This window comes from Melitaea cinxia, chromosome 15, assembly GCF_905220565.1.
Source record: "Melitaea cinxia chromosome 15, ilMelCinx1.1, whole genome shotgun sequence".
NCBI lineage: Eukaryota > Metazoa > Arthropoda > Insecta > Lepidoptera > Nymphalidae > Melitaea > Melitaea cinxia.
The window spans coordinates 5,856,219-6,000,397 of NC_059408.1; the positions used below are offsets into that span (position 1 = coordinate 5,856,219).

Below are 144,179 nucleotides of genomic sequence, written 5' to 3' on the forward strand. Positions count from 1 at the left end.
TTACGTATTCCGTTTTAGCGCCTCGTACGAGTTAACTATTTATGTGTATAATAAGGCGGTATACAACCCTCAGCTTATGTCGTGTTATGTTATGGTATGTATAAAGCGAGATAATTATTGCGAGTGAATTCAATCTAGTTGTTTATCGACGGTTTTGTGTCATCGCCTCATTCCATTAGCTCGTTCTCGCCTATTTATTGGACATGTTAACAATAATAAATTATGGTAACGAAGTTATGGTATATTTATCGGACCATTTATCTGCTAAGTTTGTTATCGAATTGTGAATAATTTTCTCAGTCTCATGTTTTATTTTTTTATAATATACTTGTAAACTTGTTAAAATAAAACAGAATTCAATTTTTATGTTTGATCGCGATAATATTAGGATTTAAGAACGGTTCCAAACAAATGATTTCCTTTGTTCTTCATTTTATTGAAAAATAATTACTAGGCTACAATTTTGTATGAAAATATATTATGATATAATGTATGCTGTTTATGGAGACATGACACTTATTGTTGGATGTTGTTTCAGCATCTGTGGAAATTGTACTCCTAATATGGAATGTGAAATATGGGTTAACAATTCACATAAATGTTTATATGAAGGTCTGTCATTTCTGGAGCTAAAAGAATGAACATTTACGAAACTAATTTAACAATAAATAATAAATAATTATTCTAGCCTTAATATAAATTCTACGCTTAAATACGTCACGAAAGTTAGTCTGTCACATTATTAATTTATATAGAAACATAAAAAGTTCTTTTTAGGCTTTTGATTGCATTTTAAATTATTAAGTGTTCAAGCCTTTGTAAGAATTTTTGATGATAAAATATAGGATTAGGATCAGGAAAGTTTTTTTTTTGAAATCTCCTAAAACGACAGGAGGAAGCCTAAGGGAACACTGTAAGACCGAGTTTTTCAATCTGTCTGGCAGTTCAAGCGCGCGATATTATAAAATAACGTAATATTTTAAATCGGTACTTTTCCAATTTATATGCGAGCGAAGCCGCGAGTAACACCTTGTCAAATTCAAACTTAGAATTAATATAAATTAACGGTTTCTTAGTATAACGTAAGTTAATACCCTTAACACGTATACTATCTTACCCCGTATAGAGTATTTCATTAAAATTATGTTTTAAAGCGCTATAATGTCGATGTAATACAGATTAATGTAATATGGTGACGGTTTAACCTTGACTTGTATCATTAAACTAATTGTTATTGAAGCGCTTAGTTATTTGTGTACCTTGTTTGATAATGTTTTTGTTTACTTATTACAGATATCTAAGCATTATATTTATAGTGGGTTACTCTATGGTATAATTATGTTTATTTTTTATACAATTATACATTTAAAAAGTGTTAACATCATCATATTTATTAATAGCGTTTTTTTAAAATGGGATTCAATTTAAATGGGACCAAATGACACGCACCAACTTTCGATTAAAAAAAAATCATCGAAATCGGTCCATTCTGTCAAAAAATCTGAGGTAATGTACAAAAGAATACACTTGAATTGAGAACCTCCTCTTTTTTGGAAGTCGGGTAACCGAAGTGTAAACCCAATTATGAAAAATTATTAAAAGCCAGCCCTGCGGTCACCAACCCACCTGCCCAGCGTGGTGACTATGGGCAACACATAAGTTCACGCCATTTTTGGCACAAACTTGTGGAGGCCTATGTCTAGCAGTGAACTGCGATAAGCTAAAGTGAATTATTCAAATAGTGTTCGATTCTTGATATTAATATTGATGATTCTCATCAAGATGATATATTAGGCGGTGGTGGTTACAGGTTATATAAGAAGAAACGTAGGAACTGTTTTCTTTTACTGATTTTACTTTTATTACGATGATTTAAAAATGTATGAAAAATTATAAAATTAAAATGTATGTATTAAAATGTATGAAAGATTATGATCAATTAGTAATTGTTTCATACTCTCACAATATTATTTATTAATACATAATGAACACTGTCCTTTTGCTCTCTTGGACTGTGAACTGTCTGAGATTTCTTTTCTCAAACTTCCTCAAGCACCATATAATTGATACAAATATGTAAAATTGGAGTGTCTGTTTGTAATATTAAAATAACCGCTTTTTGCTAAATGAATATGGCGGTATACATGGTACATATAATAAAATAACATTTTTTACAATTTTTGTCCGCCTTCCTGTCTGTCTATTTTTCTCTGAAACGACTGGACCGATTTTGATGAGACTTTCATTGGCAGATAGTTGATGTAATAAACTTAGGCTACTTCTATTTTAGAAATTTATTTATTTTATAACTCTGCGAACTGAACAATAACTTTTTTGTTAAATTACTCTTGTAACTATTTCAGTATACAAAAATTATTCGCTAGCTATACAGAGGTCTACAAAGAGTATCGATTATGTAACCAGTCAAGCAGCACATAGGTTATTATTGTTGGCGCCTCATACCATTAGAACTTTCGTTGGTCAATTTGCTAAGTGCTTGTGAACCCCACATAAACGTCACGCGTGGCTCTGTATGTATTTTTTGTGTAATGAAATGATGGTGTTATATATATGTGCATATGTCTTTTACTACAAATTTTGACATAATATATACTTGTGCATATTGACAGACAAAAATATATGTAGTACATTTATGTTTGTAATTGTATATTTTTATATGCAGTATCCAATTGTGTCACTGATTAGATAATTTTTGTAAAAGTTGTTACTTTTTTACAAATACACACAAACACACACACACACACACACACACACACACACATACATATATTATATAAGTATAATACCTAAATTTGGGATAGAAATCGAACTTTCAACCTTGGGATTGGAAGATATCGATCTTCTATTTATATCTTTACAATATTCTGCTGTGCTGTGTGGCTACGGCACTAAAGAATTTAGCTACCCCCTCTCTTCCCGTGGGTGTCGTAAGAGGCGACTAAGGGATAACAAGGTTCCACAACCACCTTGGAACTTAAGAAACCGACCGATGGCGGGATAACCATCCAACTGCTGGCTTTGAAATACACAGGCCGAAGACGGGCAGCAGCGTCTTCGGTGCGACAAAGCCAGTACTGCGGTCACCAACCCGCCTGCCCAGCGTGGTGACTATGGGCAAAACACATGAGTTTACGCCATTTTTGGCACGAACTTGTGGAGGCCTGTGTCCAGCAGTGGACTGTATAGGCTGTAATGATGAATATTCTGCTACATGTATATATATGCTTGGGGATTACTTTCAAATGTAAATTAATTTATGCTATCAATATTATAAAATACTGTTATTTTAAGAGCTGCGATAGCTTTTATTTAAAGCTATTTTTGGTTTAATTTCACAGTAATATCAAATATCGTGATTTTTTTTATACAACTACGTCGGCAAACAAGCGTACGGCTCACCCGATGGTAAGCGATTACCGTAGCTTATAGACACCTGCACCACTAGAAGCATTGCAAGCGCGTTGCCGACCCTACCCCCAATTCCCCCTAGGGTCTCTGGTCACCTTACTCACCACCAGGAACACAACACTGCTTGAAAACAGTATTATTTAGCTGTGATCTTCTGTGAGGTCGAGGTGCTGTCCCAGTCGGGCTGCTCCAAATTTGAGCAGGAAACTTCCTGCTGTGCCCTACCTCAGTCAATATATTTTTAATAATAAATTTTACTATAATTTGTAATTGAAATTTATATAGTCTAATATTGTTGTTATTATGTACCAACACTAGTAAGCTTAATAATTGTGTTTGCTGCACAACGAAAAAAACCGACTTCAATTACATCGACAATTAATATAACGTAGGTAGACGAAAAAATAGTCAAGTAAATACGCAATATTAAAAGATTACTTCAAAAGTTGTGATCAGATCTCGATGAAATTTAAATGTGACCACATGATAAACATCGGCTTTCGATTAAATTAAAAATCATCAAAATCGATACACTCAGTAAAAAGTAATGCGGATTTTCGAGGGCTCCCTCGATTAGAATTATCAAAATCGGTTCATATCTCCGAACATAGATTAAAATTTTTTTTTTGTGGTGGTGGTGAATGAAATGGTTTTCTTTAGTAAATAGAGTGATTCCAGAGGAAAGTTTATATGCATAATACATGCATAATATAGTAGAGGAACACAGATAGTTTTTGCGAACGTGTGAAGCCTGGGTGGTTCGCTAGTTCTAAAATATATCATTTATTCAAAAACGTTATAGTTATATGGTTGTTTGATCTCTCTCAACTTGTATGTTTTCCTCGTTTCGAAGTTACACTGTGGTAATAGTATCTATAATAAAAACTAAAGAAAACTTACTCTAAAACATAGTTAAAGGACTCTTTCTAGCAATTTTCTTGATTAAGTTTGTTTGAGATGTTTTTGTGCCTCGTTTCACATTTAGAGTTCTGTGGATCTAAATGTGTCAAATATTTGCTGTGATGGTTTTAAAGTTTTTTTTTTTTTTTTATTTTCAGAAGTATGTGCAACTTTGTTACTGTTAATGGTGTCAGCGATATTATATACATGTAATAAACTCGAAATATAGATACTGTTGGAGTGAAGAAATTTTACCATTGGTTAAAATCTTGATAAAATAGTGTAGTACAAGTTTTGAACTATCAAGTGCAAACTACTTTAAAACATAATTACTTTACCAAACCTGATACTAGATGTTATATGTTTTTTTTTTATCTAGGTGTTATATGTAAAAAACAAGGGTCATTATTTCTTTCAAAATTTAATATTTTATCTATTTCTTGTGAAGTTATTTTACTACAACTTAAGTAAGTTGCTGTTTTCATAAAAATATTTGTAAGAAAAATAGCTCGAAGCGGTAAACAGTGCGACAGGCTTGATTTAAGTTATAAGAAATAATAAAGTTACGCTACTAACATTAAAACATGCTATTTCTAACTTAAGTTTATATTTATTGATATTGATACAATGCTAGTAGCTTTACCCTAGAGTACTACACTATAAGACATTATGAAGTGGAAATAGTTACAATAAAGTACACGAGCTATATCAATGTCTGTTAATTGTCTTAGTTTTCTGATCGCATAAACTGTGGAGCTGAGTTTTCCCACAAGGAATTCTAAATGAGTTTTCCACTGAAGCTTACAATATAACTGTATTCTCGAGAAAATAATAGTATCACTGATATTAATAATTTTATTAAATAAATTAAATACACCTATATTTTTGCTGTTTGAAAAATTTGTTGTAATTTTACTAATGTACGAAATTTAATTAGACTTTGGACCTACATTATTAAGAAATAAAAATCAATAATTTTATCGTTGACAATAAAAGGAACGCAATCAAATAATGGTCGAGGAAATTTGATAAATAGAGAATACAAATTGCTTCGTTAAATCTAAAAGCGATCTTTTACCTTTTATTTTATATGCATCTCCAATTCGCGACATGCTAATAAAATTCTCAATATCCCTCAAGAATAGCTGTCTCGGAGTAACAAAGAGGTTTACGATACGACGCGTATATTTTCTGCGTGTATTTGAAAAAATAATTCGGAAGAATTGTATAAGGCCAAGGAATTATTTCGGTAGGAGTTCAAATTACAATCACAAGTAGGTATTATATTATTATTTACGTGTGCACCACAATATAAATCTGAAAGTACATGTTCTCAACATAATTTTATACACGAATACTAAACGTGAAAGCTGGTATTGTAATTGATCGTAACCATTGATTTATTTTTATTATAGATTTTTAACTACCTGTAAATATTTTAAAATTGAAAATGAAATAATATAGATTATTTTAGGAGTTAATTTTAAGACATTCTTATACAAAAAAAATGTGCTGGAAAGTTTGATTTGACTGAGCTAAGATTATAGGCAATTTAAATGGTATTGGAATCAAAGCCTTTTAGAAGAGGTTGCCAACAAAAATCTTACTGTACCTTTTAGAAACAAAACAAAATGTCCTAAAAAACCACGCATTTCGTCTAGCTTGAAAAATATTCTAATATAAACTAAATAAAGCCTAAAATACTTTGATAATATATGTTATGTATTTGTATATTGTCACGACTCCCTCTATCTAGCATAGATTGCACGAGTGTGTTTTGCCTCTTAAATAGTATAATGTTTATGATACATACGTCAAAATGCCAAATGTAACAACAAGTAACAAGGCTTTATTATATTGATTTAGATTTGTATTTTTCGCATATGATAATTTTTTCATAATCAATAAGTATGAAAATAAATACGCATCTTTCCTGTAAGTTTTTCACAGAGTAACAAAGTCACATTCTTATGTAATAGATCTTTTTTATTCATTTTATATAATTTAAATGACTTTAGTTAATATACCTAACATGCATATGTTATATAAATGGAGGGTTATTCTATATTATGTAAATATTTATATCGCTTACGTTTTGTCTGAAAACTAAGTGAATGTTATAATTACCTTCAAGTGACTTTATGTTATACAATAACAGAATTAGTATCATGAAGTATTTTTTTAAATTAGACTGGTCTTTATCACACATCACAGAACTGAAGACGAACCACTTTATGCTTACATTTAAAATATTATTAGTTATGACAAATATTCCATATTTTAGTAGGATTTTCGTATGAAACAAAACGCATTTCTTATTTTAACACCTTTTTAAGTACTTCATCCTATCTTGACTCTATGTAAAACTATTTTGGAAAATTTACAATTTCATAAAATTAGTTTTTAGTGATATGGGTGTATTTAGAATATAGTTCTATGTACGATAAATCATTTTACTGTATCGTTTGTTACATAGGTAACGTGCAGTTCTCACATTTAGTATGAATATGAAGGCTCATTTTACACACACTAAAGACCGCACTAGACTTACTTCGAACAACTCTACCACAATTTGAAAGATTTCACTTTAGAATTTCTATTTAACGCTTTGAAAGTTTGATCGTAATTACCTTCCGTTATAAGCGAAATTCTAAGCGATTAAAATTGTTAGAAGTTTTGTTCTTTTCTTCAAATCATCATCATCATCATCATCATCATTTCAGCCTATTGCACTCCACTGCTGGACATAGGCCTCCACAAATTCGTGCCAAAAATGGCGTAAACCCATGTGTGTTGCCTATAGTCACCACGTAGGGCAGGCGGGTTGATAACCGCAGGGCTGGCTTTGTCGCTCCGAAGACGCTGGTCCAAGGTAGTAGTGGAACTGTATTATCCCTTAGTCGCCTCTTACGACACCCACAGGAAGAGAAGGGGTGGTTATATTCTTTAATGCCGTAGCCACACAGCTCAATTTCTTTAAATATAGTAGAATAATTTTTGAAAAGGGTATTTCACATATTTGTAATATTCAATTTATCAATTCAATGAAATATTTTAACATTACCTACACTACGCTCAGATTTAAAAGTAAATAATTACATTTTCAGAAGTAAAGGCCAAATGCAGTAACTATGAGCTAATCAGTGCAACCATGATGTTATTATCTTTAGCCAGTTAATACTGACTTGTTGGCCTAACAAGAATAACTGTCAGATGACATGAACTCTACTTCAATCTACATAATTTAATAACAAATATAAATATAAAATTATACAATTTCAAAGATAATCTGTATAAAAATAATAACTATTTCTCTCAGTCACGCCATAACTCGAACTGGTTTACCGATTTGATTCATATATATTTTTTGGTTTTTTTACACCTTGTAAAAGATTTTCATGGAAGAAAAATGAAGAAAATTTCAGAAAACAAAGACTAATTAAAGTTATGCATTGACTGTTCGTAAGGCAGTATGTGTGTGTCGGCTCATCTAGTTATAATATAAAAGAAGAAGCTCCAAAAATATATTATAAACAAACGATACACAGTTTTTGTAATTAGTTAGTAAAATATAACGGGCAATGATATCTACCTATAAGGTATTAAGGGGATCTTTTCGGCCATGGCTTGGGAAGCGTGTAATTTTGTCAGATTAAAAATATTACGATGACCGCTTGTAAAAACCCTCGAAAGCCGTTTTTCATTAGTCCATTCAAAAATTTCCAAACGATGCGTCAACTGATTTGCATTTTTTTTTTGTTTTGTGCTTTAATTATGTTTTTCATAACTTCAAACTTTTTCACTTTATAGTCCTATGCGGGTCCTATTGTCATATTTAGTAGTCATAAAAACATTACGCTAATGCTGGGATATTTGTCACCCACGAATTATTAAAGATGTCAAATATCAATTTAAAATTTACACAAATATAAAAAAAAACTCAAATACCAGATTGTTTTGGAACAAATGAATTAATATTTCACACGTTAAATCTATACATCTAAATCAAATTGTAGTCTGTCTGTGATTTCGAAATAACTATGTTATTTCAAATGCATAATATGGTTATTTACATGATACTAAAACAAACAAATGATTTTAAAAATTTTGGCTGTGTTTGTCTTTCTGTTTTTTCGGGACAATCTTCAGAATGACTGGCCTGATTTTTATGGGACGTTAACTGGAAGATAGAGGAGGTTTTGAAACAACATAAAGGCTATTTTTTATCGCGGAATTCCCTTGAAATCAGAATTTACGCGGGAAAAATCGTTTTTACCGCGTCCGAGTATCTACTGCCAAGAGAGATGTGAAATAATCAAATGTTTTATACTAAATAGACTTTGTGTGAGTGAATATATACATATATTCTAGAAAGCTGAAAAGTTTATTTGTTTATTAACGCGCTAATCTCAATAACTACATATTGGAATTTAAATTTTTTTGTGAAAATGTATTTAATTTATCATTAGATAAATTTCGAAATACCGCACCGTATACGAGTAGAATTTAATAAATTTAATTACGTGCACTCAAATTAATGCAATTACCGATTTAAAAAAATCAGTAGTGGTTCGTTTTGATTACATAATATTGAATATAACTGTAGATATAGTATATACATCCTTAAACAATCAACAATTTAAAACAATTTACACAACATTTCTATATGGTAAATTAAGAAAAACTAACGTTTATATCCAATACTAATATTCTCCAAATAAATTGCTAAAAACAATAGAAGAAAAAAAAAAAATCCTTGTCTTTCTTATATTGGTGTCTCCGTCACAATATTATTTCAATGTCACGTGTGACGGAGATTGGAGCCATTATTATCAATCGATGTGCCAAACGGTACATAAATTTTATTGTTATTTTTTTATGTACGTATATATACAGTTACTTTTTAACCGACTTCAAAAAAGGAGGAGGTTACTCAATTCGACCATATATATCTACATCTATATACATATAAAAGCGAAAGGTCACTCACGAAATCTCCAAAACTATAACACCTACAAACTAGAAATTTGGCAGGTAGGCTACTTATACAAAGTAGACGTCCGTTAAGAACGGATTTTACGAAACTCGACGAACGGGGGTTGGAAGTTTGTATGAAAGTCCTATGTTTTGAAGTAAAAAACTTTAAATTTAAAATGTATGCTCTATAGATGATGAGAAGGTGTCTAAATAATGTATCTTTAGAAATCAACTCCCTTTTGGGGTTAAAACGGGGGATGGTAGGTCGACTTACTCATCACAAAATCTCCGAAACTATAAAAGCTACAAAAATGAAATTTGGCAGGTAGGTTCCTTATAGGGCGTAGACATCAGATAAGAACGAATTTTACGAGACTTGACCCCTAAGGGGATAAAAGGGGGGTTGGAAGTTTGTATGAAAGTCCAATGTTTTTGAAGTAAGAGACTTGAAATTTAAAATGTCTGCTCTATAGATGGTGAGGAGGTGTTCAAATAATGCATCGTAATCTATATAATCTATATATATACATATTGAGTAACCTCCTCCTTTTTTGAAGTTGGTTAAAATCGTACAAAAATATTCTCTCTTTTCTTCTGTCCTACTAATATAACGTACTCTTGTACAATTTATATATTTCATAGCTTACAAATAACTTCCTTTTGGACTTCGCAACAATAAAGAAAACGCGGTACAGAGAACACAAAGAATTGAATGGCATTAAGACATTTTTTATGGTTTTGTTTGAATAATTCATATTTATACAAATGTTACCGTCCGAAACGTAAATTGTTACAACAGATGATGACAGAGACGTTTTGAAGAGTTTTACTATCGCTTCTGAAGTATAATAAAAATAACAATCGAATTAAATCTCAGCGAAGAAACGAAATCGACGTGGCGGCGTTACGTCGACCAAAACAATTTTATGTGATTCATTAATACTTGGAGATGAGCCTTCGCCGCTGAAGTTTGAATTACTACAGATTATTCTTCTTTTTCGGGCATTTGTTGTTATCTTTGTGAGAGATCGTTTATTTGTAGGTAGCATAACATGTGGTAGAAGCCACACATATAATAAATAAAGATGCAACACAGCAGTGACAGCACTAGTTGTTGCGCTGGCGATCGCGGGTTCGACCCCCGCTCATTACAGACATTTGTATTGGTCATATAGATGTTTGTTGTGGTCTGGGCGATTGCGTTTGTGTATTATGTGTGTTTCCGGACCCCCGACACAAAATCCTACTGGGGGCTGTTGAGTGTGAAGCATATAAAAAAAGAAAAATGCATAAACTAAACTCGATTATAGATATGTGACTAGGCCGATCCACGGACAGACAGCGTAGATTTAGTGTAGTGTGCAAACAACGAGTTCTAAGACATTTCAAATTCTAAACTCTACCGAGTTTTTAATGCTTCGTACTTTGTATAAAATTGTGAGGACCACTGGCAGTAGGCAAAAAGGTCATTGGACGAAATTCTTCGTGCTCCGCGTCCGTGCTATAGTACTTGTTAAATTGGAAGAGATTGTTTAAATCAGTTAATTTCAGAATGAGTGCATAATATAAATTATAAATTTGTTTATGCAAGTAAGCTAATTAAGTTTTTATTTGCTCAGCTCTTAAAATTAATTAAAATAATATTCGCCAAAAAGTGTTCTAAGATATATTTGCGGAAATCTACATTTCATCTGAAACTTCCTCTCAGAAACGTATCCAGAAATTAATTAAGTAAGGATTAAAAAGAATCCTTATAACTTAAATAAATTATTTGTATGTATAAAATAACTTTATAAATATTGTCTGATAAGGTGATCTAGTTACTAATAGGGACACAATTAAACACTGTGATAAAATTTGAGTTTTGAATGTGGTTTTAAGCTACGACCTTCTATAAAACTCTTGTATGTTTTATTATATAAGCCTATCCTAACATTATAGGTACAATACCTGAATTTTTTTGCTAACATAGCGATTTTTTTAAGTTTTACTTTACAAAAAACTTATCCGCAAAATAAAAGGCAGGATTAGGCACTGAGATCAAATCGAAAAAAAAAAACGTATTACTCTGACAGTCAGTCAGCCAGTTCCGCTTATCACAGCAGTCCACTGCTGGACATAGGCCTCCCCAAGTTCGCGCCAGACATCCCGATTTTCCACAATCCTCATCTAGCCTAGACCGACAATTTTACGTAGACCGTCGGTCCAGCGGGCCGGAGAGCGTTCCACACTGCGTTTTACCAAGACGCGGTCTCCACTCCAGGACACGTCTGTTCCAGCGGTCATCGGTCCTATTATTATTCTGACAGTCTGCTCATAATAGTTATTATTATTATAGATTATTACTGTTAATTATTTCTAGCGCGTATAGATGTTTTATTCTCTAAGAAAGAATGAAGAATGCGAAAACACTTTTATTACTCTTACGACTGATACCTACATTGTTGCAGTCTAGACGCTAACGAGCGTACCTACAGGGATTGAGATAACGAGGTTGTCGACCTCTGAGGATTACATTTTACTCAATTCACTGATTCCCAGATGTATTTCTTAATTTTAATAGATTATTTCGGTTTGCATACTCAGTTAAACAGTTATATTTAAATTATAATTAATTATACAATTAACATGTGTCTAATTCTATAAAGTTCGTCGTATTCTGTACGTGCCATTTTTCTATCGAAACATGTAATTTAGTTCAAATGTACGTTGTGTGACTTCGTAATTCATCGTATCGTGCCGGTAAGATATAAGCAGTAAATCATATGCGAAGATGGGAATCAGTAAAATTTTACTATATTAGATGATAACCCTCATCATCAGCTCTATTTTTATTCTGTTCAGGTATAGAGTACTTCTGTCATCTCTCAGACCAAATTACTAAAAGCTAGTACGATGCACTTGACTCGGTTGGTCGCCGCAATCACAGAAATATATTTACAATTGTAACAAAGCTCAAAAAATTGATGCTATAACCTGCTTATGGTTTTTTTAGACTATGTAGGCACTTTAGAGAACCTGTTTATTTATTTATGTATATTTATACTTACAAAGATAAAAAAACTTTATTTGAAAATAGTAAAACACCGAACAAAAATATAAATAATAATTTTATAAAACAAAACATATTGCAGAAAACGACCAATTCGATAAATTTGCCACACAACCATTAATTAATATGCAAATTTTTTAAAATGGATTTGCATGAAAATATTTAGTATTCCTTCTAATTTCACGTAAAGCTCGGTCAGATGAAACAAAGCGAGCTTCACAATCAGAGCTCTATACAAGGGAATATATTCTCTTGTATACACAAGTAATATTAAAATTTTTCGCGGTGATTTCAACAGATATTTTGCATGTTAATTACAATGCGTGCGTAGAAACCTTTCTGAAAGCTAGATGATTAAAAGAAAGCAATGTAGATAATATTAAACTAAGTAAAGTGAAAATAATACAGGCTAGCTTTCTTTATCCTTGTTTGTAATACGCACGTAGTTAAGAAATAGCTAGGAAATTCATATTTTTATATAGCTGTACTAGATACTTCAAAGTAGCCTTCCCTAACCCCAATGGCGCTTAAAAGTCGAATACCAATCGATCGAAACTCATCCATTTTTAAATCCAGGCCGGAACCAATATATTTGTAAATGCTAATGCTAAATTTGATCTTGTTCTCGGTAGTGAACGCAAACATTTTGAGCAAAATTGAATGCCTTACGGTAAATTTTGAGACCTATATCCACATCAACTCGTCATCTTTGTAGAAAGTCTTCGCCCAGCCTATTAAAGCATATAGCCATAAGCTATAAACTGTGTGACAATACAATGTACTAACACTAAAGACATTAAGTCAGGTATACAAAAATTGTAATTGTAGGCATTTCCTTAAACTTTATTTAAATTATTTGAGTAAAATGAAAAACAACTACAGTAATCACTTAATATCGTTTATTAAAATTAAAAAACAACGAATTTTTAAAATAAAATTTTAAAATAAATAGTTTTATATTTAAACTAATTCTCGGAAAATCCATATATTCATAATACGAACGACGCCACATTGTAATAAGAAAATGTGTCAAATAATTTTAACGAGCCGGGCTTATCATCTATTAATATGCTAAGAATTTTCTAAAGCTAATAAAAGAATCCGTGACCTTTTCCTTTTATTCAAAGTAAAAAATAATATTAAATTTATTATTTAGTGTGGCAATAAGCATGATAAACAAACCATATATATGTATTGCAGAATTAAAACCCTATCTTTAACCTAAAAGTCCAGACTAGCCCGTCGGAGCAGTTAGTAGTGATCCTGCTTTCTGTTCCGAGGGTTGTGGGTTCGATTCCCACCCCGAGTCTGTATGTAATATAATTATTTATTTATATATTTATATATGTATTATTTATAAGTATATTTATCGAAAAAAATATGTAGCTAAATATCAGTCCGCTGTTGCCTTATGCCACAAGCATTAAGTTGCTTACTTTAGGAACAGACGACCGTGTGTCTATGTTGTAGATATTTATTTATTTATTTATAAAAACAAAACTACTGTTTCTGGATTATTTTTTATACATTTTTTACCAACGATATTATGTGTATTGTGTCAATTTCACGTCTCATACATCTCATAATTCTTATCTTATCTTATCTTATGTAGCACAAAATTACTTATTAAGAAGGTTATGAACTATGATATAAAACTTCGCTTCAGTTGCTTCGAACAGGAACGAATTAAAACCAATCCTACGATTTCTGAAATTTAATTTACAACCTGTGCCGTTTTTTTATTTTTTTTTTCTTTCAATTATAATACAATCCATGGTAATTTTTTGCCATTTAAATTTTTTGGTGTGATGTGTAAACATCGCGTCAAAAATACTATTCTTGCGACATTTATTTAATATGTTAAACTTCTCGCTTGTGAATGGGTAAAAAACAATTAAAGTAAACGCATGCCGAGAGCTACAATGTTAAAAGTATAAAAAAGGTCACCATTACTCATTCTAGTCAAGAAAATAAATCTGATAAAACCTTTTTTATGTTAAAATAGATCGTTAGAACTACGTAATCACATCATATAATATTTTAGAAATAATTATGCGGAAGGGGAAGAAAGGAAAAAAGGTTCGCTTATCGGCAGACGTCTGTTCATGTCTTGTCGGTTGCATTATTTTAAAGGCCCTTTTAACCACCTTAAAAAAAGGAGGAGATTCACAATTCGAATATATATTTTTTGTGTGATACCCCATAATTTTTTTATTATGCGTACCAATTTTGATGATTCTTTTTTTAATCGAAAGTTGATGCTTGCACTGTGGTCTCATTTAACACGAGATTTGATGAATACTTTTTGAGTTATCCCTAATAATGCGTTTTTTTGTTTGGTGGACCATTTGGCCCCCTTTTGTGAGTAGCGCCCGGGGCATGATGAACCCCTTGCCCCTCGCCCACCCCTTGCTACGCCACTGCGCGGGAATTGCCTCGCATCCATGGTATTATTAATATTTATTGCATTCCTCATTTACGTCATCAATTAGTATATTTTATAATAATAATATATTATATATAATTAATATATTTAAGTTATTAGCAGCTGACAGTTTTTCTAGTTTAGTATTCGATTCCCGCTCGGGACAGATATTCGTATATGTACAAATATTTGTTTCTGATGGCACACACTAAGTATGCCCTTGCTTCTTCTTACCGAGTCTCGAAGAGCATATAAAGCTATCGGTCTCAGTAGCTATCATAGAAACCAGATAACTGTTACTCTAGGAAGGGAAAAAACAGTGGGGCAGCGTGCTTTTTTACAGCTTTAGCTCAGCTAAGTTAAGCTAATGCAAAAAAGTCTTTAATTACCAGTAACATTTATAGATTCATGATGTTCCTGTGGGAAGTATGGTAAGTAGAGCTCCTGGGGGGAGTTTAGAATACAAAATAATATTATTTATGGTCTCATCCGTACAAATAAATAAAATTGGAGTGTCTGTTGGTAATATTAAAATAACTGCTTTTTACTAAATTCATATGTATACACAGTGAATATACGAAAATAATTTTTGTCTCTCGGTCTGTCTGTCTGTCTGTTTGTTTTAGCTAATCTCTGAAACGGCTGGACCGATTTTGACGGGACTTTAACTGGCAGATAGCTGATGTAGTATGGAGTAACTTAGGCTACTTTCAATTTAGACATTTTTTTATTTTATAACTCTGCGAACTAAACAATAACTATTTTCTTAAATTACATACTGACGAAGTCGCAGGCACAGTTAGTTATACATAGGTTTGCTCCGTCATGTCTAACCATGTGAATGTAGAATCAACAATAATATGAATATGATTTTAAAAAAATGTTTATTTAATAGCCTACCATGCCTTTTGTGGCCATATTATTTTTTGTAAACCATTAGCGGTAGTCGGTTGACCTACTTTACACAATGAACGTGCATTGAGGGTTTTATCGTCGATAATATAAACGGTATTGTTTGCGTGGTTTTTATTTCATGTTACTTACTCGTTTTATGTTATGTACGTGATATCTTCTTTTTAATTAAATTTATATTAGTATTAGAGTTATTACCTGTTGCTAATCTATATATATAAAAGCGAAAGGCTTGCAACCGAACGGGTACCTACTGAACGGGTTTTCATGCGGTTTCACCAATAGAGAGAGGGCTAAGCCGATTTTAATGAGAGTTTCATTTGAAGTTTGCTGGGAAAAACTTTGTGACACATTGATTTCAATGCGGGCGAAACCGCGGGCACAGCCAGTTTGTATATAAAACCTACAAGAATAGATTTGTTACACATTTCATTTTGTTTTTCGTTATATATATATTATATATACTTGTAATATATATATATATATATATATATATTACAAGTATATATACACATATATATATTCAAAAATGTCTTATTGAGTAAAGTAAATTGTCTTTAATTTCAGCAACTTTAATAATACACACATGAATAAGTTAGTTATGAGCTTTACATCAAACAATAAACAATAGTTCTAAGATATAAGTATTATAAAGTAGCACTCAAAGTTTTTCTTCCAATTTTTATATTTATCTTATGAGTAAAGAAAACATTTTTAATCATAAAAGACTATCTAAAGTTATAAACGCTTTTTCATTTAACAAGTGCTTAAATGAGTAATATGACAAGACTTAATGTAAGTAATATCGTAAAACAAATATTTTGTCTATCACAAAGAGATCGCAATTAATTTAATGCAAACAGCCCAGAACTGCTAATCTACATCACAAATATTGAATACGTTTCTCGATTGTAAAAGACGTGAACAAATTGAATCGTGTCAGTTTTAATACAATCTGTGTCTTGATTGTTATTACAAAGTTTGTAAACATTGCCGGCGACCAATTTGTCGATGTGATTATAATGACGTGAGGTTAGGGCTGCCACATTTTACGATGTCTTGGGAATATTTTTTGTGATAGTTTTTGTTGTAATATCATGTCATCATGATATGGTTATAGTAATAAAAACATGATGTTTGTAATATTTTTGATAGATTCGTTCTGCATGATACCCTTCGTGAGCACGTAAACACTCCTTTAAAAGAGTAATTATTACTAACTGACGAATATAACTAAAAACTGCGTATTTGAAAGAATTATTTTCCGTACAATGTTATTTATTGTAAATTATAGCCGTACTTACGCGCTCATTAGACGGTTATGCAGAAGTATGTTAGAGTGTCTCGTATATTAAGACAAAGTAAAATAAAAAAGACAATTTTTTTTTTCACGTTAAACATGATCTATAATCCCAACAGAACCCCCCATTTGAAGGAACGTAATTAGGAGTCGAACGCCCTTTATGAACGCCAATCAACCTTATACGAAACATTTTATATAATTTTTTAAGCGTAATAAAATATAACACAAGCATCAGAACTTTACATACAACACATAAAAGTATAAGATAAAAATAAATATAAACAAAAACGCTTCAAATTCAACGGACCCTGTGGTAGATTAGAAATCCTATGTCAGGCGTCCGGAAACGTACACAACACACAAGCACCAACTTCCAGAATACAACAAACAACTTTGTCGACTAAACACCACTAGAGCTTTAGTCAGTCGCTAAGACCACAGCGTCAAATCGTCGTGTTATATATCGTCATAGAGTATATACCTAACCTTCATATACTATGAACCCTCAGTCAGTCGCTTAGACCACAGCGTCAAATCGTCGTGTTATATATCGTCATAGAGTATATACCTAACCTTCATATACTATGAACCCTCAGTCAGTCGCTTAGACCACAGCGTCAAATCGTCGTGTTATATATCCTCATGGAGTATATACCTAACCGTCATATACTATGAACCTAATATAATACATTTATTTACATTTTTTGCACAACAATGCAAAAGGTTACAAAAAATAGCGATAAGGAAATTAAAATAATTAATTTAAACAAGTTGCAACAGGTGGCCTGATTATTAACTCAATGACATCTTCAAGGTGAACTTGTGGAAGAGAAGTGGCGTTAAAAAAGTGAGAATGGAAGCAAATTCTTAATAGTTAATTACAATAATGTATCAATCACTCTGAGAGGTATGAAAAGTGAAGACACATTGAGTTATGAGAGATGAGCTTTCAGTGCAGAATTGAGCGCTGGCATTCGAAAAGTCATACTTCAACAATTTAAGGATAGTAATATAGTAGTATAGTAGTAGATATGTAATGAGTAGTAAACTACTTAACAAAAACATTTTCTGTTTGCAAACCCTCTGTAGCTAAGCGCTCAACATCCGTGCCTATTTCTATACCAACAATAATAAATATTGATAAACATTTTTCTTGCTTATTTTATACATGTATTGTTCCTGGTTGTATAATAAAGTATAATTGTATTTGCATTTGATAAACATAACACAGATCGTATCTGGTGCATAAGCGTTAAACAAGAGTGGCGGTAATAGTGTTAATTTTAACGCAATCAGTTATGTAACTGATGCGACAAACTTTACATATATTACCGATGACTAATTTGTTGAAGCGACGACGTGAAGTAGGTTTGCCATGTGACATTTATAGTGTTATTGAATTATTTACTTTAATAATATACATCAGTTTTAGTTCGTATTTCAAATTGGTTAAACCAAGAAAGGATAAGACTTTCAATTCGAAGGTTTTTGTTTATGTGTTACGTCATATACTATTTTGATAATTCTTTTTATATTCAAAATCTGGTGTTTGTTACGGGGTACCACATATGGGGTATATATCCTCATTTTATTCTTTGTCAATGTAAATTATAATTTTTTTGTTGTAGTTCTTTTTTGTTGTAGTTCTTTTTTGTTGTGCAGCTTTCCTTAATAGTATTTTCAATAAAGATGTATTTATCTTTTACAAGCTGCTCTATATATTATTATTACTATATTTTATTTTCTATAATTTTTTACAACAACAAACTCAAAAAAAAAGAATTATTGAACATAGTGTAGTAATTTGGAAGTTATGCGTGTACATTCATAACGGTAATTTGTTTTTATTTGTATAGAAGATAAAACCTAAATTATTATTAAATATTTGAAGCTACTTGGCAATGAAAATATTGAAAAATATACTAATAAAACTCTATCAGTAAAATCCATCAAGTAAAATCTCAGAAAAAAAACTAAGTTAAAAAAATATACGAGACTGTCTCAAACTTTCCAAAAACATGGAACTACCTAGCCTTGATTAAATTTGATATTAACAAAGGCGTCGCTTAAAGGCCGCTTATTACACCGATGTGTAGTTGATTTGAATTGTTTTCGTCATGTTAACCAAACCTTTTTCTAATTGTAGTCACATTCCAGTCCGTCACTAAGTCCCGATGTATCATTTTGAATCATCTGACTACAAAAAATGTGACATTAATATAGAGTATATGGTCAAACATTTATTTTCTGTATGTGATGGGAGCTAAAGTTTATTTGGTTTAAAGTAGATGATTTAGTTTATATTTTAGATTTATTTAATACTTTCTAATACACTTAAACGCAACAGCTTTCCGATTCAGCTTGTAGCATCCCACTGCTGGGCATAGGCCTATTTCTCCACGTAGAAGAAGGATTAAAGCTTAATCCACCACGCTGCTCCCTGTGGTTGCCGGATTATTAGTTGGATGGACATTTAAACATTACATTGTATTAAACTTAGTAGTCCCAATCTTAGCTCTATTAAATCCACGTGAAGTTATTATGTGAACAAGGCTTTGATTTTAGTAAGCGCTCATATGATGGAGCGTTAGTACTTAGCAGTTCCGGTGAGAGTTTAATGTGGGAGGTATATTAACAATTGTATTTGAACAAGACTGTGCTAAATATTCATCGGTAATAAGTGTAAATATATACATAGATAAGAAAATAATAACGTTTAGAAATTAGAAAGGAATTATGTGTATACTTCTCCATAAACAGTAATTAGTAAAGAAAAAAAACCGTCAGCGTCGGACCACGTCCTTTTTTTTTTACTAGGCAGTCACAGGACTGTCGATCTGTAGTAATAAAGAAAATTCGCCTGTGGTATTATTATAATGCATGCATGATTAACAAAAGGCACGGGCATTTTGAGCCCGTGGATCAAAATTTTTAAATAAATAAAAAAAATATTCATCGGTACACACTACGTCGATACGATACGACGTTTTTTGGTGTTTTAAAAAAATTGTATACGTAAAGTTCTTTTTTATATTAATAGTAATGTAGTAGATGCTTTTCCTGTTTTATGTAATTTGTAGTACTTGTCAGGTTGTTAAATATTTACGGCAACCATCTCCAAAAATCTCATACATAAATGTACGTATCGTAAAACACAACAATTTAATTAGAAATACAAACAAATTGTGTACTTAGTGAAATATTCATGCTTCGCTTAGTCGAAAGCGTCGTTTGATGTATAGGGTCACTTTTAGGGATCCTTTCAAATCCTTTTTATCACGTTTTCTTATCCTTTCTGTAGTAAAACGTAGAGGTTGGTTTACTACAGTTAAAAGTGTAAACGATAAACAAGCGTGCGGCTCTCCTGATGGTTTGCGATTACCGTAGCTTATATTCGCCTTACCCCCCGATCCTCTCCAGGAGCACTGGTCACGTTACTTACCACAAGATCACAACACTGCTTGAAAGCAGTATTATTTAGCTGTGATCTTCTGTAACATTGGGGTACTTAAGTATCGTATTATTTGTATCGTATTATTAGTAAGTATCGTATTATTTGTATCTACGTGTGTATACATTATTATGTATGTGTGCATTTATATATTGTATAATTATGTATTTATATTATATTTTTATTATCTATATGTTTAGATTGTACACGCTAATTTTGCGACTGTTTTATAAGTTTCCTGTAGCAGGACTACTGGAAGAGATTCCAACATGGGATAAGTAGTGCCTTTGTACCAGCAGTGTTTATAAGAGCTATTTCCTTTTGCTATACTAGTGTACATAAATTGTTAAATAAATAAATAAATACTTTCCCAGTAGGGCTGCGCCAAACTTTGAGCAGAATATTTCCTGCTGTGCCCTAATACTTAATTAGCCTGTTATGTAAGTTTAACAGTAATGTGGAGTACAAAAGTATAAAACATATGTTTTTGAAACAACTTGAATCAAACAACAACAAGATAATTTATCCTTGAATACAGTTTCTAGCATTTAGAAATTTATTACAAAAGTCACATGAAATACAGCAAAATCATAAATATTTTGTAATATAACCAAGAAAGATTTTTTTTAAATACATTTTCTCTACGGAACCCTAGCCGCGCGTCTATCTAACGATTACCCGGTCTTATTAATGTGACGTCACACTGGTCGTTACTCACGGCCAGTCAGAGGGGTGACCGTTGACCCGGAAGCTATGACGTCATTAATTTTACACCTCCATGCACTTGTATTATTCTGTATATAAAAACAAAGAGTGAAAAAGTTTGTTGGAAACGTAAATTTATTACAATGCTATAAAATTCTTAACTTTTTGATTTTATATAAAAACTTTAAAACACCAGCTGAATGTTTCATGAATGAGATGAGTAATTTGAGACAAATATGTCATACTTGGATTTAAAAGAGAATCTTTGTGAACTAAGCTTATCCAGATTCACGTAGTTCTTGTCATTTAAATCAAAAGCGATCTATCAATTTAAACTTCTAAAATAAAAAAGTAAGACCAATACTTACTACTAGTTTTTTTTGTTGGGCTTTTTTGCGAAACTTTTTGCATGTGGAAGTTGGAGTTAGGTATAATATACCCAACAACGTGGAAGTAAAATTTAAAATTTAAAATAATAAACGCTTCACACTTAACGGATCCCCCAGTAGGATTTTCTCCTGTGTCGGGGGTCCGGAAACACACACAATACACAAACACAACGCCCAGACCACGACTAACATCTATATGGTCGAACCCGCAACCGCTAGCGTAACAGCCAGTGCTACGACCGCTTCACCAACGCGTCGTCAATACGGACTTATCTGTGATGCTTGGCCTGTTTCTGTGAAGTTTACCGCTATTTATCGTAATGACCATTGAACTTAAAAATATCCACCGAAGAACTTAGACCGCCTATTCAAATTTAAGTTTATGAAGTTTATAAACACTGTAGAATATAATTATAATGATTATTTCCAAGTTCATATCATTGATATCCACTACTTAGTTTTGGTTATCCACCAAAAATCTTGGTATAACCCAATAAACAATAATATGTTGAAATAATGGTTTTTACAGCATTTATTTCATATTAATAGACGAATGTTATTCAGTGCACTTGTATTATTAGGTTGGAACATTTATTATGTTTAACATCGTCTTTTGAATAAAAAGAATGCTACGACAAGCCGTAGCCGTAGAGCTTGTAGCGGAAACTTGTAGACACGTGCTACTATAGTTACGTATAGAACATCGGTTTTGAAAGGTAGTATATAAGTGTCAACAGTTTTAAGGTTTTAAATGTTAAATTAAGATTAGTTGAAAAAAATACATCTGTGAATAAAATTATATGAATCAACGAAATGTAAGAGAAAAAAAAGTTAAGGAAATTAATTTTGTTGAATGTCAAATTTTTCAAGAACACGTAAGAATATAAACAATTTTATCATCAAGGTGATTTTTAAAATATAAAAAAAGATTATAGAACAATAGTTCGAGTTGAAAAATGTTTTTAAATTCACTTGTAAAGATATGATAAAAATAACAGTTTATTAAAATCTGTTTTGAAAATTAAGTGCATCGTGATTAAATATTAATATAATCGATCACAAGCGGTTGGCGCTTGAGGCATTGAAATAGAATCGACCCAGTTATCGTACATGATAAATTTCCTAGTAATTTCATAAAATCACTCAAGAGTAACAAGCGTGGAAAATCTTCAAATGGACTGTAATGATCAACAGCGCCGAGTCTTTGAGTGAAGAGGAATCATTTAACGTCTGAAAAGTCAGTTGAAGTAATTGTGAAATATATTAAGTGAGATACATTTCAGGGTTCTGTACTATTTCTGATCCTTGTATTTTTTTTTACAATTGGACATTGTTTTTGAAAGTAAAGTTATTAAAGTATAATTGTCTTAATCTATATTGAAATAAAGTACTTACTTACATACAAATCAAAGGATATAGGAAGTTTTAATTCAACCGTTAGTTTCACAACCGTTGTACACATAACAGCCTCAGGGATAGCGTGGCGATGGTCCAGAAACAACATTTATACTTTTACGACGTGAAATACCCGATAAGTCCATTATATATAGAATATAAATGTGAAAACACTATTTTTAAAGAATGAATGGGGTAATTGAAAGCACTTCAAGCGTTAAGGTGAAAAATTTCGTTTTAAATTTTAAACTTCCGCTGTAAAACGGCAGAAACTGTAATTGGGTGGAAATTTATCTTTTTTTTGTATTAAAAGGGTTAATGTGTAGTTGTCTATGCTTCGCATGACTACGGAACCTTAGACTTCCAAATAAACTTATCTGAATTTGTCGGGACATATTTGCCTCTCTCCATTATTAATCTTTCTAACAAACAGACAAAAGTTTTTCCCTTTCTTTTCGAACACTGTAAACCCATATTTTATTCCGCTTTAAGACTTTATCTATATAATAATCTAATAATTTTGTTTGAACAATTGTCTTAAAACCTTGAAAAATTATATATTATTTTAAAATAACAACTTATATTTAATAATAATTAAACAAAAATGTAAAAAATGTGCCTAGTGGTATATCCACGTATTGTGTTTTTATTTGCAAAAACATTCACATTTATTCCCGACATGTTAGTTTCAGTCGAACAAACAACAATCCATACATAAAAGATCAGAGTTAAAATAAATTCAAAGCAAAGATTATTTTATATTTTTAAAAACATAAAATTAAATATTAATAACAGTTCTTGATTTCATTTAGAAGGGATAGGTCTTTTAATCTAATATTTTTTTATTATTTTAAAGGTTGATCTGTCGAATATTACATATATGTGTATTAATTTTTCGTTCTTATTTTTTTTATGCTATGACGTCTTTACAGAAAAGAAAAACAACAATTGAAGTATCAATAAAGACATAAATAAATACTCAGTGGAGTATTATAGGAGCCATGTTTTTCAACTTATACAGATTATTTTAAAAACAAAATACATTACAACTAACCGTTTCTTCATTTAAAGCGTGACGTTTTTCTGTTTAAAGTTATAAAAAAAAAAATCTGTGTTCTAAGTAAAAAAAGTTGTCGACGCTCTTTACTCAAAACTCACATGCGCCTGCGCTTTTAAAATTAGGCACGAAGGAGTTCATATGTGGCTAAATTTAATATGATCAGCAGAGTGGTGACGTCGTATTATTTCAAAACGATGGACTCTTGGAACTTTCCAACGGGTTCACTGTTCGATAGGACACCCTACTCAATAAGCGGCTTAACAGACGTTGTGACGATCCATCACGCCACCTGCCCGACTAGCTAATTGTACTATCGATTTTTCAATTAAAAGACGGCTGCTAAGCTTAGCACAGCTGATAAATTCTCATGCCTTAGATGAAGGCTCATATACTACTCTGGAAGGTTTTTAATTTTCAAAATTAATTATCAAATGTGGTATAAAAAAAAACATAATTGATTTTCATGGCTATATTTATATTGTAGTTTATGAGCACCAGGAACTTTGCTATTGTTGCCTACCTATCCACTAGGAGCTACTTTACTCACCACAAGAATGTGTTCTTAAGTAGCTCCTGAGGATAACCTTTCTTGCGATCAGTGTTATTTAGCTGTGATTTTCTTTAAGGTCTCAATCTTAAAATGCTTCCTCTGTCAGGTTGCTCCAAATCTTGAACAAGATATTTTCAGCTGACCTACATCAATAAAAATACATAAAAAATTTGTTTAAGTTTTAATTTAACACTGTGTGGTGATATTATTATCAATATTTTATGCATACAAGCAAATTAATTGAGTAAACTCTCGTTTTTTGTCCATCTTAAAAAAAAAATATTACAATTTGTAGAAGTAATTTTTTTAGCATAGTCTGTCACATCCTATAAATAGTGTATAGTATATATGGTTAATTTGGGTCAAGGCAGTGGGTATTGCAACAATTATAGTCGTAATATATGATATAGTACTAAAAATATAACGAAATTAAAGTTTTGAAAATAATTATTTTTATGATATTTTATTTTTGCGTAATAATATTAATATGTAGTTAAACGGAACCATCTTTATGTTCATATTATATCTATCGTATGATTTTAAATATTGTAAATAATGTATGATATTTTTAATTAAAATGTTAAGTACTATTATCGTACAATATTAATAGAGGTATTAAATAATAACAGTGACAAATTACATGAAAGGTCTGACAAGTTACTCATATTCTCGTAAACGATGTCGTCGGGGCGATCATTTATAACGCTGGCATAGACTTACTATGAGAGGTTTTAAGGATACCTTATTTGTCACGCTAAGCGTTTAAAGATAATTCGACTCTTATAAGTACCCAGTGAAAAAATATTGTCGGAAATATTTGGATAAAATATTTATAATGCCGTTGTATCCGTTTTCCACGTAACATGCTAAGTATGCCATCATTGGATCTCAAAGCTACTTAATGGGTACAGGGAAAAGGAAAATATATTTTGTTTTTGTTTAGTCATAATTGCTATTTAATAAACTTAAAATTTTATTGAAAGTGATTCGTGACTTAAAAAGCTTATTACTCAGTACCATCACTAAGTAATAAGTAATAAGTTAAAAGAGGGACTGTTGAGTTTTTTAAGATTTCATCATAACATGATCCGCATTTCATATCACTGGCAGGTCCTTTTAACTGTAAATTATTTAAAAATAATAATTTAAGTTGATTCGACTAAAGTATTTTGATTATGTATACAAATAAATCAAATTGGAGTGTCTGTTTGTAATATTAAATTTACCTCTTTTTACTATGTAGTAATACATATGTATGTATACACGATACATATACCAAAAGAACATTTTTAAAATTTTTGTCTGTCTGTCTGTTTGTTCCGGCTAATCTCCGAAATGGCTGGACCGATTTTGACGGGACTTTCACTGGCGGATAGCTGATTATAACAAGGAGTACCCTAAGCTACTTTTATTTTAGGAAATTTATTGATTTTAAATAACTTTTTTGTTAAATTCTACGCGGACGAAGTCTCAGGCACAGATAGCTAGTATTTAATACAACAGTTAAGGTATATGAACTGAGAGTAAAAATATCTAAAGATTTATTTATTAATATTATAAGATTAAAATATAGCTAGCGCTACATTAACGAATAAATAAGTAGATACATTAAAACTTTAAGGGAGTAAGAAACGTATGGAGTTCAAAATGTCTTAACTTTAAAAAACTTTGTCTGTAAAATAGAATTCGTCTGGTTTAAAACTTAAGCGAAGTCAGTATCAACGAAGTTTCGATTTAAGAAATGATATTCCACTTCATAAAGCTGGATATTAAAGACATATTTTAGTATTAATGGCAACGATTTATCTCCAGTAAGAATCAATATTAATGGTCGTGCAAAAGTTTATTATTAAGGCATCTATTTAATGTTTATCATTTTGATGAAATACCAAAATAATAATCTCACAGCTCTTTACTGGTGACAACTCATTTTTATTTTCTTCGTTTACACTTCACTTCTGTCTGTAATATCTTATTGCTGGCCATAGGCCTCTTTTCTGCATGTAGAAGAAGGATCAGAGCTAAACCCACCACGCTGCTCCGATCCCGGTTGTTATCATGTACTCCTATCAGGTGTACATGGTATCAACCGGAACCGAAGGTTAAACGTCTTCTCCGAGGCACGATGGAGAGACCCACAAAGACTGCACAAACACCCAGGTCACGGCAAACATCTGTATGGCCAATACAAACAGCCAGCCAGTAACTGGCAGCTGTACTCGTGTATAATAAATCTATAATGCTATACGCCTTCACTAAATTAGATTTATTCAAAAGCTTTTCTAAATTGTTTAGGAATGAGAGCGTTCGTCTTAAGTAAATCTTTGTGTGTTTTAGTAACTTCATATTCGTATTCATTTAGCGTGATAAATGTTCCGCTTTTTTGTAAGTAAATTATGTAAATATTTTACGTCAAGTAAGAAAAGTTATGAAGTATTTGACAATTTTAAATTCGGTGACTTTTTCATTTTAAATTATTACTTCAAAAGATATTTCATAATTTATACCTCGATATTTATAATATGAAAAGAGAGAAGAAAGTTAAAAGTAGAAGGAAAATATTGCTTATTGTTCTAAAGACGTTCGTTTATATTTGTTCAGATTTATTTTAATATGTTAACTTGTTTTTATAACAATGAAAAATTTACGTACGTCATTCGACTGTTTGACAAAGTGTCGATTGTTTGATGTGGTGTGTGTGTGAAGTGTTTAAACTGATCTGACATTGAAAGACTGCTCTGACAGTCGTAACACGATTCTCGTCCGTGACAAATCTGTACTGCGGGCTTAGCCAAGTTGACAATCTACAATCGATAACGCTATTAGAAAACTAACCAAATGTATAGGAATGACATCATCTCAACGTAAAGTCACGTGATCATAACAAACGAATAGAAAATTCGTAGACAAGTTTACTCGTTCAAAATGTTACAACGTCGAACGGAATCGTTTCTACAACGACGATCACTACATCCCATACAAATGGTAGCCATGTTACAGTTTTGACAAGCGTCAGCGAAACGATATCGAAATTTTTGAACGATAGTTAAAAGATTGCCGAGACCCAGTAGTAAACGTTAAAAAATGGCGTCTATTATGATAATATGAAAGAGTTGTGTTAGGACCGAGAATTATTTATTTACGATAATTTTGAACTATATGCAGCATATAGCCATGATGATTTTGGAAGAGCCATGCTGAGTTATTATTGAATAGGTTATAGTAATTTTAATTAGTAAGATTTTATTTACATTGTCTAGTTACAAACTTTTATTCTTTTTTTATAAAAATTAATAAACGCTTTACACTCAACGGATCCCCCAGTAGGACTTTCTCCTGTGTTGGGGGTCCGGAAACACACACAATACACAAACACAACACCCAGACCACGACTAACATCTATATGGTCGATATAAATGTCTGTCGGGAGCGGGAATCGAACCCGCGACCGCTAGCGCAACAGCCAGTGCATTTACCGTTGCGCCAACGCGACGTACTTAACTTCGTACGTCGTACGTAACTTTTATGTAGGTCCTTCATATTTAATTTATTATTTACCTACATATGATTAATAAGTTATTAATAGTATTTTGTAAATGTCCAGTTAATTTTATGTTGAATGTAATGTACCTACTTAAATATAAAATAATTAATAAAACATTATTATTATTACAAATAAGTTTATTATTGTTTTATTAAAACACTGATGATATTCGTGGCATGCACAGTTGAAAAGAAAGGATTTTTCAGTCATTAATACTTTTTATTTACAATTCACTCAAAACCTACATTTTATGGTATTATTTGTTACTTTACATAAAAATCAATTAGCTACAGTTATTGTACATAAATATTAGTTTCATTATTACATTTTAAGTATAAATTAAAATAGGTTTTGTTATATACAAACAAAAATTAATTGTTCCTCTGATATTGCAGGCAATTTGAAATTGTATATAGCCCTCAGCTGAGACCACTATCACTACATTAGACATTTTAAGGAATAGTGTTTGTCGGAGGTAGCGATGATGGTCTCAACTTGTAAAAAATGGTAAAATTTGCATCAAATTGTCTAGTACCAACTAAACGACTTAAAATTACATTTCGGCTTTCTTCCATTGCTATCTTTCGCAATTCTAATCACAACCTTTCCTTTTCTCTTCGTGGAATTTTTTTCCCTTTCCATGAATTCCAGTAAAGCTGCGAACTGTTCTGGGCTTGCTCAAGATCTATATTCCATCATATAAACCACTTAATTTTTAAGATTTTATTTTATTTTATTTAGGACAACAAACAATTGCATAATAAAGGTTTATCAGCGCCGTTATCCACATATAATATTATATACATGGCAGTACAATATTTCTGAAAATGTAAATTACAATTTAAGAGAAAAGAGAAAATGAATAAAATTAATGAACATGACAGCTAACGAAACGATAAGAACAAGTCCTAACCAATTCTTAAAATTAAAATTGCAAAGATTTAACACCTAATATTCTTCCAAGATATTTTTCATTCCTATTCAGAATCATGTTATCATAACATTTCGAGTTTTTCTAGACACAGTAATGTTTAAAATTAACACTGTGATATAATAATAATAAACCAAATATAAGAACTTTACCTTATTTCGGTTACGCATAAAACAATAAGTTAATAACAATTTCTTCTTCAGGATTAATGGCTTTCAATAGTTCTAATAACAATTTGTAATTTTATGTATTACGACGTTGTGACTTTGACGTTAGTTTGACGCTCGTAAAAACGCTCATCATAGACTAAAGTATTAGTTTTTTCTAAAAGATGTTGTAGAATGAGCGTTTGACTCAGTCGTGTCAACTTGGCTACCAATTTAAAATGACTTACGTCGAGCCGTCAACGATTGTAGAAAGACGTTCGATACGAAACGTTTGTAACTTGGCTAGGCCTTCTGGATTCGATCCGATTTGTAAAAACTTTCACATAATCCTTATATATGTTGGTATTGTTTCGTGGGATTCGTGCATGGTCTTGCGTGCGACTCGAATATTTAAATCATAAACAAATATATTAAAAAAAAACGTATATTCATATCAATTACAGTAATGTTTAAATTAACCTGACCTATCTTTTATTATAGATTGATTGATAGCTGACTGTGGGAGGGGTTAATTAGATGGTTCAACGATATTTATTTTATTATATTTTTATCAAATATTAATACATGTAATTGTGTTCGCTGTGTGGCTATGGTAGTAAAGAATATAGCCACCCTCTCTCATCCCGTGGGTGTCGTAAGAAGCGACTAAGGGAAAAACACAGTTCCATTACCACCTAGGAACTTAAGAAGCCGACCGATTGCGGGATTACCATCCAACTGCTGGCTTTGAAATACACAGGCTAAAAACGGACAGCAGTGTCATCGGTGCGACAAAGCAAGCCCTGCGGTCACCAACCCGCCTGCCCAGCTTGGTGACTATGGATAAAACACATGAGTTGGCGTGAACTTGTGGAAGCCTATGTCCAGCAGAGGCTGAAATGATTAATACATGTGAAGTCTATAGTAAAAATTATAAGTTTTATGCGTGAAAAAACCTCTTTAACTGTAATAAAATATGTGATAATATTTTGGTAATGTCTTAAATGGTCCAATTTGCCATTCGTATTATTATACAGTTAGTTACGAATGTTATCTGACATTATTTATTTTTTCATCTTTTAAGATGCATAACTTTTAAAATATATCAATATTTAATAGATATAGATACGATAAAATGTAAAGTTTTGTAGGTAACAGTTAACGCTGCAGCGATCAAAAGGTTTTATTGAATTAGGTGCAACGGTTGCCCGCGCACCTCTACGCCAAATTTCCAAATATCGGATTGACCTAGATTCTATCATAGCAATATAAAGACAAATAAATTGACAATAGAATCATTATAATTTAAGCTGGATTTTTAAGATTATATTTTAAATTTGTATTTTTCAATACAAATCGATTTCAAAAAGGAAACAAAAAAAAAAGTTCTTAATTGCACTATATTTTATGTGTATATTACGATTCAGTCTGTGATTTTCCACTGCTGGGCAGCGTTTTCCTTTATGTAAGAAAAGGATTGGAGCATAACGCTGCAACAGATGCGGCTTAACGAGCACCAAGCTCCATCACTCAGGGTTAGCGAAAATATATTCCCTACTATGAGTAACGATCGCTGTCAGGCGTTTATTACACTATAACAACCAGGACCGATTTCTTAACTTGCTCCAACCCACAAGGCCAGATAACCAGACCAAAAATAAATAAAGCACAAATATTCACTCCGAGCGGGAATCGAAGCCCCGACCGCTGGCGTTTAAAAACCTACACGGCATACGCACCATTAAACCAGAGCCGTAGTTTGTGTATTTGTATATTTTATAGGTATCAATATCTCCTAGAAATAATACGCTAATTCGATTAATCGTGTGTATGCAGGAGTTTTTCCATAGTTCCTATATATTATTAAACCAATTTTAATAATATTTACAAATTTTGCTAGTTCCTAGTTGTATAAACAAAACATCAAGGCATTTATTCTTGATTGACTTTTCTTAAAAAAACAGAAAGTGTCTTTTGACTTAGATACATTTATTTCAAGTGTGTTCTCAGATATGGTAGAAATTCTTATTTGAAATGAAGTTTGGTGAATATAAATGTAATTTAAAATTATTTCCATGTAAGTTTATTTCTTATATCAAATCGTGTCAAAATCAAGATCACAACAAGAACAAACAAGATTAATACGTGAAAGCGGTTTCGGTAACTATCTCTTAAATCATTTAGGAGATATACGAAGCTAAATAGGCGGCTTAAATTGTTTTCAACCGTCTCATTTGAAAGATAATAAAACGTAATGTCATGTGGAAATTAAGCTTTTTCGAGTCAGGGAAGCAACGGATGATTATATCGTCACATACGAGTTTTTTGACTTGAAAACACTCGAATATTGTTTAATGAATTATTATTATTATACAATACCATTTCTTTTGGCGGTCGTACTCTATCTCACACAGAATAGGGTTCCCCTCTAACTGGCCTTATTTTCTTTACTAGTAAGATATATAAAAAATAAAGTAAAACAACGATTTTTTTTGTTCAATAAAACAATACCACAAAATATAACCAATACTAACAATAACATAAAGCAAAATACGTTTATTATTTACTGTACGGTATTAATATACATATACAAGTATACAATATTATTTGTCAGTGAGTTTTTGCGAAATTATAATCAAATTTTGAAGACAACTATGCTACGGGACGGAACAGAGTTATAATATTGTAGTATATCGTGTTTATCTATCACTATTTTATCCTTTGAACCAAATGTTAAGAAACCTAACAAAAAATGCAGAATGGATTTATCTTACCGTCACAGATAGCTCTTTTGTTTCATTTAGTATTTATACTGACTGACCACAGTTCGGTACAAAATAGGATATAGTTATCTACATAATAGATTAAACCGTCTGAAAACGAACTATTACGAAGCAGAACATTTCGGGCGGCACTTCGTTAAATTATTTTGGATTAAAGGAAGTTCTAACCAGATTTTCTTGTTGTTGTTTGTTTAGTTTACATGGTAAATATTTTCAAATACTTTCAGATATTCTGCATTGTTCGCCGAGTAGTTTAAATTCGACATCGGCCAAATGCTAATGGAAAAGCAAATATAAAATGGCGGTATTCTGAGAAAAGGTTTGATTTGTCGCGACCGTCACGTTCCTTCTATTGCACCATTCACTTCCATTTCATCCCATAGATATTTTTCTTTCCCATAATTCTTTCGCTTTTATCAGAGAAAAAGGTCTCTGCCAACCCTTATGGAATTTATACCCTGTTACAGTGAAGTATTATGCATATTCTATTTGCAATTTCAAAATGTTTTAAAATTAACGACCACCATAACAGTGAATTTAAAAAACGGTTCATTTTATGCATAATGAACTAAGGATATAAAATTTAATAGCTCAGTTTTGTATAAGTTTTGTACTTTTTTAACCGACTTCAAAAAGGAGGAGTTTACTCAATTCGACCGTATATATATATATATATATATATATATATATATATATATATATATATAACAATTTTTTTAAGTGTGTGTTCGGGGATAACGTCGTCGTTTATGAACCAATTTTGATAATTCTTTTTTTTTTTGTTGTAAATGAGATATTCCAAGGGTGTATGCTAAGGTAACCAGGATCTAATGATGGAACCCCAGAAAAATCAAGGGAAACTCTCGAAAATCGTAGTGACGATTAATGCGTTTGTTAATATTTTTCGTCTACTTACGTTATATTGCTTGTCAATGTAATTGAAGTCGGTTTTTGTTAGCAAACACAATTATTTTGTGGAAAAGAGGTATTTTACTTTGAAATTTAAAATTTACTTATGCTTTATATGCACATTTTATTTGTTTTTGAGTACTTGTGTATGTACAGTTTAAATACATTATGTATACATTTATGTATACAATGTACGTACTTATGTACGTAGAGTCATAGTTTAGTTAATTGTATAGTACGAAATTGCAGGCTAAGTTCGCGTATAAACTTCTGGGCTAGAGTCTATCACTATACTATTGAGTATAGACTTAAGTTGCTCCGGTAGTCCGTCATACATTAGAAAAAAAATCTAGTTAATTTGGAGTCTCTGCCAAATAAGTATTTCCGGTACAAAAACATTTTATTTTAAAACTACATTTATGTGTATATAGTAGTTACTAAAAATAACAATGTGGCTACTAGATATAAATAGCGGATGGAACACAAAACCTCATAATACCTAGGTGACCTGATTTCACTTCAAAATGACCCAGAGCTAATTACAGTGTTCTAGGTAGTCCTGTTTAATTTAGAGGCAATATTAACTAACGTAATTTAGGAAATCAAATGTGAAATAGGATACATTATAGTATATTTTTGACAAAACAATTTTTAAAAGAAAGCTTCGGTTACTTTACCAAAATCATCATTTTTAGTGACTTCCTTGCCAAAATTATCTTGTTTTTGTTATATTTTAAATACCTAATTAATCAGACTTCTATCATAGTAGTGAAATAAAACATTATTGTAAAATGATTTAATCATTTTGTTTGTTAATTCAAAGACTAACTCAGGCATAGTGCCAAGAACAAACTTTGCCAAAACACGAGTCTCAAATTGCATTCAACTCAAACGTTAACGAGCTTTCCAACAGTGTGCATTTGATTAGACAAATAAATAACTAATATTTTAATTAAAAGCTCGTTTTTATGTAAAATTCACTACTATATGTATATTTATTCAAATAAATAAAATTGGAGTGTCTGTTTGTAATATTGAAAAAACAGCTTTTTACTAAATGCATATGAATGTATACACGGTACATATACCAAAATAACTTTTTTACAATTCTTGTCTGTCAGTCTGTTTGTTCCGGCTAATCTCTGAAACGGCTGGACCGATTTTGATGGGACTTTCACTGGCAGATACCTGATGTAATACGGAGTAACGTAGGCTACCAAATTTTAGAAATTTATTTAAAAGAAAAAGAACTTGTTCACTTAACGTAGTGGCACCAATCGTCGACACTTTAAGGAGATAGTGGACTTCTTTATAAAATTAAAGGTCATTTAGTCATCTTTAAACCAAAAGTAACAATTGAGTATGGTAAGGTATATTCTTGATATAAGAATAGGATGTAATATTTTTATTAACTATATCCGGATTAGAAAAAAATCCTAAAAATGGAAAAAGTGTATAAATCTCCAATCATCGACACCGAATCTCCAGTAATCGACAGTTACCAATTACCGACTCCCAGTTATCGACTATTACCTATAATGTGTATCTGCCAAATCGCGGCCTCCTTAGTGGGTCGTTATAATAAAATTAACAGTTTAATAAGTATTCATCACCAATTTTTTCGGAACCATCTGTAAGAACCAATCATCGACACATTATTTTCCCAATAGTCGACACTTATCGATTACTGGTCTCTCGACTTTGTTTAGTTTACTTCAAATATCTACCAAATACGCAAAGTAAGAAGAACTACATTCGCTTGTCAAACGAAAAATGTTTTCAAAAATTATTATCGACCCGTGTCGATTATTGGTAAAAGTCAGTTTATGAAAACCAGTGATCGACACCAACATTATACTAATATCAAAATAACCTTAAACTTTCGTTAGAACAAAAATCGATCGTATAGTTCTTATAATAACCCGTGAAAAACATAAAATCCAAATATGTTAGATTACATTAGTATAATTAATAAAAAAAATGTAGCCACTTCCTTAAGGATTTCACTAAGAAATGTTGTAATTTTCACCGGTACTCCAGGCGCAATCAGTTGTCACACCGTCATTTAAAAAAAAAAAGACGGATATCGCTCAAAAGTCACTGGGAGCCAATCAAAAGTGTGCTATCTATGGTACAGTTTTGCTATATTAAGAAATCGTTTTCCTACTCTTATTTTATTGAATCAAAATATAAAGTGTCGGTTATTGGGTCTTGTCGGTCATTGGTGCCACTACGGTATGTCAACTTTGATTCCTAGTACTACGAGTAGATAACGGAAATACCCTAAGGTGTTAACTTTTAGGTGAAAATGAGTGTAAACAACGTAATATAATCGTAAACGTAATAAAATAACCCAAAAAATGTTAAAATGTTTGGTTATGTGTATTCAATTTCATTAAAATCTACGATTACGTGGCAATATCCAAGTCATTGTTAATGCTATGCAATACAAATAAGCAACTCTTAATTTAAGTATATTTATTATAGACCAAGATGTCTACGCATGAAGTCGAATAACTTGAATGACATATATATATTTATATATTAGTAAATATATTTCCCAGAAACTGTGATACGAAAATAACAATTCGGACCACTTGTATTTTATTCTTTTTCCATAAATATAGACAAAAGAACTGTATATTCCAATAAAAGTTTGTATTATTACAATAATAAAATAGCAATGTGTCACAGAAGGTATCAATTTATTTCGCTCGAGGGTGTTATATCGGTGTACTACGTGGTGGAATATATTTTCAATGAATGTGCGTATGTGATAAAGAGATATAGAGCCACGTCTTTAATATGAACGAACTTGAGCGATGATTGAAGGTATTTTATCGATAATATATGATCGATAGGTGATAAGCATTTTATGACTTTAAAATATAGGAAGTGGATTTAAAATAGTTTAATTTTAATTATTATTAATATTCCACTCAAAGATCAAAAAAGATGGATTCAGCTCCGACCCTTCTCCCACACGAAGAGACTACACGCAGAAAGAGTGGGATAGCCTAGCAGAGAGAGCGTGGGAGAGCCTAGCAGAGAGCCTAGCAGTGGGATGTTACAGGCTGAATCGTAGTAGAGTTAAATTTTTACAATAATAACTATCGAATCTAATAATTAATTGTTATATTGATTATACTTATTTCTATGTTAAAAATTTATTGAATATTACATATTATTATTCACACTATCAAATTAAGGATAGCATGTCTTATAGTTTTAAAGTACAAATTGTACAGCGCCTATGGCGAGCTTTTAACAATAGTAATTAGGTAAATTAAGTAAAAATCAAAATATAATTATTAAAGCATTCTTCATTATTACTCTTAATTTGCTTACCCTTTATTTTAACTTTATGAAATTAAAACTTTCCGTAGTCTTACAAAAACCAAAGTGGTATCACTTGCTTATTAATACACATCTATGATCAAACTTTCAATTTTCATAATAGCTTGCAGCTGTTGATTAAATCAATGTTAATACTTGTATTACAAATCAGAAGTTGATTATATTATCGAATTTAATGAAAAAAATCTATCCATGACGACATAAATAATACGTCATTGCAAATTCAAAAAAGATTAACAAAGACCAGCTCTGTTGTAAATGTTAAAAAAAAAAATCACATGTCTGATTATTGAACTAATGAAAGCCTTATAAATAGTTCTTTTTTTTGGGATTTGAATCTTCAGTTTTATGGCTATTTGAGATCTCCTTATTTAAAGTATCATAGACATAATCAAAAACAACGTCTTCAAGAACAACCAATTTATTTATAAAAAAAATGTTTGTGTGAATAGGTATTTTTTGTACGCAGAAACAGTTAATTTTGTAATTAAAACAACATTTGCTTTGTAAATCCCGTAGTCTGCGAACTGACGCGTGCCCTGATTTCCTTCTTTGGTTTTAGACAATTCTGCGTATAGTATTTTCGGGATATTGTATTACGAAACACACCAACCACTCTGTCCACTCCTTTTACGAAGAACGTAATTAAAAATCAATTACGTTTATTACAAACGGGGGCGACCCTTTCATTCCTTTCTCTGCAAAGACAACAGCCCTTTAAATTAACAGCGAAATGACGAACAAAGAATGAATAAAGAATAATTTTGACAAACGTGACCTGATTTGCTTCGAAATACTCTTCATTTTATTCAAAAATTATTTTAACGTCGTTTTAGAAGAAATTGTAACAAGATTTTGTTCTTTATTAAATACATATTACGTTTTTATTTTTATTACGAAATGGTTTGAGAAAATGCGACAAAAAAAAATAAGTATACCAAATAAGCAGACTAATGATTGCAGAGTAAGCATTTTCTTTGAAGTTCTTAAGCGGTTTATTAATGTTGTTTAAGAAAAAATAAAATATTAAAATATTTAATACTACATTAAACATATTTATGCCAAATGAATACTTTCTTTGACTGTTTTGTCCTTTCATATTTTGAGTTTACAATCTATTACGAGCCGTACTTACGTAATTGTGTATTGTCCACTTTATGTGCACAAAATATTTTTAAACGCGCAATCCGAACTAAGTAAAAGGCGTTGCTGGACAAAAGTTATTCCATATTATATAATTTTAAGGTTAACTACCCGTAAATCACAAATCAATCAAGTTTACTATAAATAAGAGAATATAAATTATACATATATTATAGCTAGATTTTTAACTTTTGTATGGACTTACCTAGTTTGATGATCAACGATAAATTCTATGTATGACGATCAAGAATAATAATAAGAATAATATAAATTAGATAGTGAAAGAAATTTTAAATGTTAAGCCAGTTATTATATTTAGAGGTATTCATATATTCCTTATAACATTGTGATATGTATTTAAAGGGTTTGTGAATAACTATCTTTTCTAACAAGCTTTTATCTTTGTTAGTCATGAACTGTTTTTAAAATAACTCTTATAGAAGTCACATATGGGCTTAGTGGCCTCAGACAAAATGTCTCATATATTGCGGGTAGACAGTAGTATTTATATAAACGATAGATATAAGATAGCCAGAGAAGGGTTCTCTATGTTTGCCTTTCCAAGTACTTCAAGAGATCTGTTGACCTAAAAGTCTAAAACTCGCCGACTAATTGCGGTATTGTTTCCTAGCTTAGAGTTGACGCAACTTTGAATGTAATTTGAAAGTGTAATTATGAATTTAAATACAGTTTTAAAAGAAAAGAGAACTTTGACGTAGAATGTCTTAACGTTCTTAATAACTTTACCGAAGTTAAATATTGTCCAAACTTTAAATATTGCCATAATATAAAAAACAAACTATTTGGATTTTTCAAAGTCTTATTATTATTAATTAACTCTTCTGTGTTGTTAATATATATAATATAATATATATATATATAAATAAATAATATATATTTACTTTATTTTTATTTTGTATTTCCGCTGCAAAGTTTTTTCATTTAAGATGGCCGTAAAACAACTCGTTACGATTTGTAGCAGTAGAGAAGTAATTTTCTGAAAGTTTAGTTTCCTGAAATATCAATCAGAATATTGCCAACTGAAATAATGGAATATTGGAGGTAGACACGCGAATTAAATTTTGATTCCTTTTGGCCCTAGAAAACGTCGTCAAAGTATGAGACCAGATTTTTTTTACCGTAAATTTTGTTTATTTGCAATAAAAGGGCTTATTACTTCAAGACTGTGTAGACAAGTAGAGATATTTATTTAATTCAAATTAAGGCATAATTTAGGAATGGGTTTTGTAAAATTATATTTATGTAATGTATTCAAAGATTTATAGTCTAAGCATAAATTAATTACAGATCTTATATTATGGTAGCAACATATATATACAGCATACGTAACTGTATAATATGAAACTCTTGTTAATAGTCAATCTCATTAAAATTAATTTGGAAGCAAAACAAGCGATGTAGTTCAATGTAATTATTGAGTAATATTCAACGAAAATCTTAACATGAAAAGTTAATAATGAGCGTCGTAACATACTGATAAAGAGTACGAACTTTTGGAAACATGTTAACATTATTTTCGAATGATAATTTATATTATGAATAATTATTTTAGTAATATTTTTAATTATATTTTAACAGAGTAATTATCAAGATTGTTGTCATTTCTTCTCAGCATAATCTACATTTCTAATTGTTTAGAGTAAAAATAAGCTAATTGTAATGATGACTCAAAAGTACTTTAGAAACTTATTTGAATAAAATAAATTTTTGATTCATTTGATTTGACATTAAGTTTTGACATTTCATTATAATACACACAAAGTAAAGTATACTAAAGGCATACTACTTGCCAATAGCAACTACATATTATATTAACAACAAATTAATATATTATGTTGAGAGGTAGCATAATTAATATGTAATAGTAGATATAGTGGGTTATGTTTTGAATTCTTACGAGTACAATAATTGACAAGATAAACATAATTGAATAAAATATTTCAAACAATTTCATAAAGTCATCAACATAATATATATTTATCAAAAAGCTTATGATACGACTTTTGTATGGAAATGACATATCGACGTTATGATATACAGTAGAGTTGATTCAAAGTACATCCTTTTTTTTCTTTTTTTTTTACGTGGGGAAAACCCATCATGTGTCCAGCGCGGGGGCACCAGAGGGTTATGTCAGATTTCTACTGACTAAAATACCACCACGTGTGAGCAGTCGTCCGCCTGGGTGGGGCGAGGTGGGGTCGCGCTAGCATTCGCCATCTTATTCGAAGTACATCTAGTTTAACATTACATAAATATATATTACTTGTAACTCCTTTTATTAAGTCGTTTTCTTTAAGGTTACTCATTGAATTTTGAAACAGGATTAAAAATTTGATCTGGAGATTAGCGTAGTTTTGTCTTACTCATCTGTTTCTCAAGAAGGGATTTGTGTTGGATTTTAGACAAATGGACTTACTTAATTTGTGATTAAATGTGATGACTAAATGTTTCAATTTTACATTAAATTTAATGTTTCGAATGCTTTAAAAATATAATTGTTCTATTTATATTTGGGAAACAAACAGATATACATAATGAATGAATTTGTGTTGTATTTTACATTAACACAAATTCAAGTTTGTATTTTGTTCAAAAATATTATGTAATATCTATACCCGTGTTTCTTTCCCAGTAATTTTAACTTTTTCCCGTATTCCAAGAACACCGTATTGAATTTTGAGATAAAAATATCTAGTGTCTAGTGTCTTAGCTAATAATAAGTACTTCAATCTTGCATTCACATGCATTCACTTACATAAGCACGTTCACGTTTATTTATTAGTTGCAGCGTGATATGCGGCCTTGATATAGACAAGGAAATTAAAAAAAAAAGTTCTTTAGGCTTCAGTACTGATTATAGAATACGGGAGGTATTATATAAAATGTGTATCAATGTGCTAAGTAAAATATTTAAAAAATTAATTAAAAAAAAATTGAATTTATTTATCATTCGGCTTTTACCTAAAAGACAGGAGTTGTATAGTCTACTTTACGAGCAATCAAGCGTGTGTGTATATTAAACATATTAAAAAAAAGAATTGGTACTGTTAAGGCTTTATCTATACAAATAAATAAAATTGGAGTGTCTGTTTGTCATATTAAAATAACCGCTTTTTAATAAAGGCATATGGATGTATACACGGCACATATACCAAAATAACAATTTTTATAATTCTTGTGTCTGTCTCTCTGTCTATCTATTTGTTCCGGTTAATCTCTGAAACGACTAGATCGATTTTGACGGAACTTCCACTGGCAGATATGAGATGTAATATGAAGTAACGTGAGCTACTTATATTTTATAACTCTGCGAACTGAACAATAACTATTTCGTTAAATTTCACGCTAACGAAGTCGAGGGTACAGCTAGTCACTCATATAATAAATTAGATCTTACAATACAAATCTTACCATAAAGATTTATACCCAAAAATAATAAACGCATTATTCTACTTTGACGAGTCATCATCGAGATACAACTAGAATATGACCCTTTGTCTCTCTGTACGTTAGTTATAAGGAGTCTTTAGATCGTCTTACCGGCGTGTGTGTGGAGCTTATGCCTTAAGTGAGGGTAGGATGAGGCTTAATGGGGCACTTAAGGCTCAGAGACGTATGTGATGCAGGAATTAAAGATACTGCATACGTTTACGTGATGGTGCTTCTCTGCATGTGCAATAAAATAAGCGTAACGTTTGTGTGACGTGAACTTTTTTATCTTTGTGACTGTAAAATGGAGATTTTCGAAAGAAAAGGCGATTTTAAAAATGAATATTTCTTTTATCTGTGTTGTTGTAATTTAATGAATTTATTTACAGATATGTATTAATATGATAATAAGCCAGTTTCTTTGTTCGAATTTTCAAATTGCAGAATTCACTACTATATTACACATAAGTTTTATGATATAGCGTTTTTTAAAGTAACAGTAAAATTCATAAAAAGGACACCTATTTTTTATATATAATAAGTCCTTATTCTTCTCTGTTTTCTTATTAATTTTACTAAAATTAAATTCGCTAAAATCGATATTATATTAATCAATATTTAAAAAACTATACAATAAAAACCAAGCAGGCTGTTAATTATTATTTATTCTTATCTTCTATAATATAAAAATGAGTCGCTGAATGTGTTGCTAAGCGCAAAACTCGAGAACGGTTGGACCGATTTCGCTAATTCTTTTTTTTAAATATTCCTTGAAGTACGAGGATGGTTCTTACGGAGAGAAAAATTATATAAAAAAAAAGTTTAAATTTCCTGAAAAAGTCTAAAACAACACGTTTCTATACTCCCATACAAAAGATTTGTGATAATACTTAAAAGTCAATTTGAACTTTAATACCATACGATAAAGTTTGTGTTAGGCGATACGAAGTTCGCCGGGTCAGCTAGTTATTTATAATTTCTGTCGATAAATTCGATAGATATAAGTCCACCTTTGCATTATCATCGTCTATCATCATCGTTTCAGCTTTAAATATTATCTAACAGATTTTTACTATAACATTGCGGTATATTCGTTTTCCATTTCGTTTTCAAAATGTGTCACACAAAATAGTGTGTGGATGAAAATTTGAAACAGAGTTGGACATCATATTTCTTGTTGAATATTCAGTTTCATATGTATAACTGCAATCGAATGAATGTCGATATTGCTTTATACGTCACATGTTGACATAAGAAATTGAATCCTCCCGTGAATATGGTTGCTGTAAAGTATCCAAAACGTCGGGCATTTAAACAAATTAATAAATAGCGATAAAATCTGAAAAAGTTGTTTCATTATAATGAGTGGAATTCGCATTAGTAAACAAACCAACCGTTCGTAGAACAAAGAGTAAAATATAATTGTGATTCTTATCAAATGAAAAATAAAACCGACTTCAATTAACATTGACAAATCATAAAATGAAAACATGATCAATGTTGTCGAATAAATAGACAATAAAATATGCATTATTAGGGAAAACTCAAAATTTAAAAGTCACTTCTCGCTTAAATTTTAATCAAACCATACGACAAACACCAGGTTTCGAATAATCATCAATTCATCCAATAAATAGTTCACCAAGTAATAAGTCGAGACAAAAATAAAATACAGACGATTTGAAAACCTCCTTCTCTTTCTGAAGTGAGTTAAAAAGATTTTCTATTCGTATAAGATGGATAAATTTTACAACAGTAGATTGTTAACCAACTGAATAACGCCAACGAAACGCCAGTTGATACATAGTTGGCGTGCCGTGTTACTTCTACATTTTCACAGAAAATCCGCGTTAAGTTGATACTATTTCGTAAGATAAGCATAAAGCCAGAAGTCTAACAGCCCATTACCTACCCTTATCCCTCACCCACTCCATTTTATCCCCTCTTGTTTCTTTTAAAGCTACATATTTGTAGCTTCTGTAGCGAAGGAGATTATAAAAGCAACAATTATTGTCGAATAGCACTATGTGATTGACTTATTCCCTAGCTATAATTTATTATACTAAATTATTATTACTCTCTTGTTTATTTCAAGGATTCTTTTCATTCTTAACACTAGCTCTCCGTTACTTTCAATAAACATTGATATGTAAAAAAAGGTTATTTTTTCAAGTATTCTCATAAAAAGCCTTTGATATCGTGGATTAGGAGTATCCCCAAGTGTATCGATTTGGACAGCGGCGTGCCGGGTTCTCTTGTTACTAAAATATAGAAAACCTGTATTATTTCGCATTAACTTTGTAAATGTGTTCTATCAAATTTATAACAATATTTGTATCGAGATACATATCTATATATTTACATATAATAAATCAATTTTGTTCATTAAGAAATTTATTGTGTTCATTTTTCATGCTTTTTTTTTAAATTGATTCGTTAAGAAAATTCGGACTAAATACAGAAGTTATCATTTCTAAATCCGTTATAACTATTCATGCTATTTGTTTTCATGTTATTTTCGTTGATGGATTTAACGGTTTTCGGACATTTTTGCTATAAACTATAACGTGAATTTCTAGTGGGACTTTTTACAGACAAAAATATGTATAGTTTTGCACTGAAAAGCGACCTTTATAGAAAAACAGTGATTGTAAATATTGTTTGACGTTTCAACTTCTAGTATTTGTTTTTCTGCGTGTATTTAATCCAACAAAGTTTCGTAGGTATATATAAGTTTTTTATATATTGTTTTATGTGGGCTTACCATGTATATTAATGTAGGATTCTTCTTGATTGTCAATTTTTCAAGAAACATAACTAATAAAAGAACATATTCATAATAAGTTTATTAGTCTATATTTACATGATAAAAGATTCGATCACAATTCAGCTCATAATATACCAATACTCTGGGCACACGTCTCTTTCGCCATGTAGGAGAATGATTGGAGCTTAATCCACCGCGCTGATACAAAGTGGATTTGTAGATAAATTCTCCGCCAAGAGTAATAATTGCTATCACATATTTATGATACGGTGGGGAAACGCACAAGGATAGACATACAAACCTGAAATAAATATTTGCAAAAATACAAATATCCATCCTGATATCGAACCCGCGAACCCCCGGCGCCTACACTCCAGACACGCCACACGTACACGCGCCAATACTCCAGAGCGGTTGTTATATCTATATTACTAAGTATATAATCAATTGTCAGAAAACACACGAATTGCATTCAACGTGTCTTTAATTTACGACCATGCCGTTCACAGATATTTGTGATACATATATTATTTTATACGTACATCGCTGTTAAACGCGGTTCGGTAATATTTAACGTGGATTTATGGTTATATAACACATTCGGTTTATTTTAGTACGAGTTGAGGTTTTGCTGTTATATCGAGGGAATATTTGTGTGTATGTAGTCAAGTATACATGTATTTTGTATGACTAATCTGAATAAGTTTATAGATTTATAATCTCATTATTATTAATCACTCTTGCACTTCTGTGCCCCTCGATAACAGCAATTCTCACCACCATGGGTAGACTGGTAGAGATCTCTTCTAGAGATAAGTTCGCCCTTGCCAACTTTCTTTGTAAATATGATTTTTACTTGTTTCTTTTTTTAAATTTGCAATAAAGAATATACATGGTTATATATTTTGAGTGCTGGTTATTTTGCGGTATGGCATCCATTATCTTCAATTTGTTTGAAACTTAATTCACGAAAATACTATGATACAAAGTAATTTTGAGTAGTAAAAATATGAGAAGTATACGGGATACATTAAGTTAATAATTTAAGCTAATTTTGGTACATGATTATTTTCACACTAGCTAGGCCCGCGACTTCGATCGCGTGGAATTTAACAAAAAGGTTATTTTTAGTTTGCAGTTATAAAATCAATATATTTCTTAAATAAAAGTAGCCTAAGCTATCTGTATGTGAGAGTCCATCGTGTGGTAGAGGGACAAACTCAGAGCAGTTGCTAGCACTTGCGACCTAGGTGTAGGTTTAAGGTTAAGGTTTAACCATGGATATATCCTTAAGGAGATGCCCTTTGTGATGCAGGTCAACGCTCACCTTCACTGCTCGAGTTGTTATGATTATAGATCGTAATACAATATGTAACAATTAATTCGTTTGCACTGATTAGTTATTGAAAGAGTCTAGGTTAAGCTACTAGCAGGATACAACAAGTGCAACGTGCCATGCCAGAGACAAGACTGCCTTAGCTGCGGTTGCACCGATCGTTTCATACACGTCAGAATGACTCGAGTAATTGAATGATTGAGGGTAGGTGAGTATCGAAGGATGTGCTAGGTGGCGTGATCGGTGCGTCTGTTGTTTATAAATCTCTTGCTAATTGCCTACGACAGCACAGGTGCCGACATCTACATTTCTTATTAACATTCCATTTCTTTGGGACACACACAAACATACACACACACACACAATATCCCGTGTTACAAAATACACGTTACTGACTTAAAATACTGTGAACATCCGTATATGAACACGAATAAAATATTTTTCTGGTACTTTATGTACTTTTTGAAGCTTTTTGTTTCAACTCGACTAGAAACTTCTAAAAGATAGATACTTACAAATGTCTTTTACCATACTTTTGCAGTATTTCATCGATTCCTTGATATCATAAGATTATATCCTGATTTGTTGGATGTGAACATACTCTGAACCCTTTTCAACAAAAACGGTTTCTCAAAGTTAGTTCACGATTCGTGAATACATTTGTAAACATGTGACAAAAATACATTTAAATGAAACGGAAAATCTTCTATTTATTCTTATTTAATTGTTAAATATCATATTACAAATGTTTTATTATTATTATCTGTTAAAATCGTAATAAGAAATGATATCAGAGCCAACAAAAAAATTAAAAAAAACGAGTGTGCTTTAGACCACACGACTAAAGTAAAACTTACGAAACATAACACTCTCTCTTTCTTTTTACTAACATATATTTTCCTCTCATCTTCCGTTTGCCTCTCGTCACGTATTCAGCAGCTTACTCTCTAAGTTAAGCGTGAGTAAGGATGTTTTCCTCCTTCTTTTTTGGAGCTAACTCTTTAAGAAACGATATAGCAGGAACAATATGGGAAGTGAAATCGTGTGAAACAGTAATACTGACCTACCCTGAGAGGGACGCTCTTGCGAGAAAGAGATAAATATATTTTTTAAAATATCACTAAAAGTAAAATAACTGTAAACTCCAGCCGTGTTTCGGCGCACACAAGCTATTTTATCTTTATTTAGAATTGGAAGCCGGATACATTTCCGTTTCGAGGACAAAAAATTTTGCTGATTTAACTATGAGCGTGTACGGGATATTTCACAGAATATTTTAAAACGGTTGTTCGCCGTGATATTTAAATTGATACGAATGTTTGCTACATTTCGTTCTCGCTTTATGCTTACTTGCGCTCGAAAATCCTTTTGTTTTTATTAACTTCTGGATTTACTCTATTGTTAAATTAAACTATAGGATAATATTTTAACGAGCCATATATAAAGAGTAAATGAAGATGGAAAAGTAATTCAAATGTATTTGTGACCTTGTGATAATTATTAGTATATCCTATTTTGCTTTTGTTGGTTGTGATTTTTACTTGTAATTATCATAAATATCTTTCTCTGTTCCTGTTTTGCACGCGTTAAAATTTATAGTAATAGCTCTGCTAATGTTTATGTTTGTATGTATGTAATGTAAGTTGTTCCCTTATACTCAAAGTTACGGTCAGATGTTAGCTGTGATTTTCTTATACTTAATAAAATTAAATCTTTAATTATTATGACTTGCAAGTGCATACAATTAAATTCTATTTTAGGAGAAATATATAGGTCACGAAAACTGTAAAAATAAAATGAAACACGTTATTGTACACTTATTTATTTTATAGGGCACATTTTTAAGGCAATATAAAAGGTCGAGTATTGTAATAAAACCGACGTCAAAAGGAATAAAGTCATAGGCATGTACGCTGTGTTTTGTTAATCGCAGCCCATTTACGTAATATCCGCAATATTTCACTTTAGCCGAGAACTTGGGCCTTCTTGCGTTAATACCTACGCAAAAAAAAAAATAACAACGAATATCTTGAATTTATATACGAAGTAAGCATATAAAATAGTTAATAAAAGCGCAGAAAAAATAGGGCTATTTAAAACGTAGGTATGTACATAACTATGTGAACACAAGGGTGTACGGATTTTTGCCCAGATTTCCTAATAACTGAGTCAATTAGAGCAAATGAAATATAATTATATTAATTGTCGTTGTTAATAATAAAAACAAAATTATGATTTAAAAGGGTTTTTTATCACTGCTTGAATAAATGTATTCTGCTATGAAGCAAATAATGCTTTTTTTATTTAACATTTTTTTTTCAATTTTTATTGATTACCACTTACTTGTATAAGTTTTATTTTATTATTAAAGTTTTTTTTAAAGAAAACAGTGTTGGCATTTAAATTTGTAATTCTAACAATTATTAAAATATTGAATTTTGTATTGATATTACTTTTATTTTACGAATAGTCAGGCGCCATCTTAATTATCTGTTTTGCAAGGTAGTTACAAAATAAATACTGTTATCATTCAATGTTTCTAATAATATTATAAGATTGTATTGATTGTAATTTTATAAGCTAGTAGTGTGTTAACTGTTATTGTTATCTTTTAAAGTACCGGAAGAGCATAAGATGGTGACCCCATCTTCCGAATAGTTAATACTAATTTTCTGATTGGTCAGTCGCCATTTGTAATCTATTGGCGGAATCGTTGTCCTACAAATATGATAATCTGTAGGTAAAGAGGCAATTATTGTTTAATTATTGCGCGGTTAACGTTGCTATTCGATATGTGACTGAATTATTACATATTTGAAGTAAGAAATAAGTGTTTTGTTGAGTTTTTTTCAGTCGTGTCCTACAATAGTATTTACAAAAACACATTTTAAGGTAGTTTTAATATAAATACTAAGCAGAGTGGGAAAATGTTGTATTTTACTGTGAGTTCGCTTTTGTTTATAAAGGTCCTTACTACATAATATATCGTCAGGGTTTTCAACGTTATAAAACAAACTGTAAATAAAATCAAAGGACCGTATTTATTATTGTCCCATGTGAACAGGTGAATTAAATTCTGAGAGACCCCAGGGTAATGGAATATTCATAAGCGACCAACTTCAGCTTTTAGTTCCGCCGTAGCTTATTCAGACTAACAAGCTCTGTCGCTTGTTAAGTTAAGAATACCTACATTACTTCATTGTCTCTTAAAAATGAGTATTTAGCATTTTTTTCAATAATTCTAAGTTAGTTAATTGTAAACTAACTATACTTGCAAAAGCATAAATAAATAGCATAATATAAACGTAGAATTCCCAGAAATTACCAATACTTTACTCATCACTCAATGACTTCAGCCTATCGCAGTCCACTGCTGGACATAGGCCACTACAACCTCCCGCCAAAAATGGCGTGAACTCTGTGTGTTGCCCATAATCACCACGCTGGGCAGGCGGCTTGGTGACCGCAGGGCTGGCTTTGTCGCAATGAACACGCTGCTGCCCGTCTTCGGCTTGTGTATGTCAAAGCCAGCTTGGATGGTTATCCGCCATCGGCATCGGTCGGTTTTATAAGTTCCAAACCAATGGGTTTGGAACTTATAAAACCGATACATAACAACAGCTAAATCCAGTACGCAACTCTTACGTGGGTTCCTAAATATATTTAAATACTTTATATGTTGGCGTATGAGTGGCGACTCGACACTAAGTACACAAATTTATCACGGTAATATTCTAACATTGATTAGAAAATGATGCATAAGGTCTAAGAAATAACAGAAAGCCTCATTATAATGAGTGAAATTCGTGGAAAACAAAACAGCAGTGGTTTACCATAACTAGTGAACCAAGATTATTATGTATATTAAAAAATAATAATATTTGTAATAAAAGACTGTTTTTACCCAACAACAGCAAATCCAAAAGGAGGATTATAATTTTAGCAGTTTAAATAAATAAATAGGAAAATTCATTGACATTTATTCACATTACTATTCCCCTCTTGCGTGACGTAGCGTGTAAATCTATGAAGTTTCCTCAGTAAACAAGCTTTCTATGTGAAGTGAATTTTCGAAATTGAATTCGGTCACCTTGAAATCAATGTGAAACGAGCTTACTTTTCAATTTCACTATATTATACATTTACTACATTTGATATAATAATAATAAATTTTATTAAATAAAAAGTATCATCATCATCGTTAAATAAAAAGTATATTAGACACAAAAAAAATGTATAACAAAATTTAATTTTTTACTAAGGAAAACGTCTTTCTCGATCTTTTCATCTCGTTAAATTAAAGACAACCAGATCATACATAACAAAGCCTGTGAAAAAAAAATCGTATTATATCTTTAACAACATAAATATTTTGTGAGTCTTACCGTTATTTTTAGAATAATTTGAAGCAACTTATTAAAGCATTTATGTTTTAACGATAAATTATGTCTTATGTTATATTTTACTAAGAAGCGAGATCATTTTTATACTTCTTAAATGCTCATCCGGGAAAATGAAAAAAATTCTAATATAACAGTACAGGCATTTTTTTATATTATGCTCTTATAATAAAGGTAAAATATTCATTCAAGTCGAAAAATTGTGGATTTATAAAGTCATATATTTTTATAAATATGTGAGATCATATAAATGGGATAATAGAAAAACGTGACGATAAGTCGTACCAAAACAGCGCAGTAGAATTAGCTTCAATCCTTTGTCTTAGAAAATCAAAGGTTGTATTGTAAAAAATAAAAACTCGGTAATGCTATCGTAAAAAACTGGAAAGAAATAGAAAAGCGAGGATGACGTCTTAAGTTTTTAAAGATGAGTTTTATTCTGTTTAAGATTTAATGTCAACTGCTAATGAGGTCTTTGCTTTGTTTCAGGTATTTTAGCATTTATACTGACATTTCTTAGGAAAATCGGATTTTGAACAAAAAAACGTAAGTCATTTGTGTACTTTTTTTTGTTATTATTTTTTACATAATAATAATTTAAAAGAGAGAAAACACTACATATATATGTATAAGCCGCTCGAACGTTTGTTAGATGATAGATGATGTACAGAATATTCTATAGTTGTTCATAACTCTAAAGAAATTAAATAAAAAGACTAGCTTTGTCTTTTTTATTTTTAATTAAACATTAGTAACAAGATCAAATCTGATCGTACACTAAAGTCGTTTAAGATAAGTTATAATGTAGATTAATCAAAGAAATAAATTATATAATTAAATATATTTTTATAGAATGAAAGATATATATGCAATTTAATTCTATACTAGATTTATTTGACATTATTTCTTATTTATTAGATCCACCCATAGCTTACGTTTCGACTTCGTCAAAAAGTGGAGTCATGTATTTAATTATGTAGTTATAATAGAAAATTATATTTATTTTCAATTCTTAAATTATTTTCAATTTCTAAAACACAGCTTATACATTATTTTCAAAAGAGTAACTGCGAAGATTCTTCCGATTATTTTTTGCAGAGTCTACGTTCCGAATCGGTGGTAGCTTCACTTTTAAAAATAATATTCATCTTAAAATTTAATTATTATAATGATGATTCGAAAGTGCTTTTAAAGCATATTTAAATAAAATTGTTTTTGATTTTGATTTTGATTATTCTAAAAACTCTTGAATTTTGTGTAGCAATTATTAACGTAAAAGGATATGCAATTGGGCCATAGCACTCGCCTTTCGACTTCCAATATAGATAACAGATGCAAAATGAGTAATACTAAGTTAGACTTTATTAAAATATGCAATGCAGACATTAGAAATACAAAATTTTCACACGAATAAACAGTTTCGTTTAGTTCATCCTCTGTAGACTGTTTTAAATCAAATGTTACTTCGCATCGCACTGACAACGCTGTCTAATAATGTAACGATTCAAACATGTTGGTAAAAGCCAATTTGAATATAACTTTATTTTGATTTTCGAAGTTAAATTGATTGAAAATATTTCAGATTTTATGTTACATAAATTCGTTTCTTAAACTTTGTTGTATATTTTCAATGAAATGTGTATGATTTTCTATACTAATGAACGCTTCAGTGATCAGTGATAGTGAAACGACATTAACAATTTACCGAACTGTAAAGGACTGCTAAGTAATATTGAATTACTAATTGAAACACGCTTCAGATTTTCATGACAATTGGTGTGATTTACATTTATATAGCATGGGATGTTTGTTCATAATATCGAATAATTAAGAAGAGAATATCACAGTCGTTAGTGACTCACACTACGATCCCTTTAGTTTGAAAACTTGGTAATGATAATTCTATTATGAATCTGTTATCAAATTTATGTTTAGAATTGTCTAAAATAACGAACGGAAACAAACCAAGAGTGTTTAGTAGCTTCTTCAGTGTTCACTTGTGTTGAGTTTTGATACTTACACGTCTGTTTTATACATATATAGTAATGGTTGCTTTATTTACCATATTCGCTCAGTATTTTTGCTATTGTTGCTGTGTGGTTACGGCAGTAAAGAGTATAGCCATCCCCTCTCTTCCAGTGGGTGTCTTAGAAGGCGACTAAGGGATAACACAGTCTGGCTTTGAAATACACAGGCCGAAGACAGGCAGCAGCGTCATCGGTGCGACAAAGCCAGCCCTGCGGTCACCTACCCGCCTGCCCGGCGTGGTGACTATGGGCAAAACACATGAGTTCACGCCACTTTTGGCGCGAACTTGTGGAGGCTTATGTCCAGCAGTGGACTGCGAAAGGCTGAAGTGATAATGATGATAATGTGATGATTAAAGTATATTTCATTAAACATTGAATAGAGACAACGATTTTGAAATCACTGCAAATGACTTAGGAATCTTGATTACCATTCTTTGTGATTTTTATACACATTTCAGTATAATATCACATACTTATTTAAATAGTTAAGTGTATTTATATATAATTTGTAGTAGCTTACAAGACATGACGCGTTAAGTTCAAGATAATTTAATACTAAGCTTGCAGCTATCCATGTTATACTCTAATTTCACTGGGTAATGCTCCGATGACAAATGTATAGCTTATGTTATCACTACGACGTTACGACGTACCAAAATATGTCACTTTATATGCTATATATTATTATATGCTATAATCTTGCTTAATAAATAAATTAATACTGCATATTTAATGCAACCCAGTATGATGACTGTTTAGGCTATTTTTGTCAAAAAAGTTTGTCTTGTTCGGAAACTCACGACACATCTCGATTAGACCAGTACCGATTTAAATAAAATCAACTTTATTTATTTATTTTATTTTATTTTATTTATTCAGAAAAACTTACAGCTATACATAACAAATTAAAAAATACAATTAAAAAACTAAAAGCCATTTATAAGTTTTTACAATTAACAACTAAAGAGTGCTGTACTGATTAAGAGCTTGGGTAAAACAAAATTAAACTTAGGATGGTTTGAGAACTTAGCTGGATCATTAAACTGCTTAGACATTATTAGCTATCGGAAGAGAAATATTCTGTGGTCACCAATCGTCTAATAGAGTAAGGTTTAATGAGAAAAAAAAAAAATTTTTAATATAACAATATTATAAGTTTATAACTAACATTCCATCAATATATGTACTATTTTTTTTTTTTAATTAAAATGTCCATAAATTCCAGTCCAAATTACAATATCCAAGTTACAATAGAGTGAAAATTTAAATTATTTGAAAAATTCGTTTTACTATTTACAACGGTTTATTAAACTGGCGTTCTTCAATTTAACTGCGATATCAGAATCGATATTATAAACTAAGTATATAAATTGTTTCCACTAACGTTTTAATTTAAATAATAAAATTAATTATTAAATAATTATTATTTATTAAATTACCGTCGTGTGTACGTTGGAGTCGTGTTGATCACCGAGTCACTTGAACTTAGCATTTAAGTCGGTTATTTAGGTTTTTTATAGCCAATTTTCCCATGGCGTCTCAACATTTTTTATTTATTTTAAATTTGTCAATTTTAAAGTTAACTAAGTAATGAGCTATACTTACTACTGTTCCCACACCCCTCTGCTGGATATAGGCCCCTTCTCCTACATAGAAAAAGAAGCCTATGCGCGGCATTGGGATGTTTTTTATATTATATATAACTAGCTCGGCAAACGGCATACGGCTCGCCTGAAGGTAAGCGATTACCGTAGCTTATAGACGTCTACAATACCAGAAGCATCCCAAACCGTTGCCGTCCCTACCCCCAATCCTCCCAGGATCTCTGGTCACCTCACTCACCAGTAGGAACACAACACTGCTTAAAAGACGTATTTAGCTGTAATTAGTATTATTTAGCTGTTACGTGTTGAATGCTAAATGGGTATTACTGTTTAATTTTTTTCATGTATAATTTCAGCTATGGTATGCCTCCTCCATGTATCTCTACATGGCCCTAAACGAAGGACGTCATATTGTAATATTTAATAAAGCCGAGGAATTAATAGTAAAGTAATGAGCATATAGGTAAATATTACTAAAGCTTACTGCTATGGAAGTTTTATCAATGTAAATAAATACATGTATTACAAAATTACGGTTTAAATAAATTTAGTTACTGAAAGTTACTTTATGAGTATATAGTTTAAAATAAGCTTGAACAAAACCGAATTTATAGAGTTTGAAACTCAGTATGGTAACACAAATATAACTAATTGAAATACGGGCATCGAGTTGGTTAAAGTTTGGCGAGACACACGTATCGTCGTCTTTAACAGTATCATAATTATACTCTTAAATTTAGTTAAACTTACTAGCCGTATTAATCCTTGCGTTTTCAGCTTCCTTTCCATGAGCTGTGAAGTGAAAATTTAAAGCTATATATAATATCATATCCAAATGATAGTGCTCTCAAGTAAAACGCGTTTGTGTGTAAATGGTAATTAATATGCGTTTTAATGCGTGTTGAATGCGTTGCTTTTACATGGGGAGAATGGGGGGAAGGTTAGAATGCTGTTGCGATGTTCTTGTGTCATGTCATAATAAACTTCTTGATTTATTTAATTTGTATTTTCTATTATAACACCATATCCTTACAAAATACCTTTTACTAACTGGCTGATTTATCATCGTTGAGCGTCAATTCATGAAGTTGTATACATGAATTTTGTCCAACAGGGTTCTTTCAAAATATAAATACCCATTGAGGTAGGATTAGTCGGCATTTAAAATTTAAAGAAGTAAAATAGGGAATAAAAATGTTACTAATTTAAAAAAAAAATTAAAAAAAAAGTTACTAATGTTTATTACAAAACGTGTTTAAAGTTTCTAATTAAAAACGAAGAAAAATATAAATCAGAACAAAATGCGAACTGTAAATTGACAAAATTTGAGAGATTTTTTTTAATGTCAAAAGTAGTGAGTCAAAAACACTGAAGTAATTATTTAAAGCAACTATTAAATATATTTTTATATTTTAAAAATTCGTAATAGGTTATTTTATTTTAGTATAATTTTTTAACCGACCTCCAAAGAAGGAGGAGGTTCTCAGTTCTATATTCGAGAATGTTAATTGATGTTCAATTTATTAGGAGTCCTTAATTTATACTTTTGCCTGGATTATAAAATTTATAAACCTTAGTAATAACCATAGCGATTAATTATAACGATTATCAATTGAACTTATTATGTAATAAGGAAATTTTGCCCATCAGGTGACCGTTTCGCTATAAAGCAATCAAAAACAATAACTAAGCTATAACATGAAAGAGTGAAAAAACTACAAAAAAACATATGCTTAATAGGCAGACAAAAAGCAAGAAAATGTTAAAGTTAATAGCTAACTTTTCAAATTCATTCATTGGCTGAATTCGCATGAACATTTAAAAATCCATTTCGTGAAGATCGTGTCGCCGAATATCTTGTGGTTAAGGAAAACACACGAGGAAACCAATATATCTCGGGAGATGTTTTATGACACGTATACCCATGATATCACTCACTCAGTCACGTACAATGTTTATAAAGCGCACTCAAGCGGAGCATCTGTTGAAAGGTTGAATTCATTATTAGGCAGAAAAATGTCAACAAAAAAAGAAAACATATAATACAGAGTAGATACAACCGAAAGGCATTAAATTTAACCGTATACACTATTAACTAGCTTTGTAAACTATAAACAAATATTAATTACATACATTGTTTAGGTACTAGATGGGTTTAGTTTTGTATGTACAATCAGTTAAGTATTTTATTAACACAAAGGGAGGCAAGTTCAGTTTTATATTAATAGTCACATTTGTATGTTTTAATGAGTAAACCAGTCAAATGCGAATTAGACAAGTTCATGAAGAATTTTTAGCAGTATTTAACACCACACATTTTTAAAAACTTTATCATTACAGCCTATACAGTCCACTGCTGGACATAGGCCTCCACAAGTTTACGCCAAAAACAACGTGAACTCATGTGTTTTGCCCATAGTCACCACGTTGGGCAGGCGGGTTGGTGACCGCAGTACTGGCTTTGTCGCACCGAAGACGCTGCTGCCCGTCTTCGGCTTGTGTATTTCAAAGCCAGCAGTTGGATTGTTATCCCGCCATCGGTCGGCTTCTTAAGTTCCAAGGTGGTTGTGGAACCTTGTTATCCCTTAGTCGCCTCTTACGACACCCACAGGAAGAGAGGGGGTGGCTAAATTCTTTAGTGCCATAGCCACACAGCACTTAAAAACTTTATATAGAATTAATTATGTTTCATTTTTATGAACGTGGAAGTAATTAACTGCTTACTTATACGATATATCAAGATGCCATCATTGTATAGTCGAAATAACATAGGTGAACACAGTAGCAGACAGCGGAATCTTTGTTTAATAGGGTTCTTTGGACTTGAGAACCCAAAGATTAGCTATCTCAGAATTAGTATATCACATATTTTATTTTATATTTTAAAATTATTTCTTGGTTTTAATATTTTTTTTTTCTTTGTAAATAAAAGATAATAGAATCTATATATTATTTAAAGTGGTTCTGAATATTTTCATTTCAATTTGTATATTTTTAATTGACATTTATAACGTGGATGGATTGTATAAAATAATAATTTGCATAAAAATCGCGAAACAAATTTTTTTAAGCGCATTGTGCATGAAATCTTTTAGTGATTGAATACACGTCGTTATTCGATATTGTTTACAAATTTTTATGTTTCCTATGTACAATATACTATATACTCCACAAAACTGATGCTTTTAGTAGGTAATTTAGGTTCTCTAATATCAGGATCTATCATTTCGTTCACACAATGATTTACGTAACAGCAAAAGTATGTGAAATCGCGTGGATTATATAACTTTGAATAAAATAGTTTATAAGCAAAATAAATGCTAATTATCATCAACTTTAGAACTTTAATACATTTTGTAAATGTGAAATGCTTAGGTACACTTTTATCTATATCTATACAAATAAATAAAATTGGAGTGTCTGTTTGTAATATTAAAATAATCGCGTTTTACTAAATGCATATGGATGTATACAGGATACATATACCAAAATAGCATTTTATACAATTTTTGTCTGTCTGTCTGTTTGTTCCGGCTACTCTCTGAAACGGCTGGGCCGATTTTGACGGGACTTTTACTGGCATCTGCTAATGTAATAAGAAGAAACTTCGGCTACTTTTATTTTAAAAATTTATTTATTTTATAAGTCTGTGAACTGAACAATTACCTTTTTGTTAAATTCCACGCAGACGAAGTCGCGGGCACGTGGTTTAATATAAAGTTATTATTACTGTTATTATAGTACGACTGAGGACGTACATCTAAAATTTAGACCAAATCATCCCTCGACCCTCATCATTATGAGTTGGCACAGTTTGTCCTGAATCTGTTATTCAGTGTCTCCATCCTTTCGACTAAAGTTTCTTGTTTATATTGTATTTGAATTTGATTTTATGTGCGAAGAGATAGGTTAAGGGTTGTCGTGTTTGAATATTAAGTGCGCAAACTGATCCTAATTTCGTAGGCTATTTTGATCAATGATAATTTAACTAGGGATAGTTTTTATACTGATTAAATGTTACTTGTATTTCTTGTCGTAATAATTATAATATTCACTGCCGTGTTTAAGGGGTTAGACTTGTTAGTAAATATTTATTTTTGAAAGAAGATAGCATGGTTTACAGACGTTATACCCGAGTAGAAATTTTTTCGACTTCCTGAGAAGGACCGGACCAGGCATGCCTGATCAGGATTAGATAAGGCATGTAACGCAGATGATTGGTCTGGACCCGATCATCTCATCCTGATCAGGTCCAGATCAGGAAATCTCATCTCATCCTGATCAGCCGGTTCGGTCCGGTCCTTTTAAAAAACACGAATGTATATCCTTGAAAAAATTGTTTAACAAAAAAAAAAACGACGATATTATAAATGTTACTTAACATAATTATTATGATATTTATTTCCGTTTATTTTTTCCAATGTATTATTTATTTATGTTTTTACTTTAGATATTAATTATTTTTATTTATTTTTATGTTATTAATTAATTATTATTAATTAAATTTTATTTCTTAACTTCTAATATTTAACTACTAATTAACTATTTCCTATTACTTACGACTGCTCCACTGTGTAGAAATGGACTCCTTGCTAGACTGTCCTAATAACTGTATATATACTAAGTGCGCTTAAAAACTTTAATAGCGCGATTTAGGCTTAGTTCGCGTAATTTCTTTCAGGGTATCCTGATCTGGACCGGACCGGGTCCTGATCCAGTATGTCTTACCATACTTGATTATATTTTCCATCAGGCTATCCTGATCTGGACCGGACCGGGTCCTGATCCAGTATGCCTTACCATACTTGATTATATTTTACATCAGGCTATCCTGATCTGGACCGGACCGGGTCCTGATCCAGAATGCCTTACCCTACTTGATTATATTTTACATCAGGCTATCCTTGTCTGGACCAGACCTGGTCCTGATAGAGCTTGCCGGATCCGGCATGCCTCATTGTATCCTGATCCGGTCCAGATACATGATCTGGTTGAGCCTGACCTTTTTTCTAGTCGGGTAATTACCGTCTATAAGACATTTTTGCAATGCTACAGGAACCGCTAGGGTGTTGTATGCTAAAATAATATAATGAATGATACTTCACCCTGATTGTGTATGATAGTACCCTGGTCAAACCGGTCGTATTCATTTTGAGTTTCAATACAACGATTGCATATTAGAATATGAGACTTAATTCTTAATTATGAAATGATGAGCTATTTTTTTTAAATCAACTTAATGACAGTTATTCGACTGTAGAGTTTCCAGCCAACGATTCTCATCAAATCCAACAATCTGAGTCTGATGATAGTTTCAAATGACTATTATATTTTGTTAATAAAGAGCTTTTTAAGTCAACTTTAATAGAGTACAATTGTTTTACTACTAAAATATTTTTTATGATATGACAGATATGAAGTAGTTATAAAAAAAAAAACAAATATATAACCGTATGGACTACGTGAAAGTTACTACACAGAATGGTCATATTTTATACAATGGTTTAACATAAAGATACTTTTATACCGGAAAATAAGAGGGTACCCGAGGGCAAATCTGATGTTCATACATTCTCTGTCTACTTGTGCAGAGCTCCTTTCCTGTGTAACAGTATGGATTATATGTTGTATTACTTTGATGAAGAACTTCATACTTTTCCGTTTGCTCTTCGGAAACGGTTCTGCTGAATTCAATGTAAAATAACTTCATGTGTTTAAGGTTTTCTGTATATACTCGTACAATGAAATTAACTTCCAAAAAGGCTACTTTAACGTAATCATAAACACTAAAGTAATATAAATGGCTATAATTTACATAGGACATTCATTACATTATTTCATATTATGTGTAATAATAATAATAATAAACGCTTCACACTCAACGGATCTCCCAGTAGGATTTTCTCCTGTGTTGGGGGTCTGGAAACACACACAATACACAAGCACAAACGCCCAGACCACGACAAACATCTAAATGGCTAATATAAATATCTGTCGTGAGCGGGGATCAAACCCGCGACCGCCATCGCAACAGTCAGTACCGTGACCGCTGCGCCAACGACCAATCAAACCTTGACCCTTTTTTATGTAAATGTTTGTTTATAAACTGTTCTATCTTGTTTTACTTCAAGGTGTATGTATTCATTTTAATTATATTAAATTCTACATAATTTTATCAAATGATAAGTGATATCTAACACGGAACATTCTGGAATTGTAATTTTAAAAATTATATTTTTCTCTTAGAATAACTAAAAGTATATTTGATAGAATTAAGCAACTTAATGCTTGTGTTATAGAAAACAACTAGTATTGCGACATTTTTTTTCTAGATAAACACACATATAACATAAATACAATCACGCCTCTTTCCCGTAGGGGTAGGCAGCGACCACTTCTTTCCACTTGCTACGATCCTTACATACTATGCATATAAATAATACATATATAAATAAATTTAATTCAATTACGCCTTACATCACTTATTGTGTTCAATTTTCATAACGATCTTAACGGATTCAGGTTATCAAGTTTATATTTTTATTAAAAACATTTTATAATAAAAATTTCAAAGCCATGGGCGGCTCGACACATAATGGGCCTGACATAAGAATTTAATTAAGCATTAATCACTTTTACACTAAGCTTGGCTGTGAAACATGTTATTACTTTGACACAGACTTTTAATATTATAATGGAACATCCATTTTATAATATTATTAAAATTATTTTTTTTTTCAAATATTTATGAAACAGAATGCGACGTGTTTAATGCTCGTGTTTGGAAGTAATTAAAAGAAATAATGTTTGTTTACAAATAGTAATATTAATTACTATTTGTTGTCTATAATATAAGCAGGTGCTCGTAAAAGTACAACACGATTGCTTGAGACGAAGTGCTACACAATTCAAAACAAACAAAATAATGTTAAATTTGAGTCGCATTTTATAAGCATATTGTCCAACAAAACGTCAAATGTTTGATTTTACATTTGGCAATATTTAATTTTTGTTTGCAGTTAAAATATAAATATACGACTTATTCCTTTATATTCCTATATATTTAAGCGTATTTATAATATAGTACCTTTTAAACAATAAAAACAAACTAAGAAAGTAAGGGGAGGTTAACTTCCTCTCATGATACTATTAACTGTAAACTAAGCTGTCATCTGTACAAATAAATAAAATTGGAGTGTCTGTTTGTAACATTAAAATAACCGCTTTTAACTAAATTCATATGTATGTATACACGGTACATATACCAAAATAATTTTCTCTGTCTGTCTGTAAGTCTATCTGGCTGTTTGTTCCGGCTAATCACTGAAATGGCTGGACCGATTTTGACGGAACTTTCACTGGCAGATAGCTGATGTTATAAGGAGTAACATAGGCTACTATTATTTTAGAAATTTATTTATTTTATAAGTCTGCAAACTGAGCAATAATTATTATGTTAAATTCCATACGGACAAAGTCGCGGGCACAGCTAGTTTATTTATATAAATAAATGATACCTAAAATAAAGGTGGTCTCGTATAACATTTTCACTGTTACAGTGTAAATTTATAACATAAATATGAATATAATGTATAAAAATTTGAAATCAATGTAAATAAAAATGGAATCCACTAAACTGGATAATTTATTATTTTTTATTGTGTTCGATATTATCAGGATAATATAGGTATAATTATATTTGTGTAGGTCTGTTGTTTATTGCTATGATCTTATATAATAACTTCTACAAGTTATTACTGCCATATTTTTCTTTGTTTAGTTTACGATACAATATATCAGCGAGCTTTATTAACACTCCAGTATTTGGTCCCTAATGAAACTGCGTTAAGAATTATATATAACGTGTGACGCAGCTCGCTAAAGATTATGGGCCATTTGAAATAAGCCTTATGCTCCACAGAAGCTTCGTAGAACGTAAACGATAGCGTGACATGACAACGGAAAAAATTGGTACGACAAATTTGTTAACAAATTTAAAAGCATAACATATATAAAACATCATAGGTTCTACGAGTATAAATTAATTTATCAATCTAAATTATATAATCTATTATGAGCCGTAAATTCATTTCACCTAAGTCCCTAATATTTGTTAGTAAATGAGAAGTGGTTCAAGATTTCCAGGTTTTTATTTATTGACTTTTTATCGAGACTTATTCATCAATTATATAAAAAACGCATTTTCCAACCATCATTTATACCTGTATTCATCGATTCATAAATTTCATTGATCATTGGTTGGTCCATCTATGTTTGGACGCTAGCTATATTTGACCTTATTTGTATATACTAGAAATTTCTACAGCTTACATACATATGAACTAAAAAGACATTAAAAGTGTGAGTTTCGTAAATTTTAGTTGAAATTGTACTTTACTGGTTTGTGTTTCTTGTTGCAGCAATTTCTCTCGCTATTTTTCGTACTTTGTTCAGTGGAGCGGACTCGTAGTTAGAGTTCTGTGACAGATAATAATACAAACAAAGCCGGGACTTGAACGAACTTGGTTTACTGATTCATTCTTTATGTACATTTTGCTTTAAAATATATTTTATTAAATAATTTAATTTAATTGATATTTACAATGGGTCGTTTAGAAAATATTCAATATCTTCAAAAGTAGTTTACAGCGTACAGTTGTGTGGTATATCGCAACTTCGGTGCAACAAAGTCACAACAGCTTATTTCTTAATTTTACAGGAGAGGGCTTTTAATTTTTTTTTTTTCGCATTTATTTCCTCATTTCTAGATTACTATTTGTAGTAGGTTTGAAATCTTTATAAAATTAATAGTTTATTTTCTTTGCTATAGTTTAATTCTTTAATTTTCTTCCCGATTTATCGAAATTTAATAAATGATGTGTTTATATTAAATTGTTTAGGTTATAACAAATATATTATCATAATTTAACCTAATTTAACTTTGCTATGAATTAACTTGTAAAATTAATCAGTTTTTGTATTTATTTAACTCTGCATTGCGTGTGCACTCACTCTCACTTGTGACAAAGGCCGATCGGAAAGCAAAATGCCGGTACAATTTTCAAATAGAGCATCGGAATGGCGTTTCAATATGTAAATACTACTCGTATTCTTGCAGCCATTCCACGCGAACCCGATTTGTACATTTATTTCTTTTGTAAATAAAAGAAAATATATTGACCATACGTAATAAAAGATTGTCAGTACCTAACTGTTTACTTTAGAAATAATAACAAGAAAAATTACTAAAAGTTTAATAAAATTACACAATATTTACACGGGTATTAATTTCCAAACATTAAAACTGACAGATGTCGGTGTGTGTGTGTGTGTGTTAAATGTCCGGTTCTCTATTTGAAAATTGAAATAATTTTGTCATACTCTTCCATATCAATATAAAAGGCACCCGTGGGGTTTATATTCAATTTCAACATAAAAAAATATTGAACCAATTCAATTTGTAAGTTGACATATATTTTTATTATTTGCTTACATCCCAAATAAATTGGGTCGTCGCTCAATCATTACAGCAATATTTCTATAAATAAATATCGACATACATTGGGAGTGTGCTGTAATATTGTATGGCGTAGAAGCAAACTAGTGACTGTGTCTAACTTCAAAAGCTAATTCAAAGGAATTAACAGTTGATTTAACACAAAATATTTATACATATATTTGTATTCAGTACATAGACATACATTTCCCTTCAATGTTTAGTAAAGCGTATCATTACAAACATCTTGTTACTTCCATAGTCGTTAAAGTATGAAAGTGGTCGATTAGTTTTGGTTATAAAATTTATTTATTTATTTCAATCACAACTTACAACTATCATTACAGGTCGATAATCCCCCAATTCGATAGTGAAGCACACATAATTTAACTTATATAACAAACTAGCTGACCCGGCGAACTTCGTATCGCCTAACAATCGATTCTTTAATTTTATTAATTTTTTTTTTTAGAATTTTTCTCTCCGTAAGAACCATCCTCGTACTTCAAGGAATATTTTAAAAAAAGAATTAGCGAAATCGGTCCAACCGTTTTCGAGTTTTGCGCTTAGCAACACATTCAGCGACTCATTTTTATATTATAGATGACACGCTATCCTTGTGAATTCATTCAGTGTACAAGTAAAACTAATCGTCTCCTCTGCTACAAGGCTGAGAGTTTTTTTATTATTATTTATAAAATAGGTTTTTATTTGCAATTATGTAATGTATGAGCCTCATATAAATTATATGTATGTATATTACACTAACTTTATAGGTTGTAGATAAATTTCAGATAGCTGTAATCGATTATATAGCGGTAAAACGACGACTAAAAGTTTCTGATACACAATGTAATTTGCCATCTGTGCAACTAAATTACTTAGAATTTTTAATATATGCTAAAATATCTTACAAGTTAAATTATTTCATGATATTATATTACGCAGTCAATTACATGTGGGACTTTTCTGGAAACAAGAGACAAAGTGAAAAGGCTGAAAATCACAAATTTATACGTAAGAGATGACACACAGCGTGTCGGGTCGTGAACGAGTTACCTTTTCAACTAATTGTATATTCATGTATTCGCTTAGTAACGCTCATTCTTGCTTCTACAATGGACCTGAAGAACTCCGAATTAATCCGTTGCGTATCTTATGTTTTACAAATCTATTTATCATGCATTTGTTTGAATGTATTTGTTTTAATTTTAATAAACAGTAATTTCTTTTTAATGTCCGTTCAAATTAAATAGTTTCATTATTTTTATAATTATTATCTTTATTATACCTACTTCTTTCGGCGCCTTAGGAAGAAATGATGAGGGTAAATTTTTACGATGCGTTCCGTCACAAAAGAAAACCGAAACCCTGAAGCTAGCTGGCCAATGAAGTATAACTTCTTACGTGCGTACATAAGTCCACACTTTTTTTTTATGAATTTTGCTACTACGATTAATAGAAAATGAGGGTTAAGGAATATAATTTTTGGAAATAAATATATAGTATACGTTGCAATATCTTTAGTAATTTCACAATTATACTTACACTATTCCTTTTTAATGTTAAATTAATAAAAGTTCAAATTTCTAGATCAATCACTTTTTGCGCAAATACGTTAGTAGTTAGTTAATAGTAGTTGTTTATCTTGTTTACGTATGATTGCATCCTGTTATATCGTGTTTATACATGGATCACAGTGTTTAGAATTTTGCCTTTGACTAAATACAGTTTCAGAGTTTATTGATTTTATGAATAATAGCTTGCAAATATTAATTACTTCAGTATATATATATATATATACGAATTTCTTACAGAAACATAAAAAGCGAAAATATTATGTTCGCCTAGTACATTTTAAAAATAAAACCTTAATTAAAAGCAGTAAAAGAGAACCAGACAGAAGTAATTGAAATTATGTTTTATTCGTTAACGTAAAGTGAAACATTTCGTACATAACTCTTCATAAAAATGTACTTTTCCCTAAAGCACGGAAAGGTTGTAGACGATAGTCGTTTATTTTTATATACAAGGACTTGATAGGCTCTTAAAAAGAACGAAGGTCCAATCTCTTAAAAGCAATCACTTTACAGTTCTCCCCACTTTAAAATTTACTTCAATAAGAAAAATCTTAAGATCATGAATGTGATTTTAAAGTTGAAATGATTACTATAGTTTTGTTTTATTTGTTTTTTGACACATTTTTAATATTGAAGTATAATAACTTTACTATTACTATAATTTTTGCATAACAAAAGCTACATTTTTAACCGACTTCCAAAAAGGAGGAGGTTCTCAATTCGACTGTATTTTTTTTTATGTGTGTTACATCAGAACTTTTGACCGTGTGGACCGATTTCGACATTTTTTTTTAAATCGAAAGGTAGTTTGTGCCAATTGGTCCCATTTAAATTAATTTGAGATCTAACAACTACTTTTCGAGCTATATCTAATAATGCGTTTTTACTTGACGCTTTTTTCGTCGACCTACGTTGTCTTATACCGCATAACTTTCTACTGGATGTACCGATTTTGATAATTCTTTTTTGTTAGAAAGGAGATATCCCAAGTTTAGTACCATAATAAGGAAACCAGGATCTGATGATGGGATCCTAGAGAAATCGAGGGAAACTCTTGAAAATCCGCAATAACTTTTTATTAGGTGTACCGATTTTAATGATTTTTAATTTAATCGAAAGCCAATGTTTATCATGTGGTCACATTTAAATTTCATCGAGATTTGATAACTACTTTTTGAGTAATCTTTTATAACGCGTAGTTACTTGACTATTTTTTCGCCGATTGTATTACTCGTCGATGTAATTGAAGTCGGTTTTTTTTTCGTTTGCGAGCAAATACAATTATTTGAAATATATTTTTAATATTTTACGGAAAATATTATAGATGAATTCATCTATAATATTTAGTAAGTAAGAAATATAAAAATGTATAGTAAGTACTAAGTTGGGTTCATTATTTTGTTCACGATAACATAGAATTTATTTTCCTTGGAAGTTCTTGACTCAGTTTCTGTACAGGATTTAAAATATTCACAATAAATTTTATATTTTTATACAAATAACAATAGTCGTTATTGAGTATTTGCTTATTAGAAATAATTTGATACACAAGTTTTTTACTAAAAGATACCAGAATGCAAAAATGAAACCAAATTACTCAATGAAAATTTAAAAATACTTACGAATCGATTTAATGGAAAAAAATGTGCGCATAATAAAAAATAATACAATAAAAAAAATCTCAAAAGCCATTTATTTACCCTTATTCTGGGTCAATAGAGATGCAAAAAATCACGAAATGATTTTAATGAAATGTGTTTCGCTCTTTTCTAAATTTCATTTCACAATTTCCACTTCATCCCGACGTCCTCTCAACCATTGAATTTTTGCAGTCAGTTCCATCCGTTGACGGCGTCAGTCGCGGTCAGGACGCCCTACGGGAGCGACCTCCAGATAAATATTTACAATACTAGTTGCCTATATACCTGAGAATATTCGTGGTAATAAATGTGCTTTTAAATTATGTGCTGTACTATATAATAAAAAAAAAAATGCCGGGTACAATTATAGATGATTTAAATGTTTGTGTGGTTTTAAACTTGTTTTAATATTTACAAGTTTCTAAAGGTAGGTTTTAAAATTTTTAGTTATTAAGTTGAGATATTTGTATGTATATCATTGGCCATTTTATAGGAGGAGATACGTATAATGAATAAGTTATAGTTTATACGTGTATGAGGTTAATTAAAAAAGGACTTGATCTCGGTGGAGCGAAGTACGTGAGCGTCATTTTCTTAAAAAACGCAGACACAGTTTCAGTGAAACTTTTTACATTATTATTCAAGGAGCTTAAGGGCGTTTTCAGCCTGTAATTAATCCACTTTTAGGTGGTACAATTTTTTATTATTGTCTAAATTAAACTTGCATAGATAGTTAAGTTTATTTATATTTTTGTAACAGTTTTATAGATTTGAGAAAAAAATTACAAGTTGCCATATTATACTTGTCACTTCGAAAAAAGAGTAATAGTATATATGTTAATTTTTTCTTATTTTTCTACGGGCTCATGATTGCCCGTGCCTTTTTTCAAACATCTAGCATTTTATTGCTTATCCGCTAGCGGTTTTTATTACCTGGCACTTCAGACCAGCAGTTCACAGACTACCTAGAAAAGCTGGATATATTATACAGGTTTTTCTGTATATATATATAATATATAATATTTTTTCTTTCGAATTTGACTAAGGCAATATACAACAAGGTATACTACTGTTTTTCATTTTTTTATTTTATATATATATATATATATATATATATATATATATATATATATATATATATATATATATATATATATATATATATATATATATATATATATATATATCATTACGTTGACATAAAGAAGTATATGACGCATATACATATAAAAATGTATATTGTATTCCTATATATAAATTTTTTTTTATTATGATGTATTGTATGTTATATCGTGGCCCTTTGTTTCCCTATAGACCCCGCCTCGGTCTTCAACAGCTTGAGCATAACTCGTGCGACCGTAGTTTTTTTATCACTAGGTCGGCAAATAAGCCGCAACAACAACGGCTGCTCATTTGATGGCAAGCGATTACCGTAGCCTATAGATGCCTGCAACACGGCAAGCATCAGAAGAATCGCAAGCGCCCTAACTACCTACTCCTAATCCCCCTCAGGATCTCTTACTTTACTCATCACAGTAACACAACGCTGCTTGAAAACAGTATTATTTAGCTGTGATCTTCTGTAAGGTCGAGGTACTATCCCAGTCGGGCTGCTCCATATTTTGAGCAGGATATTTCCTGCTGTGTCCTACATCAGTTGTAAACCGTAATCAGTTGTGTTGTTGTATGCGTGTGTGTATGGACGCCTTTAAGCTATGCTAAATAATGATTGCGTTGAAACATTCATCGCCCGGGCAATGAATCTGCCAATCTGCGTCGTCACCATAGTCAGCGTAATAAACACATGTGTTCGTGTGCCTAGTGATTGCCACTACCGCATGAGGCACACTGTCGTGAATCTCAACTTACTCGGGCCTCACTTCAGCCTATTGCAATCCACTGCTGGACAAAGGCCTCCCCAAGTTCACACCAGACATTCCGGTTTTCCGTAATTCTCATCCAGCCTACACCGGCAATCTTACTGACATCGCCCTTCCAGCGGGCCGGAGGACGTCCCACACCGCGTTTGCCAAGACGCGGTCTCCACTCCAGGACACGTCTGCTCCAACGGCCATCGATTCTGCGACACAGGTGACCAGCCCATTGCCACTTCCACTTGCTAATTCTGTGCGCTATGTCGGTTACTTTCGTTCTCTCGCGGATAGCCTCAATAAAATATCTCTAATTCTATCTTTTAGAGAAACCCCAAGCATAAGCCCGTTCCATTGCACGATGAGCGACTTTAAACTTGTGGGCCAGTCTCTTCGTCAGTGTCCACGTCTCGACACCATATGCTAACACAGGCAGGATACATTGCTCGGAGACTTTTGTCGTCATTCATTGCATTGAACTTGGGCCTACTAAAAAGATACTTTTTCAAAGTATTCTTTATAAAAATTCCAATTTCTGCTCATGAATAATAATAAAAAAATTATTCCAACTATTCTTCTACTAGTTGTAGGACAGTTTTTGTTCATTTAACGTTTCAGCTACTTAGTACGTCATAATAAACAGAGACAAAAAGCGTTACATTACTAGAGTTAGGTTTATATGAGGATGTATACAGCTACGTCAGTAATATTTTAAGCGGAGCGAGGTGAGTGACTGGCCGAGTGCGAATTTAACTGTTCGCGCTATAAAACTTAATGACAATCAACGTGAAAATCAAGCTGGAAAAGCGTTGCTATTCAAATATTTTTTCATAATTTAAGCATCTTTACTAACATTTTTAATATGAAGTTTCTTTTTGTTTTGCACCTCTTTATTTAAATGAAAGCAACATTATATTCCAATTTTAAATATAAATTCACAAAAAGACGTGTTTTTAACGTTATATATATGACAATTTTTATTCTTAACAAAAGGAGTAAAACCTCGTTTTATCAGTCTGTTTGGATACTCTAGTTTTTTAACGTTATATATATGACAATTTTTATTCTTAACAAAAGGAGTAAAACCTTGTTTTATCAGTCTGTTTGGATACTCTAAAGATATATACGAAATTATAACAATGTGTATATTTCCTTAGTTTGATATACAAGTATTTTTGTTTTTTATTTCTTTTTTTATACGATAATTGACATAAAATCACCTAGCAACGACGACATGATTTTATTAAAAGGAATGAAATTATAAGAGTAAATTCGAATTATTCTTTTGTGACTATTTCGGTAATAAAAATTATACTTAATTATGATGCTTTGTAATGTCGTCTAGACTTGGTATCGATTAGTTTCAAGTTTAATGTGATAGTTTTGGTATATACCTATTTGTTATATTAGTAGACGTGTGTGAGATATTCCGTAATTGTTATGAAAAAAACATGCTTAATATGAATAATTTAATTACATTTAAATAATGTACAAGTTTTTAATGTTCTTGTAAAATTTAGCTTATTATTGCTTCTTATAGTAAGAAAAGTGATTTACATAATGATGGCATCTTAGCTCTGTTTATAATGCCTGCAGCGTTACTGGCTTTAGGAGTTAAGGCTTTAGAAGCATTTGATGCTGCTGAAACCTAAAAAAAAACAAAACCAGTAGTGCGAGTTATAACATGTTCCTGTCAGTTCAGTGTTCGAAGAAATGTGATAAACAGGACTCCTGCTATACCAGAGCTGACGTTTCCATATAACTGGTACTTTAGGTTACTGAAGTTCGAGAATCTTGTAAGTAACTACTAGTATCCTGGCAGAGCTCAGAACAATTTTTATCCGATAGATTTATTACATTAGCAGTAGTAATAATCTTAGTTTTGATTATTTTTACTTTTACAATCGCCTGTTAAGAAACTCCGAATACATATATTCCTATACACTCATCTTACTAACCGTTACCTTTTATATACGAAGAACGTATTTATAATCTCTGCCGCGATAAGTGTTCAGGAAGGCTAAAGATCACTTAAGCCATGTTGACATACTTACTGCTCGCTACTTTACTTTCAACACAGGTCTTTTACTGTTATTAAAGTAAATAATAAATAGTGTCCATAAAACTTTGAGAGAGAAAAGAATTTTGGGTGGATTAGAACGACTTTTTTTAAATGTTCATTGTTCATTTTGCTGAAAAACTCCACTAAGTAATCTTTATAAAAAAAAATACTCCAGTTTAATTAATATATATGTCGAAAAATTCTTTATAATTAACACCTTCAGTAATTCCATTAACTAATTATATAAAAATAAAAGGTAAGTAATTAACTCGTGGTGAAGAGTGAAGAGAGACTTTATTTAATTACGCATTTCATCTTTATTGTTTGAAATGCAGATTTGTAATTTCAAATACTTTTAATATATGTAAAGTGGCAATATTCGTAAACGATAATTATATTTTCTTTTGAAGTAAAGTAATTAAGAACTGTACTGTAAAGTCCATATAAATCCAATTGATGTATAAAACTTTTTTTGTTAAGGATAAGAATTGGATTTGAACGATTATGAGCTAAAATTAGTATGTTATTATTGATTCTAGTGTTTTATTATTATTTCGTTGTATTTCCTTATTTTACTCACGGCATAAACAAAAACGATTTGACGATTTCTTTAGATTTTAACTCCAATTGTTGATTGAGTATTAACTCCACATTTTGATCGAAATCGATTCTAATTTTGAATACTAAAATCTAATCTAGACATTTAGAATAACAAAAATGAAAAAAGCATCTAATTTTGTGAAGCAGGTGATAGTAAAACAAGCAAACATACAGACAGACATAGAGATAAACATTCTAGAAACAATTGTTTTTGCTTCTATTACTCTCATAAATACCCGTATAATTTGGTCATGCCTCACACTCAACAATCAACAGACCATTTACTATTTTACTGAACGTAAATATTACACGATAGCTCATATTCTCGAGGAATGAATAGTCTGTAAACCTTAATACGTAATTATATTAAATTTATTTTTTTATTGCCTAAAATATTATATTGTTAACTATTATTCCTATTTAAAATAATATCACACAAAGGAAATGCAAAAAGTGTTCAAGATATGCGAGATGTAATATAGAGGTTCTATGTAAAGTTTGAGATATTCGGCAGAAGCTTTCGTGATGAAATATGTTCACGTTTAATTACTAAAACTTCGTACTAACCTCTTTCAGAATATATAATGATGTATAAAGTAACTAAAATGTAATATTTAAAGTTAGTTTACGGGTGGGCTGGTACTCCATAATGAAAGTTGAGGTTATATTGGCAGCGAGGAAATTGCATTTCTGCCGGACAATGGCGTTGTTCAATAAACGCCTAGGTTCCAGAGCGTGAAATTAAATTACACAAATTTTTTGTAATATTAATTTACCTTGGAAAGGAAATATTTCAATTACATTATAAATTAATATTTCATAGGTAATTTCAAAAATACGATGATGATGATGAAATATGATGGACTCGTTATCGATACGATTGTAATTACATATTGTGATATTAGAGACACATCGCTTCCAATTGACAGGTAAAAATATGTTGTTATTAAGAAGAAGTATCATTCGCGGGTAGGCGGTGTGAGAAATAAGTCACGAAATTTTCGCTCCGTTATCTTTTACGTGTATAAAAATAAATAATAATTATTGTAAACTAAGTAATGCACTTGTGACATCCCTAAGTCTGCCAGCTATATTTCCTAATAAAATCCTAAATAATTTTGTACACTGGAACAGTATTCAAAGTATATATAAACGTGTCTACTATGGAATCAATAAAAAACAGTTTGGCTGAACTCTCAGAACAATTTAATGCAAGACTGGAAGAAATTCAAAAAGAAATTAAGACCTCTACTCCTGCTACCAGTCCTACGTCAAATATTACTTCTCAGTTTAATTCCTTCCGGCTATTCGTATTAAGTTCGTTGCAAAATTTGAAACTTCAAGTGGAACTGTTATCAAGGCAATATGACGAAACTGAGATGCGTTCACGAAGGAAAATGATACTAGTGCATGGTGTTCCTGAAACCAAAAAAGAAAATACATCAGATCTTGTCTCCGGTCTACTGGCCGACAAACTTAACACTCCTGAGGTAACTACGGATTCAATCTCTCGCTCTTTTCGTTTGGGACGTTATGATGGAGATAAGCCTCGTGCTATCGTGGTTAAGTTCCGTGATGTCTCGCTCAGAAATAAAATATGGTACTCTAAAAAAGAACTAAAGGGCACAGGAATCACTCTGTCGGAGTTCTTGACCAAAAGCCGTCATGAAATATTCCTTAGTGCTCGTCGACGCTTTGGTATAACTAAATCTTGGACGAGAGAAGGTTCTATTTTTGTGGTAGGAAGTGATGGAACTGGCCACAGAATTACTTCGATGTCAGAGTTAAATTCAATTTCAAATTCCTTGGATGCGCCGGCCCCGTCTTCCGCCACGATTGTCGCCGAAACCGTGAAAGATAGTAAGACGTCAAGCTTAAGACCTAAAAGAACCGTTAAAAAGTAATAAATTTTGCATACGGAAATATAAGCACTTAACAATTCGTTATTATTTACATCAGCCTACCTCACGGTAACTTTACTTTTATTATTGCAATTAAATCGGGTTCTGTACTACCTACTCTTTAAATAACATTACTTAAAGTTAAAACTTTTGTAACATAACTACCGCGCTTTGAATTTTAAATATGTAACGTAAAAATATTATCACTATAGGATATTGTCACATGATTTTCAACAAAACAATAATGGTTTCAATAGGCGGGTATTTGTTGAATACTAAAACTTGACGTTTAGCGTTTTGATATTGCATGTTGATATTATTTTGATAGTATATTATACTATAATATTTTAGTTCTTGAGTTTCTTAGTGTTATCTTGTTTTATTAATAATAATTTTTACCTGTTGTTATAAAGCTGCTTTGATTCTTTTGTCTATGATATAAATTTTAAGACTTATGTTTTAATTTTAATTTTACTTTTATTAAAAGACTTTTAAGCACTTATATTTGGTGATATTTTTTTTTTTTAATTTGTTTTATTTCTTTTTACATTTAATAATTGTTGTTATTTTACTGTTATTATTTTTTAATATTTTTAGAGATAGTTTTTAATTTTTTCTCTTTTTATTTAAATATTTTTGATGTCATTTCTAGTCAACTAAATCAAATTTTTACCGCATTTTTTTTTACATTTAATAATTGTTGTTATTTTACTGATATTATTTTTTAATATTTTTAGAGATAGTTTTTAATTTTTTCTCTTTTTATTTAAATATTTTTAATGTCATTTCTAGTCAACTAAATTAAATTTCTACCGCATTTTTTTTTTTAACATTTAACAATTGTTGTTATTATATTATAATATTTTTTAGAGATAAGTTTTAACATTTTTTTTTTTTTTATTTTGTTTGTTCTTTCTTTTTTTTTGTTATTATAATTTTTTTTTTGTAAGTTGCCGTGATGGAGGTTCTGATAGATTGTGTTTTTTTGTTCTAATTACTGTACCTATTTATATGTTTTTTGTTAAATGTTGATTTGTTCTTGTTGTAAAATTTTCAAGCAAATACTTTCAATGCTGCTGGCGGGTTAGAAATACATTGCTTTATTTTAATATAATATTTTTATGAACTATTTATAATTTTTATATATACATTTTAATATTATTTTTATTTACATAATCTAGCATTTTATTATTGAATATATAACATGTCATTTTTAAACAACAACAATACATCGAGCGATGAATTTGCGTCTTTTTCGTCAAGTGATTCCAGCGAAGACAGTTTCCATAGTACAACTTTCATTCCACTAAATGTTACTTTAAATTCTTATTTCCCAGACTCGCTGAAAAACTTTAATATAGTTCACATAAATGCCCAAAGTATTCCGGCACATTACCCAGATATGCTTGCGTCCTTCGAATCCCGTAATATACATGCCATCCTGGTCTCAGAATCGTGGCTTAAACCTTGCCTACCATCGACCTCTTACTCATTACCAGGATTTCAACTTATACGTAATGACCGTGTTGGCAGGGTAGGCGGCGGAGTTGCTATTTACTTAAGATCATACATTCCTTTCGCCATACTTAGCGCCTCACCGCAGCCAACTCCTGTGGATACGATTGAATATCTTTTAATTGAGGTCACATTATCTAACACCAAAATTTTTTTAGGCGTTTTCTATAGCCCTTCTCTCCACATCGACTATTTTTCTTCCTTTGAATGCCTTTTAGATAAGTTCATTCCAATTTACAATCACAGTATTATAATGGGTGACTTCAACACATGTTTGTTAAAAAAGAATGCTCGCTGTAAGAGGTTAATGTCAATGATCGAAGCTTTTAATTTGCACATCTTACCCTTAGCTGCTACACATAACTTACCTGGCTGCATTCCATCCCTTCTCGATCTTATGATGGTAACTACTCCTTCGTCTGTTGTAAAACATGGCCAGTGTGCTGCCGAGGCATTTTCTAATCACGACCTGATCTATCTCTCTTACAAGCTTCGTCCTCCTAAAGCCAAATCAAGGACTGTTATGCAGCGTAGTTTTAAAGGTATGAATCTGGACCGTCTTCGCGAGGACGCACAGTCTACTGAGTGGTCAGCTATAACCGAACTCTCCTCAATTGATGATAAGGTTGAAATGTTTAACTCCTTGATAACAAGGCTATACGACATCCATGCACCTGTCAAACCAATTAAATTAAAGCACTTGCCTGCTCCATGGTTGACTGAGGACCTGAAGCTATTAATAGAAAAAAAACACCGAGCCAAACGTAACTTTAAGTCTAATAACACGGAGGCTAACAGGGAGAGGTATTATGGATTGCGGAATCGCTGCAATACATTGGTTAGAGATGCACAACGACGCCATATTCACTCATCTGTCGAAAACGGCGACTCAGCTAAGGTTTGGAAATTTCTACAAACACTTGGAGTTGGCAAACCCCCTAATAATACATCTTCTAGTAAAATTGATATTGAACTTTTAAATAAGCACTTTTCATCTTCTAGTCTAATGGAAGATAGTGAGAAAAAACTCACTCTAACTTCTCTTTCATCAATTCCAACTCCTAATTTTCAACCGTTTAATTTCTCCTCATTTGCGGAATGTGATGTTAAAAAGTACATTTATTCAATCTCATCGAATGCCGTTGGTACCGATGGCACTAGCCGTAATATGATCTTACCTATCCTTGATATCCTTCTGCCTATCTTAACTCATATCCTCAACGAATCCATTTCTTCTGGTCAATTTCCTAATGCTTGGAAGAGTGCACAAGTTACTCCTATTCCTAAAAAATCAAATCCTTCGAATTTCTCTGACTTTCGACCTATATCTATACTCCCATTTCTTTCTAAAGTCCTTGAAAAATTAGTCTATAATCAAATAAACTCCTACCTTATTAAACATTCCCTTTTAAATCCCTTTCAATCCGGTTTCCGTCCTGGTCATAGTACGGTCACTGCACTGGTCAAGGTTACTGATGACATTCGCTGGGGTATGGACAACAAACAACTGACAGTTCTTACTCTGCTCGACTTCAGCAATGCTTTTAATGTTGTCGATCATGAAATATTGCTAAAACTTTTACGTACATTTAACATATCTCCATCCGTAATGAGTTGGTTTCAGAGTTACCTCGGTGGGCGCCGGCAGAGAATAAAAATTGAAGATTCGTTATCTTCTTGGTGTGAAGTCCAAGCTGGCGTTCCCCAGGGTGGTGTGTTGTCTCCATTACTGTTCTCCATCTTCATAAACTCCATATCCCAAAAAATTACTTCTCTCTACCACATATATGCTGACGATTTGCAAATTTATACTCAGTCAAGTCTCGATAACCTATCCTCTGCTGTGGTTGCCACTAACAATGACTTGGCAACTATATACCAATGGAGTAAATCATATGGACTCAAAGTTAATCCTAGCAAGTCACAAGTCATTGTCATTGGGAGTCCCAATATCATGTCGAGAGTTGATTGGGGTAGCCTTCCTTCTGTAACATATAATTCTTCTGTAATACCTTACTGCACCTCTGTAAAGGATTTAGGCATTTACTTAGACCCAACCTTATCATGGAGTAATCATATAAAAGAACTGAGTAAAAAGACATTCGCGGCCATAAGCTCGTTGAGACGTTTGCAGTCATTTCTTCCCATTCCTACTAAAACTATGTTAGCACAATCTCTACTACTGCCTGTTCTTGACTATGCTGACGCAAGCTATACCAACCTAACTGAAGATCAACTTAATAAACTTGAGAGGCTTCAAAATGTTGCAATCCGATTCATATTTGGATTGCGCAAATTCGATCACATTTCTGACTTTCGCTCTAAGCTTAAGTGGCTTCCTATCCGTCTTCGCCGAAATTTACACATTCTCTCACTTCTGTATTGTGTACTATTTAAACCAACTAGTCCTTTATACTTGAAGAACAAATTTGAATTCGTTGGAGATCACAGTAAAGTACTTCGTTCGTCTGGAAATCTTACGCTTAGAATGCCTGTACATAAGACCAAATATTATCGAGGTTCATTTGCTGTTCAGGCTATTATTTTGTGGAATACTTTACCCTTACATATTCGCAAAGCTCAAAGCATTGGTTCATTTAAAAAACTCGTAAAAGACCATTATCTGTCTCTTAATAGGACTTAATTATATATATATGTATAAATGTTTGTATGTATGTATATATGTATGTGTGTATTATTTAGCGTGTACTTATATTTTATTGTTATGTACGTGTATATTTATACCTATAGGAATATTGAATAGTTTATCATATATATTTTATTTGTATTAGTTGTATCTTATTTTGTTTGATGTACGTTTATTATACACCACCTACTTATTTCTTTTTTTTTTTCCTCTAATCCTAACCCTAAGGTTGCCTGGAAGAAATCGCTATCGAGCGATAAGGCCGCCTCATTGTGCATTATACTTTTTTTTTTCTTTACAATTCTGTATGAAATTACTCTGTGTGGTGTACAATAAAGAATAAATAAATAAAATAAAAAAATAAAAATAAGAAGTAACTGAAACAATCAATGATGGTACTGCAAAAAAAAATTATAACGAAACCTATGCTTGATAGGAATACATTTCTGAGGCCGTTAAGGTCGGTATTATATAATTATGTATGCTCGCAAACGAAAAGAAAAATAAAAAAATATAGGTATGTGTAAAGAAAAATAAAAAAATGTATATATTTTAATCGTGCTAAAATCATGTCACTATTTATTTGTATATAATTGCTTCTAACTACTTTGTAATAATGCGATTCAGAATATAATTAAACAAAAAATAGATATTATAAATAATTTCCAATTACTTCTAATGATATTGGAGTAACACAATTTAATTCTATATCAATCGCTTAATAACGAATGTAATTTTTCGTTATTACCTTCAAATCAATCATCTTCAATCTCGTCGTTGTTACGTTTATTATATCTTAAGTATTACGTAGATACTGAGTTTAAAAGTTCATACGTTAAAATGTAGTAATAATAATTTGAAATTTACGTTTTAGTGAAATAAAGATTTTCTTACTTCCTTCGAAAGTTTCAGCGGGTTTTTAGATAACCGTTGTAGTTTCATTTTTCATTCCAAACGACGTCTCGCTTCTGAAAAACTGTTAACATCTAGAAATTTTCTTACGAAAAATATAATATTTTAAGAGCTATCTTCGAAACTATGAAACATTAAATCTTTTTATATTTAGTGGTTACGTCTTGAGAATTAAATGTCGATAATCGTAATGATTTTTTAAAATAGTTTGTTTTTACAAAATAATCAAAATAAATCATATTACACATCATACGGATTTCAAAACAACCCAGGCTTAAACCAAAAGTAGCTACAAACTCAATATTACTCGTATTTTATATTTGAAAAAATTTAAATAGCTTGGAAAATCCAGAAGTGCACGCCTTCAAGTTACATTTATAAGATAACTAGCCACTCGCCCCGGCTTCGCACAGAATAACTCTATATACAACATTCACAGACCCCGGCCGGTTCCGACGCAACCGCTATGTCCCAGTATTTTAAATCTTTATAGTTACTAGCTCTAAGATAATAATAAAAAATATATTTTATAGCATGTTAATGCTTTGTTATAAAAATATAAAGGTTTGAGAGAAAGCGCTTCATTCGCACATTTCATTTAGTGAGAATACATATATGTATATGACTATTATTAGTAAAAAGTTGATTATCGTTTTCTGCTTTATCTTCCGTTTTTTTTTTTTTTGTCTTCTTATCAATACAATAGCTATATTGTCATGACCTATACCTAAAAGTTGTCGGGAAGATATCACTCTTCTCACAACTACCTTTGCATTTCTTACTTTGTATGTTACTGACTACTTTAACGATCTCTTTGATTGGTGTGGGATAAAGTGTATTACAATATTTTGTTTTTATTTACATATATTGCAACTTTGTTTATCACGTCTCAGGTTTAGATTCAAGCGTTGAAAGCGAGCAAGCAGTCATCATCATCATCAGCTCAGCCTATTGCAGTGCACTGCTGGACATAGGCCTCCCCAAGTTCGCGCCAGACATTCCGGTTTTCCGTCAATCCTCATCCAGCCTACACCGGCAGTCTTACGTAGATCGTCGGTCCAACGGGCTGGAGGACGTCCCATACTGCGTTTTCCAAGACGCGGTCTCCACTCCAGGACCCGTCTACTCCAACGGCCATCGGTCCTGCGACACAGATGACCAGCCTACTGCCACTTCAACTTGCTAATTTTAGTAAGCAGTAGCATTCCAAAACAATATATTTTTATTAAGTCAAAGCTGCATACCATAGAGTTGAAGAGGGTCTACAAAAGTCTTACTACTGAAACTAATCATCGTCTTTGTAAGACATATTTACTGTTCATTTTTATTAGACATAAGATGAACCGACCGACCGTACCGACCAACGTCCAAAAATAACGTTACAAACTATTTTTCGTTATAAAAATCATTATTAGTACTAGTTATCTGGTAAATAATTTTTCGTATTATATGTCAATGAAAGGAATGTAAAACAATGTCGTTGAATTCAACAAAAATACAAACTCATTTTTTTCTCGCAATAGTAGTAATTCCGAATTTATTCCGCGGTATCCGAGAGAATATGCTAATTACTACATCAGTCCACATTAACAGTATTAACGAACTAAATGTACCTACGTTGAAATAGAAACAAATAAACTTTAGAAAATTTAGTCAATTTTAGGTTTACATTATTAGCTTGTCTGTTGAAATAGCGGAAAGTAGCAAATGCTGTATTTTTTTTGTGTTTGCGTTTCAATATTACACGTGTTTAAGTACGTCTGTGCTTGAAGTTGAAAATTTAGTATCCAAACATAAAAATTTTCAACGAAAAGATTTACTGTTTTCTACTCGCATTTACACCACCTTGATCCGTAAATACCTACGTCGCTCCTACTAGATATTACTGAGGTATTGCCAATGTATACATCTAGCCCTCGTTTGTAATAAAAGGGCTTTTATTAGTGGGAAATCCCTTCCAGAGCCCACTTAGAACCCAGAATAGGAAACCTTTCCTTAACGAAATAACGTTACGTCAATATATTCTACCTGGGCACTGAAATGGAATCGCTGTGGAGAATACCAATATAAAAATAAAAAATTATAACCGGTATTTACCAATTAGGCTCTGATTATGAGTTAAATCTAGGTGGAAAAACCCAACATAAAAACAATAGTATTCTTTTGATTCACAGTATTTAATAGAGACCGATAAAAAATATACTTCAGCTATAGTCATTGAAGTTTTAATGATTTATATTTACAGTAGTACTTGATTTTTTACATACCTACTTGATTTAAAACAAGTTTCAATAGAATCGATCGAATACTAAGGAGGTGTTACACATGCAGGTTTTGGCTATATATGAAAGAAACTACAGATTAATTAGGGGTCGTCCATCAATCGTGATGTGTCTAAGCAACTTTTTAACCTCCTAGCTTTCCTTGATGATATGTTATGTGGTTTAAGACTAAACTTGAATACCCAACTATTACATGTATTTTTTATGCAAAGTAAATTAAAATATCGTCTTTAAATACAGGTATAATCGGATTAAATTTTGGAAAATTAAGCATCGTGATACAAATTTCCCAACTGTTATACAAACCAAGCCCAACAGAGATTTTCGTAAAATTACTCGCAGAGTCCAACAGGCCAGCCCAAAAGAGAACCCAGTTGTTCTTACATTAAATTTCCCAACCAAAGCCAGATAGACCTTGCGTGACATTCCCATATCGAGCCCAACATGGCAGCCTATGTAGAACCATATTGGTCGCACATTCAATTTTCTAGTCGGGTCGTAGTTTCAGACGCTTGATTTCCGATTCTCATGGGAATATCGGGCCAAGTATACCTCCTATACAATCTGTATAAACTTCCGTTATATCCCTTTGAACGTTAGTAAAGATTAACCAAACATTTTATGACAAAATGTTATTGAATCTGATCCTTAGCGAGTTCGTTTGTGATGATTGTTTCAAAGAATGAACGGAATAATGATCATAACTTTGCAGTATGTTTGCTTGTGTCAACAAATCTATGATTTAGGCACGCTTCTCCTACAAATACAGTATAGCACATAGATGTTGAACGGATAATTAATTAATGTCGCGATTTTATTTTTCATTTTTTCCTATATCTACAAATTGCTCTAAGATGTAGTAGCCTCGAACGTTTTTTCTCGAGATTTTAGGGATGACTTTTCTTTTACCCTTAAACTAATACGGGTTTCGAGTAAATTAAGACTTTTCCAAGTCGTTACAAATTTCAAAAGTTTTTTTTTTATCCTATATTTATACTTCGTGTCTTTAAACGATATCATGTTTTCTACAAACGTCTGATACTATAGTTAAACAACGGAGTTCCAGTTGGTTTCTTTCTCTGAGTTTGCAGTGAGTGCTTAATTTCTCTTAAACTCATCGGGTAAGCAAATGTGAAGGATACTACTGAAGAAGCATACATATTTCAAGTTTAATCCATGACATATATATTCGAAACCCCTAAGTAGAGCAGAGAGACATACTAAGCTTCTTCTCATTAAGGCTGTAATGACAGCCTCATTTTAAATCTACGTGAAAGCTCACCAGGTGTTAATGTATACTTTAGAAGCTTACAAAATTAAAAATGTATAAAATATTTATAGATTTAAACAAAACACGTAAGTAATAGCTTCGTCAATATTTCTTCAACAAACACAGAAATAATTATATTTTGAAATTATTTAGAAGGCGATTTTATACACATAATTATATGTGCGAGTTTGCAAAAAGAGTTTATTATGTGTGAATTATAATTTGAAGTTTTAAACTGAACTTTTTTTTTCGGCTACCCACCTTAAAAGTGAACGGTTGTGTTTGTTATCATCTCTGCTAAAAACTAGTAAATTAAGTGAATAGTGTGTTTAACCAACTAACTATCAGAACTTTTTCCTAACGAATACTACGGGACTCGATTGTGATATTGGGATTTCTTCAGAAGATCGACAATAAGGTGTTATTCGGAATTGTGTATAGTGGTGCCTACGTACCCGCTTGTTCGATTGTCGCAGACGTTGTTTATTGTGCTTAGTGTACGTTTAATATAAACTCTTACAAATTACAATAATGGCTGGAATCTGTGAGGCCTGCAAGATCACCATAACGGTATCACAAAAGCGTATCAAGTGTGCCCATTGTACGCGCCTATATCATTCGGACTGTGTCGGTTTCAGCAATGATTTGTCAAGATCTCAGTGGAAGTGCCCCTTATGCGTGACAAGCTCTCGTAAAGTCGGGGATAACAGCAACACGCCGGTGCGCACAGCCTCGAAAACAGCAATTATTAGGGATGGCGTGACGGCGACGCTGTTGGACCCGCCACCACCAGCCCCTGCGTCGTCGGTACAAGCTCAGTCTGCATCACCAACACCGAAAACCGCTCTGCCTCCAGCCCTTGCACCTGCTGTTCAGGCCATGGAAGATACAAACTTAATATCCCGTATAGGCTCCATGATGGACTCCAAACTGAGCCTGTTAAAAATAGAAATAATTAACGACTTAAAAAATACGTTACTCACAGAAATCCGAAAAGAGATAGTGGCTGTAACTGCTAAATATGATCTCCTTGAGGAGTCTCACTCGAAATTACTGGACGAACATGAATCCCTGATGAAAGAGTTTGCTACATTACGAAATAACTTACTACAGACAGAAGACAAGTTGTCAGAACTGCAGGGACAGTTCAGTAAACAGCAACAAAAAGCGAGACTCCTCAACATTGAAATCGTAGGACTTCCCGAAACCACTGGCGAGTCGCCGGTTGAACTTGTTACGAGAATCGCCAATCACGCTGGGGTCCAACTTCAGCCATATCAAATTCAGTCTGCTCACCGCGTTCAGCCTATGCGTAAAATCGAAGGCCGACCAAAACCAATCGTTGCAACACTTCAGAGTAGGATGTTGAAGGACAAAATTATCGCGGGACTGCGTAGGGCGAGGGGGATTGGTACCAAAAATCTAAACTTGGCCGGTCCTGACAGGAAATTCTTTGTTAATGAACACCTAACCCCCGAAAATAAACAACTTTTCAACGCCGTAAAAATCCGTGCTAAGGAAAGGTCGTATAAATTCACTTGGATAAGGAATTGCAACATTTTTCTGAGAAAAAACGAAGAATCTCCTGTCATAACCATAGCTACAGAAAAGGATTTGCAGAAAATAATATAGCATTGATGCTAATTCCGGTCCCTATTGTCGTTTTATGTAAAATGAAGTCGTACTCACTATGTATTATTTATTGTTGTTCAGTCTTATCCCTCCACTGTAGGCACACACCTTACAACACGTCACATTATACCTCAAAATTATATATACATTCTAAAACACATACGCATACACTACTTTTGTACATCACACAACGCATTGATTCACATTTAACTGCATCTATACAAATATCATGATTCGTGCTTATCGTATAAATAAAAATTGCATCTGTTGTTATCAGCGATTTGATATACTACTCTGTAGTAATTCACTAAACGCACTAAAAGGGAAAAAATATTTATACTTAAAATGTAATATTCCAGCTCCCATGTTCATCCCACTGTATGTAAGTAACCTGCACTCATTTAATCATGTATATTTTAACTCGAATGCGATCAAAGTAAAACAAACTACATTTTATTACATAATAAAAATATCCCAATGCCTCAGTTAAGCTTATTCTATCAAAACGTACGCGGCTTACGTACAAAAACTGTGCAATTCAGAAATAATCTATTAACATGCGATCACGACGTTGTGATTATCACTGAAACATGGCTTAAAGAGGGTTTCTATAAGGGTGAACTGTGCGATGACCGCTACGACCTATTCCGATGCGATCGTAACGAATCTACATCTTCCAAAAAGCACGGCGGCGGTGTCATGCTGTGTATAAAGCAGAAATTGCGCGCGCGCGAGCGTCCTGACTGGGCATGCGCAGGCGTCGAGTGCCTTTGGACGACTGTCGCAGCGACTGCACTGGACGCTCGCGATAAGCGCAACTTACATATATGTGTAGTATATATTCCACCTGACGATAATCACGTCGAGCGTCTTAACAATTTTACGCGTCAGCTAACTAATATCGTATCATTACATCCTAACGATCATTTTATCATAGGGGGAGATTTCAATATCTCGCATATTATGTGGTCACCATCGGGCCACACGACCCAAAGAAGCGTTTCTACGGACTTACAATTAGCGACTGATTATTTAATCGACTCATGTAACCTATCTGGATTTTGTCAATATAATTTATGTATTAATAAATGTAATAATATTTTGGATTTAATATTTAGCGATACCCACATTGATGTTTCTCGATCTTCTACTGCGTTAGTCTCTGAGGATGGCTATCACCCATCTTTGAATTTAAATGCACCGGATCTTATGTTGCCTTGTATTAAACGCGAATCTTTTATAAAGTATTGCTTCTTTAAAGCCGACTACTACGAAATCAATAACTTTCTACGCAACGTTGACTGGCATACAATACTTCAGGGAAATAGCATAGACGAAATAACTCAAAAATTTTACCAAATTATTAATAAAGTCATACATGATTTTGTACCAAAAAAATCATTCCACCAGACAGATAAATTTCCCGTTTGGTATTCAAGACCCTTAATACGCGTAATAAATGACAAACTCCGAGCGCATAGGCGGTGGATTCGGCACGGTAATCCCAGAGACTACGATGAGTTTTCTATTCTACGTAGGCGACAAAAGAAAATCCAAGCAAAATGTTACGATTCGTATCAAGAATATATACAAATAAATCTTAAGAGGAACCCTAAATACCTGTGGTCATACTTGAAAACATTACGTAGCAACAACACAGGATACCCCAACGTACTAACATTAGGTGACAATTCTTACCGATGTGAAGCGGACGCTTGCGAAGGTTTCAGCCATTTTTTCGAAAGTGTATTTCAAAAACCAGCTTCTCAATATAATCTCCCACCACTAGCGGAATCAACTGATACAATTCATAGGCTAAGCTTCTCTGAGGATGTGGTTTTAAAATTGCTAAAAAGTATTGATCTTAACAAGGGCCCAGGTAGTGATAAGATCCCTCCAACGTTTATAAAAAACTGTGCTTCTTGCCTAGCTAAGCCATTGACCTTAATTTTTAATCTTTCTTTAAACGTTTTTGGCACTTTTCCTAGTATCTGGAAAGAAGCGTTAGTTATACCCATTCATAAAAGTGGTTCCCGTGGTCGGATTGAGAATTATCGGCCAATCTCAAAATTAAACTTATTTTGTAAAATCTTCGAAAAATTAGTATACCAATCTATAAGTCCGTTAATTCTCTCTTCGATCCCGGATGAGCAACATGGATTTATGAAGAGGCGTTCTACTGTAAGCAATTTAATGGTATTCACAGATTACATCTTTCGCTCAATGGATAGTGGTATTCAAGTTGACGCTATATACACAGATTTTGAAAAAGCGTTCGACAGGGTTGATCACGTAATTCTGTTACACAAGTTGCATGCCCTGGGTATAAGGGGTGACCTATTTAGATGGATAAGCTCGTACGTAACAAATAGGAGTCAAGCCATAACCTTGGGAAGAGTGCAAAGTTCTTACGTTTCGGTTATTTCTGGAGTTCCTCAGGGGTCTATACTGGGTCCATTACTCTTCAATGCGTATCTCTACGATATTGGTTCATGTTTAACTTACTCTAAATTTATAATGTTTGCTGACGACAAGAAGATTTATTTAAAAATTAATAACATCACTGATTGCCACAAAATACAATGTGATCTAAATAATCTATACATATATTATTTAACTAATCGTATCACTGTAAACACAGCTAAATGTCATCAAATTACTTTCACTCGTAAAAAGAATCCTATATTATATACTTATGCTATAAACAATGACCCCGTCGTAAGAGTCGATTCTGTTCGAGACCTAGGGGTGATACTAGATTCCAAAATGACTTTTGTAAATCATATCGATACAATAATTTCTAAAGCATATAGTCAACTAGGTTTCATATCACGAGTTTGCAACACATTTAAAAATATAGGTTGTATCAAAATTTTATACTTCTGCTTCGTTCGAACTATACTGGAATACGCTTGTAGTATATGGGCCCCTGTATACAATGTACACATCGACAGGATTGAATCACTCCAGAAAAAATTTATAAAACTTTTAAATTTCAAAAGTTACAGAATCTGTCCCACCTATGTTGATTCATGTAAACACTACCAAATAGAATCCCTATCCCAACGTCGTAAGCAGTACGACATTATCCTATTGCATGATATCGTGAGTGGGAAAATAGATTGCAGTGAGCTTTTATCCCAGATTGAATTCCGAATACCATCAAGACGCTCTAGACATATTAAACCATTGTTCCATACACCTCGAGTAAGAACTAATTACGCACGTAACTCGGTCCTCTGCCGTATTGTCAATACGTATAACACGCAGTATCCAAACTTAGACCTGTTTTACCTAAGAACGAAGACGGCACTTAAAAAAGAAATCAAAATGATGCATTTTTCGTAGTATTATCAAAAATATTCAAAACCAGCACCTACAGATTTATACACAAACCCACACTAACACACCTTCGTCTTACATGCACACACCTACACGAACACGCATTCACCTTTTCATGTCTTACACTCACCTCTAACTGCAGTGGAGGATACGGAACATAGCCGTTTACTTTTCATTACTTTCTGTTATTTTTTAAATATAGTGTCTAGTTATGTAATTTATAAAGAATAATATTTTTATATATCAGTGTGATCCTATTTTGGCCATATTTGTAAATTATATTGTAACATACTATTGTAACATAACGCTGTCGGATTGCCTATAAAATAAATAAATAAATAAATAAAAGTAATTATTAACAGCTTTTGAAGTAATTATAAAAGAATCAAATTAGTAAATTGAATTAGTTCAATTAAATAACTATTGTTAATACGCCGCATACACAATAAACAAGATACTAATAGGGTCCACCTGGGACAATAATTAGTAAAAACTCTTAAATTAATTATTTCCGGAAAACTAATAAAGCTTCATATTGTGGGGTCTATTTTGTTTTGATGTTTTATAGTCATGATTTTTGACATGACAATGTTTTATAAATCGATGAACGCCGGCGGCATGCATGAAAAAGTATGCTTAATTGCCTTACGCTCATTGTCCCGTTACGCTCAGTGATAGTCGGTCAGTGATAGTATATGGAATATAGATAGATGCGGCGCAACTCGATTATCCTATACGTCTGCTGCTGGCGTTCCACAAGGTGGCGTATTATCTCCTTTACTGTTTTCTGTCTTTATTAATAATGTTTCCCGTGTTATCACTTCTCCCTTCCATCTGTATGCAGATGATCTACAAATATACCGACACTTCAGCTTGACGGAGTTGGATGAGGCTGTTGGAATTTTAAATAATGATCTTGCTGCTGTTCAGGTCTGGGCTGAGTCTTTTGGTCTGCTAGTAAATCCTGCAAAATCACAAGCCATCATTATTGGTAGCAGTCGGTTAAGAGGCAGACTTGACTGGGAGTTGGTACCTAAAATCTGTTACTCTGGGGTCCCAATCCCTTACTCTGATAAGGTTAGAAATTTGGGCCTTATTATGGACTGCAACCTGTCTTGGAAAGCTCATATTAACGAAATCAGCAAGAGAATACATTACTCGATTCACTCTCTCAAGCGTCTCCAGTATTTTCTTCCCTTCAAAACCAAATATATGCTCGCGCAATCCCTTCTACTACCTATCCTTGACTATGCCGATGTATGCTATCTGGATGTGACAGAGGAGCTGCTTAGAAAGTTGGAGCGACTTCAGAATCTCGCAGTACGCTTCATTTTTGGCTTGCGAAAGTTTGATCGTATCTCTCACTTCCGTGCTCAGATCAAATGGCTCCCTATTCGCCTTCGCCGTGATATGCATATCCTATCTACTCTCTTTAATATCCTACGTGATCCAAACTCTCCTTCTTATCTTCGATCCCGTTTTCACTTCCTACCCTCTCCTAATCGTTCCAGGCGCCCTGGCATTACAACAAAGCTGGATGTACCAAAGTGCAATACAAAATTCAAACTTAATTCATTTACGGTACGCGCCTCTATACTGTGGAACAAACTCCCAGAAAGTATCCAAAAAAGTCCTTCCCTTGTCTCCTTCAAACGAAAATTAAAGGAGCACTTTATTTCTCAAGTCAATTTACAATCATCTACTTAGTGAGTATGTAAGTATATAATTACCTATATAATATTATGTTATGTATTTGTATGTATTTATGTGTGTATGTATGTATGTGTGTATGTATATATATATGTATATGTATGTATGTATAAATGTAAGGTATGTATATATATGTATGATATGTCTGTGTGTATGTATTTATACTTATAAGTTTGTAATACATTACAGTTATTCAACTATTTTCTCAATATTGTTATTTCTTGCACTGTGTCCCCCGCTATATGACACTCTCTCTCATGACCATTGGTTGACTGGAAGAGATCTCTTCTAGGGATAAGTCCACCTTTGCCATCAACTATATATGTAATTTTCTGTATATTCTGTTCTTAAGTGCAATAAAGTATATAATACGTCCGAGGAGATATTTTGTTATGTCATTATCACGTTAAACTATCGTCTATCGTCCGTAAATCAACTTTTACAGAAAACCATTTTTTTATTGTATACGTTTTCTATGTGGTTACGGCAGTTAGAATATAGCCACCCCCTCTCGTCCCGTGGGTGTCGTAAGAGGCGACTAAGGGATAACACAGTTCCACTACCACCCTGGAACTTAAAAAGCCGACTGCTGGCTTTGAAATACAAAAGCCGAAGACGGACAGCAGGGTCTTCGGTGCGACAAAGTCAACCCTGCGGTCACCAACCCGCCTACCCAGCGTGGTGACTATGGACAACATACATGAGTTTATGCTATTTTTGGCGTGAACTTGTGTAGACCTATGTCCAGCAGTGGACCGTATTAGGCTGAAGAGATGATGAGTGATGATAATGATACTTTTTCTGAGTTTCAAAATTTTAAGCGCTCTAAAAACATTTTTAATGCGACACAGTTGGCTGGCACGCCGCCACTGCCCTAATATAATTTGCATCCATACGAAGCTGGGTTGTCAGTTTACGTAAGAAGTCAAAAACAAAAATCGTCATGTATAAAAAATAATCGCTAAAAGATATATGCGCATATAACTTCTAAGCCACTGCACAAAATTAGATAATTAATTTTTAGTTGTTTTCGTTATTGCTAGAACAAGGTTTTGATTAAAAAAAACTAGAAAGTCCTCCGGGCCATTATTTTGTTATATTTTGGTAATTAGGACTGATTTATACCGTGCAGATTTAATTGCGTTTGCTAATTAGTAATTTACTTATATTTAGTAAGACTTCGTCGGTTGTTTTAAATTACCTATATCTTTGATTAAAATTATTAATTTAATCAAGATTGTACCTAATTTAAAACCTTTTTTGAGTCGTATGTTTAACTTTCTGCCATCAAAAGTTTTTCAATTATAAAAGGCAAGGGCTAAGATTAAAAGCCCACAAATTTTTTAAGCAAAACCTTGACCTGAAAGAGTAAATTAAAATTGTAATCATAAACAATATACACAACATAGTTTTAAAAGTTATTTAATTTAAATTGGTGTAATGTAGCGAGTTAAAAAAAAAGTGTGTTTGTCATTTCCGACGCACGACTGATGAAGAATTCTTCAGATCGACTGTCCAAATAGGCACAAAAAAGTTCGTAGTAATATAAAAAGTGACTGGAAACTGCGTGGGATATCTCGTTCCATTTGGAATAATTGATATTTTAGGTATAACACCGTACCGACCGTACGCACATACCGAAGATACGACAAAATTTTTAGCTGACTCCAAAAAAAGGAGAGGTTACTCAATTCGACTGTATATCTATAATATATATAAAAGCGAAAGGTCACTCACTCATCACGAAATCTCCGAAACTATAACACCTACAAACTTGAAATTTGGCAAGTAGGCTCCTTATAGGACGTAGACATCCGCTAAGAACGGATTTTACGAAACTCGACCCCTAAGGGGGTAAAACGGGGGTTGGAAGTTTGTATGAGAGTCCCATGTTTTTGACGTAAGAGACTTGAAATTTACAATGTAAGTTCTATAGATAGATGGTGAAAAGGTGTCCAAATAATGTATCTTTAGAAATCAACCCCTTTTTAGGTTAAAACGGGGGATAGTAGGTCGGCTCACTGATCACGAAATCTCCGAAACTATAACAGTTACAAACTTGAAATTTGGCAGGAAGGCTCCTTATAGGGCGTAGACATCCGCTAAGAACGAATTTTACAAAATTCGACCCTTAAGGGGGTAAAAATGGGGTTGGAAGTTTGTATGAAAGTCCCATGTTTTTGAAGTAAGAGACTTGAAATTTAAAATGTATACCTTATAGATGATGAGAAGGTGTTCAAATAATGAATCTTTAGAAATCATTTAACACCAAAAGGGAGTTCCCTTTTGGGGTTAAAACGGGGGATGGTAGGTTTACTCACTTATCACGAAAACACCTACAAACTTGAAATTTGGCAGATAGGCTTCTTATAGGGCGTAGACATTCGCTAAGAACGGGTTTTACGAAACTCGACCCCTAAAGGGGTAAAACGGGGGTTGGAAGTTTGTATGAAAGTCCTATGTTTTTGAAGTAAGAGACTTGAAATTTAAAATGTATGCTCTATAGATGTTGAGAAGGTGTTCAAATAATGTATCTTTAGAAATCAACTCCCTTTTGGGGTTAAAATGGGGTATGGTAGGTTGACTCACTCATCACGAAATCTCTGAAACTGTAACAGCTACAAACTTCAAATTTTGCAGATAGGTTCCTTATAGGGCGTAAACATCCGCTGAGAACGGATTTTATGAAACACGATCCATAAGGGGATAAAACGGGGGTTGGAAGTTTATATGAAAGTCATATGTTATTGAGGTAAGAGACTTGAAATTTAAAATGTATGCTCTATAGATGGCGAGGAAGTGTCCAAATAATACATCGTAATCTATATATATATATATATATATATATATATATATATATATATAAAAGAGAAAGGTCACTGATTGTCAAATGTGGTGTATAGAGAGGTTTTATAAAAATAACTATTAAATTATACTAAATTGTGCCTTTGAAAAAGTTACTCAGAGTGATAAGCATTACAAGTGACTGAAATAAAAAAATAATTTGCGTTAAGCATCTTAATAGTAATGCATATCTTCATAACCACGCGGACGTAGTCGCGGGCAACAGTTAGTGTATTATAAAACAAAGTTCCCAAAAGCGTATGTGACCGATTCCCTCAAAATTTACTGAACGGCTTTTCATGCAGTTTTACCAATGGAGAGAGGGCTTCAAGAGGAAGGTTCACGGAACGACTGAGCCGATTTTAATGAGATTTTAAGTTTCACTGGAAGTTTGCCGGGAAAACTTTGTGACTCACTGATTTAAACGCGGGCGAAGCCGCGGGCACAGCTAGTATATATATATGAATGTTCGGGGATAACTCCGTCGTTTATGAACCGATTTTGATAATTCTTTTTTTGTTGGAAAGAACACATCCCTAGAATGGTACCATGATAAGGAAACCAGGATCTGATGATGGGATCCTAGAGAAATTGAGGGAAACTCTCGAAAATCCGCATAACTTTTTACTGGAATTACCGATTTTAATGATTTTTAATTTAATCGAAAGACGATGTTTATCATGTGGTGACATTTAAATTTCATCGAGATCTGATTACAATTTTTGGAGTAATCTTTGATAATGCATATTTACTTGACTATTTTTTCGTCTACCTACGCTGTATTACTTGTCGATATAATTAAAGTCGGTTTTTCTTCGTTTGCCTGCAAACAAAATTATTAGTATTCATCTTATATATATATATGTATAAATAAATACAGTATACCTTCTTAGTCGACGGTTACCAGAATATCGCAAACTCTTTGACAGTAATTGAAATCAACACTGTAATTAAACTCTGCGACCTCATTGATGGAGATTTAGATTTCACTTGCGAGATAAATTCGCTTAGAACTGATCAGTTTATTGAAGATTTGAAAGATTTAAATTGCTATAAAGTTTCTAAGATTGAAATTAAGTTTAAACACAGATTATCTGTCAGTCGAACTCTCGCGTATCAACGTTGAACTATAAATGTTCTATGACTATACTCGTACATAAATATGATTTATTATATATAAAAAAATTGTTTTAGGTTTGTTTAAAATACGGTTCAGCCTGTAACATCCCACTGGGCATATGCCTTTTTCTCCAGGTAGGAGAAGGATCGGAGCTTAATCCACACGGCTGCTCCACTGCGAGTTGGCAGTTGGATGTACTATGAGTAACGATCGCTATCAGGTATTTATGGTAAAAACCGGGACCGACAACTTATCGTATTTTCCGAGATACGGTGAGAAGAACCACAAGAACAAACATCCAAACTGGAAATAAATATTTGTAAATACAAATATCCATCCCGAGCGGGAATCGAACCAGTAAACAACCGATGAGTAGGCGCCGACATGGCAGACGCACAACTACACCAGAGCGGTTGTTAAAAATAGTAATAACAAATTTTATATATTGTTAATGTATTAAAACCATAAACATCAAAAAATTTAAACAAACAACTTACACAAATTTTCTAACAAGAAGTTATTTTACATGCAAATTATTCTGAATATGATTTTCAACCAGCTGCGCAAACGACATCGTAGATCGAAATATTAACGTAATAAGTATGTCGTGTATCTGTGTTCTTAGCATGTATAATTCGAAATTCAAATATAATTATACTCATATACTTTTTAAATACTTCAACATAGGATTATATTTCAGATGCAAGTTTACGTTCAGAGAGGTTATTGACTCTTCGTTGGTGGATAGCCTTTTATGTTCCAGAATAAACAGCACTCTATGCGCTGATAAACTTCAAGAGTTTTTAGTATTCTGACTTTTTTAAAACTCTTTTTGCAATGATTCGTTAAAATGGATACAAATATATATTTTGATATATAAAATATTTGTTACTAACTTTTAAGTAGTATTTCTATATTTTAAGACAGATCTTTTTGATAAAATATAGTCTCAAATACCTAAAATATTACAAATTATTTTTGGTTTAGTGAGCTTGCTTTCGTACAATTCACGTGTCTTAAATTGTAACGTTATTTTTGAAATGATGTGTCTGTATTTTATGAATGGTGATTAATAATTAACTTCTATTACACGGTTCGCTTATTTTAAGTAAATAAAGGGAAGCTCACATAAAACGTACGTAGAATAGTTATATTCTAAACAAAATAAATTTCACATTTGTCTCTCAAACACAACGAAACTAAATAGACATATTATACTGAGGGTCAATAAAGACGTATACAGAAAATTTTCCGTCTGAAGTAATAAAGTTCCATTAGCGTAAGCTTCAATGTGTTTGTTCCATTAAACATGTGTTTGAGGATACTTAGTCGAGAACAACAGTCAATTGATATTGTAATTAAAGTTGTCTTGTTTAACATTGAACAGCGATCATGATTAATTGTCGAGGAAATTGGGTAATAATTAATTGTTAGTTAAATATAACAATTATTGTAGCTATAATAGTTATGTATATAACTTGTATTTTGAGAATTTAGATATCATATTTATATTTATGTCTATTCATCCTCACAAAATGTTTTGTTTGTATTATTTATAGCGATATAACTCAGCCATATAAGTGTTACAGTGAAGAGAGAACAGATAACTAGAATAAAACTTCATTATAATAATATAAATAATACATAAATAAATATCTACACAATACACACACGGTCGTCTATTCCTAAAGTAAGCAACTTAATGCTTGTGTCTTAGGTAACAGCCGACTGGTATTTAGCTACATATTTTTTTTTTCGATAAACATACTTATAAATAATACATATATAAATAAATATTTATATTTCACCCAGATTCGGGGTGGGAATCGAACCCACAACCCTCGGAGCAGAAAGCAGGGTCACTACAATCTACGCCAACGGATTAGACATATTCATTGTTGGTGTAAGCTTATTAGTCCTAAAAACGCGCGTCAACAAAAAATGTATCTTTCTAATTAAACTTATCGTAGATAGTTTCTATGATTCATACAAAAATTGATAATAGAGTTTTATACTATTTATCTATACCAACCTGTTTGCCACATCTTTTTAATCACTTTAAATACTTTATCTGCGCTATTTTCTCCCGTTAAAATATAGTTGGAGTTTATTTATATGAAAATCGATTCTTAAGGAAATAATCGATTTTCATATAAGGCCCCCGGTAGAAAAACATAATATGAGGAGTAAAATTTACTGAACGAATGACCTTTTTACGTTTTTGCGCGCCAACTATCGGAATCCTATTAAGTTTCGATAGATAGTGTTATTTGATTCGTTTATTTACCATCAGATATGGTATTAATCTTTTTCTTAGATTATTAAGCCTTTTTTACACCTATTTAGGCTGTCGATCTGAAGGAGTAAACTTCAGTCGTGCGTCGGAGCTGACACACACACACACTTTTTTAAATCGGTCCAGTAATTTCTGAGTTTGACCATTACAAAAACTGAAATTAATACATCCATTATAAACATTCAAAAATAAAAAAATACAAATCTTTCCTCGTTATGATATTAAATACAGACTATGCCTAAATTAATAGTTAATAGAAAACTTAGACTAAAACGAGTCGTAGGTTAAAAGATTTCAATTTATTCAAGTTTTCAGACCAAAATTCTGATATTTGTGATGCTAGCAAACATTTTCTCCTCCTGTCTATCAAAAATAATAAAGTTGGAGAGCATTTGGTAATGACTCACAATCCACTACACATTTTAACTTTTATCCCCAAGGGAAACGTGGCCAATTTCGGGACATTCATAAAATATTTAGTATTCTAGCTCATGGTAGAAGCTCAAATCGCGCGGAATTTCATTTACATTTATTTATAAGTTTTAATATAATGGCTGGTTAAGCTAACGACAGATTTAATAATTAGCTCTGATTTGTACGATTGTATTTTTGTGCTATCCACACATTAGGGAATTTAAAACATTTTTTAATAAAATATCAAAAATAGACCGTTCCAGCGGGGATCAAACCTGCATCTCCCCTCTCTCCTCTCCTTGAAATATTCAAAAGTAATATAAAGTTTTTAAGTAAATAACTCGTTCGTATATATTGGTATGTCTACGTCGTAGTATTAAAATAAAAAAATACAAGCTGACTCGGCAAACGTTGTCTTGCCGCTAAACGCTATTTAAAAATAGGGGTTGGTGGTAGAAGGGTGAAAATTTAGGGTTGTATGTATTCTTCAACGCCAAATCCTAATAAAAAATAAATAAATAATTTATCTAAAAATAAAAAAAATAGGGGTGGACTACCCTTAACATTTAGGGGGATAAAAAATAGATGTTGTTCGATCCTCAGACCTACCCAATATGCACATAAAATTTCATGAGAATCGGTCAAGCCGTTTCAGAGGAGTTTAACTACAAACACCGCGACACGAGAATTTTATATATTAGATAAGTAATTAAGCTGCAATGCAGTAATGCAAATGGTATAAAAATTAAATACCGATTTAAACATGAATTATTACATAATAAGAAATGTATATACGCTTATATATAAATATTCAAAGCAAATATACTTTCATCGGCAGAACTCGAACTAATTTAATCTACCTCCATTTGTTGTGAAATATCAAAAGAGATGTTAATATACTAAAAGGTTCTGATACTTAAATGAAAACCGCAGCACGCATTTAAATAAACATATAGTAACTGTGGTATACGTTGAAATATACAAAATTGAGACTGAAGAATATTATTATATTACTAGCTGCTGCCCGCGACGTCGTCTGCGTAAACGCTATACAGCACCAAAAATACCTACGATTATACCTTTTAAAATAACATTCATTCACCCGTTTCTTCTTTACATTTCATATCTCCAGAAAAATCTCATAGATGGCGCTGCTTTAGAATTGTCTTTTCTACTTATATTCATTTAATTATGTTTATCGGCTTAGTTACTTATATCGCGTGATTTTTATAGTGTGAAGTTAGCTTATATAGCATGGTTATTAATATAATAACAACAACATTCAAATATGCGTCGTAAGATTACACGTTGTTACAGAATGCGTTGAGGAAATAGAGGTTCACTGCTCGTTCCCGGTAGGTGATAGCATAATAATATGTTGCCTATATGTTGACCCGACTTCTTAATAATATTCGTGCCAAATTTGAAGTTAATCCATGCGGTACTTTTTGAGTTTATCCCGGACATACATACAGACAAACAGACAGAAATTCTAAAAATTATATTTTTGGCTTCGGTATTGATTGTAGATCACACCCCAAGTATTCTTTTAAAAAAATATTCAATGTACAGTTTTGACTTTCCTACCATTTTATTATATATATAGATATATTCTTTAAAGCACTTTAAAAAAAATCATAATTACAAGTCATTTTTACAAAGTATGTTGGCAAGGGCGAACTTATTTCTGTAAGAGATCTCTACCAGTATACCCATGGTATGTATATAAATATGTGAATTTTCTCATCAAATATTCATTACAATGAAATAACTTTTTCGGATTTTATCGCGGTTTGTTAGGTTTTTTACATGCCCGACGTTTCGAATACTTTACAGTAATTACGGTCACGGGAGGACTGTCCGAATAGGAGGAAATCGGAAAAAGTTGTTTCATTATAATGAGTGAAATTCGCGTAAACATGAGAAAATAATAAATATTTATGCCATAATGATACCATAATATCGAACTTTACTAAATTAAGTGGAAGTGCATTAAATGTTTCTTACTGGACCTAAGGAAGTGTTGGGAAGACTTTAAAAGGTAGTTGGCTAGATTGACATTTTTCTTTGATATAATCTATATTGGATTGTCCATTTACCGATATAATTTTTTTTTTCAAATTAACGCGGATAAAACCGCAGCTTGTGGTTGATATATTGATCTTTAAGAATATAAATCTCGTGTAAGGTGTGTAAATCACTGAAATTTTTATTTCTTAGCCGGTTTTTATTAATCTTTTGAATAATGTGTACATATTACTAAATTATTTGGATTCACAATTCCGTCCTATATAATAAATAATGTTTCAATCGGCATTTACAGTTTATCTTTAAACTTAAAAGAAATCTATCGAACCCACTGAAGTCTTTTGTTATTAGACTAGATACCCTTACAAAGCTCTTGTAAGCTCTTTTTCTTTTTTTTCTTCTTTCAAATGTTGAAAGTAAATGTAACAATTAGCCAAAGTATATATTTGCGAGAACGACGAAACTTTTAATTATATTATTCATTTTATTATTCACAATAAAGGATAAAAACTTATGGAGAATATATTGCAGGAAATTCTGGGGCATAAATATCAGCCGGGTAGCAGAAAAACACACGTAGGATTAAGTTCCGGGACCCTTAATAGGAGAGGCGATCTCTGTTAAGTAGGAAGATATTTATTGACTATTACTACCGTTAGATGTATGAGGTTCTTTGTCTAACTTTACTCCTAGCTCTGCATGGTTAAATATTACCTCTGCTTGTGATATAATACGTAGGCTTTGAACTAATTATATGTTAGTAATAAGTTTTTAATATTTATAAGAAGTTTGCAAGAAGGTTCATATGTTTCTAGTATAACAAACACTATGAGCACGTGTGTTATACATTACATAAATTGTAACATGAAAGAAAGAAAGAAAGAAAGAAAAGTTCTTTATTGGCCATTATCATTTAAAATATTAATATTACAATTAAGTTAGAAGGCCAACCAGGTCTCTGCCTCAGCATTGCTTAGCAGCAAATTGTTACTGCTAAGGCGCTGCTCTTCCGTCAGAGCCTGCATCGGCGACTTCAGACGCCAAACGCCACAAGAACATAATGTGCTTAATAAAAAGAGAATATAAAATAAAAATCAACGAAAGATAGACACGTAAAAAAAAAAAAAAAACTTAATAATGAGAAAAAAAAAAAAAAAAAAAAAAAAAAAACAGAAGTAACAATAAAAATATTCCAGATAAAAAGAAAAGAAATATATATATAATAATATAACAGTCATACAGCCTGACTAGACCCACACAAAAGATGCTCACTCATATTTAACAGTCAAAGTAAATGTCAATAATATACTTATAGTAAATAATTAAAGAGATATATATGTAATACATAAAATAAATAATAACATTAAATCAATAAAATAAATAAATAAATAAATACATAAATAAGAAAACGTATACGGAGTGCAAGCTTCTGTCAAGGCTGTCACCAAAAACGCACACGTCCAGAGCGACAACCCGCTAACGCGAGAAAATGTCACGTCACTGTCATCAAATAAGAGTTACGACGACATACCTATTTTGTACAAAAAATTGTTGTATTTTTGCAACGTGGTCGTGACGTGGACAATAGAATTATATGTCATGACGTGGCAGTGGTTATAGAGCGTAGTAGGGACCAGTCAAGGAGTGCAAACCCCCCGGAAACCGAGACAAAGTCCGCCCCGGCAAGTCGCGTAGACCCGTAGGTAAGTTAGGTTTTTTGCCAAGTTAATAACTGTATCTTTATAAGACGTTTAAATGTGACTCTGGATTTTAGATCGCGCATTGGGGGCGGTAAATCGTTCCAGCACCGGGAGGCCGCAAACCTGAAAGATCCACGAAAGGCAGCAGTTCTGTGCGCCGGCGTCTCGAAAACATTAGTACAAGCACGCCTGGGGTACCCTCCATGCACCTTAGTCCACGCCAATTTGCCGAATAGATATTGCGGTGTGCCAGTGCTCAGTAAGTCGAACATCATTGTAGACAAGTGCATCCTCCGGCGAGACTCCATGTTCAGTATGTTCCTATTATTTAATACAGGTGTGACGTGAGCTCGCGAGGACAAACCAAAGCAATACCGTGCACAAGCATTTTGCACTCGCTGTATGAGTTTTGAAGTTCTAACAAGCAAGCATGGACCATAGACGGTATCACAATAGTTTAACTTAGATAGTATGAGTGACTCGCACAAGGTTAGTCTTAGTCTCTCGCTGATATAGGGTCTAATGTTATATAGAAGCTTCAATCTATAAAAGCAGTTACGGGCGCACTCCATAATATGTTTCTCAAAGCGGAGGTCGCCATCGAGTACCAGGCCCAGGCTCTTAACGTTGACCACACGCTCCACCCTTTCCCCACCTATCATTATGTTTATGGGTATGTTATCATACAGAGCAATCTTTTTTCTAGAACCAGTTACGAGGAGCTTGGATTTCTTGGGGTTCAGGACAAGACAGTTTGTTTTGCACCACCTTGAGATTGTCTTTAGGTCAATATTTACCTTATCAATAGCAGAGTCATAATCAACTGGCAAAAACGAATAGCACAGCTGCAGGTCGTCAGCATAGAGATGGTATTTGCAAAAGGTGATGCATTCTACTATGTCGGCACTGTACAACGCATAGAGGATCGGCCCCAGTATAGAGCCCTGAGGGACCCCACGACCTACAGACTGAACTCCCGACCGATACCGCGACCCATCAGCTCTAACCAATTCTACATACTGCTGCCTGTTCTGCAGATAACTGTGAAACCATCTTACAGCGTGGAGATCAATACCATAGTATGTTAGCTTAGACAGCAGCAGCGCAGTGTTTATTGAGTCGAATGCACGTGAAAAATCAAGCAATATGAGAAGGCTGACCATCCCCTGATCCTGGGCGGTAAGCAAATTATCGACGATGTCCGACAAGGCAGTTGCCGTGCTGTGTCCCTTACGAAAACCGGATTGTAACGATGGAAGTAGACTATTGCTCTCAATATAGTTGGTTAATTGGTCACAGACAATACGCTCTAATACTTTTGACAAGCAAGGTACTAGACTGATGGGCCGCAAATCCTGCACAGAAGTAGGGTCATTAACTTTCGGTATGGGTTTGACCATAGCAGTTTTCCAACCACTTGGGAATTCTCCTTCTGTTATTGAGCGATTAACGATCGCAACTATGGTGCGCAATGTTTGTGGCAGTGTCAGCTGGAGCATGTCTAATGATATACCATCATGACCCTGAGCATTGGAATTGATCCTCATTATAGCCTTCAGAACCACCTCCTCACTTACCGGACTAAGAGAGAAAGTGGATGAGGAGTGACGATGATGCACAAAATAAGTAAGATCAGAAAAGTTAGTTTGATTATCACCCGGTACTGTGAGAAAATGGTTATTGATTGCATCAGGATCAGCAAGGTGTGAAGGTAAGTCAGCAGTTTTGTTTTTATTAGGTAAAACTGTATGCTTGAGGTTTTTCCACAGCTTTTTGGAGTTACCTATGTTGTTATTGATAAATTTATTAAAGTAACTCTTTTTCTCCTCTTCTATTGCCTTGGTTACTATGCTCTTCATTAGTTTATAGGATTCCTTAGTGTTCTCTGTCTTTTTTATTTTATACTTTTTATGATATTTGTTCCTAATGCGCATCATTGACCTAATAGTTTCGGTAATCCATGGATGGGGGGGATATTTTAATTTCAAGTTTATAATGGGGACATGCATGTCAAATATCTTGATTAAACAGTTGGTAAAAGACTCTACCATCTCGCTGACACTACCACACTGCTCAAGCGATTCCCAATCAGTTGAGCTTAGGTCACAACAAAACTGATCAAGAATGATATCTTTTAGTGGTCTTAATGTTCTGTAAGTTGGCTGATACTTTGGCTTTTTAATTTTGAATTCTGCTATTAGAAGGGCATGCGCACCCAGCTCTGGAATATGTTCTACATCAACCAAGCCCACAGGCATGTCAGAGCATATCAAATCTATCAGACTACTGCTACGGGAGGTAAAATGAGTTGGCTGAGTGATTATCTGTTGTAGTGAGAAACAATTCAAAAAATCACGAAATAATCTGAACCTACTGGTATTTGTCTCGAGAAGGTTAATGTTGAAGTCACCCATTAGAATTATTCCGTCATTTCGATGCAGAGCCGCTACGGAATCTGATAAGGCATCTAAAAAGATGCCAGGATCCTGCCAGGGAGGTCTGTACGCTGTACCTATAGTGATGGTTTGGTTTTGTATACGGGTCGTGATCCACATTTGTTCCACCTTGTCAGACGTAGGATATTTACAACAACGGGCATAGATTCCTTTGCGTATGTAGAACCCGACACCCCCACCTCGTCCTCCCTTAATATTGATTGATCTAGGGATGTGTCTCAGAGTGTAGCCCACCAACCTTGGAGCCCTACTCTCTTCACCAGACCTGAGCCAGGTCTCGTTAATAGCCACTATATCCGGTCTAAAATCTGTTATGGCAGCTATAAATTCATCCTGATTGGTCGATAGCGACCCCGCATTCAAAAATCCAACAGCTAGGTTTTTTTTGTTAGTCATTGTTTATAATAATTAGAGACATTAAACAATAAAAGATAGTTTACTGCAATGAACATAGATATATAGGTAACAATGAGAATTATAAACCAGTTGTTATTAGATACCGTAGGTGTGGACTTGAATATTGTATGTAGCATGTATGTATAGTTAAAGTAGTGAATGTATGAGTTAAATACTGTTTGTGTGCAAGCAAATGTTAGGTAGTGAGTATAATAGTGGGAACTGCTATGAGTATATAGTGTAATAGAGACATTATATGAGTGAGCATCAGCTGAATCAGTTTGAAAAATTCTGTAAATGAACTTAAATACAATGTTTATAAGTAGATACTGTGTTTCATTTCCTATTCTAACTAATCTTTCAATTTTAGGTCGAACAGTTTTCGCCAAACACCCGTGACAGGTCATCTTCCGAGCGAAACTGATGAACGGGGCCTCCATCCATCCGACGTGCGAAGATTCGCCCTCGCTTCGTCCAGCAGTAGCGCCACTTGAGCCGGCCGCACTCCTCGCGCACTCTGTGAAAGAGCACGCGGTTGCGGCGCGTCAGGCGCTCGTTGACGAAGACGCGCGCGCCCCCGTCCGCCGCCAGGCCGCGCCGCACGCGCGCCGCCTGCAGCAGCTCGTCCCGCAGGCCGCGGCGCGCCAGGCGCACCACGAGGCGGCGCGGGCGGCCCGGCGCCTGGCCCGGCGCCGGCGCAGCGCCCACGCGCTCCGCAAACACCACGTCGCGCGCCTCCAGCGCCACGCCCAGCCGCGCCGCCAGCACGGTCACCTCGTGCGTCGCGCTCACGCCCTTGTCCTCGGGCAGGTGCCCGATGTCGAGGTCGGACAGCAGCGCCTCCTGGTCCCGCTCGTTGAGCTCGAGTTTGAGCTCTTCGACCTTGCGCTCGAGTGCGACGACTTCCTCCGCGCTGCCGGCGTCCTGGCGCTTCTCGAGAGCGTCCAGCCTCTCTTCGACGCTACTCATGCGCTCGTTGAGATTCGAGAGAGACATCCGCAGCTGTACCAGCTCCTCCCGAAACTCCCTCATAGCGGCGATGCTTTCTGCGACCTCGCGTCGAAGGTCGACGACGACGGCCGCAGTCTCCACGACGACGTCCTCGGACGTCGCGCCGGGAGAGCTAGAGGGGCTCCCGCTCGCCTCCTCGATCCCCTTCACTGGCGTCTGGCTATTGTCGCCTTTCCGAAAGTTCCGCTTGCAAGCGGGGCAGGACCAGTCTCTGCAAGCCTGACCCCTGTCCGAAATACCGACACACGCCCTGTGGAATTTGTTCGGGCACAGGGAGCAGGTGACGGCACCTGTCGGCGAGAGAAATTTACCGCATCCCCCACAATTAACCATATTTGCACTGGTACTAATTAGTTCCACTATTTATAGCAATAAATGCGCAGACACTCAATTCACAGAGTACCCTCTATATAATATTATGCGAGTTATTATATCGCGAGTTTTCTTTGGGAAAGAACTCACCCAGAGTGTCACCCACAATGCCACAGCGTCACAGGCACACAACACTCACAACCACGCGTTTCAAAGAGGGTAAAAGTACGTATTTTTATTTTAAATTGCGAGAAATCACAGATGTGAACTGTACCGTTTGACGTCTCAAATGTCCTCATCAAACATCTGATTTTATTCATGTAAAAGCCATTGTTTTATAAGTTGTTAAACGTCTGCGGTCAGAGTTAATACCTTTAATAATATGGGACTTAATGTAACTAATTTTTAAACTCTCGATAAAATGCCACTGTCACGGGTGTCTCAAAATAAAATCAATCGCATCGAAAGAGGACTATATTATGATATTGTGGTACATCTAGGTGTCTTAAATTTTTATTTTTCTTTTTAATATACCTTAAAATTGAATTTGTATATAAATTATCAATCTAAGATAGATTTACAAAAACGAACTAACCTCTTTTTGTTGTGAGTTTAAAAATACATTTTGACCTAACTCAAGCTAAGGTTACAAAACATTAAGTAACGGATATAAAACGAATCATGCAACGACTCTTTCCTGTTCCTGAGAGCTGCTCAGAAAAACATACGAAGGTAATTACCACGGACGTCTCGTTTTGCTGCAGAGAATTTGCTCGGTAATGTAAAATGTTACCATTCGCACTGTCATGGTACCCGTATAAAATTAACCTAAATCCTTGAATCAACAGAAAATATATGGATATTCATTAGCGTTAGCCATGTTTTTGGTGATTCATTGTTCTATTATCACGATTTTGTGTATATAATTTACATATTTTAATGCCTTTGTAAATAAAATGTAGAATTTTTAAATGATGAAAATAAAAATGAGAAAAATAGGAAAACTATTGGGCACAGCAAAAAATAACCTGCTCAAAGTTTGGAGCAGTCCGTCTGGGGAAGTACTTCAACATTAAGACGGTCACAGCTAATAATTCTCCTCTCAAGTAGTATCCTGCGGTAAGTAAGGTGGCCAGAGCTCCTGGGAATGGTCATAGGTAGGATATAGGCAACACTTGCTTTGATGCTTGTGGTGTTGCACGCGTCTATAGGATATGATACCCGCTGACCATCAGGTGTGCCGTACGCTTGTTTGCCGCCCTTGTAGTATAAAAAAGTGTAAAATCTAATATATAAAATTCTCGTGTCGCGGTGTTTGTAGTCAAACTCCTCCGAAACGGCTTGACCGATTCTCATAAAATTTTGTGTGGATATTGGTTAGGTCTGAGAATCGAACAACATCTAATCAATCAATCTCTGAAACCGGAATATATTATATATATAGGTGAAAAAGGAAATTCAAGGTAACAGAAATAGTTATTTAAGAAAGTCTATCTTTGTTTTCTTTTTTTTTTTTTAAATGTGACACGTCAATCACAAACTTTACTGGTTTCGTTTTTATTTGATTTGATGGGTCGTTTTTATATTATTTTATTTGCAATTACCTATAACGGATACAAATATCGATAATATCGTAACTAGATATCTTCTTTCGTGTTTTACTTTGGAGAATATTTTTTCGATGTTGAGTAATCGGCGACACTGATGGATCTTTATGGCATTTGTAACTAATACATAAACGAGATATAAATTTTACGAAAGTCCTGAAAATAGAAACTAAGCAGACAGTAAACTGCTTTTCTTTTCACTAATGTTTATATTTTTGGTATATTATGACTAAATGGATTAATAGAAATTAGATATGTGAAACAAATAAATATGGTATATACGGCATACATATTGTATATATGGCAAATAATGATAATTCAGAAAAATTCGATAAAAAAATTAATAGCTAAGATAAATGGTACAAAATATAAAAACTATACATTTCATACTTTACCTGAGCTACCGAATAGGAACAGGGTATTCTATACAACGCCTAGGCTAAACCAGGTAGAATGCCTTAATTAATTATTTAATCTGCAACAAAATATATATTTTAATTTATTTTATGGCTTCAATCGCTCATTTTTAATATCTTTCAAGTCTAAAAATAGACAAAAGGATAAAATAAATTTAATTTAAAATTTAAATTATACCGAAAGAAACCCAATAAATATTTATGAATTGTTTGAAACCGCCTTCAGGTGCTTAGGTTAAAAATCAGTAATAACATTTTTTGCTACAAAATTAATAATGTTTGTAGATTTTTTCGCTCAAAATTAATTTAAAATTTTAAGATATTAAATTATCTCTGTAACCTTAGATTATAAAAATTAGACTTCACTAAGTAAAGTGAAGTAATTTTACGTTAAAAAGTGAAATTGCTTTCAGTTATCGCCGTTGATAACTTTAAAAACGTTTTTATTATACCTGACTATTAAATATACGTGCACGATTCGATTATATGGGTTTGAACTTTTGTAATAAAACTTGGCGTTTTATGTTTCTTTCGCTTCACTAAAATACTCTTTATTCCCCTTTAACCTCACTTTGAGGAATACGGACTGTTCCATGATGTATTTATGGGAACGCTTTGCCAATGATAGCATTTTATGGATAATGAAAAGTCAGGAATAGTGATACTTACATATATACCCTATAACCAAGATCCAATCGGGTAATGGTTGTAAAATAATATAGTAGTAATGTATATTTCTTTAGAAAAACCCTCTTTAGCATTACTAAATATATATGATTATTTATTTACATAATATTTATTACATATATACGTGATAAATAGCCTCAGATACGCTTACGACACTACCCTTCTCGAACAGACTAGAGAAGGCATGGAATTATTTTTGACTCGTCTAAAAAGTACCAGCCTCCAATTCAGACTTGCTATCAACTGACACAAGATGAAGATTATGATAGTAGACCATGCTGAACAAAGTGGTACCAACGTACATAATATAGCTAACTATTAAGTGGTACAGAACTTTATTAAACTCGGTTATGGTATGGGTCGTTTGTAGTATTATAATATTTAAATTACATATAATTTATCATAAAATTCTTGCTATTTTATATTTTGTCAAGCTTAAAGTGAAATAAATATATTTATTTTATAAATCAAATAATGGATTCGCGAAAATCGTTCTAAGCATTAACTAACAGTATTTTTGTTCGCCAATTATTATTATTCTTTCGTAACGTAAAATATTTTAGACGATAGTAGAAAAATATTGTTCTTTTATCAAATGTATTTCTTTTAACTCGTTTCGAAACTTTTTCCATTTAATATTTTATCTCGAAGCCAATAAAACTTTATAAAGAAAGATAATAATGAATAACGAATTTCAAACGATGGATTGAAAATAATACATAAATTTATTTAATAGGTTTTAAAGATATTGAAAGTAGCTTATAATTTATAATGAGAATTGAGAAAATGAATATAATAATTGTTCGTTAAATAAATTCTAATCTAGTTATTTTATCTGTCAAAAAAATAGATAAATCCTAAAATAAACCACTGACGGGTACTTTAAAAACTATTAGTTCTATATGTAAATAAGTTATACCTTATACATAAAAGAGTAATAAGTCCTTTTTTATAATATTTGTAGGATTAATAGTAGAAAATACTGAGCTACTGCTTTTCCTGTGGCTAATAATATCTGTCATATATCTATAGAATATCCATAGCAAAACTGAAAAAAAAAAATTTAATAATAAAATTAACCATAATTTTTGGTAAATTTTAGTGAAAACTAGGAGATTTGTATTTCATGTTGAGCATTGGAACGGAGATTTAATTGGGAAATCCCATGTGTTTTATAATTCACTCGTAACGAATCTCCCTCGTGAATTCCTTGCTTCGATATTTATGTACGCCAACACATCGTAACAAAAAAATTTATTAGCCTTTTTCCAGACAAATGTAGCTTTTTAATGGTTTTATATATTATCAGAATCTCTACTAACATTCAAAACCCTAACTAAACATTCTATGCGACTGAAGGCAGTAGTCTGATAGAATCTACCTCCTTTCAGCGTAATCATTTATGTTCTAAGTAAAGTCAAGCTCTCAACCATAGTACGACAGAAATTCAAAATGTTATCTAAGAGCGTTCCAAGGTTTTAATACCACATTCGAAGAAACCAGTGAAATGGCTCATTAGATAATAGAATACACAAGTCTGGTATGGTTTTTGTCACTTCTCATCACTTCAGCCTAATACAGTCCACTGCTGGACAAAGGCCTCCACAATTTTGCGCCAAAAATGGAGTGAACTCATATTTTTTGCCCATAGTCACTACGCTGGGCAGGCGGGTTGGTGACCGCAGGGCTATTTTTGTCGCACCGGAGACGATGCTGCCCGTCTTCGGCCCGTGTATTTCAAAGCCAGCATCCTATCATCTTCGTCTATCCCGCCATGAGTTGACGTTTTAAGTTCCAAGGTGGTAGTGGAACTGTGTTATCCCTTAGTCGCTTCTTACGACACCCACGGGAAGAGAGGGGATGGCTATATTTTTAATGCCGTAACCATACAGCACTTCTACAGTAATAAAATAAATAAATAGGTATTTTAAACTTTTTTAATCTTATTTTTAAAGTTATAATCTCTTATATATTTCCGGCAATATTGTGATACCTAAAGAAAATAATAATAATTTGGAGCTCTGAGCGTAATTATATTGTGATTAAATTATATTAATATTTAATGAATGCGTGGATATTGTGCGCAATTAATATAATTTACATTCATTTTGTTGATAATTAAAAATTAATAACTGATTTCAGTTTCATTCGTACCATTTACACATTGATTTAATATTTTTTTGTAGTATTCGTTGTGTATTCTTAATATTATTAATAAATTATTATAATAGTTGGCTATTTTAATAATTCTCTTAAAATAATTCTAAATTAACCTTGAAACTATTTAAACCTACTGGATTATTTTAAGGTATATAGAAGTCAGGTGGTAATTATTCTCTCTCAATTTAAAAAGATAGTAATTTTGTGAAAAGTTCCATCTAGACTAGTAAAATAATACACATAAACAGAAAAAGGCTAGATATAAAAAGATGTTTAAAACATTAGTCGTTCGTCGTAATCGTATTTTTTTTTCTTTTATATAATAATATTATATAATACTATAGTATTATTAAAAATAATATAACTATTAATAAAAAATAATCTCGTCATTGGCGGATGTTATTGTAAAGAAAACATCATCCCATAAACATAAAACCAACATTAAAAAAAAAAAAACAAGAAATATCCTGTGAAGTTATTTTGGACAATGATATAAATTTTTATTTACGATTTTTAGCTTACAATTGACCTTATTCACTTTGAGAGTTATTCAAGTGTCGCTTCTTCATGAATATATAAAACGAAAAACATCGTTTTCGTAATTTTTTACGTACAAATGAATACTGTTATGCTAATTTATGGAATAACGTTTGCTGAATCTTATTTGTCAGCAAACAATTAGTTCCATTAACAATTCTTATTTTCTTTTTTTTGATTAGCAATATATGGTAATACGTTCTGCTCTAGTTATCTGAAATTTGAGTCGTGACTAAAATGCTAATTCTATTTTAGTACATGGAATTCGCGATTTTTATTGTTCAGTACACGTTGTTCCTGGAACCCGAGATACTATTACTTGTTGGGACAGAATATCAAGCAACATTCATACTGTTCGAGAGTGAACTGCTCATCTATAAACAACTGCCAACCTTTAGATGACGTCAATGTACCGACTATTATGACAGCAGGCTAACTCAACGGTAGCTATTGAAATTGTACCGTACCGTAGATATCTAAATATTATTTTCTCAAATTTATATTTCATTGGCGATCGCATATTTTTGTGATAAATAACAAGAAATTAAAAAAATATACTTTGGTATGAACACATGAATATTTATTGCTAGTATATATAATTCGTAAAAGGCGTTACAGGCAGGTGGCAATTTAAAGTCAACAGAACAAAAGAGTAATTTGATAACGAAAGCTACATAATTGCTTTCCATTATTACCGTTTGTAACTCTATATATATTCACGATTCTCAGAAAGTCTTAAATTAACTGAAATTTGTTACAAATTTATGAAATATTTTTCATTTAGAAATATTCAAAACCACAATATCTGGGTTATTGCCTTTGAAATCAATGATACGTGTACTAACACCACCGTCTACACTCGACTACCCTTTACAGTTATATATATACCTTACGAATACAGCCCTTAACAAAAACAATAAAAAATGTACTAACATACTTTTCTGGTATATTTTATAGCCAAAGATAAATAATATAGGCTCGATATATTTTTATCCGTTCATGTTTCAGTATAAGGACGAACGAAAAGATTTCTTTGAAAATATTTCTATAAATTTCCGACCGACGAAAGTAAACAAAGACGTAGCTTCTATATATTAAATACATACATTATACTATTACTTACAGTACCTATGTGTGTTCCATATTATATTATATTTTATCCTTACAATTGTAGATTTACGTAGATCTCTACGGTTTCAATAACGCTTAATTTGACTACCTTTTCAGTGAAACATTGTAAAATAAGATGTAGCGTTGTTTCTAAGCCTAGCTTTTGTTTAAAGGTTAAACTAATAAACGAAAAAGTATTTTTCATACGTTAATTAATTATAAATGAGTATATGTTTTGAAGATATTTTAAAAAAGATTTCTTGGATTTTTTAAAGAACATTAGTATAAAATGTTTTTTATACATTTAATATTTTAAATAGCTTTAGTACATAACATATTAAAAATAATAAGCCTTGCTCGATTAATATTTTTATTGTATTTTTTATTGAATAACGTTATAACAATTGTTTGCTTAAAACATAAGTTATAACATGATAAAATATAAGTCCGAACAAAAACCGGTCTGACTACAAACAGAATCCTTTATTGTATAAGAAAACTGTCTGCCGTCTTCGTCTCGATAAATGAAATGGCGTTGGTGATGCGATTTATCTTCGTTGCCCATTGCTGAAGCTTATAACAAACTGCTTTTCAACTCTTATATATTTTCGTATAAGTGTTTATATGTTATGTGAAATAACGTCTTAACAATAATGGAACGACTTATCAGACGTCGTCGGTTAATGAAAAGTTATCTTGCTCTCTCGTATATTTTCGGTGAAAGCTTTGGTTTATTTAAAATATAATAATTTACTAATAATATAATAATGATTTTTACTGATAAACATACATATACCTGATTATAAACACAATGATACTGTTTGACAATCTTGTATAATGAATAATATTAAAATATTTTTTAGAATATTGCATAGTCGAATACAGAAAACTCCTTTCACATATGAGCCATGCTAAAAATTTTGAGAACACACATTTTACATGTACATGTTTTCATTAATTGTAAAATAAATTTTAAGTCCGACTTGTATTTACTATGACTAGTACTTTCTAAGAAACAGAAAGTAGTATATACTATTTTATACACCATTACCTACTTATTAAAAAGAAAAATAGTCTAAGAATTCGGTGAAAAGTTAATTATAACATTAATATTCATTAACCAAACGTGGCCTAATGAAATGAAAATGAAAATGCATGTTTTAAATTTTAATTATTTAAACGTTGCTTCATATAATAGTATTAATGCGGTAACATTAGCTAAATTAGTACCTATAAAAATTTCATATTTTCGTAAAATGTTGCTTTTAGTTAAAAGTTGCTCGCGACTTCGTTAAGTAGTCTTTTAGTAGGTTTTAAACATTATAACTATTCTCTCTATTTCAATTCTATTGTGACAAAAACGTAAAAAACGCATATACGAAATAATTAATCTTTCAAATAATTTAATAATATTATTATGTATTAGAGACATCATATAAGCTTAGTAGCACAGCAGGAAATATCCTGCTCAAAATATAGAGCAGTTCAACTAGGGAACTCGACTATACAGAAGATCACAGCCAAATAATACTGTTTTCAAGCAGTGTTATGTTCCTGTTGGTGGGTAAGGAGACCAGATCTCCTGGGGCGAATTGGAGATAGGTTCGGCAACGCGCTTGCGATGCTTCTGGTGTTTCCACATGTAGGAGAAGGATCAGAGCTTAATCCACCACGCTGTTCCAATGCGGGTTGGCGGATATATTCCCTACTATAAGTAACGATCGCTATCAGGTGTATTGATATTTGATATGATTTTATTTTTCTTACGACGCGATCGTCGACACGTCGGCGCAACAGTCACAGAACTGGTTTGTGGCTGTTGCGCTGGCGGTTGCAGGTTTGATCCTCGTACATGACAAACATTGTATTGGCCATACAGATGTTTGCCATAGTCTGGGTGTTTGTTAAGTCCTTGTGAGTCTCCTCACCGTGCCTCAGAGAGCACGTTAAGCCATCGGTCCCAGTTGTTATCATGTACACCTGATAGCGATCGTGACTTATATTAGGAGATATAATTTTCAGCAGCGTGGTAGATTAAGCTCTGATCCTTCTCCTACATGAAGAAAGAGGCCTATGCCCAGCAGTGGGATATCAGAGTCAGCAAATTTTACTTCATTACGAAATCTGAGATACGGTTCTATCGAATCAAGCTTTTTACCTCTTAGTTAATTCAGGGAGCCACTCGTTGAGTAAATTGAATGTTCTAGGATAAATTAATTTAGCCTCAAATTGGATTTTGATCACTACTTTTCCAAATTATCCTAGTGTTAAATTGTAACACGTGAAGTAATTAGGACTATATATTTGTTGGTTTATTTATTAGAAGCTAATAATTAAATTCTCTTGAATCGTAATATTTCATTAAAATATTTGCAACTAATCAAAAAGTATTTTTTCTTAACTTTTTTCTTGACTATAGTGTGTTTATGTGTGTGTGTTTAAGTATGTTTATATGTATGTATATTTTAAAAAGTACATTAATCATACATTTATGGCATACAAATGTTTCATATAAGAAAATGTTTCTATGATTATATATTATCATTGACGTGGAGGAGTTTAGGTATAGAAAGCGATTTTATCTTTCCGTTTGAATTTTTAAGCTTTTTGCTTGGCTAGGTATTATTCTACTGCGAAAAAACTGCCTAATGTTTACAAAGCTGCTAGGAATAGGTGTAACCAAATGTGCAGGAATCACAAGCGCCGATTTATTTCGGATAAAATATGTAACTCCTCAACTACAGACACTTTAAAATTTCTTAAATCTTTAGGTATAGGCAAAGACACTAACTCCAATAACAACATTTCCGTAGATATTGATGACCTAAGCCGCCACTTTAATACTTCTCATGTTTTTGATGATAACACCAAACATGACACTTTATCTACGATCCTAAGTCTGCCGAAATATGAAAAGTCCACATTTAGTTTCTCACAAGTAAGTGATGCCGATGTACGCAAACGTGTGTTGTCACTTAAATCCAAGGCTCTAGGTTGTGATGAAATTGGTCGCACAATGATTATTCATATTTTGGAATCTATACTACCTGCTGTTACTCACATTGTCAACTTTTCTCTAACTTCAGCTACCTTTCCGGATTTGTGGCGGCGGGCTCTGGTTCTCCCATTACCAAAAATTTCTAACGCATCCCTTCCGAATCATTACCGTCCTATTTCTGTTCTCCCGTTTCTCTCCAAAATTCTCGAATCTATCGTCCACAGCCAGCTGTCTGAATATCTTTTATCTTGCAACTTATTGGATCATTTTCAATCCGGATTTCGTGTAGGCCACAGCACTACTACTGCTCTGATTAAAGTGACCGAGGGTATAAGAGAGGGGATGGAGAACAAATCCGTGACAATTCTAACACTTATAGATTTTAGTAACGCTTTTAACGCGGTGGATCACGATTTGTTACTCGCTCTAATATCTCGAATTAACATCTCTGACGTTGCTCTTCAGTGGTTTTCTTCATATCTTTGGGGACGCAAGCAAGCGATATGCATTGGCTCTAAGCGTTCTGATTGGTGCGACGTTGCTGCGGGCGTTCCTCAGGGTGGAATTCTCTCCCCACTACTATTCTCACTATTCATTAATTCTATTACTTCTATACTTTCCTGTCAGTACCACCTTTACGCTGATGACTTGCAGCTTTATGCACAAACTAGCATCGACCGTCTTGATGATTCCATTGCTAAGCTTAATGATGATCTTTCGCGTATCTCGGTCTGGACCAAAAATTTTGGAATTAATGTCAATCCCTCTAAGTGTCAGGCTATGATTGTTGGGAGTTCTCGTCAACTATCAAAAATTCAACAACCTACATCACCTCTATTTTTCAATAACGTGGTTATCCCGTTTTCCTGTAAGGTTAAGGATTTGGGTGTGACTTTGGATTGCTCTCTCAGTTGGGCGGATCAGGTTCGTGAGATATCTCGCAGGTTTTATGCATTCTTTCATTCTATCTTGCGCTTTAAAAATTTTCTTCCCGTGAAGGCCAAGATTGATTTAGTAAATTGTTTTCTTTTACCTATTATTGATTACGGCGATGCTTGCTACCCTGACTTAAGCGAGGAGCTCCTGATCAAGCTGCAAAGACTGCAAAATACTTGCATTCGCTTCATTTATGGGCTGCGCAAATACGACCATATTTCGTCCTACCGGTCTCAACTGCAATGGCTGCCGATTAAAGAAAGGCGAAAATTGAGAATTCTCTGTACCCTCTATTCTGTAATTTCCAACCCTTTTGCTCCTTCTTATTTAAAATCTAAATTTAATTTTCTCTCTAACACTCATTCTAGGGATCTTCGTTCTTCTCTTAACCTTACTCTATGCATACCTTCTCATAAATCTGGTTTTGTGTCTAATTCTTTTACAGTTAATGCCATCAGACTGTGGAATGAGTTACCGGTCAACATCAGGAACTCTCCTTCTCAACTTTCTTTTAAAACCCAGGTTAAAAAAGTGGTACCTAAAAAAACTCTGTCAATAGCCCCTCCTTATTTATCTTTTTACTCTCCTCATCTTAGGCTTACATTAATATAACTTCATGTCATGACATTTCTTCGTGTGTTTACTTTTGTTTGAACATATTTTTTTCTTTTTCTCTTTTTTTTATATATTTTGTTTGTAATATGTATATATGTATATATATAAGTATATTTATGTATTTATATGCGTATGTTTATTTTGCTTGTATTGTTTTATAGTCCTACCTCAACACTTACTTTTACTATTTTTTTTACGCCTTAAGGTTGACTGGTAGATAAGGCTGTACGGCCTTAAGTCCGCCTTTTGCGCAACGTGTTATCTTGATGTGTTGTTTTGTTGTTTTTTTTTTTTGGAGTTGTGTAATAAAGTTTAAATAAATAAATAAATAAATAATGTTTATGCGACGTCTCATTAGAGATATTACAGCTTGAACGAACAGAACTTCTTTAAACAAAATATTGAAAGGAACTTCCTAAAATATAAATAGACGTATATTAAAATGTATATTACCCTTAAAGAAAGTACGGAACTCCTGTGTTGAAGTATTTCTGGTGGTATAGAAAGGCATACAAATTAATAGATCAAAATAAACATTTGTATCTATTTATATAAAAATAAATGTTTGTCTGTATGTCCTTTATAGAATCGTAAACTATGCATTTTATCATGTCACGATCTTCAGCTAAGTATTGTGAATGAGCTCACAAAGGTTTCTGAATTAGTACGCCCAAAAAAATAATGAAAAAGCATAGCAACACGCGCTGGGTACAGCTAGTAATCTATACAAATATTTATTATGTTAGGGATGAAACTCACGACCACCTCTGCCTCTTGCTTTTTATTGTATGATGTGTCAGCAATGAGTTAGGTTAATGCGCTATATTCACTAATTTAGTCACGGTATTGACTTAGTTTTATTAATTTAAAATGCCAATTTTTAATTCGTGTAATGTGCGATTAAGTATATATAGGAGGTTCGAGTCCTCACTGCGTTTCTTAAAATAGGTTTCAAGCACATGTATTCAAGCAAAGTTAAATTTAAAAGTTCTAGCTACGTGAAATTTTATACCTACAAAACCTCTAAATTAAAGGAATGCAGTTAGGATTCGAACACCTTATACAAGAATCTTACTGAAGACAAGGTTATTGCCCTGCTAAATCTGCTGACTCGCTTACTATTAAGGCCTCGCCTGTCAGTGAGATGTAATGGAGCTTAATCCGCCGCGGATTGCTTCGTCTCTGCTACACTGGATTAGATTGAATCACATCTTTATTTTTTTTTCTTGTAAACATATATGTGTTTTTTATATATTTTCGTTAATTGCCGAAGATGTCATTTTTTAAATATTAGTTCTTGTAATTCTCAATTGTAATGGTGCGTGTAAAAATATTTCTTTCCGGTTTAGATGTCTGTCCTCGTGGGCCTCCGAACCTTGCCTCGGAGAGCACGTTTAGCTGTCGGCGCCGATTATTATCAAAAATATCTGATAGCGATCAATACCCATAGTAGGGAACATATTTATTTGCCAACCCGCAGTGGAGCAGCGTGGGGGATTAAGCTCCAATCCTTCTCCTAGATGGAGTAAGAGGCCTATGCATAGCAGTGGGATGTTACAGGTGAATCAAATCGTCTATTGTAATTAAATAATTAAAATATACAAATATATAATTGAAATATATAATAAATTTTAAATGTGCTATTTCTGATTATAATCAAGCAATCTTACAGTCGATTTACAAACGTTATATACATGCATCTTGGTATAATAAGTAGTAGGAATTTTTATGATTTTTTACATTTTAATTATTTAATATCTTAAGAAGTAATTTTGAAATTGGGTTCTAATAATAATATAATCTTTATTATACACCAAAATATAAAGAAACAGTAGTAACTAAAAAAAAGGCGTATAAAGGCGATCTTATCGCTGAAGAGCGATTTCTTCCAGATAACCTCTGGGCACAGGACACGATATAGTAGTGACAAATAGGAAGTGTACAATATTCCTAAGGACGAATAATAATAGTGTTTGACAGATTCAATAATACACACGCATACACATTTACAGATATCCATACATAAATAATCAAGATTTAAGTTATTTAAGTTATAAATCCTTTTTTGACATACATCTCATCATCATTATCATCATTCCAGCCTATTGCAGTCCACTGCTGGACATAGGCCTCCACAAGTTCGTGCCAAAAATGCGTGAACTCATGTGTGTTGCCCATAATCACCACGCTGGGCAGGCGGGTTGGTGACCGCAGGACATACATCTAAAATAATTTAATTTTTTACCCACTTTAGTCTAATTGGGCACTAGATTTTTGAAAAGATTCTAGCTGGAATCTGGAAGGACACTTGACATGGTTTCGAATAAATTATCATGGTTTTAGTTCAAGTCGTTATATTAAAGCAGGTTTTGTTTATAAACTCGTCCTCGTTTTAGACGAACTATTTGCGTATTATGTTTTATAATCATTTGAAATATTTCGTAGTGAAAATTAAAATGAAATGAAGTTAAAATAACTTTTTATACTTTAAAATAAAAATATAAACACGTATAATTATAATTATCGTAACAAATAACCTCAAAGATACTTTTCATCAATACATATAATAAAGATATAGAGGATCGCGGTCTGTACGTGGAAGATATATGAGAACAAATATTATTAGGACCTTTGTCACTGCCAATAGCACCCAAAACAATGATTGTTAGAATTTTTGTCTGTTTGTCTGTGCGTTTGTGCTCGCTAATCTCGGAAACGGCTTATCTAATTTAGATGTAGTTTTGATTAATATATAGAGGTAAGCTTCACTTTAACACTGCGTAACGCTTCACTGGTAACATTTAATGTTTGTTTCATGTCAATCGGATTATAAAAAAAAGTTATGCCAATTTAAAGCATCACGTTGAACATGTAAACACCCAAAACGCGGACGAAGTCGCAGGGACAGCTAATACTATATATATATATATATATATATTGCATATGTAAATAACAATTCAAAATGATAATTCACATTGACAATATTAATGACCGTGTAAGTTTAACAACTTATATATATATATATATATATATATATATACGTTACGTTATATACGTCTTTCCTTGACTAAAAATATTTGATGAATTATGTCAAAATGCTTTATGAATCACTTATTGAATTCTTTATCTGAAACGATTAATATTTGATAAAAATTCTATAAACCTTATATTACACAAAATTTCGTACCCACGACGGTAGACAATCGACTAAGAAAGGACGAAGGTATTCCTTTCCACGATAAATTATTCGTTAATTATGTCTCAGAAGACCCGTATCTTTCAAACAAGTCTTACAAAGAGGTTTAATTAAACGCTTAAAAACCTCTGATGAAGAATGACCGCGTTTTGACGATGTTGAAAGCTATATGTTAAATCATAATTATGTCATATGATAATCATAATTATACATAATTGTGATATTATGAAAGAAATGCCTAGGTTTTTCAGTAGACATTTAATGACATATGAGCATAGATAATACAATTTCAAACTATAACTTTATAACCCTCGACATTAAATCTCTACATTAGAATAATCATATGTACATACATCATGAATAATAATATCAACCGTTAGGAATAAAAAATGTAACACATGATTTAAAAGCAATTTTACTATCACTTATAATATATTTTAATTTATTAAATATGTTTATTTTCGAAAAATTATTTAAAATTCGGAAAATTATACTCGTACAGTTGTTTTGAAAATTTATCAAATAACGATACTAAATCTTAGGATCATTTTCGATAATTAATACCTTTGACACGTTCTTCATAACTATTTGACTAAAAGTTTTAAGTTTAAACTTGATTCACGAACGTTTTAAATGAAAATTCTTGCTAAATTCTTGAATTATATTTTGATATGTAAGCTTAATTCTACGTTCTTAAGTGTTACTGTTCATAAATGAGAAAATATTTTATCCTCACTATGAACGCTTATGTCCACGTGCGACGCTTATGTAAAGGCCGAGTGATTTTGTAAGACCCTTGAGATTTTACGCGCCTAAAGACGCATTTGCCTTTTATTATTTGTATGAATAGATTTATTTATTAAAATATTAAACACCGTTTAATAGGGCTTTGAGAGTAATAGATAAAATTTGTCGTTTTTAATAATACTGTATTTTTGTTAATCTAAACATTTAGCGTGAATGTATTTTTTTCAGAAAATATACTTGATAATTTTGTGATTAAAAACGTGTTTTATAGAACTAGGATCATTTTGGAAAGGGTATGTCTATTTTTTTTAAACAAAAGGAGACTAATGCGGTTAATGACTAAAATTTTAATAAATCTAACAATTAAGGGAATGTTACAAGAAGGACATAAAAATCGTCTAGTTAGCAGTTCAAAAATATTGTTTTGGTGATATAAAATATATATTTGTTGCTGCAAAGGGAACTCTTTATTATTTTTCTCCATTGAAGTTAGATGAGTGCTCGACTAACATTCCTCATTCCATTTTCATTACAGCCCTCAAGGGCGAATCACAGAATACGCTAAACGACGGGCATGGAATAAATATCTTTCAGTCTCACCGAGGGCCGTACAAAAAAAAGTGAATTTCCGTGAATGTCGGTTAATGTTTTAAGTTTATTTAAATTCAATTAAGAAAATACTGGTACTATAGTATAAAGTTATAACTTTGAAGATATTTGGAAGTTAGAGGACTTCATAAAAATTTCGCACTAATTTTAAAACTACCAAAAAGTTAATTTTAAAATTTGTTTAAGTTTCCGGGTGTTGTATTTATCTTATACGCGCTTAAGTGCCAACATTTAATGGTAACTGAGCATTATAATCACACCCTATTTCCTCTCGATCTCATTAGCTGAAATTAATGATTGATGTTTATCATAGTTGTCGTACAATTGATGTCAATTGCTGATCTCTTGTTAATTAGATAGTTACAAATAATTTTAACCTTTAGATTAGCCGCGAATACAATTTAACATGTATTAATACTTAGTAGGTACCCTGTATTGTTCAATGTAGTTGTTTGTTGCTACAAAATTAAAATTTAACTGCGATAATTGCAAAGTTCAACAGAAAATGGTATTTTGCAAGTAATATACAAAAAATAAATTATTTATAGTTAATTAAGCACATATTTACTTTTGGAGGTACTTATTACAATTATTAAGCTACGAATAAAGATAAGAAATCAAAAAGATAAAAATTATTTAAATAATTAAATATAAAATCGACAAATTAAAAAAAAAACCTCGATTATATACTCATTTCAACTCTTAGAAACATTCCAAATAATAATTATTCTATAAATTAAATTAACACCCAACTTAAAACGAATCAACATATCTTTGTGTTTCAGTCGTTTGAAATAATATTTCGCGTCTAAGAATTTCCAAGTAGTAGACGGTCACAATATTTTGCATTTCTAAGAAATAAATTTAACTTTCCCGAGTCACGACGACGCCCACTGAGAATAATAACTTTGACAGACAGACGGTATACAGTTATTTCTGTGTTATAGGGATATATTTCATTACACAGTAAGACTGACTTATAAATCATGTAAGTTTACTATTCTATTATCATAGTAGCTGCAACTAGTGGAGATAGGATATATTTAGTTTCTTGACTTTTTCTTTGGTAAAGTAGATATTCAAAATGCAATTTTTTTGTAAATTCGATTCCTAAGAAGCCAGTGGAGTATAGTGAAGGACATAATATTAATAATATGGTATTGGTAACTATGTTAGAATGCTTAGGTAATAGAAAATAAAAATAAAAATCGAGTGTGCTTTAGACCATACGACTGAAGTAAAACTTACGAAACGTAACTCTCTCTTTCTATCTTCACTAACTTATATATCCCTCTCTACTTCTGTTCGCCTCGCCCAATCACACTTTTCGTAACGCTCTCGTTACACATTCATCTGCTTACTCCCCAAGTCAGGCATGTGTCATCTTTAGTTTTACTTCAAAAACATTTGGTGTCTAAGAATGTCGATATGAAAGCTAATTAGCTAGTTCTTATAAATGAATATATATGATATTGAAATCGTAAAATACAATTAAATATTTGTATACAATATTACGAATTCCTTTTATTCTGTTAATCAAAATATTTTTCAAAACGTCAAAGAAACTGTATCCTATAGTGATTATGGAGACAGTTGTTGTTAAGTTAAGCTTGCCTTGAACCTGTCACTAAAAACAGAACGGTTTCGATTCCCGAGATTCAAATAACGAAGTTTACACCATCCGCACCAAGTTCTTGAAAGGAAATTAACCGGAATTTCGTCCGAAATTTCATTTTCCTCGACTTTACGACACGCCCAATATAATTACTTCAAGTTTTATTTTAAGAATATCGATATACCAAAAGAATATATCGAGCGAAACGTATTATATTGATACAGTTTGAAACTTATTTTCGTTAAGAGTATTGACAAAATTTTGTTAGGAAACAAGATGTGTTCCACTTTGGTTTGTTTACATCGTAACCTTGCAAAGTTTAGTTGTAGGAACCGACTGAATAGTGTTGTGGTTGTTTCAATTTATTTTACTGTGGTAAACGACATTGTTTCGAAAGACTTAAAAATTATACTATCTAAAAGTTTCTTTATCTTTATGTTGTTTTTTTGTTTTGTGTGTAAGAGATGCTTCCTTTGTTTCAGTAAATCGCATTTAACTAAAACTTAATTTTTAATTCAAGGGCTTAGTTTTACAAACACTGAAAAATAGGATAAACTTATATTCAATAAATTAACAAATAATTATAAACAAATAATTCTATATAGTTATGCCATATTAAATACAATCCATGCATAGCCATTAATTACCTTAGAGCACCAAAAAGGTCCATTAAAAAATTTAAGATACCGATATGTCGATAAAACCATGTTCATTCTGGAACAAAAGTAGTTGATTTTCTATTCCTAACACTAGGAAGTGCCATATTAATAAATAATCTATCACTAATAATAATTAACAAAATTTCTGCTCACTTAAAAAGCCATTCGTGTAGTTTTTGTAGTTATTAGAAAGAAGACAAAGATAAGAGGAGAAGAAAACAGAAGTTGATTGACATGGAATACAAATTGGTTTTACCTCGATTAATTGATTTCATGTGTGGTGATTGAGAAACTACACAATAACTGAAAATTAATAATGATAAGATTGTATATATGCAAATGTTATATAGAGACAAAGTAGTAGGCTGTAAGATAAACTACTTGGTTATTAGAAGTGACATGTGAGTAAATATAACTTCGAACTTCGTACTCCAATTCAATTATGTACAAAATTTAGTTGAAGTTCAGTAATTATAGAAGGCAGACTAACAAATGGGTCACCGAAGATTAATTATAATAAAATTTATATTACTTTAGTTAATGTTTTAGGTATCCAGTCAAAAGCGCTAATCTTACTGGTACTTAGCAAACGATATAATAAGGACTGCAAAAAATTACAGCTACCAGACATCATTGCCTTTGCAATATGAACCAAATAAACAATTGGTGTTTGAAATTAATGTACAGATAAGATACTTTATCTGAATTATTATATTTCTTACGCATAAAATTAATGTTACCTTATTAGGATTCTTATGATGTTTAGCTGATAGTTAAAATTCTGTCAGATACGTACGATCAAAATATTAATCCTTCGTCATATAAAATGCATTTATTACAATTTAGAATTTATAAATATTATTATTATCATCACACAAATTAAGATTCATAACTGACACGGAGTGTAGCGTTTTGTAGTTAAGTAACAGTAGCGCACATTCTCTGTAGTCGCCTTATCTGCTAACATGTCTGTTTGTACATATATTATATCTGATCAACAATCTTCTGATTCTAGTTGAGCGATGTACACAGTTCGAACTACTCAAATTTTACATACCGTTGCGCAAACACTTAGGCGTAACTTAAAAAGGGGATTTGTGTTATGACTGCATTTTTTAATATATACATATCAGTTTGCGTATTAGTATGTGTGTGTATATTTTTCCAAATAAATTGAGTAATCTTTTACTCTTACTTCATAAATTAATGGCATGTTTACGTTACACACCTTTTATATCCAAAAAGCAAAATTTGCCAATGCATTGAACGGCATTAAAATTCAGAATTACGATTGTACAGTTTTGGAGAGTTGGAAAAATTTGTGTATAGTATAAAATATACGTAAAAAAATCGTAACTAGAAAAAACGACGATTAAGACTACGTACTTTTTCTCTTTGACAGTAAAAGCTTTTATACGTAATAAGGTGGAACTAAGAATTTTTTCCCGATAGCAAAAAAGTTTTTACAATCACTGCCGCTCATGGACATCTGTACGAAAAAAAATATCACAAATCGGTTTATTATAATCTAATCAGCAATGAAATAGCGTGTTAGCTTAAGATTTTAATATATGTAAAGCTATGTTCAATATTGTTATTTTAAATATTATTAATGTGTATTAATATTAAATATTTCGCTAAATTAATTCAAACACCGAATCAGAATAACTCACGTGTATGTCGGTATTTGTTTTAATAATTAGCTTACCCAATTATTAAGTTAATTTTCCATACACTTCATTAGTTAATAATGATTACTGAAAATTTCATTCGATTTATGGAAATTGGTATTAACTTTTTTTAATTTCACTAATTTTCCGTCCGCGGATTCACCAATGTGACATATAGAATTTTGGCTGTTCCGTTTTCCCCTTAAACTGTCTTTTAGTGATAACACAGTATTCTACTGGTAAAAGATTTTTTTAAATCATTCAAATAGTTTTAGATTATTTATTTATTTATTTATTAAACTTTATTGCACACCCAAAAAAAAGGATACGTTTTAGAACGATTAGATACAAAAACAAATAATGTATGCAAAGGCGGCCTTATTGCTTATAGCGAACTCATCCAGGCAACCTTTTATTCATCATACACAAAAAATTTAAAGATTTTATTCATCATTTCAACAGAGGTAGGGCACAGCAGGAATTTCCTGCTCAAAATATGGAGCAGCCCGACTGGGGTAGTACCTCAACCTTACAGAAGATCACAGCAAAATAATACTGTTTTCAAGCAGTATTGTGTTCCTGTTGGTGAGTAAGGTGACCAGAGCTCCTGGGGATTGGGGATTGGGTCGGCAACGCACTTGCGATACTTCTGGTGTTGCAGGCGTCTATAAGCTACGGTAATCGCTTACCATCAAGTGAACCGTACGCTTGTTTGCCGACCTAGTGACATAAAAAAAAAAAAAAATCATACACAAACAAAAAATCTAATCTTTCCGAACTATGATATTTTTACAGAAAAAAATATTCTCAATAAAGCAAAAATAAACATTCAATAGTTATATATTCTAAAAGTAAATATAATCTAAACCGCCGATGTGTTATAAAATAGAGGAAAAAAACTTGTTTTTGTATTGTCACCAATATTGTATCTGCGTTCGTAAAAATAAAATGTATGTACTGACGGGTTTATTTGGCAAACCAATTTTGTGGTCATATTATGTACGAATATGCGATTCTACAAAAATATTTTTGAAACCTTAGAACACACAGAATTGTTTTTACTTTATGATTTACGTTATTACGTTGACAATCAGTTCAGCATATTGCAGTCCACTGCTGGACATAGGCCTATCCCTAAGTTCGCGCCTAAGATAGTCGATTTACCTAATCGGGGATATTGTTTTGCCATTGATGCCTTGGTCAAACTAGGTCTATAATTAGCGAAATAAACCATCTTCTCAAGTATCGCTAAATAAAATATTTTTATGAGTTTGTTTTAATCAATGTCCAAAAAATGACAATGATTTTTTAATTTAATTAGCCATATAGCATAGCTCTCAAATCAGTTTTATGCCCCATTTCGATTTCCTGAAAAAAATTGGATATCTTCAGAAATGGAGATTTTTTGTATGAATTTAAATATCAAAATTTTATTTTAAAAGTGCACAAAAACTTGGGCCATAATTTTTATATTATAATAAATTAAATAAAAATAAAAATGGGCAAGATTTTTTTACTTGAATTATTTTATACCATCAATACTTTTTTACTTGCACAAAAGACGAACGGAACGGCTCTACGCGCGAATCACTATAAAAGGTCGGTCACAGTTCAATAGATTCTTTAAATTATTATCCATCGATTCTTCAATCGATGCTTTTAATAACAGATAGCGTTTGACAAACAGTATGATTTCCAATCTATTTCATTACTCGCGATTCAATAATTTTATATCGAAACGAATTTTATAATTTAGGATTGTCACGGAAATATTCATTTAAGTTATTTTTCTTTCAGTAATAAGAAGGATAAGGAGGAACGTTAAACTGATTCAAGCTTCGTTGGAAAAATCATAGGGCTTTAAATTTATTTTTATTTACACCTGTCACTTTGATTCTTAAATAGACTTAGAAAGTATTTTTTACATTTAAATAATATCGTTTACGAATATAAAAATTTACATGAAATGTATATTTAAAAAATGTAACTATACAAAAATTGGTTTTAAAAATATTAACTATAACTAACTATTTATAACATCTGACAGTTTTAGGGTCAAATGAAGTATTGCTACAATATCTCCTATGATTTATTTCATCTCTTCATAAGTATACTTCAGATTAAGACCATGGATAGTAAAATACATACCTACTATCTTATATACTTTTTAACATTTTTATTATTTAATCAATCGAATAGAGTAATTTTGCAATAATTTTATTGTTCTATAAGTAAATTCACTTAAATTTAATAAATATTTAATTTATTAATGTTTATATTAATAACTTCTTGTATTTAAGTAATTAATATTAGTACATATTTATTTCGATCAATTTTGCAGTAATAAAACATTTAAAATTTTCTCTTTCTATTAAATTATTACCAAAGAATGTTTTATATATTAATATATCTAACAGGCGTATACATAAACTAAAAAGAGTTTACCAAATTCAGAATTTTATATCCTTTTGTCCTTGAAATATGATCGTTGAAATAAAGGGACGTTATCTTTTTATAATTTTACGATAAGTTTAATATAATGGCTCTAAAAATCAATCTCACGAACAACTTAATCGAGATGGAGTTTCAAGTTGCGACTAGAATTTCACCTTTGATAACTTTTATATCATTGTAATAGTATGTTGTCATCAATATAATATAATAGCTAAAATAGCTGTGCTAACCCGCAAAAATTAGTACAAATAGTTGATATCACAATCGCGTCAAAGCATCAACAATATATATATGTCGGAATGAAGGTATAATTCTCTCGTTCATCGTGTAGCAGAGGGAGTAACTCAGAACAGTGCCTAGGACTTGCGACCTAGGTGTAGGTTTAAGGAGGCCCCCTTTGAGATGCGCATCAACGCTCACCTTCACTGCTCGAGTTGTCCGCCCTAATATGTAACAATTAATTCATTTGCACAAATTAATTATTGAATGAGTCTAGGTTAAGCTACTAGCAGGATATAACAAGTGTATCGTGCCAAACCAGAGCCAAGACTGCCTTAGCAGCGGTTGCACCGTTCGTTTTATACACGTCCGTATAACCCGAGTATTATAATGAGTGAGGGTAGTTGACTATCGAACAATGTGCATTTGTTGTCTACAATTTCCTTGCTAATTGCGTACGACAGTGCTAGTTCCGACATATATATATATATAGATTGCTTAGTTTTTTTTTTTTTAAATTTGATAAATCTTTATTAATAATTTATCCGACTTATATAATGAAAAGAGCCACAATAAAAAATGTCGAATTTTTATAGGTATTAGTATAAATTATTTTAAGAAAAGCTTTAAATGACATAAGTTGGTGAATCGTCTGTTGATTTGTATTATAAATGAGATTAGATGTTACGACATAACTTTCCATTTAGCTTATTCATCAATCAACATTTTATTCGCCGAATGGCTCTATAAAAATTTCAGAAGAGAATTTTTTCAGCCTTAATTCAGTAGTAATAAATATAATTGACATTACAGTTATTTAAGATAAGTAAACAATGAAAGCAAATGGCACAATTAGGATTATTGTTAGTAAATTTCTTATTTTAACCAAATTATAGCTACACATATCTATCTATATACTATTTGGGTATTTATCGCTGATGATCGGAATCTGACGTTTCGAAATCCATCAGTCATTTATCATGTCAGCATTCCAGATCTTGAGATTGGGGTTAGTTTAAAGAGGTTTTCATTTTCACACTTTAATTAAGGTAACAAGTTGCAGTGGAATTGCTCACACTGGTCTGTTTGCAAACTGTGCACCAGGAACGAAAATTTGATAAAATTAATAATGTATGTAATGTATCGAGGAAAATAACACAAATCACTTGATAGTAATCGCAGATATTTTAATCAGGCCACAAACCATTTTTTTTTCTATCAGTCAGTTTCAATCTATAATATTTTCTATTCTCAATAGCTATTACCAAACATTTTTCAGTCAGTTGTATCGTTTGTTGAAAAAGTTATTTATAAACGTTAATTTTTTTAACAAAAAATTAACGTCTGAAATGTTAAAATCATGTGCGGAATGTGAAAATAACATGTGAAAACTACGGAACGGAGCATGCGTAACATAAGTTGTTTCTTGATCTTGGAGTCGACCTCGTTTTTACGTACTCCTGTTTGAAAATAACTTATGAAACGTGAAAATAACGTGTGAAATGTGAAAATAGCGTGTGAAATGTGAAAAAACGCTTGTGAAATGTGTAAATAACGTGTGAAAGCTGTGAAATTCTTCTTCTAACCTCAAAACTTTAACTATAAATATCTCCATAACCATGGGGTTTCGAAGTGTGACAGTGGTAACAGGTATAGCATTCTCCACACTACCCCCCCCCCTCTTCCCCCCACGATCCCGAAATTCGGTTTTTCCTAATCTAAGGCTTTACCAAATTGTTTAATTCGTTTTTGTGCAGAAAAGTCAGGAACTATTTTTATGCTAAAAAATGTGGGAAATATGTAAGGTTGTATAACAGAAAACAACCGTAAATTTTTAGTTCAAAGCATTTGATTGAAATTTGATTTGAAAAGCAGCTATTATACACTTCGCAATTGTTCAATGAACATTTTTTTTTAATTTCTTATACATAAATAGGTCGGCAACAAGAGTACGGCTCACTTGATGGTTAGCGATTACCGTAGCTTATAGACGTCTGCAACACCAGAGCATCGTAAGCGCATTGCCGACCCTATCCCCTATTTCCCCTAAAAGCTCTGGTCACCTTACACACCAACAGGAACAACACTGCGTGAAAACAGTACTGCTATAATCTTCTGTAAGGTCGAGACTTCCCCAGTCGGGCCGCTGCATATTTTGAGCAGGAAATTTCCTGCTGTGCCCTACTTCAGTTGCAAGTGAAACAAACTGAGTGTCGTAATGTATTTTTTAGTACTCGTTTATATAAATTTCAATCAACATCTACGTTTGATATTTTGTGGAAATGAGTTGGTAAATTGACGTTTATTCGACATGTATACAACGAAAACATCTTAAGTTTCGATATAAACAGTGTAAACATATTTAACGATATACAAAAGTTACAGTCCAAGAATAAATTTTGTAGATACACAACATATCTATATCTAACATATCTATAGATACGCCACGCGCCACGCTTCAGCCTGTAATATCCCACTGCTGGGAATAGGCCTCTTTCCCCATGTAGGAGAAGGATCAGAGCTTAATCCACCACGCTGCTCCAATGCGGGTTGACGGATATATTTCCTACTATAAGTAACGATCGCTATCAGGTATACACAATAACAACCGGGACCGACTGCTTAATGTGCTTTCCGAGGCACGGTGGGTAGACCCACAAGGACTGCACAAACACCCAGACCTCGGCAAATACCTTGCGTTGGGGCAACGGTCACAGCTATGGATTGTGCCTGTTGCGCTGGCGGTTGCCAGCTTGTCGATCCCCGCACATGACAAGCATTTGTATCTATACATACAAATAAATTAAATTGGAGTGTATGTTTGTTATATCAAAATAACCGCTTTTTACTAAATGCTTAATTATGGATGTTTACACGGTATATATATGAAAATAACATTTTTTTAAATTTTTGTCTGTCTGTCTGTTTGTTCCGGCTAATCTCTGGAACGGCTGGACTGATTTTGACGGGACTTTTACTGGCAGATAGCTGATGTAATAAGGAGTAACTTAGGCTACTTTTATTATAGAAATTTATTTATTTAATAACTCTGCGAACTGAACAATAACTTTTTTGTTAAATTCCACGCGGACGAAATTGCGGGCACAGCTAGTTATATATGAGAATGCTACTTGACTATAACAAAGCTGTCTAGTTAATAAAGTAAAAATTATTAAAATCTAACTAGTAAAAAGTTTGCGACAACGAGCTAAACATTGGTCTCATTACTAACTACAGAGCTGGGCTATAAGAAGTATGGATAGCTATACAAATGTTTGTCGTTATTTGGGCTTTAGTATGTATTTGTGTTATGTACGTTCACGTCCCAAAACAATATTCTCATGTTACTGGGAGCCATTATTACGAACATTCAAATCTTTTTTCTTCCGCAATATTGAAACAAATAATCCGTGTATACGTTACACTGAACTGAGCATTTATTAGTAATAATCGTTAAATTTCGTTGAAAAAAAAAGTTTCTAAGCCTTTATACCGTTACGATAAAGGTCTACGGAGATATAATGATAATCACTTTGTAGAAGGGTTATAACCCAAACAACCTTGGCATGAAATTATGTAGATGTCCATATTTTTCATTTTAACTTCGCTTAAAAGATATTACCTTGGCAATGTTTTCCTCTACGAGTATATTAAACTAAAGGTTGAAATTTAAATGCGCTAACTTCACATATTAAATTAGGCTACTTATTAAGATAATACAAAAATAATTCGCAGCAATAGATAAACATAATAGCAGTCACCACAAGTTGTAAAAATATATTATACCATTTCCGTAATACAGTTCACAAATAACGGTTAATGTAACCTATGATTATCTACAACATCGAGAGCATTACAATTAAATAACCAATGTATTAAAAAGTTAACTTATCTAGTAAAATTTTAAGTTAAAACTACCTGTAAATGCTCACTGCAGGACAAGAGCCGTCTGAGAAGGTAGAAGAGTTGACCCTTAACCCGCTACGCGTTTCCACTGTAGGTTAACAAATCATTTCTCTACCATCAGTACAGGTGACAATAGCAAATAGGATCGATGGCTTTAGATGCTTTCCGCGGTAAGGACAATTACAGGGATTAGGGAAGAACGAACATCCAGACCAAATATATTTGAACAAATAAATATATTTACCGAGCTTGTCATAATGTAAATAAATATCATACAATACATACAAAAACAGGAAACGAATTACAGTAAGAAATATTTTGAAGAATAACATAATATTACTAAAAATAATACAATCATGATTTAGTTTCGACTCCCGATAGTGGACAGTTTATCAAACGAAAAATAGCGTCTGATATTATGTGAGAAAAATACAAGAAGAGAGAAAATTGTATCGTGTTTCCCTTAAACAAATAAATCCAAATGTAACTAGCTCGTGATTTTAGACGATATTTGATCTTCCATTGTACTAGTAAATCAAATATAAATAAATTTATTTCTACATAAAATTTTGTTCCAAGTTTAAAATTATAGCTTTAAAACGAAACCAGGAACGTGCTTGCGATGTTGTTGTTGAGATCAGTATTTTCTGTAGATAAATATTTCACTTTAATATGAGAAATATATTATTTGAATTTTTGTCAGTAGTTCGTAAGTTTTAATGACTGACCAAACGTGTTATAAATTTGACAGTCATAGTTATTGACCTAACTTTCTCCCCGTGAGTTTTACTTTTTATAAACATTGCTAGGGTGGCAAACAAGCGTACGTCCCACGTTATGGTAAGCGGTTATTTAAACGCCACGTTGGCTTATGTATGCCCGCTATGCCAGCCATATTGTTTTTTCTATTTAACTCCGATCCTTCCCATAACACCTGACTACTCTCGAGAGACTCTGTCTGTGACCATCTATTATGTTAAAGAAGATGCCCAATCAACTGCCCCAGATTTGTGTACTTTAGATGACTGGTACCAACTTTACAATAAAATTTACGTAGATTGAAACCTTATCTCCTAAAGATAGTATAATTTCGCATGACTATGAGGTAATGATCAATGATCAGTTAATGTCGAAAAAAATTATTTTCCAAGCATAAACTTACACATTTTTAATGGAGTAGGTTCTAGAATTTCTTTTGATAAAATTAATATTTATTAGAAAGGTAAAAATTATGAGTATAACCTTAAATAATGTTTTCAAGTCATATTATGCGCAAGTCATTCAAGCGATGGAAAGTATTTTTATCGTCGGACTATTAATTGATGTAAGCGCTTTTAATTTACTTGTAAAATTTAAATTTTAATACTTAATAAAGCATAAAATCATATCCACTTGTTTTACATATTCTCGCATATTTTAAAAATAATCGTTGATAAATACAAATAATTATTACGAAAAAGTTATATGTTTATGTATAAGTTGCATTTATCTATACTATTATTATAAGTTTTGTTTGTTTGCATTGAATAGGTTCCGAAACTACTGAACCGATTTGAAAATTTCTTTCACTGTTGGGAAGCTACACTACTATTCGCGGCTGACATGGCGTAGGTATTATATTTTTATTTAAAAATATTGGGGAAAAAATATTTAGATTTTTTGTTAAATACATGTGTGAAGCCGGGGCGGGATGCTAGTGCAATGTATTTGGCTTTTAGCTCAATTTACAATTTTAAAGAATTTGTAATAACTAGTAAGGGATTAGGTAGTTATTTTGTAGTCACGGCTACCCTTAGGCACTCACAGCGCCAAAGAAACCATTATGTATTGCTAGATAAAGGATTGAAAGGAGCGAAGGAGATGGGGGTGTTAACATTTTATTGGTATTTTGCTGACGATGCTAACAGTGTGTAAAACTGGACATCGATTTTCTGTAAAAATACGCTGGAACCAACGAACGTGTAGATAGGCTTCGTAACACAAACATTTATTTTAGTAAAAAATTATAAAGGAACGTCTCTAAGTTAGTAAAGGTACAAGGTTACTAATACAAAAAAATGGTTAAAAAAAGACACGACATTTTAGCGTTATTTACCTATTAAATTGACCTTTATCCAATTATAGAAAGCCCCTAAAAGGTCACTTAGTACAGTATTACGCACCTTTTACCGAGTTTACTCTAAGTGATGAAAATATTCTCCGTAAAACAATTTATCCCTTTTAGTACAAGCTGATAAATACGGCTTTTCTAATATATATTATTAATTTACGATATTGAATTTTATTACAAAGACAGTGTTCGTAAATCAAGAAATAAATGTCATATAAATATATAACACCTAAATGACTGTGCACTAAACTGTTTAATTTTTTTGTTACTTATTGTCTGTACAAGAATTATAAGCAAAAAAGTTCGTATTATGGCTGGGGTAGCCAGTTAGCCAGATGTACCGACAACTTAAAGAGGGTAGCTGGTAGTGACTGGATTACGAACACGGAAGAACGGAGCTTGTGGCGAACCCTGGCTTACGTTCAGTAGTGGGCTGTGATAGGTTGATTGTGTATTCACGCAAAAATAAAATGGTGGTACAAAATTCGCAGAGTCAGCTAGTTTATACATATGTTCATCATTGTAATGAGCATTGTTTGTTTATATCAATCCTTCGAAAGGTATAAACACACAAAGAGAATCCGTCTGCGTCCTCTAGCACGGAGGGTCCACAGGCTCTAAATGCCCATGCCTTTTGTTGAACACCATGCATTACAATACCACAGGCAATTTGTTATTCGAACTACAAATCGACAGTCCTGTGACTTTCTAGTAAAGCTAGGACGTGGTCTGGCACTGACGAATTATTATTTTGTGAGTTTATATCTTTCGAAGCACACGTTGCAACTCGTGGCGTCGCGCGGCGTCAGCATTTCTTTTATAGGTATCGTATGTAACATGTTTATCATCATCAGTCAGATGAAACCTGTGACAATGCAAGTTCAGTTTCCTTAACTATTTCACCAAGAAATCAGCCGTCACTAAATCGCCAGAAAAACGTATTTCATTTGCGTCTAGTAATTAGTTTGAACATCATATGAATACATTTTCGGAGATTTATAAAGCTTTAAAGGACATAAGTTGGTGAATCGTCTGTTGATTTGTATTATAAATGAGATTAGATGTTACGACATAACTTTCCATTTAGCTTATTCATCAATCAACATTTTATTCGCCGAATGGCTCTATAAAAATTTCAGAAGAGAATTTTTTCAGCCTTATCATTACAGCCTATACAGTCCACTGCTGGACATAGGCCTCCACAAGTTTACGTCAAAAATAACGTGAACTCATGTGTTTTGCCCATAGTCACCACGCTGGGCAGGCGGGTTGGTGACCGCAGTACTGGCTTTGTCGCACCAAAGACGCTGCTGCCCGTCTTCGGCCTGTGTATTTCAAAGCCAGCAGTTGGATGGTTATCCCGCCATCGGTCGGCTTCTTAATTTCCAAGATGGTTATGGAACCTTGTTATCCCTTAGTCGCCTCTTACGACACCCACGGGAAGAGAGGGGGTGGCTAAATTCTTTAGTGCCGTAGCCACACAGCACAGCCTTAATACAGTAGTAATTATAATTGACATTACAGTTATTTAAGATAAGTAAACAATGAAAGCAAATGGAACAATTAGGATTATTGTTAGTAAATTTCTTATTTTAACCAAGTTATAGCTACACATATCATGAAACAATTACAGAAATGCGTCAGCACCTTTTGGGCGTTTATGCCCAAAAGGTGCTGACGCTATGCTGATGATCGGAATCTGACGTGTCGAAATCCATCAGTCATTTATCATGTCAGCATTCCAGATCTTGAGATTGGGGTTAGTTTAAAGAGGTTTTCATTTTCACACTTTAGTTAAGGTAACAAGTTGCAGTGGAATTGCTCACACTGGTCTGTTTGCAAACTGTGCACCAGGAACGAAAATTAGATAACATTAATAATGTATGTAATGTATCCAGGAAAATAACACAAATCACTTGATAGTAATCGTAGATATTTTAATCAGGCCACAAACCAATTTTTTTTTAATATCTAAGATTTTATTTTTGTGTTACCCACATTAGGAATTCTAAACATTTTTGAATATCATATCAAAAATTGACCGCTCCAGCGGGGTTCGAACCCGCGTCTCCGACGTACCGTGTCGGCGCTCTAGCCAATTAAGCTATGGAACGATGCACCCGCTCGAGCGAAATTTTCGATATGATACTTTTTTAATTTCGGTTTAAGCGAACCGTGGCGCCGTCTATAGTGAGCTCTTTACAGAAACCCGTAACTATTCAAAGTTTCATATTACAATGAAAATCTTTGACAGGAGACGACACCGTGCTATTTTTAATATCTAAGATTTTATTTTTGTGTTACCCACATTAGGAATTCTAAACATTTTTGAATATCATATCAAAAATTGACCGCTCCAGCGGGGTTCGAACCCGCGTCTCCGACGTACCGTGTCGGCGCTCTAGCCAATTAAGCTATGGAACGATACACCCGCTCGAGCGAAATTTTCGATATGATACTTTTTTAATTTCGGTTTAAACGAACCGTGGCGCCGTCTATAGTGAGCTCTTTACAGAAACCCGTAACTATTCAAAGTTTCATATTACAATGAAAATCTTTGACAGGAGACGACACCGTGCTATTTTTAATATCTAAGATTTTATTTTTGTGTTACCCACATTAGGAATTCTAAACATTTTTGAATATCATATCAAAAATGTTTACAATTTTTTTTTTCTATCAGTCAGTTTCAATCTATAATATTTTCTATTCTCAATAGCTATTACCAACCTAACGATTATCTTAAAAGGTAAGCATAATGCTTCGCCTTCTTATATACATGGAGGAACCCTTTACAGTGCCCTGCGCTCCTCTACCATTGAGAGACTTACGTCCGTTTAAAGTACGGTCGCCAACGCTTTTTGTTAATCACCACTTTTCAAGCCAAAAACATTTTGCAGTACTGTAAACGGCTAAGCTTTAGACTAGCAAAAACCGAATTATGGGGTTTTTGGGGGTGGAGGGCGGAGGGTGTAGGGGAAGCTATACAAGGTAACACTGCCATGAAACCCCATGGTTATGGAGATATCCACGGTTAAAGTTTTGAGATTAGAGGAAGAATTTAAAGCTGTTATACCTTTGAGCTCCGCGTCTGATTTCACCTTAGCTCCGGCGCTGCGGGGAGTGCCACCCATGCGCCGTTTCGCAACTTTAATAAGTTATTTTCGAACAGGAGTACGTAAAAATGATCTCGACTCCAAGATCAACAAACGATACAACTTGCGGTAACCATGCTTAGTTCCGTAGCTTTCACATGTTATATTCACATTTCGCACTTGATATTAACATTTCAGACGTTAAGTTATTGTTTTTACACGGTTTTTTAACAAACGATACGACTGATATTTAATGACTGAGATATAGATGCTTTAAAAAATGTCGCGCCACTTATCGTTTCGCTCCAAAGTAATGTAAGTTTTGTTCAAATAAAGTAGTGTAAAGCCAAAGGGTTAAGACCATACAGCCTTGTTTCATGTTTACGAAAAATATTTAATATTTCAGTTCATTTTATATGATAATAAATAATTAAAAATAAAAATGTATTGAATACAGGTGAAACAAGTCATAGAGAACTAGAGTAAATTGTCTTTGAGATTTTTTATTGTTTTAATGTTTGAAAACGTCTTTCTTTTAGATGTCTTGTCTTGTGAACGATAAAATAGGCCATGTTTTTTATCTATATTTTAAATTTTTATGAACTACAACTTGTTAATAAGTTTAAGATAATGTTACAGTAAAGCGTCCCCACTATCCACGTAGTCTTAGTCTGTCTTACCCCTAGAGTGTTCTTTAAAAGCCGGACCCAAGCGTTATTCTAACCACAAAAGTGGTAGGTTAATTTTTTTGTAAATAAATTATGTCGATAAACCGTGTAATTTTGAAGTTAGATAGGTTAGGGTATTTTTTTTTTTGTAACAAAACTATGTCTATAAACAGTGTAATTTTTAAATTAGATAGGTTAGGGTTATTTTTTGTAACAAAAGTATGTCGATAAACAGTGTAGTTTTTAAATAAGATAGGTTAGGGTTATTATTATTTTTTTTTTGTAACAAAACTATGTCTTTATAAACAGTGTAAGTTTTAAATTAGATAGGTTAGGGTTATTTTTTTTTTTGTTAAATAACTATGTCGATAAACAGTGTAATTTTTAAATTAGATAGGTGAGGGTTTTTTTTTGTAACGAAATTATGCCTATAAACGACCCCTTTCTGAAGTCAGATAGATTAGGGTATTTTTTTTTAATTCATGTCATGTTTTTCACTTCACTATATTTATTTATTTATTTATTTGTTGTCATATAAAATCAACTAAAATATTGAGGATTTTTCGTATATAACAGTAAATAAATAAAAATAAAATATATTTAAGTAAAAAACAACATGAAACAAGACTATATGGTCTTAGTCCTTTGCCTTTACAGTTATTTAAACAAAAACAATGAATTTTTGCTTACATTGCTTTGGAACGAAACTATAAGTGGCTTGTCGTTTTTTATTAAAACATCTATCTTTCAGTTGTTAAACATCAGTTGTATCGTTTGTTAAATAAACGTCTGAAGTGTTAAAATCATGTGCGAAATGTGAAAATAACGTGTGAAAACTACGGAACGGAGCATGCGTAAAGTAAGTAACAGGGGTAGCGTTACCCATACTACCCCCCCCCTTCCCCCCACGATCCCGAAATTCGGTTTTTCCTAATCTAAGGCTTTACCAAATTGTTAGATTCGTTTTTGTGCAGAAAAGTCAGGAACTATTTTTATGCCACAAAAGGTGGGAAATATGTAAGGTTGTATAATAGAAAACAACCGTAAATTTTTAGTTCAAAGCATTTGATTGAAATTTGATTTGTAAAGCAGCTATTATACACTTCGCAATCGTTCAATGAGCAATTTTTTTTTTAATTTCTTATACATAAATAGGTCGGCAACAAGAGTACGGCTCACTTGATGGTTAGCGATTACCTTAGCTTATAAACGTTTGCAGCACCAGAGCATCGCAAGTGCATTGCCGACCCTATCCCCTATTTCCCCTAGAAGCTCTGGTCACCTTACACACCAACAGGAACAACACTGCGTGAAAACAGTACTGCTATGATCTTCTGTAAGGTCGAGACTTCCCCAGTCGGGCTGCTGCATATTTTAAGCAGGAAATTTCCTGCTGTGCCCTACTTCAGTTGCAAGTGAAATAAACTGAGTGTCGTAATGTATTTTTTAGTACTCGTTTATATAAATTTCAATCAACATCTACGTTTGATATTTTGTGGAAATGAGTTGGTAAATTGACGTTTATTCGACATGTATACAACGAAAACATCTTAAGTTTCGATATAAACAGTGTAAACATATTTTACGATATACAAAAGTTACAGTCCAAGAATAAATTTTGTAGATACACAACATATCTATATCTAACATATCTATAGATACGCCACGCGCCACGCTTCAGCCTGTAATATCCCACTGCTGGGAATAGGCCTCTTTCCCCATGTAGGAGAAGGATCAGAGCTTAATCCACCACGCTGTTCCAATGCGGGTTGGCGGATATATGTATTGTAGCATATATTTTTAATAGCGCCTGGTTTCGTTCCTGCTGATGTATAATAGCACAGTTATGCATTAGCGTTGCTATTTACTTTTTCTAGGCGACTGATTTAATTTTGGAATACCCTCGTATTGTATTACGTCGCGGTTCACCTTAGGGGGTAGTTGTGTCGCGACGCGCGGGGTATGCCAGGGTATATAAGCCTCAGGGCGAGTGTTTGCGGCCTTTTTTGCCTTTTTGCTCTTTTCTTTTTTTGGGTTAGATTCTCTCGCCGTCTTAAGATCTGAGTGCATTTTATTGTGGGTGAGTCATTGTAGTTTCTTATGGTATAAGCTTTGCTTAAGTGTAAGTTGATTTTGTGTGTTTTGAAAAAAAAAATTAAGATTCTGTAGGATTTTTTTTACTCTCTCTCTTGTGTCTCGTGTTAGGAGTTGTGGGTGACTCTCTAACCCAGCAAGCAATTTTCTAACCCGTAGCACTGGCGCCCAACGTGGGGATAATAAGGAGTAACTTAGGCTACTTTTATTATAGAAATTTATTTATTTAATAACTCTGCGAACTGAACAATAACTTTTTTGTTAAATTCCACGCGGACGAAATTGCGGGTAGAGCTAGTTATATATGAGAATGCTACTTGACTATAACAAAGCTGTCTAGTTAATAAAGTAAAAATTATTAAAATCGAACTAGTAAAAAGTTTGCGACAACGAGCTAAACATTAGTCTCATTACTAACTACAGAGCTGGGCTATAAGAAGTATGGATAGCTATACAAATGTTTGTCGTTATTTGGGCTTTAGTATGTATTTGTGTTATGTACGTTCACGTCCCAAAACAATATTCTCATGTTACTGGGAGCCATTATTACGAACATTCAAATCTTTTTTCTTCCGCAATATTGAAACAAATAATCCGTGTATACGTTACACTGAACTGAGCATTTATTAGTAATAATCGTTAAATTTCGTTGAAAAAAAAAGTTTCTAAGCCTTTATACCGTTACGATAAAGGTCTACGGAGATATAATGATAATCACTTTGTAGAAGGGTTATAACCCAAACAACCTTGGCATGAAATTATGTAGATGTCCATATTTTTCATTTTAACTTCGCTTAAAAGATATTACCTTGGCAATGTTTTCCTCTACGAGTATATTAAACTAAAGGTTGAAATTTAAATGCGCTAACTTCACATATTAAATTAGGCTACTTATTAAGATAATACAAAAATAATTCGCAGCAATAGATAAACATAATAGCAGTCACCACAAGTTGTAAAAATATATTATACCATTTCCGTAATACAGTTCACAAATAACGGTTAATGTAACCTATGATTATCTACAACATCGAGAGCATTACAATTAAATAACCAATGTATTAAAAAGTTAACTTATCTAGTAAAATTTTAAGTTAAAACTACCTGTAAATGCTCACTGCAGGACAAGAGCCGTCTGAGAAGGTAGAAGAGTTGACCCTTAACCCGCTACGCGTTTCCACTGTAGGTTAACAAATCATTTCTCTACCATCAGTACAGGTGACAATAGCAAATAGGATCGATGGCTTTAGATGCTTTCCGCGGTAAGGACAATTACAGGGATTAGGGAAGAACGAACATCCAGACCAAATATATTTGAACAAATAAATATATTTACCGAGCTTGTCATAATGTAAATAAGTATCATACAATACATACAAAAACAGGAAACGAATTACAGTAAGAAATATTTTGAAGAATAACATAATATTACTAAAAATAATACAATCATGATTTAGTTTCGACTCCCGATAGTGGACAGTTTATCAAACGAAAAATAGCGTCTGATATTATGTGAGAAAAATACAAGAAGAGAGAAAATTGTATCGTGTTTCCCTTAAACAAATAAATCCAAATGTAACTAGCTCGTGATTTTAGACGATATTTGATCTTCCATTGTACTAGTAAATCAAATATAAATAAATTTATTTCTACATAAAATTTTGTTCCAAGTTTAAAATTATAGCTTTAAAACGAAACCAGGAACGTGCTTGCGATGTTGTTGTTGAGATCAGTATTTTCTGTAGATAAATATTTCACTTTAATATGAGAAATATATTATTTGAATTTTTGTCAGTAGTTCGTAAGTTTTAATGACTGACCAAACGTGTTATAAATTTGACAGTCATAGTTATTGACCTAACTTTCTCCCCGTGAGTTTTACTTTTTATAAACATTGCTAGGGTGGCAAACAAGCGTACGTCCCACGTTATGGTAAGCGGTTATTTAAACGCCACGTTGGCTTATGTATGCCCGCTATGCCAGCCATATTGTTTTTTCTATTTAACTCCGATCCTTCCCATAACACCTGACTACTCTCGAGAGACTCTGTCTGTGACCATCTATTATGTTAAAGAAGATGCCCAATCAACTGCCCCAGATTTGTGTACTTTAGATGACTGGTACCAACTTTACAATAAAATTTACGTAGATTGAAACCTTATCTCCTAAAGATAGTATAATTTCGCATGACTATGAGGTAATGATCAATGATCAGTTAATGTCGAAAAAAATTATTTTCCAAGCATAAACTTACACATTTTTAATGGAGTAGGTTCTAGAATTTCTTTTGATAAAATTAATATTTATTAGAAAGGTAAAAATTATGAGTATAACCTTAAATAATGTTTTCAAGTCATATTATGCGCAAGTCATTCAAGCGATGGAAAGTATTTTTATCGTCGGACTATTAATTGATGTAAGCGCTTTTAATTTACTTGTAAAATTTAAATTTTAATACTTAATAAAGCATAAAATCATATCCACTTGTTTTACATATTCTCGCATATTTTAAAAATAATCGTTGATAAATACAAATAATTATTACGAAAAAGTTATATGTTTATGTATAAGTTGCATTTATCTATACTATTATTATAAGTTTTGTTTGTTTGCATTGAATAGGTTCCGAAACTACTGAACCGATTTGAAAATTTCTTTCACTGTTGGGAAGCTACACTACTATTCGCGGCTGACATGGCGTAGGTATTATATTTTTATTTAAAAATATTGGGGAAAAAATATTTAGATTTTTTGTTAAATACATGTGTGAAGCCGGGGCGGGATGCTAGTGCAATGTATTTGGCTTTTAGCTCAATTTACAATTTTAAAGAATTTGTAATAACTAGTTAGGGATTAGGTAGTTATTTTGTAGTCACGGCTACCCTTAGGCACTCACAGCGCCAAAGAAACCATTATGTATTGCTAGATAAAGGATTGAAAGGAGCGAAGGAGATGGGGGTGTTAACATTTTATTGGTATTTTGCTGACGATGCTAACAGTGTGTAAAACTGGACATCGATTTTCTGTAAAAATACGCTGGAACCAACGAACGTGTAGATAGGCTTCGTAACACAAACATTTATTTTAGTAAAAAATTATAAAGGAACGTCTCTAAGTTAGTAAAGGTACAAGGTTACTAATACAAAAAAATGGTTAAAAAAAGACACGACATTTTAGCGTTATTTACCTATTAAATTGACCTTTATCCAATTATAGAAAGCCCCTAAAAGGTCACTTAGTACAGTATTACGCACCTTTTACCGAGTTTACTCTAAGTGATGAAAATATTCTCCGTAAAACAATTTATCCCTTTTAGTACAAGCTGATAAATACGGCTTTTCTAATATATATTATTAATTTACGATATTGAATTTTATTACAAAGACAGTGTTCGTAAATCAAGAAATAAATGTCATATAAATATATAACACCTAAATGACTGTGCACTAAACTGTTTAATTTTTTTGTTACTTATTGTCTGTACAAGAATTATAAGCAAAAAAAGTTCGTATTATGGCTGGGGTAGCCAGTTAGCCAGATGTACCGACAACTTAAAGAGGGTAGCTGGTAGTGACTGGATTACGAACACGGAAGAACGGAGCTTGTGGCGAACCCTGGCTTACGTTCAGTAGTGGGCTGTGATAGGTTGATTGTGTATTCACGCAAAAATAAAATGGTGGTACAAAATTCGCAGAGTCAGCTAGTTTATACATATGTTCATCATTGTAATGAGCATTGTTTGTTTATATCAATCCTTCGAAAGGTATAAACACACAAAGAGAATCCGTCTGCGTCCTCTAGCACGGAGGGTCCACAGGCTCTAAATGCCCATGCCTTTTGTTGAACACCATGCATTACAATACCACAGGCAATTTGTTATTCGAACTACAAATCGACAGTCCTGTGACTTTCTAGTAAAGCTAGGACGTGGTCTGGCACTGACGAATTATTATTTTGTGAGTTTATATCTTTCGAAGCACACGTTGCAACTCGTGGCGTCGCGCGGCGTCAGCATTTCTTTTATAGGTATCGTATGTAACATGTTTATCATCATCAGTCAGATGAAACCTGTGACAATGCAAGTTCAGTTTCCTTAACTATTTCACCAAGAAATCAGCCGTCACTAAATCGCCAGAAAAACGTATTTCATTTGCGTCTAGTAATTAGTTTGAACATCATATGAATACATTTTCGGAGATTTATATGCATAAAAATGTCTTTGAAACAAAAAGAGAAAACATCTAGTCCTCTTGTGTATACCTTTCTCGAATATAATCTATCTATCTATAATCTATAATATATATAAAAGCGAAAGGTCACTCATCACGAAATCTCCGAAATGATAACACCTACAAATTTGAAATTTGGCTGGTTGGTGGTAAAACGGGGGTTGGAAGTTTGTACGAAAGTCCTATGTTTTTGAAATAAGAGACTTGAAATTTAAAATGTATGCTCTATAGATGGTGAAAATGTATCCAAATAATGTATATTTAGAAATCAACTCCTTTTTGGGTTTAAAACGGGGATTCGTAGGTTGACTCACTGATCACGAAATCTCCGAAACTATAACACCTACAAACTTGAAATTTGACAGGTAGGCTCCTTATAGGTCGTAAACATCCGCTAAGAACGGATTTTACGAAACTCGACCCTTAAGGGGGTAAAACGGGGGTTGGAAGTTTGTATGAAAGTCCTATGTTTTTGAAGCAAGAGACTTGAAATTTAAAAAGTATGCTCTATAGATTTTGAGGAGGTGTCCAAATAATTCATCGTAATCTATAATATATATAAAAGCGAAAGGTCACTCACTCATCACGAAATCTCCGAAACTATAACACCTACAAACTTGAAATTTGGCAAGTAGGCTTCTTATAGGACGTAGACATCCGCTAAGAACGGATTTTACGAAACTCGACCCCTAAGGGGGTAAAACGGGGGTTGCAAGTTTGTATGAAAGTCCTATATTTTTGAAGTAAGAGACTTGAAATTCAAAACGTATGCTCTATAGATGATGAGAAGGTGTCCGAATAATGTATCTTTAGAAATCAACTCCCTTTTGGGGTTAAAACGGGGGATGGTAGGTTGACTCACTCATCACAAAATCTCCGAAACTATAACACCTACAAACTTGAAATTTGGCAGAAAGGCTCTTTATAAAGCGTAGACATCCGCTAAGAACGGGTTTTACGAAATTCGACCCTTAAGGGGGGTAAAAGGGGGGTTGGAAGTTTGTGTGAAAGTCCCATGTTTTTGAAGTAAGAGGCTTGAAATTTAAAATGTATGCTCTATAGATGATGAGAAGGTGTCCAAATAATGTATCTTTAGAAATCAACTCCCTTTTGGGGTTAAAACGGGGGATGGTAGGTTGACTCACTCATCACGAAATCTCTGAAACTATAACACCTACAAACTTGAAATTTGGCAAATAGGCTCCTTATAGGGCGTAGACATTTGCTAAGAACGGTTTTTACGAAATTCGACCCTTAAGGGGGTAAAAGGGGGTTGGAAGTTTGTATGAAAGTCTTATGTTTTTGAAGTAAGAGACTTGAAATTTAAAATGTATGCTCTATAGATGGTGAGGAGGTGTCCAAATAATGCATCGTAATATAAAAGAGAAAGGTCACTAACTCACTCATCACGAGAACTCAAAAATCGCTGGATGGTCTATCCATCCAGGTTGGACAAAGATAAAATTTGGCAGGGAGGTAGATTATAGTTAGCAGACGTCCGCTAAGAACGGATTATATGATATACCACCGCTAAGGGGGTTTAATGGGGGTTGATAGTTTGTATGAAACATATACAGCCTAAAAATAAAACTAAAAATGTGGTGTATAGAGAGATTTTATAAAAATAGCTATTAAATTATATTAAATTGTGCCTTTTAAAAAGTTACTCAGTTTGATAAGCATTTCAAGTGACTGAAATAAAAAAATAATTTGCGTTAAACATCTTAATAGTAATGCATATCTTCATAACCACGCGGATGTAGTCGCGGGGAACAGTTAGTGTTTTATAAAACAAAGTCCCCAAAAGTGTATGTGATCCATTCGCTCGAAATCTACTGAACGGATTTTTATGCGGTTTCACCATTGGAGAGAGGGCGCCACCATTGGCAAGAAGAAGGTTTACGGAACGGCTAAGCCGATTTTGATGACAGTTTCACTGGAAGTGTGCCGGGAAAACTTTGTGACACACTAATTTCAACGCGGGCGAAGCCGCGGGCACAGCTAGTCTATATATATATAAAAGAGAAAGATCACTGACTCACTCATTACGAGAACTCAAAAACCGCTCGATGGTTCATCCATCCAGGATGGACAAAGATGAAATTTGGCAGGGAGGTAGATTATAGTTAGTAGACGTCCGGTAAGAACGGATTTTGCGATATTCCACCGCTAAGGGACTTAAGGGGCGTTGATAGTTTGATAACCGCGTTTGCAACCCTATGTGTTCAAGAAACATTTATATTTATCACTTATAAGTAGTACAAAAAGAAATTTTTACAATATCATCTAACCTCTACGTTACTAGAATACTTTTTTATTTACCCCTGGCGTCACGGAGTCACGGAGGAGCGTGCGTTACGCTATTCCGTGGAATATATTTACGTAGAACCATATTAAAAACTAAATTGCATGTAGTTTATTTTGAACATATTTACACTAGAATACTATATTATTACTACATTATTTCATGCCATAATTCTGACGAATTCAACGAACCATTTTGTTCGCCGAGACGCGCGCTTCGCGCGGACGTTGTTGCGGCCAACAATTAGTGTATTATAAAACAAAGTCCCAAAAAGTGTATGTGATCGATTCCCTCAAAATCTACTGAACGGGTTTTAATGCGGTTTCACCAATGGAGAAGGGGCTTCACGAAGAATGTTTACGGAACGCTACCGATTTTGATGAGACTTTAAATGAAAGTTTGCCGGGAAAGCTTTGTGACACACTGATTTCAACGCGGGCGAAGCTGCGGGCACAGCTAGATTTGAACATATTTACAATAGAATACTATATTATTACTACATTATTTCATGCCATAATTCTGACGAATTCAACGAACCATTTTGTTCGCCGAGACGCGCGCTTCGCGCGGACGTTGTTGCGGCCAACAATTAGTGTATAATAAAACAAAGTCCCAAAAAGTGTATGTGATCGATTCCCTAAAAATCTACTGAACGGGTTTTAATGCGGTTTCACCAATGGAGACGGGGCTTCACGAAGAATGTTTACGGAACGCTACCGATTTTGATGAGACTTTGACTGAAAGTTTGCCGGGAAAGCTTTGTGACACACTGATTTCAACGCGGGCGAAGCCGCGGGCACAGCTAGTATGATATATTTACATTCAATCTGTTGTTATCAAAGAACAATATCGTTTGTTCACCTGGCTGACATTTTTCATCAATTGTTCAATTTATCCTAGTTCGTCACCATATTTTGTTTTATATATTTTGACAGACTCCCGATAAAGCCGTAAAGGTGTTCCTGTTATTGAAATTGGGGACTTAGATGTTACGAGCACGATAAACAAAGGGAGGAATTATTCAACTTTTCGGGCCCTTTCGTTTTGGCGTTTTAGTATAAAGCGGTGATTTTTTCACTTTTTTATTTGACGGATTATATTCAAATGGCTGAAAGCCTTTAAAAGATATTTATGACTTTTTAGAAAATGTATTTGTATTGTTAAACACAATAATTTTTTATTGATGTGTAATGTATTTATAATTGTATTTATTATAAAAAAAGTACTGTAGTTTAGATAACGAAAAGTAACGTAAAAATCAAACATTAATCTATATATTACGATTTTCAAATTAGTTTGGGGTAAAAGCAAATCTAATAAATGTCCTCATCGTATCTTTTATTTCCAAAAAAAAGAAATATAGGAAAACTGAAACGAAATTAATTTATTTCTCGTTTATATGATATGCAGAATATTTCACGGAAGACAAAGTTTTCAGGCAAGAGAAGGAATTCGTGATCAAAAATATGCATTGTTACAAAATTTCGTCACTGCAGTCAATTAGAGTAAAAAAATTGGCACAGTGGCCCATATTCAAGTAGTGCTGTAT

At 32.6% G+C, this 144,179-nt stretch overlaps 1 protein-coding gene and 4 long non-coding RNA genes across 6 annotated transcripts; 3 read left to right on the top strand and 2 right to left on the bottom strand.

Moving 5' to 3' along the window:
* Positions 1–28,211: 28,211 nt before the first annotated feature.
* LOC123660352 lies at positions 28,212–29,408 on the bottom strand. The gene is made up of 2 exons (XR_006744174.1): positions 29,176–29,408; positions 28,212–28,913 (listed from the first exon to the last, which is right to left on the bottom strand). It is a non-coding gene; the product is annotated as an uncharacterized LOC123660352 (long non-coding RNA).
* Positions 29,409–34,857: 5,449 nt separating this feature from the next.
* LOC123660456 lies at positions 34,858–57,049 on the top strand. The gene is made up of 4 exons (XR_006744197.1): positions 34,858–35,100; positions 39,251–39,255; positions 51,196–51,207; positions 57,036–57,049. It is a non-coding gene; the product is annotated as an uncharacterized LOC123660456 (long non-coding RNA).
* A 21,554-nt stretch (positions 57,050–78,603) lies between these two features.
* LOC123660337 lies at positions 78,604–97,145 on the top strand. Its single transcript, XR_006744169.1, has 3 exons — positions 78,604–78,617; positions 81,169–81,170; positions 96,985–97,145. It is a non-coding gene; the product is annotated as an uncharacterized LOC123660337 (long non-coding RNA).
* Positions 97,146–97,650: 505 nt separating this feature from the next.
* Positions 97,651–98,603, top strand: LOC123660521. Of its 2 annotated transcripts, none has more exons than XR_006744215.1 (3): positions 97,651–97,816; positions 97,888–98,072; positions 98,520–98,603. It is a non-coding gene; the product is annotated as an uncharacterized LOC123660521 (long non-coding RNA). The 2 variants fall into 2 exon arrangements; XR_006744216.1 differs by lacking the exon at positions 98,520–98,603 and adding an exon at positions 98,151–98,213.
* Positions 98,604–101,031: 2,428 nt separating this feature from the next.
* Positions 101,032–102,009, bottom strand: LOC123660637. The gene has a single exon (XM_045595692.1). The coding sequence runs from the start codon at positions 102,007–102,009 to the stop codon at positions 101,032–101,034; it is 978 nt and encodes a 325-aa protein (XP_045451648.1).
* Between the last annotated feature and the right edge of the window lie 42,170 nt (positions 102,010–144,179).

Bases quoted from the DNA above. Each gene is read 5' to 3' on its own strand.
- LOC123660637 (XM_045595692.1), bottom strand. From the start codon at position 102,009: ATGGTTAATTGTGGGGGATGCGGTAAATTTCTCTCGCCGACAGGTGCC.